This window comes from Mercurialis annua, linkage group LG3 (genome assembly GCF_937616625.2).
Source record: "Mercurialis annua linkage group LG3, ddMerAnnu1.2, whole genome shotgun sequence".
In the NCBI taxonomy this organism is placed as follows: domain Eukaryota; kingdom Viridiplantae; phylum Streptophyta; class Magnoliopsida; order Malpighiales; family Euphorbiaceae; genus Mercurialis; species Mercurialis annua.
This window is the reverse complement of record NC_065572.1, coordinates 1,147,026-1,285,132: the sequence shown is the minus strand read 5'-3', so window position 1 is coordinate 1,285,132 and position 138,107 is coordinate 1,147,026. Positions and strand designations below refer to the sequence as shown.

Genomic DNA, 138,107 nt, shown 5'->3' with positions numbered 1-138,107 from the left:
TCTGTTGTTTTTCATCTTTTATCTTACTGTTTTTTCGTCAAGGAACCATAAGAAATTTACATTGAGTGCTAACATGCTTTGCTTTCTAATGCGGTTCCTATGTTACTCGTTAATAGTGTCCTAAACAAATCTGAAGATGGAAATTGGAGCCTCCATAGCATGAAATAGTAAAGGAGGTGACACCATATCCTTCTCTTTCCTTTCTGTTCCTATCTCTTGAAGCACAAATCGTTCTTCCTTCGATTCTCCCGTTGCCTTCTCGGGCTCCTACATTCAATCCTGTAGAACCTTTAAAAACAAGTTTGTTCATGACAGGGGCCCCGATCATTCTCCAATTGTGGGTATTTTTTGCATCTTTAGTTTTCTACAGATGCCAATGGTCATCTCAATTTGTTCTTTTGCAGAGCCCAAGTGACAGCCTTGTTGTACGCTTCTTTCAGCTGCCTCTATCTCTCAGAACTTTATCCTTGTCAAAGAAGTGTATGCGCAACTTACGTTGTTTACTGTCTTTTGTCAGGGATGTTACATCCAGCATGCCAGAGATCAATTGTTGTATTATCAACAGAAATGTCAATGTTTGCTGCTAAAGTATATCAAATTCCCAAGTTGAATGACCTACTCAAGCATTTACTTCCAAGCGATGTGAGTTTGTATCTTCTGGTTATTGTTAATTTATTCTCTGATGATTCTGAAATGATAAAAGGATGCCATTTCTGATATTGCTAGTGTACGGCTCTCCTATCGACTTGTGGTTTCGAGATATCTTTTATCAGTGAAATGTATAGAGAATTCGTTGATTTTTGAGATAACAATGAAAGGCAGTAATGACAAGCTCACACGTTTACCGGAAACATCAATGATTATATCTTCTATCAATTCAGGTTGATCCTTATCTTGGCATTGATGGCGACCTTCAGTTATATACAAAGCCTCAGATGGATGTGGGAGAATAGGGCTCCGTCTCTGATAATCAATTAGCTTCATCATTACTTCTAGATTTGCGGAACAAAGGGTCATCAGTCATGATTGAGACTTTAATTCAGAACCTATCAAATGCTACTGAGGTACTCACTGACAATCAGACCCCTCTCATCTCTCTCTCACAATTTGCTTGCTCTCACATGTGTCTTCCTATGCTTCTCTAGCTGGAGGCTGATGACCTGGCAAGGCAATCGACTGAACCATTCACTCCTGATGATGCATTTATCTTTGCACGGCGATCACTACTTGATGTGGAGCATAACCAAATGGTTTCTCATTCTAAGGAATCACTCTCCTTGGATGCGGTATGAACTTATTAATACTTTACTCTCAATCCAATTTTAGCATCATATGCAAATTAAGACGAATTCTACAATTCTTGAAAAGGATGTTTTTGTTATTGAGTGTGGCAAGAAATAGGATAATTGTCAGATTTAAGCTGCTATTCCCTCCATTCCACTATGTATGACGTTTTGAGTATTAAATTTTTCTTTTACCTAAAGTAACCTTTAGGTCGATCGACTTTTATGTGCTGTAAGCACCAAGTTAATTTGCTAAGATTAGATCAAACTTTATTAAGGTAGTTTAGGAATTATAATATGTTTTGATTATATCCTTAATATCATCAACCCAAAACGTCATATATAGCGGAATGGAGAGAGTACAACTGTTGCATTGCAGGACATTCCAACAAGCTCATTGGCTGAGGATGACACATTAAGCCAAGCATCTGTTGCAGACATGTCCCGATTCATCCCAAAATGCCATCACCACCTTCTGTTTCCCATGTTATTAGCATTGGGGAACTCTTGGAATCAGTAATTATCCTTCTTTGGAAACCATACAACAAGTCCTGTGTGGACATCTGACAAATTGCGCCTTCATTCATGCTTTCTACATTTTCAGGCACTTGAGGTAGCTGGCCAAGTGGCAGGATCGTCTATCTCTACGTCACCCCTCCCATATAGCTAAACAATGTGAAGATCTAGGCAATGGCACAAGGAAAAAGCTCTCCAATTGGTTGGCTCATGAATACCATTACAATCGTGGAGCTAACAAATGTCTGCCAGCAACCTCTGGAAATGGATGCCCTGCGCTAGAAAAGGTTAGTGGATTGAATTTTCCGGTCACTTCATGCTATAACACTGAATTCAATTGCTTATTTGAATGTTGTGACCGCCTAACAACCAAGTTATGTATTCCATGCTAATTGCAGATAATGAATCGTGTGGAGACCGATCAAGAAGCCATCAAGCAGACAGGCCCATGCTTGGCCATGAGGCTTTCCCCTGCTAGTCCGTTCGATAACTTTATGAAAGCCGCCGGATGTTGAAAGAATCTAGCAGCTTTATGCATATGTTGTGTGATCTATATGTTTTAAAGTTTCTTAGGTACTACTCCCTTAGTTCAGTATGCTAATGTGTTACCGGCGATAGCGAGAGATTGGTGAGGTGGTTCAAATGTTCATGCTTGTAAGTAATGTCTGAGAGTTTTGTATCAAAATCTGTCTACATGCCTAAGATTGCAAATATTCGATAATGTCATTGTTAAAAGTTAAATAATAAGGCCATATGGGTCATGTATGATAAGTAGGGTCTAGGGGTTAGCAAATTTCGGGCTATTTTTCTTATTTATTAGTTATTATTGTAATCTACCATATATATTAATTTTGTGGTGCATAAATAATCTATAAAATATAAACAAAGGAACTGTTTGAATGATGGTTCAAATTGACTCCAATTTTTTTTTTTATTAAACCAAACCAAATCAAATTTGGTTTGAATTTGATTAGATGAATCTTCAAATTAATATAAGTAATTTGAACTAACAGATAAATGTTAAATCAGTCAAACTAAATTAGGGGTAAGGTACAAAAATGACCCTAATGTTTATCCAAAATCTCACTTGATCTGTTTATGTTTTTTGGATCTATTACTACCGAAGTGTAACAATGATCCTAAATACTAAATAGAACTGGAATTTTTATAAATGCTAAATCCAATAAAACCAAACTAACCACTAACCAATCCACATTTAATTAACCAATCCACATTTAATCTCGATTAAATTTGGTTCGGTATTTGCACAGCTCTAATTCCGTAAATACTAAATAGAATAAAAATAATAAAGGTCGAGATTTTTAAAAAAGGTATTTGATTGGTAGAATATTTATATGAAAAATTTATAATAGATGTTTAACGAAAATTATTTTTTTGATATAAATCACCAAAAAAGTACACAAATAACCCTAATATTGCCACTAAAGTGCAAATATAACTCTAATGAATTGAAAGGTACAAATTAATTCGCTTATAGTCGGGGAATCTGATACTCCGAGAGTAGGACTCTTCGGTTCGCTCTTTCGGGCCGCAGTACTCCGAAATAATATTATGGATTTGATGGTCAATAATATATTTTTAATTTATTTATGTAGTCTTAAAATATCATATTAACTATCAAAAATAAACAAAAACAAAAAAATTACTAAGAAATGTTTTTTAGTCATTGAAGTTTTTAATTTTCACTGAGATTTATATATAAAGTGAGGTATAAATTACATATTAAAGTATAAATTTTAACTTAGGAAAAAAGAAATATCTTTTTTTCTTCGCCGATTTCATTAAACATAATAATGGGCCAACAACTTCCCATTTGTAAACTTAAGTCCAAAGAAGTATATTTTATTACGGGAACACTAGTCTTCTTCTTCTTCAATAAGAAACCCTAGAAACCTACAACTTCAAAGCCAGCGACCATTTCTCCGGCGAATCGAAATGGGAAAAGTTGTTATTTCATATGACCGTCTGCCTCTTGTAGATCCTGATCCTGATGAGCATGAAGAAGGAATTAAAGGTACTCTTACAAACCAACCAAAAACAGAAATACGAATTATAAATACCAACAGAGATGATGAATTTGTTTTCACAAATAATCTTCTAAATTGTTTAAGATCATATGGTTATGATACAACCAACAAATGTTGTTTGTATGAACACTATGATATTACTTTTGAAAAATCGATGGACAATCCTCCAACTCGTCTCTTTACATTTTTGCGGGAGTATGCAACTGTTGAAGCAGAAAAAACAAAGCGCAAACAGAATCCGCAGTGGATTCCGCCGCCACAACCTCAAATGAAGCGGTATTACTATGTTCCTGATAATCTTCGAAAACAAATCAAAGACATGGTTAGGTTTCTTTGTCAAATAATATGCAACCAGGGGGTTTACTTTGAAAAATTTGGTAGTGAAGGATGGCAGTGTGAAATTTTGGAGAGTAGAATTTGTAGAGTTAAACAATGAAAGTCTAGTGAGAGACTTCGGCTTTTTGGCTAAATTATTGGAAAAAGAAATTTTCAAAGAATTTACTATTCCGGCTGATATGCAGTATTTTATCAATCTGATTGGTTCTGAATTTGATTTCAGCCTAGACATAGAACAATTGAGGTAATAAATATTTTTGTTGCTTATTCTTTTATATAATTATGACTTTTTAATTATGTTAATAATATTATTATATATATTTTACAGGTCTCTTGAACAATGGGCATTAAATCATGTAGCTATCATGATATCTGAGGATAGACTTGCGTTTTTGCAAGATATCTATCAAAAATATCAAGCAGGGACCCCTAAAATTCAAAATGATTTTGAAGATGTGTTTATATCAATGGGACGGAAAGACAAGTGGGCTTCTCGTATGAATAGTATAACAATGGGTGCTATTCAAGCTTGTTATCATAACCATCTTGATAACTCATTTATAGGATATGTTGATAACCCTACAACTTCATTGCAGATCATAGTTTCGAACCGGAGTATGATAAAGTGTTGGCGTAATCTTGCCATCCATTTATTAGATGTCGGGAAAGATTACCATGTAATTTTCTTTTCTTTTAATTTTATTATTTATTTTCATTTTGATTTTTATTTGTATTTTTCATTTTTTCTTTTTATTTTCAACAGGCAAAAGGAAGTTTCACTCCTTTAAACATGGATTTAATGATTATGGCAACGTTTGACAAAGAAATAACAATATGTCAAAAGTTTTTGCATTTCAAGAATCTTCTACGGAAAATTAAAACGGGAAGGAGAGTTGCCTATGGCGTGAACAAGAAGATTTTTGTCAGTTAAACAGTGGCCATCATAAGTTTGTCCAGCTTGTTTGAAGACTTTGTGATTTGTTTTGCCTACTGCTAAGCTTTATCGCAGTTTTGATCACCTGTTACTCCGTTGTTATGTGAGAATTTCCTGGAGTGCTTGGTTTGATTAGTTTAGACTATGTATTTGCATTACTGTTTTAAGACTTTGTAAAGCTTCACCTTTTTGTATTAGCAACATTCGTGTGATAATTATATCCAGCAGAATGATATGTTGTTTAGAGGCTTTGAAGTTGATAATTATATGTTCAAGAACTGGTTGGTTTGATGGAGTAAAATACAAAAGATGATTATTTTATAATTTCTTCTCTTCTAACAATATCTCAGTTTCCTTTTGGTGTCATATATTCTGTAATGAAGTTTCAATTTTGTGTTTGTATTTTTGTTCTGGGGGAATAAATTAATGGTTAGGTTAGATCTGTTGTCTGCACAGCTCAATAAGCCAGACCTTTGGGATGATCCTGTACTAGCGGGGAAGATAAGCCGTGAACATGGTTCATTGATGGCTAAAAGGAAAGAGGCAACTGCATTTGAGACGGAATTGCTCGATCATATTGACATGATAAAGATAGGAACGTAATTAGAACAAAACATAAAATTGTTATACTCCACTATTACTTTTGATCATAAACAGTTTAAAGAAACAAAAACATGGGTAGAAAGGTGGTACAAAACATCTAATCGTGTATCCCACTACATCGGTTTTTGAAACAATAAGCTAGCTTGACGCAGCTTGTTTGAACAGCGCCGCCGACACTTTTTGATCTCTCTCACAACTGTTCGTATGTATATTCTACTCTTTGGACATCGACGGGACTCATACAACACTAAATGCCGACTGAAGAGTCGACGAGAATCGATTTGCAATAGTCTCTGATGCAAACTGCTGAAACTGCTTCTTAGCATCTGCATAAAACACCACGTATGTTTTCACATTATTCATTTAAACTTTGGACAAAAACAAGAACTAAAGATAAAGAGCATCATAAGATGGTCAAGTCTCAAGGGCCAAATGATTGACTTAAGGTGAAATAGACATGCAGCTATTTCATTGCATATTCCGTGAAGCCTTCTCATCATCCCAGCAAAGTTTCAACATTTGCCAGTTCTAATTCAATTATTCGGAATACAATAAATGAAAATCAGCGGGATAGTTCCAAAGAAGAAAATGGTTTTCTTGATTTTTTTCATCTTCTAATAGAAGAGGTGCTACTCTTAAAGAATCAGTCATCGCATATGAGAGAATGATATCTGCCACGGTATAGTTTTTCACGAGACTTTCAAATATATCACAAAATTTAGAGCCATAAAGTCAGTTACAAATTAGGGGGATCCCAAAAGGCCAAGTTAATTTGTTGATGTAAAAACAGTGCATTACAACTAACCTCCAACAAGTGGCATACCGTGTACAGGCATTAAGTTGAGTATGGAATAGGAGTGTTCAGCATGTTATTTAATAGTTACGCCAATAAAATTCATTTGCATAGCCACTTAACCAGGTTTCAAAATCATAACAAGTCACAAGCACACATCCTACTTTCTTTTATTAACATGCATGTATCCTTTTTCAGCCAATTTGTTTAAATTGACATCCACCATTAAGCAAAACCAATCTCTTGTTCTCACTGCCTCACCGGTCTTTTAAGGCTATGGATAATTATTTGTGCTAAAATAGATCTCAATAACTTAATGAGCACCTCTACAAAAAACACTACTAAGTATCTTTCACAATTGTAATGAAAAAACAATGTTAAAGAGTCAAGCAACTGTACTATCTTAAGGCTACGGATGATTATTTGTGCTACTATAGATCTCAATAACTTAATGAACACCTCTACAAAAACACTACTTAATATCTTCTACAATTGTAACGCAAAACAATGATAAAGATTTAGAACAAAAAAACTGCTTTCTCACCTTTTTTGCATTTAGTAAAGCCAATGATATTTGCAACACCGAGAGTCAAGCAAACTCCAATAATGAGGCAGTAATCAGCCTGGAACCTTATGACGGAGAAAATTCCAAGCACAACCCACAAAGCAGCCTATGAGAACAATGGACAGCATCAACACATAATTCTTGATAAATTATCATTTCTCCAAAATACAGAAACAAAGTATTAACAATCAAACAGGACTGAGCATAAATCTTAGAACGTTATACACATTGACACTACTTCACATCTTATAAGCAACGCGGTAAATATATGAAATAAGAAAAAATCAGTAAGACGCTTACCGTTAGATAAAGAGTCCACCAAAACAACCACGAATCTTTCTTGTTCAACCGGGCCATCGACTGCACATATAAACATATACGTGAGATTTACGTCAAACACAAAAGGTATAAAATCATGTAAAATCAAATACTACATTATACAACCTCTTGATCAAGAGATTCAAATTTCCACACGCTTTCACCGAGATCATTAATTTCATTCCACCATCTAAGACCAACTAAAATACGTCCACTAACGTTCTTAACAACCCAAAAATCAAGAGCAGCAAGAAGAACAGTCACCACAAAAATTATGACAAAATTGTTAATGAAGAGAGCAGACAGAATGTAAAATGCCAAAGCTGCAGCCTGCCATAAAAACAAACACAAAAATTATTACATAACCAAAAGAAAAATTTCTCGTACAAACTAATCAAAATTTAGACAGAAACAGAATTAAAAACTTACCTTGAAGAGTACATGAAAAAAACATGTCCTTGGATTGGCATAATTCTCACCAGGAGGCTGTTAAAAATTATTCAACGGATTATATTAGTAGATCTAATTAAATAATTTGCACAAGAACCCTAGAATTAATTGAATCTAATTGAGATTGAAATTGAGTAATTACCTGGTTGAGATCCATTTTAGTTTGTGTATAACTAACTTTCAGGAGCTGTTGAATGTCTGATTTAATTGAATTAATAAGAAGCTCAAAATTTATGTTCTGCTTCTTAATGTTGAAATGAATTTTGTTGAAGAAGATGAATTTTTTTCTTGCAGATCCAGTATTGATAAGTTTTCGTATTTATGAATTAGCCCCTCTTGTTTTATTGAATAATTCTCGTTAACCCCTCGCGTCTTTTGTTTGTCTTTTTTCCCCAATAGTTTATAGGAGATAACAATTAACAAAGGCCGGACTATATTAAGGTTGGACTACAATTATGATCCAGATATATATCCAGTTCAACAACAGAAGAATTTAGAGAGAATTTTGAAATAACAACATCTTTATTTTTTATGTAAAATATTAAATTGTTGATTCTTTTTAGTTTTGCTTTATAACAAAATAAATTTTTATATACTTAATTTATTAATAAAATATCAATAAATATACTTTTTTTGTCTAATATCCTCTTTTTGATAAGATTGATTTTTTTTATCCCTATACATAGACATAATATTTTTTTCAAATCGATCTACGATGTACTTTTACGTTTTTCCTTAATAATATTATATATTTAAAAAAGAGGAAATTATAAGTAAAAAAATAATAATTTGAAATATTATATTTTGCGTCTTAAAGTCACTAAATTATGGTGGAAATGGTAGAGCTGGAATGAGAGGCTGAGTAAGAAGATCATTGTCTTATCCTACTAGCCAAGAACCACCAAAAAAAACACAAAAAAGAAAAGATGGGCAGAACCACAATCTTTCAAATTTCTGTTCATCTTCTAACCATATCCAACCACCCATCAACCACAACTTACAGAAGGCATAATCATGGCTAACTTGATGATGGCAGTTCAGCACCAAGCTCAGCCTTCTTTTTCTCTCCTCACTTCCTCACTTTCAGACTTCAATGGTGCAAAACTCCACACTCAAATCCAGGTCCTTTTCTTTTTATGACGGGAGCGTTTATGGGAGGAATCTAACTCAAAATCAGCGGAATGCTGCTTAGCGCTTATACCATTTGAGCTGTAGTTCATTTTCTTTGAAGTTGATTGACATAAAGAAATGATCTTTTTTGTTTTTGCAGTGTAAAAGAAAGGTATGCATGCAGACAAAAGGAGCATTGCAAGTAACAGCATCATCAGCTTCTAAAAATGTTCTTATCATGGGAGGTACTAGATTTATTGGTCTCTTTTTATCTAGACTTCTTGTCAAAGAGGGTCATCAGGTAATTTATTTATTCATTCATTAATTAATTAACCCCCATTTGCATTTGGTTAATCTTGAAGTTGTTAATTCTTGAATGTGATGATATTTTGTTATAGGTGACTTTGTTTACTAGAGGTAAAGCGCCAATTACTCAACAATTGCCAGGTGAATCTGACCAGGATTATGCTGATTTTTCATCTAAGGTATTGTTTTATTATGGCTTGAGATTACTTGTAATTAATGATTAAATAGTGTATTGATGGAGTTGAACATGATTTGGTAGGTCTTGCATTTGAAAGGAGACAGGAAGGATTACGAATTTGTGAAATCTAGTCTCGCAGCTAAAGGGTTTGAAGTTGTCTATGATATTAATGGTAAGGCAATGTCTTATAATTTCTATGCTATGTAGCTTGGACACGGATATGGGAAACAGGACACTTGTACACAGCGAAATGATGTTATTTTAAGCTTTTCTATGTTAAAAATGAAGTTATGTGTCCGAAACGCCAAGTTTTCGACACGTTTTTGAAACAGCAAACGTTGATTGAATGAAGTGTCCGTTCTACTTCTTGTGCAATTGTTCTATGGCTTAACCTGTCTACAAGATTCATTTCTTTTTGACATTTTCTACAGGACGTGAGGCTGAGGAAGTTGAACCTATATTAGGGGCTCTACCAAATTTAGAACAGTAAGCTTTGTACATTCAGTTGATGAAAATTTATGTTGCAAAGAAACTTTTCAATATCTATATTTGGCGATTCATTTACGTTTCTGAAAATGCTTCTACAGCCGTGAAACTCTGCATTTATGATATATTCATATAAAACATGTCGTTTCGCTGTCTCCCATTTCGGGTTTTCTCGTTTGAGAGTTTTGTTTCTTTGTTACATTACATAGATAAGAATGATATCACCTACATTCTATTTAGCTGTACTCTCAATGAAATTATACTTTCATGCTGTTCTTCAAATCTAACTTTCTGCTACTATCTCAGGTTCATTTACTGCTCTTCAGCTGGAGTTTACCTCAAATCTGATCTCTTACCACACTTTGAGGTAAGTTTCGTGTCATTTGATTCTCAAGATATTGTGAACAAGAAAGATGCTTGTGATAGTCTGCTGACTTAACAATTAAAGGTTACGTCTTCCGTAGGATTTCAATTCTTTCTCTCTTTTAAGTACTTTTCGTTTTTTTTACAGGAAGATGCAGTTGACCCAAAGAGCAGGCATAAGGGAAAGCTTGAGACAGAGAGCCTACTAGAATCAAGCGGTGTTAACTGGACTTCTATAAGACCAGTCTACATCTATGGACCCTTAAACTACAATCCCGTCGAAGAGTGGTTCTTTCACAGGTTGAAAGCTGGCCGCCCAATTCCAATCCCCAACTCAGGAATGCAAATATCACAACTTGGTCACGTAAAGGTTAGTGAGTTATATATTTCATCAGCCATTAGGATTTAAGTCTAAACCAATTATGCAGAAGCTTTATCTATTGTATGGTTCAAACATTTCCAGGATTTGGCAAAGGCTTTTATTGATGTTCTTGGCAATGAAAAGGCTAGCAAGCAAGTATTCAACATAGCAGGAGATAAGTATGTAACATTTGATGGATTAGCAAGAGCATGTGCTAAGGTATTATTGTTCACAAAAATTTATTGTTAAAATTAGTTGAGTTGATGATATTATCGAAGATTATGTTGTGGTAATTTATCAGCATTGATCTTGTTTTGATTCTTCCTTTTCAGGCCGGTGGGTTTCCTGAACCTGAGCTTATTCATTATAACCCCAAAGAATTTGATTTCGGGAAAAAGAAAGCGTTCCCATTCCGTGACCAGGTAATTTCCATAAAACTACTAATATTGCATAATATCCATTTCGGATGAATTGTTCGTAATCTAATGGTCAAGAAATTTCTGCAGCATTTCTTTGCATCAATTGACAAGGCAAAGCGTGTTCTTGGTTGGAAACCGGAATTTGACCTGGTGGAAGGCCTTACAGACTCTTACAACCTAGACTTTGGCAGGGGAACATTCAGGAAAGAGGCGGATTTCACCACCGATGACATGATTCTTGCCAAGACACTTGTCCAGGCCTAGATATTTCATCCTCTCCTCTTTTTAATTTGCGCCTTTTTTTGTCGCTCGATTTCTCTTATGTTTGACTTTTCTTTATTTTTTAACAATTTCTGATAATGTGAAGTATCATTTTACTAAATTCAAAACAATTGCAATTTCAATAGATATATCTGGAATAAATACTCTGTTGCCTCATTTACATTCCCAACAGTATCTTTCACAATAAAAGCTTGCCAAGTTATTTTCTTAATTGCCTACAAAAACTTGTATTTTCTTGAGAATGACCTATGCATGAATAAAGAAACAAAAATTATTTCTGAATTTAAAAACTTGCATTGACTGTATGCCACTTCTAATCATAAACATGAAATTTTGTCTTCCTTTCACACCAGATAAATGAAAAACATAAAAAAATTAGAAAGAAAACCTGAAAAGTAGCCCTTTTTTTACTCAATTAGCAGCCACTATGGACCATATCTATGCCACTCATAACTCTCTACATAAGAAAAGTCTCCTCTCCCACCAGAAATATGAGCCAGAAGTCAAACAGAAAGAAAAACTGAACATTGTCTTATTTTGATCTAACTATGGTCAACATGAGACAAATCTTGCCGTGAGCGAGAGCGGAAAACTAGGATGACAGGCAAGAACACTGCGAAACACTCAAAAAAACAAAAACGGACTCTACTATGGAGAAAACGAATATGTTTAAACTTGGTGTCAAGGAAATGGTCCTGAAAATTTTGCTTATGTTCGTGGTCTTCCCGTTTTGCTTGTCAACCGACACTATAAACGTAAATGAATCGATTACAGACAGAAATGTCATAGTCTCAAGAAATGGAAGTTTTGCCTTGGGATTTTTCAGACCAGGCAATTCTAGCCATAAATACCTTGGCATCTGGTACAACGAGCTACCAGAAAAAACCGTAGTGTGGGTTGCAAATAGGGAAAATCCAATTCCTGGTTCTTTATCAGGATTCCTGTCTATTAATCCAGATGGAAATCTCGTGCTCCAAATCAATAACAGTGTGGACGAACAACTTCCTCTTTGGTCTACTAATGTTTCATCAGAAGCAAGAACGGAATCTTGTTGTGCAGCGCAGCTTTTAGATTCTGGAAACCTTGTTTTGATAAAAAATGGAAGTCGAAATATTGTTTGGCAAAGCTTTGATTATCCAACAGATACAGTGCTTCCAGGTATGAAACTGGGGATAGACAGGAGAGTTGGCTTAGACAGGTTCTTAACATCGTGGAAATCGAAAGATGATCCAGCAACCGGGGACTGGCTGTACAAGCTTGATCCTACTGGCTGTCCACAGCTCTTTCTTCGGTACAAAGATTTAACTCGATATTGGAGAAGCAGCCCCTGGCCTTGGAATTATGAACTCGTGCCAGGTTCTTTGGTTATCTCTGTTTACAATCAAGATGAAATTTACCACTCATTCCTTTTAGATGGTGATGATAGGTTCGCTCTCTCAAGAGTTGTAGTTAACACTTCTGGATTATTGCAGCTGTTTACTTGGGACCGTAGTTCTTTCCAGTGGAGGGAATCTCGGTCCATGCCTAGGTACAAGTACGGGCATTGTGGTGCTAACAGTCTAGTGACTAACAACAACATCGATAACTTTGAATGCATCTGCTTGCCGGGGTACCAGCCCAAATCCTTGCAGCAGTGGAATCTTAGATACGGTTCAGCTGGATGCATACGGAAGATTCCTGAAACTTCAATGTGCAGAAATGGAGAAGGGTTTGTAAAGGTAAGGAAAGTAAAGCTTCCTGATACTTCAATTGCTGCTTTACTGAACAGGAATTTGAGTGGCAGTGAATGTGAACCAGTCTGCTTAAGAAATTGTTCGTGTAAAGCATTTGCAAGCTTAGACATAGACGGAAAAGGAGTTGGCTGCTTATCATGGTATGGCGAATTAATGGATACTAATACTATGGAGCATTCCGAGGGAAGAGACGTGTACATTCGTGTCGATGCTGCAGAACTAGGTACCATTATGTCTTTAATTTCTTCTTTCCCTTAACATCATTCATTAATCTTGACTACTATATGTAATTTTCTTATTTCATTGTATTGGTCAATTTATCTGTATATATAAGCAGCTGCATATGCTGAAAAGAAAAAAGGTTTTCTCGCAAAAAAGGGCATGTTGGCCATTCCAATAGTATCTGCTGCTTTTATACTGCTTATAACCGTCCTATTTGGCATTGCGTGGCTAAGGAAGAAGAAGCAAAAAGGTAATGAAATAGAATTTAATATCAGCTTGATCGCGTACGATTATCTATAATTTCTGTGATTATCTGGAGTGGAAGAACACTAAAGAAGAAATGGTTATTCTGTGAGCTTGCAGAAACTAGGCAAACAACAGATTTGACAACTTTCGATCTGCGCACCATATCTGCTGTCACAAACAATTTTAATCCTGCTAATAAACTTGGACAAGGTGGTTTTGGCTCAGTATACAAGGTAAAGTTGCAAGAAATGAAAAATTCAATATGCTTCAGCTTTGTACTTCTACTCCATGTTGCACGGAAGTAAAATAAGAAATCCTGAAACATAGGACTCCACAAGTTTCCGTGCAATAATTGATACTTCTACTCAATAACTATTCGGCTATATTTTTAGGGTAAGCTAGACGATGGGCAAGAAATTGCTGTAAAAAGATTATCGCATAGTTCGGGACAGGGAATATCAGAGTTCAAAACAGAAGCAGCGTTGATTGCAAAGCTTCAACATAGGAATCTTGTAAAACTTATAGGATCCTGCATTGAGGGAGAAGAACGGATGCTAATTTACGAGTATTTGCCGAACAAAAGCTTGGATTGCTTTTTATTTGGTAAGACTTTTAAGTTAAAATACGTAATATTAAGATAACAATACAAGCAATATTTCAATTAACAAATATGTTGTTCTAGATCATACAAGAAGACTGATTTTGGATTGGACAAAACGGTTTGAAATTATAGTAGGAATTGCTCGCGGAATCATGTATCTTCACCATGATTCAAGACTGAGAATTATTCATAGAGATTTGAAAACTAGCAATGTGTTATTAGATGCTGATATGAATCCAAAAATTTCTGATTTCGGCATGGCTAGAATATTTAAAGGCGAAGAACAAGTTCAAGACAAGACTAATCGAGTTGTCGGAACATAGTAAGTGTTGCTTAATCCCCAAGACAGTAATACTACTCCTGTTCCATTTGAGAAGTTATCTTAAGACCGGACTAATTGAGTTGTCTTGTGCAGCGGTTACATGCCACCAGAGTACGTAATCTTCGGATTATTCTCAGTGAAATCTGATGTATTCAGTTTTGGAGTTATAGTGTTGGAGATCATAAGTGGCAAGAAGAGCAACTCTTGTTATTCAAATGATGTTTCATTGAATTTGATCGGACATGTAAGTTACAAAAATCTAGGTAGCACGAACACTTCATTCAATCAAAAGTATCATGTTTTGGAAACGTCACACTCTTGACGTTTCAGACCCGAAGCCAAATTCTTACATGAAAAACCTTAAAATAACACTATTTCACCGTGTCTGAGTGCCCTGTTTTCCCGTGTCCGTGTCCGTGCTACCTAGACAGAAACAATCAACATTAATCACCATTTGCATTGACAAACTAAAATGATTCATTTTTCATTAAAATGATCCAGGTTTGGGAGCTATGGAAACAAGACAGAGTGTTGGAAATAGTTGATTCGTCGCTAAAACTAAAAGGTTGTGATGATGTAATAATGAGATGTATTCAGATTGGACTTCTGTGTGTGCAAGAAAATGCAAAGGATAGACCGAACATGCCTAGTGTCGTTTTGATGTTGAACGGTGAAACGACACTACCAAGTCCGCAACAGCCTGCATTTTGTTTGGGAAGTAATAAGAATGTCAGTACCGTTCCGCAAGCATTACTCGGAGGAGAAACAAGTTGTTCCATGAATGAGGTGACTATTACAAATGTCGAAGCAAGATAATGATGAAAATATAAGCTTAGGATTATTGTCGGTTCATTTCACCGAGACGGCATATTCAAGTCTTTCATATTCAGGCTATGTTCGAGCCGAATAGATCTCTTGCGGGAGGTAAAATTCGACCTTCAATCTTTAAACAACTGCATACATGAATATAATTTGACTTCGCAATTCTATTTAAGTTAGGAAAGCATTTATCAATTGAATTACGCCTCGGAAATATAACTATAATTTCATCTCCATTTGAATATTTTTTTTTATTTTTTTATTTAAATTAATTTAATTTATAATATTGTGAGATAAAGTTAACACGTATAATCCAATGTTATTTATATTGATTCTAACAAAATTATAATAAATAAGTGTTTTATTGGTATTTATTTGTTTGGTATTAGTTAGTAGTTTATAGGCTTAATTCCTTAAAAAAAACCCACCTTGCACTTTTTCTTCGTTTATACCATGACCTTGTAAAAACATCATTTGTACCCAGTTTTGGGTTTTTATGTTTCATCTCTACCCAAAAGCATTAAATTGTACTTTTTTCATTTGGAAAAGAGTTTAAAACATACTTTTTTCTATTTTAAAATATACAAATAAATCCTTAAACTTAAAAAATAATCAAATACATCCAAATAATTAATTAATTTTTTTAATTTGATAAAATAATAAAAAATTAAAAAAATTATTATTATTTTTAATTTTTTTGTCGGAAATATTTTAAAAAAAAATTAAAAAAAATTCGAAATATTTTTTTAAAAAATTATTATTATTTTTAATTTTTTTGAAAAAGATGGTATTTTTGTATTATTAATAATATTAATATCTAATTAGTATATAAGTTAAAAATGAAAGATTGTTTTAAACTTTTTTTCAAATGAAAAGAGTACAATTTAATGCTTTTGGGTAGAGATGAAACATAAAAACTCAAAATTGGGTACAAATGGTGTTTTTACAAGGTCAGGGTATAAACGAAAAAAAAATACAAGGTGGGGTTTTTTTTAAGGAATTAAGCCTAGTTTATATCTATTTATTGATCATCCATGAATTAATTTTTTATTATCTAATAAATATGAATTTAAAAATTAATATTTTTTTTATGTTTTATATAGATATATTTATTCATTAATATTTGATAGTAGATGCAAATTATATTTTTTTTATTACAAAGGACTGAATGATTTTTTTAAATTATTTTTTAGTTAAATGAGTATATGTTTACTCAAAAGAAATCAATAAATAAACAAATGATATATTACTTGGTAAAAACAAAATTTCATATTTTAAATAGAAGGTTTAATGGTGTCAAAAAATTATATATTTTTAACTTTTACAAACCAAACATTTTAAATTTTGTAAATCTATTTCAATTTCAACAATCCGCTACAAATTCTATCTAATTTTCAAAACTGATTTAATTATACCTATATGGCAATGCCAAGTTAGTATAAAATACAAAATTGCAATTATCTCATTCGAATCAGCATAACTTGATGGTTTAAAAATGTCAATGTTTTTTAACATTTTGCAAAATATAGCACAATTCAACAATTTCGTTTAAAATTTATTCATTTTTTTACAATCAATTAAATTGTACCGGTCTTTCATCTTTTAAACTTCAATTATCAATTGAATTTCTATACCAACTCTTTAGTTAGCAAATTCAATTCAAAACGGAAAAATCTTACTAATTTAAAAAGAAAAATCAAATTTTAAATTCTCTACCTTAATTTGAAAGCAAAAAAGAAAAACAATTGTAAAGCTTTAAAATGAAAAAGATGTAATCATATTGATGTGAAATATTTTTAAATAATTAAATTAATTATAATTTTTTGTTTCTTGTCATCTTATAGATTTCATTTGATTTTAAAAATAATAATAATTCAATCTAACTACATGAACATTCTAATCATTGTTTTTAAATCTATTTCATTATAATTGTTGCTCTCCATTTTCATAAAATTATGGCTCGCTTTGGCAACAATTACGTGAGAACCGTATCTTTATTTACTTTATATGTTTTAATACGTGCTCCATTTAAGGTGTGTCCAAAACATAATTCTCGGCTCGAATGATAATTTCGATTATGTCTCATAATCTTTAGAAATTTTGGATAGATTTATAAAAGTTCGAAAAAAATGGATATTTTTGAATCATTAAATCATATGTTGATTGGAATCAGTAAAATTGTATTTTTATTGGCTTAGCATGATATGTAAGTATAATTAAATTGATTTTGAAAAATTGAACAGAATTATAGCAATTTGATGAAATCAAAATACATTTATAAGTATTGAAAGCTTCAATTAAAATTATAAAAAAAATTAAGAAAATTGGCCTTTTAAAACCATTAAATTTAAATACAATTTTTAGCTTTTCGAACGGGTGAATGGTAAAGAATAGTCCAGAGAAGTTTATGGAATGGTTTAGTAAATTAGTGTGACAAATGTAAGCTAAGTAGAGAAGCTGACCAAACCAAATAAATGCGACTAACTAATAAATATGGTTATCTTGTAGTACAAGTAATCCATAACCTTAATCGTTGTCATCAGCATTTAGATTGCTTCTTGTTTCTGAATTAGGGCTCCTAACTACTCACACAGACCCACTGTCACTTCGGTGAAGCGTAAGGGCGGAATTAAATATTAATATCCATTGTTCTTGATTTTACTTTTCTCAGTACCTTTTTTTTATCATTTTATTACATTTTTCTAAATTTATCGTCATTTTTTTATGCCGAAGACTTGCTCCGCTAAGCTGAAGTCTAAAATCGCTGTCAAAGCAAGCGATGTGGATCGCCTGTAAATTTATATATTTAGCACACCCGGACTATAATGGCTCCGCGGTCCAATGTTAACCACTTCATATTTTAAAAAAGGCACAGCTGGAGTTTGAACATACGACCTAGGTGCTAAAATAGCTGAAATTTAGACCGCTAAATAAAAGCGTGCGGGCAATTTTCATCATTTTTTCTCCTTTTTATTCCCTCGTTACATTTTATTTTTTTTGGTTTAGCAACTGTAAAGTGGCAATGCTGAGTCCCAATTTCAATTTTGGTCGGAACAATAATTGCATAACAAGTGTAAAAGACTGTAATATCAACTCATAAATTGCTAACAACATTCTGGGCAACAGTTGTCTGCTGATTCGACTACTATGATGCCATCAAAAATTTGACAGTTTACATCTCTTTCACGCCCAAATTTAAAAGCAATTTGCAACTCCACTTTTATTTAGTATGAAAAAATGAAAAAAAAAGACATGTAACATGACATAACATGATGTATAAAAATCAATAGTTTAAAAATGGCATAATGGTAAAAAAAACCCAAACCTTTATGATTTGTTGCAATTATATCCAAACCTTTTAATTTTTGCAATAATATCCAAATTGCATTTTTGTTGTTGCAATTATATCCAAATTGCATTTTTTGTAGCAATAATAGTCAAATTGATGGCTAAACTTGTTGTTTTCAATTAAGATATTAGGCTATTATTATGTTTTGATGTATAATAATATAGTAAAAGTCCCAAAAAATGACAAAAAACTCAAAAAAAAATCATATAAAAAGTACAATTTGGATATTATTGCAACAAAATAATGCAATTTGGATATTATTGCAACAAAATAATGCAATTTGGATATTATTGCAAAAATTAAAAGGTTTGGATATAATTGCAACAAGTCGTAAAGGTTTGGGTTTTTTTTGCCATTAAGCCTTTAAAAATATAGAAATTAAAATGTTTGATACGACATTATATATTCACAACTTTAATGTTTTTATCAAATATTACAACTTTTAAATTTTACAGTTCAATTCATCATTTTTTAATTCTTCACTAAATATATTCACGGCTCATTTAAATTTGACTTGACGTAAGGTGGTATGCCTTATATTGGATAAATTTTATATATATAGATGTCTAATATTACGCTACATTAGCTCAAAACAAGTTAAATGTATATTTAATAAATATAAAAAAGATAATGGAAGGATTCATTTATTAAAGCAATGAGATGCAAATTGAAACAATGAAGGGACAGAACAATTAAGGATGTGGGTGATAAGTTGATATAAAGATGAAGATCTTAAAATGTCCAGCAAAGCTACTTTACATTAAAGATTAGCAGCGATCGACAGGATGATTAATCTGTAATCACATCCCATACATACGTGGGTTTTGGAAACGGATAACAAATATTATTTTGACCAATCTTCTAACTTTGAATATATGTTAATTAATCAATGGTCTTTTGAGTGTTAATCCCGGCAGTTGAGACTTTTACTTTTGAAAAGACTTACATTTATTCAAACAAAAATATATCAATAAACATATTTTTTGCTAAAAATTAAACTATATTAAAAAGATCCAAATATAATATATCTCAATAAACTAAAAGCTACAAAATAGCAAAATATTAAAGTAAACCTAATACTTAATATGCTTGAAAAGAAACAAAATAATAAAATATAAGTTAAAAAATTAAATTTTGACGGTACGATAAATTAAAAAAAATCGCGTGCGTCATTTATATGTTTAGAATTTCCGCCTTCTAAAATACTTCAGTTTTTTAACATAATAAAATTGTAAAAAGTACGAGTTATCGAGAATCTCCAGTCTGAAGTTTGGACAACGTTAAATATCTTAATCTACTCAAAGATTTATATAAAGTAACATTATAAACACGCACTAAAACATATAAATTTTTTATAACAAAGTATCTTTATTAAAAAGCCTACAATTTTTTTATAACCATTGACATATCAAGGGCTGAAATATCAAAAATCACCTATTTTTCGTCAAAAACCAAACTTTTGTCGAAGTAATGTTGAAAAAAAAAGAGAAAAAGAGGAAGCAATTTATTTTTTCTCTCCAAATTTCAAGCGTGATTAAAATGATCTCTATCCCACAATTAAAAATAAAAATATTTTATTATATAAAACCTTTTGCTATATTTTGTTAATTTCCGAGTATAATTTTTTGAATCCTTCATTAATAATATATATTGGATTATGAAATTTACAGCCAAAAGGATATAGTGGTGGTCATCCCATGAAAGCATATGTTCTTGCCTACAAAATCCATGCATGCACATATCTTGCTAGCCAAAATTGCAACTATTTCCTAGTATAACCTAATTTAATACTAACTCCTAAATTTGAAACATTATCTGGTAATATATACTAACTTTTATTTAATATAAAGTCCGAAATATTAATATTATCCAAAGCGAAATGTCGGTCGATTAAAAAGTCTTAACTACCACAATTCTTAATTCTATCTTTACTAGTAGTAGGTCGCATTTTGGACCAACTAACAAAACTGTAATTTTGAGTGAAATCTGTAGGTGAGAGACAGGACCGTTGCTTACTTGCAGCTACCTGGTGCCACGTGTTAATATGGTGTGCCTTTTGACATCACTATCCCCATGAGAGATTGACACGTATTACAGCTTTAGATTTACGTGGGCCTACTTTCACAGGGCCCACATACTTTCAAAAGTAAACAACATACGTGATACGTGTATCTTCTAGCCACACGAGTAGAGTATTTTAATTTTCTTAAATAAGCAAATGTAGATTAACGTTTTTTTAATTTAAATAAATTTATATTAGCTTAAAATAGCTATTGAGAATATAAAATAAAATATTTATACTAATATAAAATAAAATATAAAAATCTTGAGCGTATAAATTTAAAATTCAAAATAATTTAACTATTAGAATTTCATCAAACAATCTTAATTAATGCTTTTAAAAAAATCAAGATATAGGAATTAGAACGAAACATGTTAAAGATGAACACATTGGAGCGTAAATAGTGTTCAAAAAATTTGAATACTTGAACTTTTTAAATATTGGACCGTTAATTTTTTTGTTTGCGGATTTTATTTTTTATCTCGTTTTGAATTCAAGTTGATCAATCATTTTATTTTAAAAAAAAAATTAGCAACATTCCAATTTTTATCTTCATATATTTTATCTTCTGATAAAAATAATGATAGTTAAAATAATTTTTTAATTGTAATCTAAACTAATAAATATACAATCTCTTTGTCAATTGTCATATATATATGAGTTGTCCTAACATAAATAAAAAATCTAGCTATACTTAAATGTTTTTATTTGAAACTTTGACAAACTATTTTTATTTATTTTTATAGATATTAACAGATAAATATAATATTGATTATTTTAAGAAATATTTTAATTCAGTCAATTAAAATTTACCAACAAGAATAATTTTCAAGCTATTTTAAGAACTATGTAAACTAAATTATACAACATTAATAATATTTTTTAATTTATATGCCATTTTTTTTGTCAAATGTAATTTATATGCCATTCAAAAGGTTTTTGTTTTTATATTTATAGAATGAATAGATTACTTATTTTTAGTTAAGCATATTGTTTAAATTTTTTTTGGTTCATATGCTTAAAAAGAAAATAAAAGAAGGGGCGCCCGAAAAGCCATGTGGCTTTATTTGATTTACGTGGCACGAATTCTCGAGATTTTCGTGTTTAATCGCTAGAAGGTGCAGTGTGTAATTACCACAGGACCCACTCAGCCGGTCCTATTTGGCGGTGGTAGCTAACCGGTAAATACATTATTCTATTTCCACTTTTACTTTTTCAAATTTAGTTTACAGTATTCTAGTAACATCCGCAATTACCAAAATATCCTCATACCCATCTTGAATAACATAAGATCTCTCAGGTACCAGATGGTAAATACAGTAGAGATTAAAGGCTTTAAAATAGATTAGAGAAAGTAAGATCAAATAGATCCTATGGTATATTCCATGAATGAATATTATATCCTTATCCTCATATTTTTCTTGCACCGTCCAATCCAAGGATATAGTAGCTTATTAGCCGTTGGATCTAAACATAACGCCACATGTATAAACGTCGACATAAGAGCAACAAAACGTCGTCGTATGCAACAAATATAATATTCTCATTTAGTAATAGTGAGTGAAGACCATCTACATTCTACTACAAGATTCTTCAACGTAATAAAATTTCATTTTCAATTATTAAATTTTGCACTATCACTAAATCTATTTGGACCCACTTTATTTAATTAACCATATAATAAACCCTATAAATACCACCCTACCATTAGTCCAAAATTCATCAAGCAGCGAAAGCATTCAAAAAACATATTTTCAATCAAATTTGCATACCATTTTCTTTAATTTAGTGAAAGTTAATTACTATGGCTCCTGAGCTAATTAGTGCTAATCTTGTTGCTAATCCCAACTCATTAGCTAAGCAAGCTAGTATATCTAGTTGTGCATATGTGACTTTTTTGGCTGGTAATGGGGATTATGTGAAAGGTGTTGTGGGTTTAGCCAAAGGGTTAAGGAAGGTTAAGAGTAAGTACCCATTAGTGGTGGCTATCTTGCCGGATGTGCCGGAGGATCACCGGAAAATATTGGTTTCTCAAGGGTGTATTGTGAAGGAAATTGAGCCTGTTTATCCACCGGAAAATCAGACTCAATTTGCCATGGCTTATTATGTCATCAATTACTCCAAGCTTCGTATTTGGGAGGTATGTTTTTTTAGTTCAAAGTTTTAGTCCTAGCCAATCAATATTAAACTTTTTTTCACCCTTTTAAAAAGTTTAATTTACTTTTTGGTTATAATTGTAGCTTAAAGTTCAAGTCTTCTTGCAAAATTTAAATTTTAGATTAAAGTTTGTTTCTTTTTAGAAAATTAAAATTTTGAAAACCAAAATCACTCAAAATTATTTAATTTTTTATTTATTATTCAATCTTTTGAAAATGTCAATTTTGCCATTACGATAGATACATACTCTTTTTTTATAAAATAAATGAAACTTTTTTTTTTGTTTGACAAACGTTTACTCTACATGTTAGCAGGACATAATTTAGATATTCATTTTTAATTCAGCCAACTGCCCCGATGAGTCGCCGAAAACCTCTAAAGGATTCTGCAAGAGTTTTGCCAACCAGGCCAAAGCACTCTGGCACTTTTAAATTTATTTAAATTTTTAGGTTCATCAATTGTGATTTAATTTTGATAGGTATATTTCGATTAGATTTGATATAATTAGTTTAATTTTTTTTATAAATATATATTTGCTTAAAATTAGATCAAAATTGTCGTTTTTTAAATTGAAATCATAAATAAAAAAATTCAAAAAAGTTTTTTAAAAAATAGTGAGTAGGCCAATTTTAGATTAAAGTTTGCATCTTTCTACAAAATTATGTACTAAGAATTGAATCTTTTTTAATTTCAGTTTGTGGAGTATAGCAAGATGATATACTTAGACGGAGACATTCAAGTATTCGACAACATAGACCATCTCTTCGACTTACAAGACGGTTACTTTTACGCTGTAATGGATTGTTTTTGCGAGAAAACATGGAGCCACTCACCACAATACCAAATAGGTTACTGCCAGCAGTGTCCCGACAGAGTGACATGGCCTGCTGACATGGGTCCTAAGCCTCCACTTTATTTCAATGCTGGCATGTTCGTTTATGAGCCTAATCTGTCCACGTATGATGATCTGCTGACCGCTGTGAAGAACTCAACTCCTACACTTTTTGCTGAGCAGGATTTCTTGAATGTGTTCTTTAAGGATGTTTATAGGCCAATTCCTCCGGTTTATAACCTTGTTTTGGCTATGTTATGGCGTCACCCGGAGAACATTGAGCTTGACAAGGTCAAAGTTGTGCATTATTGTGCTGCTGTAAGTATCAAGAGCTTGATCGTAGAATAACCGAACTGAAACGACAAATTTAGTTTGATTTGGTTCGATATTATTAAAAAAAGTATTGATAATTTCTTTTAGCGCTTTAAGCACGTTGGTAAAAATATTTACCAATCATTGCATCGTTTCGTTTATTATAGAACTGTTAAAACAACATCATTTGATACAAAAATTGAGTCAAAAATGTTGAAAAATAAATTTAGTTTGATTTAATTTAAAAGTAAATAGTTATTTAGCTCGATTCGATTTGAATGCACACTTTTAACTTTATTTTAATGGTGTATTTTTAGGGCTCGAAGCCGTGGAGGTATACCGGAGAAGAAGAGAACATGGATAGAGAAGACATCAGGATGCTGGTGAAGAAATGGTGGGAAATCTATGAAGATGAGTCATTAGACTACCACAACACTATCGGTGGCGGCGGTGTAGCTGAAGGTGGTGGTGTGCAGCCGTTCTTGGCAGCTCTATCGGAGGCTGGAGTCGTCCACTATGTGACTGCTCCGTCTGCCGCTTGATTGGTGGTTGTGACGTGGAGTATATGATCAAGTTAAATACTAGAGTGCAACTTATAAGTTATAATTTGTATAGAATATAATTAAGGTTTGCTTTAGATACAAGAAAGACAATTGTTTTTTTTATTTTTATTCAGGTTTATGAAACCTCCATGTATAATTAAATGGAGGGTGGTTTTATTTTGGGTTTGAGGAGGACCTTTTATCCCTCCTTGTAATACTTTTCTTAGTTACTTCACAAATTAATACAAACATAATTCGGAGTGTTTTTTTTAACTTTTTTTGTGTTCGTCTCTCACTACTTAATGCTAAAATTTATTCGAATGTCGAATTTTTCTTTATATTTACCAAGATGTGGAATCATTTGTCATTCACTTCGAAAAATACGTTTTAATGGTGGGTCACTCATTATCGAAAAGCATCTCTAACAAAAGGGTAATGCATTTCTAATATTAAGCACTAAGTTTTACAACATTCACTTACTCCCGTCTATCTAATTTAGCATCAGAGTGTTTTTAAGTGACATCCTATACAGTTTCAAATGAAAAAAGAAAAAGAAAAAGTAACATCTTTAAATTTTTTGTGTGCAGGAGATCACCTATGAAAGACTAAGTCAAAAATTAACATTTGGTGTGTTGAACGAATAACAAACCTCATTTTTTTAAGTTTATTGTCAAGGAGGATTGGTGGAAAAGTAAAATCAGAGTTCAACCTTTTCCCTCCAACTCAAGAGGAAGAGGCGACCACTAATCTAAGTCAAGACAAGACCCAACTGGTGATCCAATGCGAAACTCGACATTAGAACCTATAATCTTATGACTGTGTTTGGTTCATAAAATGAAATAGAAAATCTATTTCATTTATTTTTTACTTTTTGAGAGTAGTTATTTCACAAAATCATGAAATAACAATTCCATAAAATTACTATTCAACTAAAATGAGGAATAATTATTCAATACAGTATAATTATTCTATTTCGGACCTATTTCATGAACTAAACATGGCCTATATGGTTTACACGGCTTTGTCTCAGTTCAAAAATCAACCTAAGACATTAAACAAAACACGATGAGGATATATCTTTTTTGACATTGGGATGGTGAAGTAGGAGAAAGAGAAACTGAGATCAAGTTTCTACCCTTATAAGTTGACATTTGTGAAATTTAATCAGATGACATGTTTAAACTATTTAGTATTTACAACTAACAAAGGTGCAATTGGTAGGTATTATGTCAAAAATAATAAAAATAAGCTGAAATTGGTATGCATTATTGTAATTGGTATGCATGTCATGGTTTTCAAAAAACATGCGGGTTTTCAGTTCAAGGTTACAGAGGAAATATACTTCGCCGCTTTAACTATAATAAAATTCTAGCATGCATTTCAATACGAAAATTTACACACGGAACCCCAATCCAAATTAGGGCATCAAGAGATGGATATGAAAAGTAAATAATGAATTATTTAACATCTACAAAAGAAATTTGCCAATTTATATTACAAAAGCAATATCTAAGACAAATACATCCTCTCAGCAGTTACAGGATAAGAAATCCAGACACCAAATAAAAAATGCAAGCAAAAAACTTGTAGATATCAACCCATGTCTTATGCCTGCAACAGGAAAAAAATCAAAATAAGGTCCAGCACAATACAATTATCATAAGGAATCATGTTATAATTAGGGTGGTAATTACTATAGCCAAATTCTATTGCCCGCTATTTTTTTTTTTAAAAAAGGTAACGGGTTATTGAAATCCAAGGGGTAATAGTGATTTTTCAAAATTGTAGATGAAACAGTAATTCAGACTTCAACTCGAGGATTATTAATAATTTATCACTTTAAATTATTATTACTGCAAACTAACCTTGTTAGCAATATTGTTGGAGAGCCAGTCAAGCCCTTCGTAAAGACCTTCACCAGAAGTGGCACATGTGCTCTGGATATACCTGCAGCAGATGGAATTATGATCAGTTAATACCGGTCTTTCAAGAAAGAGCTATCAATCTATCACAAATTATGGAGTTGTTTGACACAATACCAATGGCGTTGACGAAGTGAGTGGAGGCCTAGCTTATCAGTAATTTCAGCAGCATTCATGGCATTGGGAAGATCTTGCTTGTTAGCGAATACAAGCAGCACAGCATCCCTCAATTCATCCTAAATAGAAATAGAACATTTAAACATGCTCAACAAACCATTCTTTAACCCAACAATATTTGCTACTTGAATCAAGTCTTCAAAAGTCGAGCACCTACCTCATTCAACATGCGGTGCAGCTCATCTCGAGCCTCAACTACACGGTCACGATCATTACTGTCAACCACAAAAATCAGTCCTTGTGTGTTCTGAAAGTAATGTCTCCATAAAGGACGAATCTGCCACACCAGACAAACAAGTGTCATAAACAGGAGCATCAAGAAAACAAAGGCAGAATCAAAGTAACTATAAATCATAAACCATCAAGATAGAACATAGAAGTAACAAAGAGGACATATATAATAAACACCATTGATAACCATAGAAGAGAAAAAGACACAACAGCTTCACAAAGTAAGAATTTAAATGTTACAGTGCCAATGGAAAGAGACAGATGAACCAGCATAAGATATGTGCCACAACATGCTTGTCGCGTGCTGACAGCACTAGGCCATCTATAAGCACATTGAATAACGACTTAAGACCACAAATAAAATAAAAAACAGAAGAACTGTCCGCCACAGCAAGCATAACCATCCTCACTCAATTAATCTAAGGAATAATTCAAAACAAGCTATGGAACAAGTCAATTTAGCTTATGATTATGTTGCGTGCTGACAAGAAACAGTTAATCAGCACAAGACCGTCAATAAGCACAAAATAATAAACAAAAGAACTGTCTGCCAGAGCATGCATAACCATCCTCACTCAATCTGAGGAAAAATTCAAAACAAGCTATGGAACAAATCAATTTAGCTTATGATAATGTTGCGTGCTGATGAGAAACAATTAATCAGCACAAGACCGTCAATAAGCACAAAATACAAACAAGTGCAATCACCAATAAAAACAAGCTCATGCTTTAGAAATAATTAAACGTGTATGCCACTCAACTGATGGTTTTCACTCAAATAGTAAATGAAAATCCAAAACATTGAGCGGCCAAAGTTGTAGCTTATGATTTTGTTGCGTGCTAACGGGGCAAATCTGATCAGCACAGGACCGTCCATAAGCACAACATACAATATCCTAATTATAGCAGTCATGTAAATTACTATCACATTTTAAAATACTAAATCACAGAGAAACAGTAAGATTATTTATATTTATACCTTGTCCTGGCCTCCGACATCCCACACAGTGAAGCTAATGTTCTTATATTCAACGGTTTCCACATTAAACCCTTTAAAAAAAACATCAGTCATAATTAAACTAAAATTATTATGAAATGCACATTCTACATAATTTGAATAAGGTTCGTCAAATACCGATAGTAGGAATAGTCGTGACGATCTCTCCGAGCTTGAGCTTATACAAAATGGTGGTCTTACCAGCCGCATCGAGACCTACCATGAGTATTCTCATCTCCTTCTTGGCAAAAAGCCGACTGAACAGCTTCGTAAACGAAAGCCCCATCTTCTTGTCTCACCTGCATTATTCAAACACCAAATCCAATCCATTACATTAAAACAACACCTAAAACTTTTAAAATAAAACACTAAAATATATATATGAAAAAGAATACAGATGAGATCTAAAAACTAATGTATCAGATCTGTGTCAAATAGGAGCAAATCAAGAATCAAGATCCATAAACTTTGAAATAAATCAAATAAATACATTTGAATCGAAATACTGTGCAATTAGATCCAGATCTGAATCAAGATCTAGAACAACAAACAAATTCAGGTAAAAATGATGAATTAAAATGACGAGTGAGAGCCGTAGATCTAACTTACAGGAAGAACCAAGAGGAGCAGGAATCGAAATGGAGAAAATGACGGTAAATTGGAAAATGAGGCATACAGTTTGTTGCTGATATTTAAAGAAGCCTGGGGTAACGGCCGTTTTTAACGGCGTTTAAATTGTCGTCGTCATTTTGAAACTATAGGGTTTGTTTTGTTTTTTGAATAAAATAGGCAGAAAGTTAAAAATAATACTTCAAGTTATTCAAAAGAGTAAATAAGCCATTTTAATTTTTAAATTGTGCAAATAAATCTCACAATTGAAAAACATCACAGAAACAACGAAATTTTGAGGGTTGAGTGTTCATAAAAAATATATGAAGGGGCTTAAGTACTCTCTAAATAAAAAGCTTTTTTGCACCATTTGAAAATATTAAGGGCTCAAGTTGTCAAGAAAAAACTTAAAAAGCTAATATGTTCTTTTTGAATAATTTGAAGTTCTTTTTTTTGCCTTCAGCCAATAAAATATATAGTTATGTATAAATATGTATTTTCTTTTATTTTTTATGTCTAACAATGTGAAATTATAAATAATAAACTTAAGTTATAACTTGACCTCTTAACTTGTAAATAATGACTATATAAATTTATTTTATGGGCAAATCAGTCATGAAATTGGTGATTATGGGCAATTAGTCCCATTTTCAAAAATTAACTTTCAATCTAAAGGTGCAGATTGCCAATTCAGAGGACAATTAGCTTACAAGTTGAGTTGGGAAATTGCCAAAAATAAGACTAATTGCAATAATTATTAAATTTGTGACTGATATGCCCATAAAATTAATTTATGTGTTAATTATTCATACTTAAGTTGTAAATAATAGTATATGTATTTCAGAGTAATTTTATAGCAATATTTGTGGTGTTGCAGTGACTAGCCTATCTTCTTCAAATTGTGTTAGCCAATTGAGAGATTCTTATGTAGACTCAGTCTACCACGTCATCCGTGGACTAACCTACTATATTATGACACGTCATTCAAATAGTGGCACTATCGTAATTTTGTTTAATACTTATTTACACTTTTGAATAGTAATATTACGATAATGTCATTATTTTAAAGACGTGTCATAATGTGATAGGTTTAGTCCATGCATTACACGGTTAACTGAATTTACTTAAGAATTTCTCATGATGCAAGTATGCTACTCAGGTTAGCTGTATTCTCGGTTTGAACCGAAAGAGCCAAAAGAATTAAATCGAACCAAATTGTTTATATATTATGTAAATGAATTTGGTATTTTAATTTGAAAATGTAAGTGAAATTTTGTGCGCTCGAACCAAACCGGAAAAAAAATTGTTGTATAATATCGGCCAAGTAGATGCGATTTATCTATTTGATTTCTGCACACCTCTGCTTTGAAGGATGCGGTAGAGTGAAGTGAGGTGGTAGTGAGTCAATTGGGTGAGTCCTAATACTAGCTTACAATATTTTATGTTGCTAAAATGTTTTTGAGATAACTTCCCCATGGAATGATAATCAAGTCTTTTTTATAAGAAAAACTTGCAATTACACCCTCAAGAGGTCACTCTGCTTTGAGTAGGGTACACCTCAAACAAAAACATTAATCTAATTTAGTTAACAACTCAAAACAAATTGAAGCCTCTTCTTCTCCTAGCTAGATGATACAACATGGTACACATTTGATAGCTTTCAAATAAAATCAAAGGCTGTTGTTCATTCAGTCTTTACTACAAGACTGAAAAAGTACATAATTGCTCCTTTCACTTTGCAACAACACCATTTTTGCCATTTGAAATTGCAGGAAGCTGCAATTCAAGGTCACCTTTTTCTTCTTTTTCAAAAGATTTGAATACTTCCATGTCTTCAATACTCTTCGCTTTTACTTCCTTCTCTTTCCCCCACAGAACCGCGTAAAGTCCCGCGACAATCATAGCCGATCCTATCACACTGAATCCAAACACGATTTTCAATTTAGTACCTTTTTGATACAATTTGGTTAATTGTTATTTCAGGCGATATTGCTTCTAACATGGCAATCAAGAGTGTGGATATTCTTTTAATATCGCTCACTTCAGTTGTCACGTCAGATTCATTGCAATGTACGACCATATGCATTTAACCGATTTATTTAAATGAATATTTTGACGAATGAGATAAATAAATACATACGTTCCGAGGTATAATTTCTCGCGGAGAAGCGCCCAACTAAGAACCGCGACAATAACAAGCAACAAAGGGCTAAAGACCGACACATAGAGTGCTCCTTTCTTTTGAATACTCCACGAAGTAAGCGAAAATGCTAGAGCAGAACATACAATTGCCTGAAAATTAATTCACAAATTAATATCTTAGCATATTACAAAACTCTAGCATTAATAAAATAGCTAAACTAATTAAAACATACTGCGTAAAGGGCTGCAATAAGCCGGCCAGGGGAGCGTAACGACCATTGAGATAGTTCATGATTAGCACCGACACCGATGAGTACACACTCAATGCTGCCCATGAAACACATCAACAATGTGCTTGTGTATGGAGCCGGGAATGCTTCGCTTACTTTCGCCTGTAAAGTATCAAATTAGTCCTTGAACTTATAAAATCGACTGAAATTCGTCTCAATTGACAATTATTACCTGGATTGTGAACCAGACTGCCCAACAAACAGCACTGGCCATGATAAATACAGGGCCTAAAATGAAACTTGACTTTGAAGCAGAAGAATCGGAATCTCCAGATTGATCTGCGTATTTCCAGTGAATGCTAGATTCACCAATATTAATCATGGGTCCATGATAAAACGACAACAGCATTGCACCTCCGACACATATACTTGTTCCTAATAACTTAGCTTGACCAGAAAGTTTCTTGATTCCAACAGCTTCTTGTCTAAATCAAGATTAAAATTAAGAATTTTTTTTTTTTTAGTAATTTCGAACAAATTTGAATGTGATAACAAGTAATTTTTCAAGAAGAAATTAGATTAGAAAAAATTCAAAACCTGAGGAGGACTGCAAGGATAAAAGTGACAGCAGGGAGAATATTGGTGAGTGCACATCCAATTGTTGGGGAGGAATTTTGTAGCCCAATGAAGTAAAATACCTGGTTTCCAGTTACCCTGCATATTTTTACTTACATTAACATATGTAAAATTTTAATTCCGTGGCCGAACACGGTTCAATTGGTTTAACCAGTTCAATTAACGGTTCAACTAATTAAATAAAAAATTAAATATATTATTACAACATATGTGATATATGTCGTTTCCCAGAATAACTATAAATAATACATAATTTTTTTGGTTAAAAAATTAATACTAAATGGATCACACTTTAATTTACAGTTTTTATAAATTAACTGGTGTAACGATTTCTGATTTTAGTAGGTTTTTTTCTGTTTAAAAAGTTAAATATATTTTTATTTTTTTGATAAGGAAGAATTGAACCAGACTGATTTTTGATTTTCGGTCGAACCGAAGGCCGTTCCAGTTTGGTTCTTAAAACAGTGCAAAAACACTTAATTATGCCGGTTTGCCATAACATTTAATGTTTGTAACAATGAAAGAACTGTAATTAATTACCCAGTAAGGGAACAAATGAAAATCTGGATGAGCAGTGGCTTGGTAATCTTGGGTCTTGTTTTCCTGCAATAAAATTAATCAAATGAAAAATTAAGCTTAATTAATCTAATAGTATTAATTAGGTAGCCACAGTGTCTGCATACTTCAGGGCTATACTATGATGAGGTGCACCAATTTTAAAGTGAGCAGACAAAAGGCAGCCATGCATGGCTTTGAGAACAGAGAGGAGTGATCAGCAGCTTTACATAGAAAAATGCCAAATCAGAGCCTTAACATAAATTCTTTCAGTAACTATTTTTCAGGCTCTGACTCATTAATTAATTTTTACATTTATTTTACTTTTGTTAAATTTATTTGGATTTACTTGGGGGAGAAGATAATAAACAAGAAGGTGTACCAAATTAATTTTATTTGGGATTGATAGAATCATAGAAGTTCAATTTTTTTTTTTTGATAATTAATCATAGAAGTTCAATTTCCTATTTTTTGGGTGGTAAAAAAGAAACCACAAAATCAAATCAGCAAAGGGTTAAAAGAGTTGGTACAAAAAAAAAACGGTATTAAATTGTTTTAGGTTTGTACTAGTTCCTGGAATTAAAAAAGGAACTAGTAAAAGTTTATAAAAAGCTAAGACATTCAAAAAGTTTAGTTTACCAAATGATATACTAAAGTGTAACTGATTTATACAAAGGCTTACAAAAGTTAAAGATTATTCAATAAGATTCAAAATCAATATTTAATTTGCTCAATTCACCTAACAATTTCTTGAATGTCTAAAACAAAAACACCATAAATACTCTCTTTAAACGTTACAAAGAACAAAAAGAATCAAGAAAATTTATAAGTAGCAGCCTCTATATTTTTTCCATTGTCATGTAAGATAAAATCTCCATTAAAAAATTCTCTCCAAAAAGCATTTTTAACCTATATGTGCAGAAGTAGAGATTCCATGCATTTTGAGCAGTATTATTATAATAGTACTCTACATGCAAAACTTGGTGTAAACAGTAAATTCTTGAAACTAAACCCACTTTACACAGTGCAGTTTCTTGATTTCAAGAAAATTTTCAAGAAAAGATCCGATTCTGTCAATAAATTTCAAGAATAAACAAACTTACCGTTCAAAGAAATACGCAAAAGGAATGATAGCAATGGTGGCAAAGATTTGACGATAAGAAACAAGAACAAGAGGTTTCATTCCAGCATCCATAGCAAGTTTAGAAGTAATATTCATCCCTGCAAATCCAAACTGCACAATAACCATAGCCAAGAACGGAAAAAGATCATTCACCACGTCCATTATCTCCCTCTCTTTTTCTTGATTTTCGTTTCTTGAATATCAGTGTATATATTTCAAGAAAACTATGAGTTTTCAGAGAGAAAGATAATGGGGAGTGAATGTTTTGAAACCAAGAAAATATGGATAGATATATAGAGGGAAAATGGTGAGTGCTGATAATTAATTTAATATTATTTGGGGTGCAAAACAGAAAGTATAGAAACGGTTCAAGAAATCTTGGTAACACTTGTGGTTTGGCATGGACCGAAAATGGTTGCCATTTAGAGATGTATGCAAATTATAATAAAGTGACTTTGAGATTTGTCTCGTCGTGTGTAAATATGATTGCCAGCTCCGATTAGCATTCACTAAAACTATTCCATTTTTTGTTTTGGAAATGTCACCCATTTTCCCGTAGATCCGGACCCTCTCCTTGTGTTGTTTTGGTTAGTGCTACATATCAGATTCCATATACTTTCACTGATTTTGTTGCTTTATGATATGTATGATGTAGCATATACTTTGAAGGGAAATGAGGTATTTGTGGAAATTATTTGATAATTCCAAGGGTTAGTTAAAGTGGTAAGCGGCTTGTATCGCTTAAGTAAAGTTTTGAATTCGAGCCTTGTGAATGCAGATCCGAGTTAGCTAGTCAAAGTGAAGTCTTGTAAACGGATGGGCACCAAAAAAAAAGATAAATGGAATTGATTATAAATTTTTAGCAAAAGAAAATACTCTCTTTATACCAAAATGGCAATATCATCTAGACACACATACATGAATTTAACAAAATACTTTTTTAAGTTAATAGCAAAATCAGTCATTAATACTTTTAAGTTAATACTTTTTGTTGGTGCATTTTGTAAGTTGATTAGTTTTATTTGTTTTGCATAACTATCAAAAATGACATTTATACTATACTAGTTTTTTTGGCCACGTGCTACGCACGTGAACGATATCTATATAATCCGTTATTTAATATTATAATTGTATATTTTTTTAATAATATATTATTATTTAAATTTTATTAGACTTGTATTTTTTTTATTTATTTTTATTTAATTATTTTATAAAATTTTAATATTTTTATTAGAAATGTAAACAAATTAGAATTAAGCAATAGATTTAATTTTTGATATTGTTGTTATTAAAAAATGATAATATGATTGAAGAAAATTTATATTATTTTTCATAGTAAATAACTAATAAATATAAAAAATATCAAAGTTTTAACACAAATATTATAATATGATTATTTAATATTAATGAAACTCGCCATATTCTTTTAGGATTAGGAATTTAACCATAATGATAGTTGTTGCACAATTCCTTTTAGGATTAGGAATTTAATACATAATGATAGCTACTGCGATAATTATTTTTAATATGTTTCCTTTATGGATTAGGAATGTCATTTTTCTATTTGTTAAGCACAAATATTCTTATATGTCACAATTAGGAATAAAATATGTAGAGGGTATATTTGTCCGTGAATGGAAGTGTTCCCCCCGCGAATACAATTTTATATTTGTTATAGATTGAGTATGAAATAATTAATTTATTAGAGGGTAACTATATTTATTTATTAGGATTATATAAGAATTTTAATTTTCAAAAAAATTATTTAAAATTAAAGACATCATATAATTTAAATAATAAGGTGGTCTATTATTTAATTATAAATGGAGGGAGTAATATCTATTATGAATTTTTAATTATAATAATGTGGTCCAATAGTTTTACGTTTTGAATTAATTGTCTTCAAATAGCAAATAAAATAAATAAATTTATATGTGCAATTCAACGTTTTATATTATTTATATTGTGAGTTAGTCCATATTTACAGAAAAAAATATAAATTATTTGATAATGAAATAGAAATTTTGATGTTCGGGTGTATTTTCTAATTTCTTGACAAAATTGACTTAAAAATAGAAAATCTGATATTAAAATAATTTTTTACAACATTGAATTGATAATTTCATATACCTGTAAATTTTTCTTTAATTATAAATAATTTTCATTAAATACAAACTAATTAATTTTGTCATAATTGTAGATATATTAATCCATTTTATTTTTATAAAACTTCGAAAGACTAAATAAATTTTGTTCAATTTTTGTCCAAGATTTTATGGATTTATCTTTTAATATCATATTCATTTCAGTTTTATTTTTAAAATATAATTCGTATTTAAATAACTTAGCTTTTATAAAATCATTTTGATTAATTATGAGCAATTCATTCATCAAAAAAGATTATGAACAATTAAAACTCCAAAAAAAAAAATTAAAGACAATAATTGCCCAAAAACATTTAGAGAAAATGGAAGATCAACCAATAATCCCACCAAGTTTTGTTTGACACTGTTGCATATCCAACGTTTTAAGTCATTACAGATCTGTATCTTTCACTCTTTTCTTTTTCTTCACAATTATTGTTAGATCTTTTAATTATTTAATTAATTAATTAAGATTATCTCTTTTGGCAGCATTTCTTTCAGGTTAGCAAATAGCAATTGCATTATGCGTAATTTGTTGTTTGCATGCCCTTTTATTTTACTTTGACCTTCTTTAAAGATTATGCGGCCAACGAACTCATTAAAACCAAAATTAGAAAAGGAAGATTGATTAAATTAAACTAATTAATGGTGGTTGGTTTATTATTATTTTCTCTTATTTAATGTACTCGTCTGATTTTCTGAGCTAGAAATGTGCATCCGTTGATTCGATTACTAAACCGATTCTATTCATCCTAACCAAACGGTTTTTGTCTCTTACAAAAAACTGAAACGATAGAAAAAATGAATATTTTGGTTCGGTTCTTTCGATGATATTTTATATAAGTCGTAATGCGCGACGGTTGTAACATGGTGGTCATGTGTTCGAATCCCGCCAGATTTGTTTTTAAATTAAACAAGAAAAAGAGAGTTTTACAATGTAAAAATCGAATTCTTTCTTCTGGAGAAGGGCAACAACTTACTTCGGGCGTTAATTGTTTTAATTTTTTCATTTTAATTGAACTGAACATCTCACGAGTCAAATCAAGTTCATATTTTTAGTTTTGTCCGAGTTAATATTTATTAAATTATTCAACATTTATAACTTGAATCCGAGACTTGTTATTAGAAAAAGCGACCAATAAAAAATAGTATAAGCGCTGGATAACAAACTGTTAGGTCGTGGATTCAAATACTTTCACAAACGCTCTCCCTCCTTAATTATATAGTATAAAAAAACGTCTTTGTCACTCCGTTCCGAATCGATTTTATTATTAAATTAGAATGAGTTTGGAAATTGCATGGATTAGTGCGTTTGTTGTTAGGCTAAGTAGCAAGTAACGTAGACGCATGTAAGGGATTCGTGGGTAGTGGTAGTAATACGTATTGCATTATTATTCATATTTGGTGGATTTGCCTTTGCTTTCTCCTTCTTTTTAGCCTCATTTTAGTGGGCTGCTTTTTTTCTTATTTTTGTCCAAATCCTTCCATGTCACCTTTATTTATTTCTTCACCATTCCCATAATCTACCACCTTCTTATTGTATGAGTTACAACAATTATTGAGAATTGATCAATCATGAGTTCATCAACAAGTTATAACTACAATCTCATATATTATATGCAATATGCCATTTTTGTCTATTTTTTTAATTTATAAATATTTTATTTAGTATTACAATAAGTTAATTTTGTTGTAGTGCAATCGTATATTTTTAAAAATTAATTACTATCAACTCACATGAGTTTAGGTTACAAGCTAATTATTTAAAAAAAAATAGATATTAGATAACTAAAAGTTTATTTATAAGGAACTTTCAGCTACATATAATTAAAATATAAGAAAAACAATAATTATTTATAATACAGAGTGATATTATAAGTATGATCTAAATTCAGAAGTATAAAAACTATACGCCTAATGTCTTAAAAAAATCCCGACCTTTTAGCCCCTTTTCAATCATACTCTGACGTTGAAAATTTGTCAATTTTACCCTATTTTGCATTTTTGTGTTTCAATTGTACCTTGAAAAATTAAATTAACGTCTTTTGCATTTGGAAATTTGTTTAAAACATTCTCCATGTATTGATTGTATATTTTTAAAATTTATTTAAATTTAGTTAAATTAATTAAGAATTTAAATTAGTGTTAATTTGATTATGATTTTTAGTTAGTTTTTAAAAATAAAGGACTTATTTGTACTTTTTTGAATAAAAAAGAATTTAATTTCATGTTTAGACTTAATTAATTGAATGATTTCATCATTTAAGTAAAAAAATTAACAAAAATTAAAATATTGGGGTACAATTGAAAACGGAAAATTAAAAGTGGGTAAAATTGACAAATTTTCAACGTCGGGGTGAAATTGAAAAAAAGTTTAAAGGTGAGGGATTTTTGAGTGATTAGGCCTATTTATCATGATCATTATGTCGGTATGGAAAATCCTCATATGACTGCGCCAATTTTCAATTTTTTAATGAATCAACTACACCTTAATAGAATTAAGCCTATATCAATTTATTGTGCTTCTTAACTTTTTGTATATTCAAAATTGATTCGACAATTATAATAGTGTTAGTTAATAGGTTGCCGAACTCTCATACTTATGAATTCTTTATAACCGCGTTTTTTAGTAATATGGAATTATTTTAAACATATAATTGTCACTTGAAATTGAGACTCCTCTTGTATTGAAATTTTGATTTAATTTGTAGCGGCAACACCAAGTCAACCACTAGAAATAAACTTCCAGATAGACGGTTGAAAAACTAAGAATTTAGGCTAAATTATTTTTTTATCATAGCAATGTGTGATTATCTTAATACATATGTGTCAAATATAAATGACATATTTTTTTTCACTCCAGCTTATAAAAATAAGTATAAATGAAATTAAAATTAGAAAATTAGCTAAAATTTATAATTTTAAAAGTTTATAATATAAATAAAAAAAAATCAAAAAGTCATGGGATATTTTCAGATTATTCAATTTTTTGTATGAAAATGTTATCACACTTATATTTCGACATGTATTTTATAATGATTATATTTATTTATATATCATTTCATGGTCATTATAGCAATCATATGTCGGTATAAATGACATATGATTGTGCTAATTATCAAATTTTTTAATGAATCAATTACACCATATATAGAATTGTATTTTGCTTCTTCGATCTCCAATATGGCTAAAGCTATAATGGAAGTTGCTTTTCCGAAGAGTTGTGCTTATGTAATCACCTTTCTTTCGGTTTCTTTTTCCAACAATGCAAAATATATTTTTAACGCTAATTAACCAATAAAATTCCTTAAATTATAGTAGTACATATAAAATTCACCAATTTATTCACTTCTTTTGGTGTTATTATATGATTGTTTTATTTTAGAAGTACAGTCTCGTATTTATTTATTTATTTTGTCAAATCCCGTATTTATTTGATATATTATAAAAAAAGTGTTGTTAAAATGTTAATTTTTCACTAACCAGAATTTAAAATAAAATAAAATAAGAATATAATTGTAGTAAGCTTTGATTTATAAAGTAAATTTTAAAATAGATAAAGTTATAGAACTGTTAACTTTTAAATTTAAACAAAAAAAAAACAAATAGAGATTTAAAATTTTGGATTATGCATAAATGAGTTGTGCCACAGAAAAAGAAAACAAGTTTATTGGAATGTGATTGTTGGTCAAAGAGTCAAAAAAGATCAAAGCTGATAGAGCGAGAAAGATGACTGGACAAATGCTGCGTCATCATCCATTTCCACTCCATTTAATTCATTTTAAACTTTCCAAATTGTTTGATAAAAAAAGAAAAAAAAACTTTCCAAATTATTAAAAGTGAAAACGACATCCACGTGAGAAAAACAAAATAATTACAAATAAATTCTTCTAAATTTATAAATTAGAGGTTAAAGATCTTTAGAGAGTTATAATTAGTTAATTACTAGTACTAAAATATAAAAAAGCAGCCACTATTTAAACTTTATAGAGTGATCTAGTTTAATTTAATCAAGGTATAAAGTAAGAACAATGGATTCTGAAATTATTCAAATGGTATAAACGCTGACAACAAATTGCTAAATTGTGGGTTCGATTTCTTCCACAATCGCTCATTCCTCTCCAATTATCAAAAAAAAGTAACAAAACTTTTTTTTCCTTCTATATTAATATTTAAACTTTTTAAAAACCTATCAAACCTATCAAACATATATTTTTAACTGTTTTTCTATCAAACAATAAAATAAAAATAAGAATAAGTTCCGTTTTATTTAAAAATAAAAATAAGTTAAATTATTAATAGATCGATAATCATACAATTATTAAACCGTGCTTATTAATACATTTAAGAAAAACATACTATTTAAACACTAATATACCGTTTTATTTTTAAAATATTACTTTTTATTTTAAGATGTCTTATTTTAAAAATGTCATTTTTATTTAGGATAATGTTAAATAAATTCATAAACTACACATGATTTATCAATATAATCACGGACTTTAAAATATTTTAATTGTATGCAGAAAGTTTCATTTTTTTCTCAATTCGATCCATATGATGACGTGGCACACGCTCATTGGTGTGATTTTTATTGAGGTGGACATCATTTTTGGCACCCACATCATCATATTACGACCTCGCGTATCGAATTGAGAAAAAAATTAAATTACATACAGCTGAAAAGTTTTGAAGTTCGTGATAAAATTGAAATAATGGATATAGTTGTGAATTTTTAGGACATTACCATTTTTCATAGCAATTTTTCATTAAATTCCCTTTTGTTCTTATTATTTAAATTTAAAATAAACTTTATAAACAATTATACTATTATCAATGAGCATAGAGTAGGAAAAAAAACATTATAATACATATTTTATATAGAATCTTTACATAGAATTACATTAAACTTTTAAAATGAGATGAAAATAATTATCAGAAAATAAAATAGATGTAATGACTAATATATTATGAAAATGTATGGTGCAGTTCTTCCTAAAATGTAACTACTATAATTATGAAAGGAATGTTCAAAGTTAGTGAATTGTATCTAATAATTGAATGGCCTTTCATTTTAGTCTATTGAAATTGGGATTTGAATAAAATTGAAAACAAATGTGTGGACATGTAAACTTAAAACAAATTTACAGCAGAAGCTACCCCGGTAACCCCCTCTCGCCAAATGATAAAAAATGTGACTGTTTTGGTGTATTTACCACGCTCAAATAAAAAATATATTACCCTAAATTACGGTTGACAATTTTTTATATGATCCGTTTATACGACAAACATGTTTGGGTTGAGTTTATATAGGTTCGGTATGATAAACGGATCAATCCGTTTAAAATACGGTTAAATAGCGGGTTAAACAGATTAAACCGTCCAATCCGTCTAAAACACATTTAAATCTATTTATTAATTATATTTAATTGATTTTCTTTTGAGAGGTAATTGATCAAACTATTACATGTGACCAACATATACTCTATAATGTATAAATTTATTAATTGTTATTTTTTGCACTAAGATTTATAATCATTTTAGAGATTTGTTGTATAGTTATAATCATATAATTAGATTTTTTTAATATTTAAAAAGTGTGTTAAACGGGTTAAATAAGTTATTAATAAACGTGTTAAACGGGTTAAACAAATGATCTGTTACAAAAACAGGTTAGACAATTCGACATGTGTTAACCTGTTTAATAAACATATTGTTTTTGAATTTAATATTTTGACATGACTAGCTAAACAGGTTGTGTCCGGATTTAAATTTTTTGTCTATAAATGGATACACGACATGTTTATGATATGGTTACATGAATTGCCAACTCTATCGTAACAATATAAAATTTTAATCATAATATTTTTAAATATTTATCTAAATAAAATAATTTAAGAAATATTAAAAACAATTTTCAAATTGAGGTAAACTAAAAATTTGTGTGCAATCATAATTGAAAATACAAATCAGCATGAATATTGAATTTATAAAAATAATTCCACTAGGCATAACGTCACCTATACAAGCATATTTATAGGCAAATTTAGATACTTTCTTTATATATATATTTTTCTATTTTCATCTCTATTTTCTTTTAATTACACACCAATTTAAGTATAAAAGTATACTACTGAAAAATCACTTTTAATAATTGTTTATTTTTATAAGAATGTAGCTGACCTATTATAATTATGATGTATTACTTAACATTGTTTATAAAAAGGAAAAAAGTCATTTATGCTCCTAAAATTTAACTTTAAAATTAAATATGCTTCCAACATTTTAAAAAATGACAACCAAATCCTCTAATTTCGACAGTCAGGCCCAAATATCTTATTAATTAGTCAAAATGGGAGTATGGTTGTTCACTTTTAAAGACGTTGAAGGTTTATCTGAACATTTCCGAACATTGAGGGCTTATTTGATCATAAAGTCAAATTTTAAAAATATAAATGACCATTTTTTCTTTATAAAATAAAATCACAAGCGAGTTCATTTTTTTTAAGGTTATGTATATTTTAAAAGCACAAAAAATAAAAGTGATGTATATTTTAGTATTATTTAATAAAACTAGCCAAAGAAAACATGCAGAGTTATGCTACTTCTCTCTCTAAAAATTTGTTCTCTCCCTTCTTTCTACAAAAAACTTCTCTTTTCTTCATTGTTCGGGAGAATATGATTTTTCCGGTTAACCGGAAAATCATCTTCTCTCCGCCCACTTTAATAACTATTGTAGATCTACTATTCCATTCAATAAATTCTTGTTAAAATTTTAGTTTTGATTTGGATCTTTGTCTTATTGCTATTGATTAAATAATGTGGTCTTTTATGTCCCTCCTTTTATTTATATTTCTTAGATCTTCAAGAACATAGTGTTTGTTGGAGCTTTAGATCAAAAAATTTGTAGATCTAAAAAATAGTGAGGATGTGGAGCTATTTTTTTAGGATGTAAATGAAGATGAAGATTGGAATAGTAGGCTTCAACGGATTCAAGCGTTTCGTCGAGCAAATCGGAAAAGAAACTATCTAAACACCCGCTCAACATAATCGTTATGTTTAAGTTTCAGAATCATAAGTCTAGATTGTTCTCTATTTTTCGATTTTTTATAGTTTGTATTTGAATTGTTGCTTATTATTTAATATCTCATATTTTGAAAAGATCATATAGATAACTTTTGTTATATGACTTTCACTTGATGTAATTTTTAATCTTCATAATTGATTCTAGCTTGGGAAAAAAAAACTAGCCTAAATAAAAAAAGGATGTACAGATTATATTTTTCTCAAAAATTAATTTAGTAAAATAAACCATTTTGTGTAGTTATTTGCCAAATACTACTTGGCAACATGATAATGAATTGTATGCTATCCGACTCTATGATCACACTTCAATAAAAACCGAGTATTATCCAATTGATAATACTATATACAATATAAAAATTATAATAAAATAAACTTTTTGTTCAAAAACAACATTGAGTTCGTCAAATGGCTCATTGGTTCTTGACACATTCCACTCAATATATAGCTTCCACTAAAATTTTATCCATTTTTTCAATTATAAAAAAATGACATCATTATATATATATATATATATATATATATATATATATATATATATATATATATATATATATAAAGTATTCTAATTGATTTACATGACTAATAACATTTTGATATATTTACTATTTAAATAATATTTACACTTTAACCTTCAAATATTATGTACTCTATCAATAAGAATTTGTTATTTTTTTGGTAGGAAAACCATTACCTATTGAAGTTGTTATTTAAAAAAAAAAAAGAATAACCATTACCTATTGATTAAATCAATAAAATAATACTTTGATTACACTAAATATTTTATTCTTCATTAAGAAAAATATTTAATGAGATATTAATTCTACTGTCGAATCACTTCTAGATAAGTTTTGTAAGAAAATATATTTATATTAGTAATGGATAATGAAGTATGTGTCATACATTAGTTGAATAATATCATTAAACTAATTAAATTTAGCAAGTTTGAGTACAATGAGGGCCAATTTGCATCTCATATTAAAATATTTTCAACAAAAGAAACTAATTTTGTGATACTCTAAACAAATTTCTCCTCCTCATCATCACTATATATAGGTGGAAACCATTGGTGTTGAAGATAAAATAATAGTACAAAAGATAATAAAATATTGCCACAAGTTGAAGAAAATATAGGAGATTGATTACAAAGAGGATACCACTTAACCCACAACGGGGACATAATTGATGCATAACTTAATGCAGCACTATGTAGTTAAGTATACAGATTTTAATTTTTCATACGGATTTGTTTGTGATTGTTGTTTAAAACTAGAAAAAGTAAACTGATTAATTGTTTTTTCCATACTTAAATTCTCTTTAAAATAATATGGGTTGGTGCCTTACACAACAAATATATTGATTTTTAAATAACACTTAAGAGATGCTTGTGTTAAGGTTCATGGGTTGGGTTAGGTGGGTTTTGAGTCAAGCCCACCAAATTTGATTCTTTTCAGTATAGGTTTAAATTTAGCTCAATAGAAGACGAACTCTGATTTAGGTTATTTTGGGTCGATTTGGGCGGATAAGGGGTGGTCGGAAGCATTTCAATTCCAGGATGAGTTTGATGTCTTTAATTTAAAAAATTAACTATATATATTAAATTTATTTAAATTTAATTAAATTAATAACATACGAAAAAGACGAACAATTACGGGTGTGAGGTGGGCAGTTATGGAGTCGGAGAAGAGTTTGACTGTGGCTGGAGACAGTTGTAATGTCGGAAATATTCATAAAAAAATAGTGGTATTACATTATATTAAATTAAAAATTTGTTATCGTTATTAATTAAATTTGTAGGGAAAAAAATAATTTTTTTGTGTTATTTATAACATTAAATACTATCTTAAATATATGTTAAATATGGTAACTTTTTTAAAAAAAATCAAGTAAAATAAGGTCAATTTAATGTTTAATGGTACAATTGAAACGACAAAATGTGAAGGATAAAATTGACCAACTTTCAACATCAAAATAAGATTAAAAAGGGGTTAAAAGATCGGGTGTTTTTAAGAATATTTCGAAAGAGAGCCGTAGGTCCGAAAGCAAGAGAGAAAATGTTTTCTTTACTCCCGAAGCTGTACGCATCGCTTTTCTATTAGGCCTTAAATAAATAGCTTATAAATCTATTGTTATCACACAACAAACTTCTGCAACCACCATAAACTTATTAATGAATGGTTGAGATTGATACTAAAAATTGAAGGTTATAACTTTTTTTTGAAAGATAACAAACTACTTTATTAAGTCAAATCAGAAGCATTTACGTGAGTGAAAAATGCGGAAAAATTGTTAAACTATTTTTGCTGACCTGACACAGAACGAGATACTTGCGCAAGAACATGCGCCGCACCATTCGTAGATCGCTTACAAAATTAAAACAAAAGTTACTAAATTGCTTCGATAAAATACCACACTCATCAATGAGCGGATCCACTCCAGGCTTTAGCGACAAACTGATAGGAGTAAAATTACTCCTATATTTCGAGTCGTTTCTACGCATCTTTAATCGCTTTTATCGTATTATTCATACATTATTTAGTGTTTTTATACTTTATGGTGTGTGTTAGTGTTTCAAGGATTATTTAGTGATTATGGAGCGTTTTGAGCAATAAAGAGTATAAATCGTGGATTAGATCGAAGTCGTGAAACTTGGGAATGAAGAAAGCACATTTGCACACAAGAAAATCTGACCCTGAAGCATTCATTGGCAATTTTGGAGCAGTTAAAGATTTCAAATGACTTTATGTTCTTCATAAAAAATAAAGTAGACATCCTAAGCTTTCCAGCGGTTCAAGAACTGACTCATTTGGAGTTTTCTACATCGAGTTATGAAGTTTTGAAGTTAGCAGTTGTGCAGCTGGAATTGGGTCTCGAACGAGAATTTAAGGTCTCGAACGAGAATTTAAGGTCTCGAACGAGACCTTCGAATTTTGCTCACAGAGAGTTGTTTTTCGAACGAAAAAAGCATCGAAACTTCAGTTTGAGGCATGTCTCGAACGAGACATGCATTTTCTCGAACGAGACATGCAAAAAGGGCTGTATCCGAGTTGAATTTGGATATTTTTCCTACTTCGACTCCAACCGAAACTCCTATTACAAATTTGATTTGTAAAACGAATTTGAAGACTCCAGAACTACCTCCACTATATAAAGGCATTGTAATAGCATTAGTTAGAAATCAATCAATAAATTAGACATTAGATTAGAGTAGTTATAATTTAGGTTTCATTAAATAGCTTTTAGTTTAGTTTTTTCCAGCAGTTTATAAGTAGTTTATAATTAGTTTCTGCAAGATGATTGTTGAAGATTTCAAGTTTAATCAAGACGATTCTTTCCGAAATTGACAACTCCGGTATTTATTGTTTAATTATGCTTTCTTCTTCATCATCCTTCTTGTTTTGTTTCAGTTTTAATATGAGTAACTAAAACCCTTGTTCGAGGGTTGATATGAACTTATAAATTGGTAATTACTTGTAGAGGTGGCCACGGTTCATAACCCGGCGGTTCCGGTTCGGAACCGCCGGGTCACGGTTCAAGAAAAAGTGGAACCGGCCCGGAACCGTCTAAGAGACGGTTCCATGACGGTTCGGAACCGGACGGTTCGGAACCGGACGGTTCCGGTTCCGGTTCCGGGTTAAGACGTTTTAGAAAAAAAATTAAAAATAAACTTAAAATTTAATTACTAAAAAATGTAATTTAACAATAAAATAACTCACGGAGATAGTATTACAAGAAAATAATTTTTTTTTAAAAAAAAGTTAAAATATTAACCAAAACTTCTACTAAAATAAATACTATAACATATATTTTATTGCAAAAAGTAAATATATTATATAATAAAAATATAATATATATTTTAAATATATAATATATATTTTTTATTAACGGATTCGACCCTTGAACCGCCGGTTCCGACCCGGAACCGCCGGGTCACGGTTCAACAAATCTGAAACCGGCCCGAAACCGCCCTTTGTACGGTTCCGGGCCGGTTTTAGTCCGGTTCCGGGTTTGACCGGTTCCGGTCCGGGTTTGACCGGGCCGGTTCCGGGCCGGTTCACGGGCTGACCCGACCCATGGCCACCTCTAATTACTTGGATTGGATGGATTAGTGTTAATTCGTGTCTTAATTATTAATCTTATTGCTTGGATTAAATTAGCTACTTAGTTCATGATTTTGTGTTTAGTTAACTAATTGAGAGATTGTTAATTAAATAGACATAGATAATTAAAAACTTAGAGGAAAACACCGGGAGAGCGGGTTGGAATTTAGGTAGTCATTGAGTTTGCTTCATAATTATAATTTGATTATTTAATTCAATTTTAATATCGTGAGAGCGAGTTAATAATTGGTTAGTTAATTAGGTTGTGATTTTATTCGGATCTTTGAGGCTTGAGAGGGCGGGATTCGGTGCTTTAGAATAGCTCGATTCGCGATAAAATCACTAAGAAATCCTATTCCAGAATTTTGCTTATTTATTTGGGATTATCAATCCTTGAACTTTTTAATCTTATTGTTTTAAACCCTATTTTATTATTTGTTTTCAGTTTATATTAATTTAATTAAATTACAGAACCCTATTGATTTTTCTAGCTAGCCGATTAAAGAATATTTGAAATTAGTGATTAAGTCCATTGTCTCTGTGGGATCGATACTTGGTCTTCCAAGTTATATTACTTGAGCGATATCGTACACTTGCGATTAATTGCCAACAAGTTTTTGGCGCCGTTGCCGGGGAACAATTGCGTACTTAATAAATTAAGAGTATTATATTCTTGATTGTGTTAGCCTTTTTTTTGTGTTTGTTGGATTTTACGTGGGTGTTCTTGTTTTTGGGTGTGCAGGAAATTTGATATTTGTTGGTTTATCCTCATTTTTTTTTGGTGTTCCTATTCTGGAAGGAGTAATGGCATGGAATCAAAATTATATGCAGTACCAAAATTTTCAGTATAATTGTGAAATTTGTGGGGATTTTGGTCATACTCGAGTTGAATGTCATGTACTTTATCCATATTGGAATGGACATGCCAACAATGTGGGTGATCAATGGCAAGCTAGTGACACTTATGGTTGGAACGATACTTGGGAGAACTTCAATGAAAATTTGAACTTTAATTTAAGTTATCACCCACATCAAAACGAATGGGATTTCAATTCCAACTTTGACAATGAACCACAACAATCACCGGATTTTCAGCAAAATTGGAATGTGGATGAAGGAAGCAAGAAACTCCAAAGGCGCTACCATAGGAGAAGATAGTCGCATCTACATTTGCTTTGAGCCAACCCGCTGGCGGAGCAGACTAAGAAACAACACCATCGTTGCTGCCTAGCCCAGTTTGAATGGCCTTCCCTCTTACACTCTACGCAACCTGCCAAGAAACAATTTCTCTGCCTGCACTATTAACCACTTCATCAACTGAGCCTCAAAATTCATTTCAGATTACATTGTTACGATGTAACCAAATCTACCGGCAGATCATTGCCATCAAATTCATGTCTTTCACGTTGAAAGTCGATAGAAAATGGAGAAACAACTATTGTATTCTAATACCTGCAGGTATTAACGTAAACTATATTATTTCATATTTGTTATTGTGTTATGTGAGTATATTTAGTCAAGAATATTGAATTTATTTATAATATATGTAGTAAATATGTTTAGACATGTTTTTTCTATGAATTAAGCAAACTTAATCTATTATTTTATTTGTAATATAAACAAATTGATTCGTCTATATAGTGTAAATTTGTATAATCTCAATTTAAATTCATTTAAGTTCGTGTTCTGTTGAAAATTACCAACTCTAATTAGACATGTTCGTAGGTCTAATTCAAGCCGGGCATGCAGGGTTTTTGTTTTTTCATATAAGCTCAAGTTTGAACTATGCTTCATATTTGTTATTCAAGTCGGACCTTCACATATAAAGGCTATAAACTCCTCCCTCAAAATAACATTCCATGGCCCATGCTATATATGCGAGTTCGGATTCGGGCTTATATGAAAAATTATATAAAAATAAAAAATTGCACTCGTCTATAAAATAACGGGTTTTTCTCGAGTCGGACTTAAACTGTACTTGGAATAAAATATGGGTTTTTTTAACAAATACCCTACATGTGTCAAAATAATCTAAATTTTACTAGAGCAAAAAAGAAAGTTGAAAAATACAATTACCAACTTTCAAATTGCACAAATAACTTATTTAATTAAAGAAATACGGTCAACTATTATTAAGGAAACCAACTGTGTTAAAATTAAAAAATCCTACAAAATCTCAAACTTACATATATAGAAAAGATTTTCAAGAATATTCAAGAATCATTAATTACAATAATAATTTATTTAAATGCAATTCCCATTTATAGCGGCAAATATATGATTATTCAAATACATGATTCTTCAAACCAATAACAATTTATTTAAATCAGCTGTAATTATTTTTTCAAAAAAAACCGATTTGATTTTTTTTTAAATAATAAAATTTTACTAATAGTTAACTAATGGTTAACTAATATGAAAATTAACAAATTTTTTATTTTATAAATGCAGGAATGGCAACATTGAAGGTTCTGATTTATTATGACGAAGTTTGGAAGGAAGATCTTTATGTGGACATTGAGTTTATTTTCAGTTAACTAATAGTATACTACTACTCATTAAAAAATATCAATTTATTTTTAATAACTCAATATTTGGTTGAAAAGTAAAGTTAACATGAAGTTAACATGCAGTTAACTATTAAGATATTATTATGTAATCCATTCTCATGTTATCTATAAATTTACTACTTCAAAGGTTTCTTTATTTTGACATTATGTTTACTTTCAGTTAACTAAAAGTATACTACTGCTCATTAAAAAACATCAATTTGTTTTTAATAACTTAACATTTGGTTGAAAAATAAAAGTTAACATGAAGTTAACTTGCAGTTAACATGAAGTTAACTTGCAGTTAACTAGTAAGATATTATTAATACACCATTGGTTAACCAACTAGAAAATCAAGCCATAAAATACAAAAATTGTTGTTGCTTCGCGGACATAGATTATAACGATTATATCAGATTCAAATGAATAGAGAATACAAAAAATCGAACAAAAGAAATACAAAAACTCCATCTTGTTAAAGAAAAAATAGCACTTTTGATTCCATCTTGTTGTTGTTAACAACGAATCATCTCTCTTCTTTAAAACTATCGGAGCCGTCGTCGCTGCCGTTGAGAAAGACAAAGAATATGGATTTGCTGTTGTACTTGGGGATGGCATGAACGGTTGGCGATGAGTGGGTGGCTGCCGGAGCGGAGATGAAGAGATCGCCGGTGGAGAGAGGAGAGTCGAAGGAAAAGATTTCGCAAGAGGGAAGAGAAGAGATCGCCAAATGAGAAGAAGATGCGGACCGCCGTAGGAAAAGGAAAAATGGTTGGAGGAAAAAGAAAAGGAGAGAAACAATTAAAATGAAATGGAAAGATTTGGTTAATGGGGTAATGGAGAGAAATATGGCAAAAATCTATGAAAAGTCTAAGAAAAATGGAAACATGCAAATCAATTATGAGAGGTTACCAATAATGAGAGAATCATGGGAGGTTACCATTTTAGATAGTTATATTTTACTAATTTAAAAAGTATTTTTGTGCAAAGCAAAATCACTAAATTCAAATTAGAAAATTGATAATAGTATAATTCAAAATGGACTTTTGCTCCAGTAAAATTCAAAATAAAATGGCCTAAACTAGTAACCTGGGTAATTTTCTCATAAAATATCATTGTTCAAGCCTGGCCCAAAACGAACGGACCTAACCTAAACTACGAACAAGCCTAGCTCTAACATAGTTTGCTCATTAACAAGGTAGTATTGTATTGTAGATCCAATCCGACCTATATTTGTCTCGCAATTCAAGCTTCAGACATGCTGAATCAGCCCAGGCATGTATGTAGTAGCATCACATGTCCTTGTCTAAAGAGAAAAAAAAATTCCCACTCACACTGTTGAGTCACACACTAGTCACTGTAGTCACTAGACATGTCTGTGGGCCGGATCGAGCCAGACCCAAACAGAACTTGGCCATTTTAATATAAGTGTTAATTTGGTTCAAATCCAATTAAACTTTAATATTTATTATCTAATTTCAATCTGTATTTTAAATTTATACGGGTTGAATTGATTATATTTTTTCTGAATATATATATAAAATTAAACATTATAAAGTTCAAATTCATCTATAAAAGTTCAGATTTATTATAGATTCGGTCAAAAATCGAACTTAAAAAAATAATTTACTATATAAATCCATCATAATTAGACTCAGGTCTATTAGTCAGTGTCACTAGTCACTAGTCACTATTATATCTGTTCTTGGATAGAATGTAGTCTGATAAAAATTCAATGCGGTAATATAAAGTTAAATCCAGAATTTTATTCAGATCTAATATTTTATTATTTAAATCCAATTGAATATTAAACATTGAATCAGATCAGACATTTTTACATTTATATAAAAAAATTAACTAAAAATAAAATTTGCACATAAAAAGCTATTTTTTTATGGCCATCTCATGAAGATGATAAACCAGTCTTAAGTAAAGAAAGTAAAAATGGACTTAGCGGCTACACATTGAGCCATTCAAATACACATTCGTTTAACAAATTAAAATACCAATATATGGATAATTTGCTAAACAAACGGTACAGAATCAGATGAGCTTAATAAAAAGTTAAATGTTTAAACTCAGTCCAAACGGACCGGGTCTGATCTCAAGTCACTAGTCAGTAGTCACTGCCATTTTAAAAACACAAGACAAGTAAAACGCAATCATTTAAAGGGCAAAACGCTCACTCCTAGTACTTCACTTCATAATGCTGTTCTCTACTTATTCTTCACCGCCAAACTTTCAACTCCTTGTCGTACTCCTTCCGTTATTATTTTACACCTGTACTGCCGCTTCACAATGCAAGAACTCTCCGGTTATCTTCAACTTCGGCGACTCTAACTCCGACACCGGTGGGCTTGTTGCCGGACTCGGTTTCCCTGTTAATTATCCAAATGGACGGCTCTTCTTTCGCCGATCGACCGGTAGATTGTCTGACGGTCGCCTTGTCATTGACTTTCTCTGTAAGTTCATGATCATGCTTTCTTCATTTTTGTTGGTCAAAAAAAGTATGCTAATCCGACGGTCGGATTTGTTTCTCTGTAAAGCTGTGATGATACAATGATGATCATTCATCACTGTCATTGTCTTCGATTTCGGTGCCACTGGTTCACTTGATTTTGGTTTCAGTGGGGCCTGTATTTATTTTCTTTTTGTTTTTTTAGATCCTGTGCGATTATTTTTATCATTAAATATTCCATTACATACTTTTTTTAGGCTTAATTTCTTAAAAAACCCCACCTTGCATTTTTTTTCGTTTATACCCTGATCTTGTAGAAACACAATTTGTACCCAATTTTGAATTTTTATGTTTCATCTCTACCCAAAAGCATTAAATTGTACTCTTTTCATTTGAAAAAGAGTTTAAAATAATTCTTTATTTTTAACTTATATACTAATTAGATATTAATGTTATTAATAGTATAAGAATACCATCTTCTTTAAAAAAATTAAAAATAATAATATATTTTTTTTAATTTTTTTTTTAAAATATTTCCGAATTTTTTTAATTTTTTTAATTTTATAATTTTTTTTAATATTTTTCAAAAATATTTCCGACAAAAAAATTAAAAATAATAATATTTTTTTTAATTTTTTTAATTTTATAAAATTAAAAAAATTAATTAATTATTTGGATGTATTTGATTATTTTTTAAGTTTAAGGATTTATTTGTATTTTTTAAAATAGAAAAAAGTATGTTTTAAACTCTTTTCCAAATGAAAAGAGTACAATTTAATGCTTTTGGGTAGAGATGAAACATAAAAACCAAAAATTAGGTACAAATGGTGTTTTTACAAGGTCAGAGTATAAACGAAGAAAAAGTGCAAGTTGGGTTTTTTTTAAGGAATTAAGCCCTTTTTTTTATTTAAACGTCTTTTTGGCTTTGTATTGTCGTAAAAATGACGTGACACAATAAATGATAAATCAAACGGAAATAGATTTAGTAGTGCCAACGTATTAGTAAAGTTTTAATATTAAATTCTGATTAAATGGTGCTAGATTGGTAGTAGTATAACTGTATAAGATATTAATCTATTATTTATAAAAAAATATCAGTGTCCAACAAATTTCTTTGGAACACAGATCCTAAGTTGTAGCTAAATTAATGTAACGGCAGATAATAATGGAGTATTTTAGTAGTATTAAGTTTCAAGTACCCATATCTGACGGTCTGACTGGGATCTACTCTTGTCTTAAAAAATAAAGTAAAGTATGGAGATGAATAAAGGGTCATTGTTGTCCATAATCTTATGTGTTACTGCAGATTAACTCACATCTAATAATCTTAGTTAATTAAGGATAATTTTTCTTTATTTTAGGTCAATTTATTTTCATGCTAATTAAATTTTAAATTGGACCATCACAATCTCTAAACGCATTCGTTTTGTATGGTTTAAGAGTTAATCGACTTAAAAATAAACGCTATTATTCTTAATTGTTCAAAATAACGAAGTATGAGTTAACTGTTTCTAACGCACAAATTGGGGGACCGCGATGACCTTCTGCTAAACTGTTTGTTTATATTTTTGTTATGGCAGGCCAGAGTTTGAATGCAGGTTTGCTGACCCCATACCTGGACTCATTAGCAGGGTCTAAGTTCAGCAATGGTGCAAATTTTGCTATTGTGGGTTCTTCTACTCTCCCGAAGTATGTTCCTTTTGCATTGAACATTCAGATTATGCAATTCCTTCATTTCAAAACTCGTGCTCTTGAAGTTGCCAATGCCGGTAATTTTTCATCTTCATTTAATTTCAAGTATTTAATAAATTAATGTAATAAAAAGGCATGAAAGTAAATTATACTTTATCTGTTGAATTCTTTTGAATAATGTTATGGAGAATATTGTCGATGAAATTGAGTCTGAGGGAGCATATGACTATTGCGATATCTCTAAATTGGGACCGGACATTGCACCTATGAGTTATATCTCAAATGATATGTTTATTGGACAATATTCTGCTAAGGTCGTGAGATCTAATTCTCTCGCAGGCGCCAAAATTTTCCCCTCCCCAAATGATAAAAAATAAGAGACTGTATATTGCTGTAGTCTGTAGACATTTAAAGTATATGTGACTTTGAGTTCATTTTTAGGTTCAGGAAATTTGATCAGTGATGAAGGCTTCAAGAATGCGGTTTACATGATTGACATGGGGCAAAATGACATTTCTGATTCATTTGCTATAAATCTATCTTATGCGCAAGTGATCAAGAGGATTCCATCTGTTGTTCAAGAAATAGAAAATGCCGTAAAAGTAAGCTTATCAATACCAAAATAGCTTGAGTTGCAAGTTTGTGAAGCTTTATTATCACACTGTATGGCTAATTAAACTCGCATTTTCATACAAATAGACTTTATACGATCAAGGAGGCAGGAAATTCTGGATACATAACACCGGACCATTAGGTTGTCTCCCTCAAAAACTTACATTAGTTCAAAACAAGGATTTGGATTCACATGGATGCATTTCGAGTTACAACAATGCAGCAAGACTGTTCAATGAAGAACTACGCCGTAGATGCCAAAGAATGAGGTCTCAACTGGCCAGCGCAACTATAGTCTATCAGGACATTTATTCTATCAAATATGATCTCATTGCCAATTCCACCAAATATGGTAAGTTAAACATTGTTGTTTAAGTTCCGTGACCAAAATAGCGTGAAAGTTTAATAACTCCGAAAATTTAATATCCAATTAAGTGGACGAGTTTAATTCTGTTTCATTTGGGCAATGCAGGTTTTTCAAAGCCGCTAATGGCGTGTTGTGGCTCTGGAGGACCTCCATACAATTTTGATATCCGGGTTACATGTGGGCAGCCAGGGCATCAGGTTTGCGCTGATGGATCGTCGTATTTAAGCTGGGACGGAATTCATTATACGGAAGCAGCTAATGCCATTATAGCCTCTAAATTACTTTCATCAGCTTACTCTTCACCTCATACTACTTTGGATTTCTTTTGCCACAATTGATTCTCATTTGTCATCTGTTGGAATTTCTGTATTGAGGAAGTCTATTCAACTTTAAAGCTGTTTTTCCAAAATGTAACCCAAAATGCAATAGTGGATATTATAAAGTCAACAATTTTGTGTTTTCATGTTGGATTCCTTTAGGCCATTTTGTCCTAGTTTTCGTAGAAGAAGAAGCAAAAATCTAGAAAATCTATAAATTGCCGATGTTATGCAACTTTTTTATAACCGGGGAGGCAGGAGCTATAGTTTATAATAGCCTAATCATTGAAAAATATTGGCTAATAATCACCCATGGCACCTCAACTTTAGGGGTACGGGCGCTAAACCCCCTGATGTTTAAAAACGGGCGCTAAACCCCCTGAACTTTGAGGCGGCGCTCACAAAACCCCTTTTGTTCCAAATATGACGAAAATATCCCTGGCGCCGTTTTTTCAGTCAATTGTCAGTTTTTAAAAAAAAAAACTGACACTGCCATATCATCTGACACGTCAGAATTATACCTTAAAAATTTCAAACACCCAAAATATCCTTACTTTAATTTAGAAAAAGACAAAAAAAAAATAACTCAATCTAATCTAATGAATTAACCCAGCAACTAACCCGACCAATACCCCAACCCGACCGACCCGACCACCGCCGGAAAATTTTCCGGTCATCTTCTCCGATTTGAAGATGACCGGAAAATTTTCGGTCATCAAAAAAATTTGTTCCTCAGAGATGATCTGTTCCTCTGAGGAACAGATTCATTGATGACCGGGAAATTTTCCGGTCATTTTCAAATCGGAGAAGATGACCGGAAAATTTTCCGGCGGTGGTCGGGTCGGTCGGGTTAGGGTATTGGCCGGGTTAGTTGCTGGGTTAATTCATTAGATTAGATTGAGTTTTTTTTTTGTCTTTTTCTAAATTAAAGTAAGGGTATTTTGGGTGTTTGAAATTTTTAAGGTATAATTCTGACGTGTCAGATGATATGGCAGTGTCAGTTTTTTTTAAAACTGACAATTGACTGAAAAAACGGAGCCAGGGGTATTTTTGTCATATTTGGAGCAAAAGGGGTTTTGTGAGCGCCGCCTCAAAGTTCAGGGGTTTAGCGCCCGTTTTTAAACATCAGGGGGTTTAGCGCCCGTACCCCTAAAGTTGAGGTGCCATGGGTGATTATTAGCCAAAAATATTTGATGTTTCAATTTTTTTTTCGTTTATGGTCCAAATTTTCAGAATCGTCAATTTTAGAGTATTTTTTAATTTTCACTTTTAACTGTAAAATATAGAGGCGGAGTCTTTGTTGTAGTTGATGGGAGGACTAAGACTAGCCAGCAGTACAGAATAGAAACGTCCTTCGCCAGTTCTGGAGCCAGCTAGTTTGGAATGAACTCCCTCTCATCTATATCTATATCTATACTTCTATATCTATTTTATACTATATATAAAATCACGGATGGGGGGAGGACAGACAAATTTACTGAATAATCCTTTTCAGTTTACTACTAAATAAAGGTTTTATAGTCATTAACTAATTAGTTATTTAATAAATCATTATTGTAATTAAAGTCCTAATTGGAATAGGTAGCTAAATTATCTCCAATTTAATTTTTAGTATGTAAAAAATCACTAAATTGTCTTCAAATTAGTAGGAATACCTATCTTTTAATTTGATTGAATTACAAAATTAAAATACTGTATTTGGTTACTATAATATTATTTAAATTTCTATGTTATTATTTTTAAAGATATTATTAATAATATTAAGTTAATTATTTAATTATTGTTATTATAAAACCAAAAGAAGAATAAATTCAGTATGGAAAATTTTAATAACCGAATATATTATATTTACTTTTATAAAAATTCTTAACTAATTTAATATTAATTATAAATAAAAAAATTGATATAATTATAATAAATTTACTAATATGTTTATTGACGAGTTACGTTACGAGCCACGTGCATAGCACGTTATGCGAAACTAGTAGTTAAAAATTATCTATTTGTTTAAAATTGGATTTATGAAAACTTTTTATGTTTGAAAGATATAAAGCGTATAATTAATTATTATTATTTTACTATAAAACGCAATTGAAATTAAAAATTGAAAAATAAGTTAAAATTGACATTTAGCTCGTAACGGTCAAATTCTAAGTTGCACGGAAACGTAAACGGAAACGGCGAAACGGATTTTTCCAAAATTTAGGAAACAAAAACGTGGGGGGAAACGTGTAAATAGTAAAAATATAGGGGTATATTTATAAATATTAAAATTTATAAAATTATAACAATTGATAAGATAAATTATTAGAATATCTAACAAATATAACATATCATTAAATTCCATAATAAAAAAGTCTATAATTTGAATATATAACAAATATAGTATATCAATATTCCATAATTATAAAATTTATGGATGAATGATTAGATACTTGACCTTTTTTAGGGTTTTTTTAATTATTTAAAAAAAAATATTATATAAGAAACGGGTTTTCTTTTAGAAAACAAGTTTCCAACTTTTAGTATTTACAGAACGGGCCTGAAACGTTTCCGAAGAGCTTCAGAGAGTTTCGGAAACGGGGAAACTCACCCACATAAGGTTTCCGTGCATCCTAGGTCAAATTAGTAATGATAATCCTACGAAGAACCTACTGTGTTAGTTTATATGCAACATCGTCCACTTCTCAGATTTCCCATTTTGCTCGAACCGGTCAAATTAGTAAAGCTCGCAAGATATTCGATGAATTACCTTACAAAACCATCGTTTCATGGAACGCCATTGTCGCCGGTTACTTCCAAAACAAGCTTCCTCATGAGGCCCGAATCCTGTTCGATAAAATGCCTGAGAGAAATACAGTTTCTTGGAACGGATTGATATCCGGGTACACTAAGAATGGGATGATAAATGAAGCGCGCAATATGTTTGACAGAATGCCTGAGAGAAATGTTGTCTCATGGACAGTTATGGTTCGGGGGTATATTCAGAAGGGAATGATAAAGGAAGCTGAAGTGCTGTTTTGGGAAATGCCTGAGAAGAATGTTGTTTCTTGGACTGTGATGTTAAGAGGGTTGATCGACGATGGACAGTTCGATGAAGCTAGGAAGGTTTATGCTATGATGCCGGTGAAGGATGTTGTTGCTAGGACTAATATGATTGGTGGGTTGTGCGTGGAAGGAAGGGTAAGTGAAGCAAGAGAGATTTTTGATGAGATGCCTAGTAGAAATGTTGTTGCTTGGACTACTATGATTAGCGGGTATGCAACAAATAATAAGGTGGATGTGGCGAGGAAGTTGTTTGAAGTAATGCCGGAAAAGAATGAGGTAACTTGGACTGCAATCTTGATGGGTTATACTCGAACGGGAAGGATCGAGGAAGCTGCCGAACTTTTTGATGCCATGCCTGTGAAGCCTATTCCTGCGTGTAATGAGATGATTATAGGATTTGGACATACTAGGGAGATTGAGAAAGCAAGGTGGGTATTTGATCAAATGAGGGAGAAGGATGATGGTACATGGAGTGCAATGATAAAGGTGTATGAAAGAAAAGGGTTTGAATTGGAAGCGTTAGATTTGTTTAGATTGATGCAGAGAGATGGCGTTAGGCCAGCTTTTCCACCGATGATTAGCATTCTTATAGTTTGTGGTAGCTTGGCGAGTCTTGATCATGGTCGACAGGTTCATGCGCAGTTGGTAAGGTTTCAGTTTGATTTTGATGTGTATGTTTGCTCAGTTTTGATCACAATGTACATCAAATGTGGTGATCTTTTAAGGGCAAAGAGGCTGTTTGATAGATTTGCCATGAAGGATACTGTTATGTGGAATTCAATTATTACTGGCTATGCACAACACGGTTTAGGAAAGGAAGCTTTGCAGGTTTTCTATGAGATGCTCGCTTCTGCGGTTTCACCGGATGAAATAACCTTCGTTGGAGTTCTGACAGCTTGTAGTTATAACGGGAATGTCGAAAAAGGCCTTGAGATTTTTGAGTCAATGAAATCTAGATATTTAGTGGATAGAAGAACCGAGCATTATGCTTGCATGGTCGATCTACTTGGCCGAGCAGGAAGGCTAGACGAGGCAATGAATTTAATTGAAAAAATGCCAGTGGAAGCTGATGCTATTGTTTGGGGTGCTTTATTAGGAGGATGTAAAACACACATGAGGTTGGATTTGGCTGAAGTTGCAGCAAAGAAACTTCAAGAGCTTGAGCCAGGAAATGCTGGACCTCACATCTTGCGATCTCATATTTATGCATCCCAAGGTAGATGGGGGGATGTTGCAGAGTTGAGGAAATCCATGAGAGAAAAAAATGTAATTAAATCACCTGGTTGTAGTTGGATCGAAGTTGAGAAGCAAGTACATTTGTTCACTGGTGGAGATAGCACAAGTCATCCTGAGCATGCAGTAATACTGAAAATGTTGGAGAAACTAGATGGATTGTTAAGAGAAACTGGATATTGCCCTGATGGCACTTTTGTGCTGCATGATGTAGATGAGGAAGAAAAGATTCAGAACTTACGATATCACAGTGAGAAATTGGCAGTGGCTTACGGACTTTTGAAGGTGCCCGAAGGGATGCCTATACGTGTCATGAAGAACCTTCGAGTTTGTGGGGATTGCCATTCTGCAATTAAATTAATTGCTAAAGTGACAGGAAGGGAGATTATTTTGAGGGATGCCAATAGATTCCATCATTTTAAGGATGGCTTGTGTTCTTGCGGAGATTATTGGTGATTATACTTGTTGGTGCAGTCAAGCAAAAGCTGGTCTAACAAACGACCAAGGTTATGGATATATTTCAGTAGAAAGAGGAAATTTTTGAATAGAAAATTTGGGTGGCCTGCATTTTGAATTGGAGCTTGACCAGAGTTTTTGATGGCCTAGCTTCTGTGGAGGCCTCTCCCTACAAGCGCATATATGCAGTCAGTGCCCAAGAACTGCCCTTCTATTCAAAACATTTCTATCTCATATGGTCTGCCATTGAAGGAAGAAAAATCATCAATGTAGAGAATGGCATGTCCATTGAATGGCCAGCCAAGCTTTGAGCCCTCTTCATTTTTCATTACCTGATTGGAGTATGGTACTATACCTACAGGTAATGATCCATTATTGTTGAGATTATCGGCCCTCAGAATCCATTCCTTAACCATGTAATTGGGATATGCATATTCTTGTGTGATCGACATTTCCACCAGTTGATTCTTAGGTGTGTTGTGGGATCAAACTATACCTTTAGGTAATCAATACAAATAGCCTGTTCAAAGTACAGTGCTTGTAAGCTAGTTCTTGTACAAACCTTTTTTTGGGGTTCCTTTCACAGTAAAATTGAAAAATCTGTGGTGATGAACTTTACCTTTGATTTTAGTTTTTTTTTTAATATTCTTGAAATAATGTGTGTAATAATAAGCAGGCTTAAAACTCCTGTGAAAACTTTGTTTGCTTGAGTTAATTTTATTGCAGACTGCAGATACTAGATGCGAGGATTTGCAGTTTTAACAAAGAACTAGAGTTCTACTATCAATTATACATCTTTACGAAATGCTTACGAGAGAGTACAACAGGTATGCATCATTAAATTTTGTTAGCAATACAAATTCAAATTATTGTCTGTGTTGCTTTGTGTGCATTTCAATAGAATCTGCATAAGTTATCAAATAGTTTCATTCACTTCAGCATCATATAGGAAAGTTTTCTAATTTTCGAACTCTTTATCATATAGAATTCCATCTGCTTTTAAATAGCCAGTCCATTAAAACCCGAACAGAAACAAGAAGTTAAAACAGAACTAATAAATCTTTGAGACAGCCTAGGAAAATTTCAAACCTTCAATGCCCTTTTCTAGTCCCTTGTTTGAAGATCCTGATCGAGCCGTATCAGCTAACTCCAGCCCTCCAAAATCTTGTAATTCAAATGCTGGAGTCCACACTTTTTTGTATACCTTCTTTTCCTTCTTCAGTCTCTTTCGTGCTTCCATTTCACGCAAGCTGTTTGTCGAAAAATCACGAGCCCCTCTTAGTCTTCTAATTATAGCTAAGAATTTCTCAACCCTCTCATCACCATCAACTAAATCTTGTTCTTGTGCCTGCTTTTTCCCCCTCTCATTTTCCATAGTACAGTTCCCACCAAACCGCTATGACTTTTATTTTAATTAGGTGGTATTTTAGATCTGATATGTTGCTCAAAGTTGCCATATCACAAGAAATAGTTACATCAGTGAGGACCTACATTTGGTGTGAAGCCTTTTGATTTGGTCCAACGAATGTGATTGAAGTGAATCAAATTAGGATGCTTTTTCTACAAAATAATTCAAAGTAGCTATGAATAATTGGTAGATTATGGTGGTAATGGTTTTCATTTTCATTTCACATTATTCTTTCTTTCTCTTGATTGCCTGCACAAGACGCCATCACTGAACTATTAATTCAATTTTGCACCTTTAATGTTTGATCTTTATTAAAGGCCTAATGAGAATTTTGAACAGTATAGGTGAAGAGACAAGTATCTGGCAAACATGTCCACCTTTAACGTTGCTCTGTCCCAAGATTTAAAAGAAAATCTGCTTTATTTGGCTGGCTTAAATTATTGGGTTATTTGCAATATTAAATCCTTAAGTTTCACTTTTATAGCGATTTAATTTTATTTCTTAAAACGCCTCACTACTTATTTAAGTCTTTCGGACTTTTGCATTGAGTAGCTTATAGTCGTTTTTCACCAAAAATAAAATTAAAAATACATGTAATAAAACGGCACCGTTTTATATAAAATGACGTCACAAAACGGAATATGCTACACAAACATTGAAATTTAATATGCAAATAATCTTAAATTATTTGGTCTATAACTCTCTGTAGTATCAGCTGACAAAATCAAACTCAACATCAAGTATTGCTGAAGCCAAGCAATTGCTTGAATTAAGAGTTTGATAATAGTTAACAAAATTTACTCTCTCTAGCTTTTCTCTTCTTTTTTTCTCTCTGGCTTATCTCAAACATCAGTCAACAAAATTTACTATTCTTATACTTTCTTTTATCAATAATGATTCTCTCCCTCCTTACTTTTATTTGGATGAGAATATTCTCAAGTTCATTTTCGATAAATCTACATCATTCGTTATAAATAAATAAAAAATATAGACTAAAAGACTCTAAATTAATTTAAATTAATGTATACCGTTCAATAAATGTTGTAAATTTACCGCATTATTTTCAAGTGAATATGAAAAAAATTTATTTTTTCTTTATTTATGACAGTGAAAGTTGACCGAACGTAATCACTTAACTTAAAATAATTCTAATTTTAGTTTTTTTGTGTTGGATTTACATGTAAAACATAATTTTATAATTTTGTTAATAAACAGTATTTTATTGTTAGAAATTTATTATAATTACTAACTAAACTAAAATATGTGAAAAAAATAGTTCAAGAACCATTAATAAAAACTTCCCTAAATATAATTAGTGAATCCATTGATGAATAATAAATAAGATCCTACAAAGATAGATTTAAGTCTAAATCATTAATGTTTCCTCCTTCCTCTTGTTTCTTCTGTTTATCTTCTTCTTGTTCTTGTTCTTGTTCTGCAGGTGCTGCTGTTTTAGAAGGACCTGCATGATCATGATCACCATTTTTAAGATGATTAAAATCCTCTGGTTGAAATGAAGGATTCCAAGGTGCTTCAATTTTCTTGTCCTCTAATTTTTCCTTAGTGATCTCTTGGGTTCCTCTTCTTAAAAAATGGAGCCTTTCTCTTGAGCTTCTGATCAAAGCAAAGAATTTCTCCATTTTTTCTTCTTCATCTTCTTCTTGTTGTTTCTTTCTCTTCCTGTTTTCACCCTCCATTGATGAAGCAAGGAGAATTCTGTAGAACTGTTACAAAATAATAAATAATAATAAAAATTAAACTAAATTAAATAGCTACTATAATTTAACCATGCATATGACTTATGTTATGCATGAAATACCGTGTTAAATTAAAATTGACTTTATATAGAGAGTCAGCAGGAGTGGGTGATTGTATCACCAAAAACCGACTCTGTTCTGGTTGTTGAAATTACTGAAATGCCCATCTGTTTCAATCTTATTTTCTCATTGGAAATCACACTCTTTAGCTTCATATCTGTCGAGTTTCAGATGGTCCAGGGCCAGGAGAAGCTGTTTAATAGTCTTAAGTGTTGAAAATAGAAAATGGGGAGTGGTATTTTGGGTAATTGGCAAGAATAATGATCAAGGGTGAGCAAAATATCCGACCGAACTAATAACTTTTGGTCGGTTCAGTGATAAGTTAGCTCAGTTCGGTTTTAGTTTTGATTCTTGTTTTATTTTTTAGTTCGGTTTTAACTTTGAAAAATCAAAATTGACTGAACCGATAAACTTTTTTAGTTTGGTTTTGATTTTATAATTTTTTAGATGGTTTGATTTTAATGTAGATATTGACATTTTAATTTGATCGGTTCTGGGAATGCTCATCCCTGCATCACCCCACAACTGAGCAACAGAGTGACGCAACACAAATGACACCATGTTATGTGGCGGCTTGCGGAATATAGGAATACAATGACATGTTTTGTGGGATCCATCCAGCAAGTTACCCTGAATTAACAAAGACTTCCGTATGTACAATTCTTTGTTTAAGTCTTCTTTCTTTTCTTTTGGGTACATGCATTGTTATGGACGGATTCCGACTATAAAACGACATCTTTAAATTAATCATTATTCGAACCGGACATGACCATACGTAGCTTTCTTTGTTTTGAGTCTCCTCCCTTTAGTTTATCAGTATATTCTTCATAAATTACTTGCTAGTAAAGAGACTATGGGAAATCAACAAAATGAATGATTAAATGATGGTCATGTGGTGGGGCCTCAACTCACATGATTCATATTCCTTTTATTGGACCGCTCAACTCCCAAAATCTTTCACCAATTAATTAACAAGTAGAGAAGAAACACATTTTGTACACAACATCAACCCTTAGTAGAATTAATAATCTTATAACACATCATCGACTGTATAAATTTTCTTGATATTATTGACTATCTGTGGAAAATATCTCTGAGTAAAGCACAAAAATACAGGATAACTTGTTTGTTTCCACCTTAAACCCAGGACTGAAGGAAACAATCCCATCCAAATTTTGGCAAATGTAAGCTACCCGTTTGTTTAGGCTAAACTTATTATATGCTCATTTCAAGAAAACAGAGTCGTTTGCGAAAAAGACTCAACCTTCGTCTGCCCACCGAACCCCATGTTTCGCCCAAAGATAGTAAGCTCCGACCGGACCTCTGCCTCCTAATTCATACAGCTCAGGTGTGGTATTTTGCTTGTCTATTTCATTGAGAATTGGAGTTAGAATGTTCCATGCAGCTGAAAGCTCATCACTCCGCATAAAAAGATGGTTGTCTCCATCGATGACATCAAGAAGAAGATGCTCATATGAATCAGGCACCTCCACATTGTACCTATGGTATATAGGGGACAGTTCCCCAGAACATTAATATTAAAAAACTGTTGATATTTGAGTCAATATTAATGCAAAATGTCCTAAAACATGAGCTACTCACTTTTCCTTGTAGAGCAAGTTAAGTTCGGAAGCATCCAGCTGCAAACCCAGTCCTGGAATTTTGTTATTTATTTTGACCAGGATGGCTTCATCAGGGTCATCACGCAAAATCAGTTCATTGGTCGCCAAATCAATGTTATGCCCAATGCGTTCACGATAAATGTTTCCGGGGACATGATGGAACTGTATGCGTATCTCCAGTCTGCGCTATAGAGCTCATGTTAGCGAGCTAATTCCTTACTGTAAAATCACAGATCATGTCTTACTAATTCTTAAATGTACAAGCAAAGCGAGGAAATAAATGTGCATGCATTCACCGATTTAAATGAACCCTGGTTTTGCCACTAGTTTCCATCAGGATCTGAAATTCAAGAGTCTAGCTGCATACACACCTTCAAAGAATTTCAGAGGTTGGCTTCCTATATTTTGTAGTTGATTTAACAATCATCCGGTATAACCGAAACACAAGCAGGTAATCTCATGCAAATTCCTTCTTTATCTAAGAATTGTGATATCGTAAGTGTGAAACTGACTTCAAAATATGTCTCCATTTTGAAGAATTTTCCTTATGTTACCATCGGAAGTAATTTCGAAAAAAAGCATAATGACATCGGACAATCGAACAGTAAGAACTTCCACAGACACTAGTACATTGCTATACAGCCCAAATTCCAGAATTACTCGTTACCTGTGTTTAGCAAGTCCCCTGCCAGTCTTTACTAGAAAAGGCACACCGTCCCAGCGTGCATTATCAATATATAATGCAGCAGCAAAATATGTCGGGGTCGAGCTGTTCAAATTTACATCAACTTTCTCTCCGGAAACAGCTTTGTATTGCCCAAGTATTACATCAGAAGGATCCAATCTGCGAATGGACCTTAAAACCTTGACCTGAAAAGAAGCTTTTCCTATTAACATGGAATTGCTGAAAGTTGTTTGACAAGAATGAGTTCTACGTAAAGATCATCTACCTTTTCATTTCGAATGTCTTCGCCATCAAGACTTACAGGAGGCTCCATAGCAAGCAATGCTATGGTCTGGAAAATATGACTCTGCACTACGTCTGGAATGATCCCATAACTGTCAAAATACCTGCAGAATATAATGCAACTTATGACAAGATTCCATTTGATTCAAAATACATACGAGAAAGATCACAAATTATACTCACCTTCCGGTCTGCACACTGAGGTCTTCTGACAAAATAACCTGCAGAAAATCACAGCAATAAATTCAAGGTTATCGTACTGTTAATAATAATGACACAGCAGGGAAATGACAACTGAGCTAGGCAGATAAACTCACTTGTACATTGCGTATATAATTTCGGCCCCACAGTGGCTCAAAAACAAGATTAGAAAACCTCAATACTGTAAGATTTTCAATGAGGTTTCTTCCTAAGAGATGGTCTATCCTGAAACAGTAAGATATTTCAAAAAACAAAAAGAACGAAGCCGCATGATAATGTAAACAAAATATGTATAGCGAATAGGAATGGAGACCTGTATAATTGTTTCTCTTCAAAATTAGCAAGAAGAGACTTGGTTATTTGATGAGAAGATTTTGCATTGAACCCAAAAGGCTTTTCAGTTATTATACGATTCCATCCCCTAATGGTTTGGGCATTATCAGCAAGAGAAGATGCGACATCAAGAAGCGCTTCTTGCGGCACGGAAAGATAGAAAATCCGGTTTGCTGCATGTCTCCCCTGTATTTGTTAAGCTGTTATGGAATCAGTTATCAACAATAAGTTGAAATGGTGTATAGTGAAACACCACACTGCCCATGCACAAAGCAATTTCCCAATATTTACGTAACAACACGAAGCATACCTCAATCTGCTCCATTCTAGCATTTAGCTTTGACATCCCTTCTTTATTGTCACATCCTCCGTTGAGGTAGAATGTCCTACTTAAAAACGCCTCTGTTTTGTCTCCGCAGTTTTCACTGAAACAATTTTGTACTCTTAAACCAGATCATATAATATAAGAAATTGTAAATAAACCAAGATTCAATAACAATCTAAGAACCATACTGATCATCAACACGGCATGTCAAAGTAGAAGCTATAATGGATCTTAGATCTTCATCTGTCAAATTCTTCCTTGAATAACCAAAGATAGCTACATCCTACAACAATGGAATCTATAAGGCCAAAATAGAAACAAAATCTAACTCATTAAACGATGTTAGCACAGCATGTTGAAAGAAAATAACATTCAGGTACTAAGGTTTCAATTTGTCATTCATAACTAGGGAACCAATAAAGAATGTGCATCCAAATATTACAGCAATCTAACCTCAGGTAAAAAGCCACTATTATACAGAGCATATAAAGCCGGAAAAATCTTCCCTCTTGCTAGCTCACCGGTAGCTCCTATAACAGCAATGGTAAGAGAAGTTGCTGTATCGCCCTCTACGGGAAAATTCAAAGAATTCGCTCGTGTCAACGAGGGAGTAGACTTTACAAAAGCAGCTGGATTCACAGAATTATCAGAACAAAAATTGTTAAATAAAACACACATGTAATAACTACATTTTAGCAAACACGTTGTTACTAACCATCAGGCGCATTAATCCTAAAGAGTTCTTCAGAAACATGTCCCGAATGCGTTGAAGTTGTTTCCAAATGATTATTTGAATGATCTTTACATTGATTTTTTATAACTTGAAGTTCCTTTGCAGGCCTATATTCTTTATTATGCTGTTGAATGTTTAGCCTTCTACGTATCCGTAACTTTAAGCCACGGAACCTTCGACGGAAATTAGCAGCTCCTCCACAGTGCACAAGGCGGCCACCTTCAACAGAATAAGTGTTCTTAAGAACAGCCTGCATCCACCACCGTCAACAAGTTTCAGATCAAACTAATGATTACATTCAGCACTGTCTATTTTACTAATTATCACAAAATTACAAAGAAAAAAGAGATAAACAGTGTAACAGATCATAGCTTTACTCAAGTTGGAGTACTGATCACTCACCGGAAAACTACAAGTAGATGTAAACGGTACCGGTAAATGCGAAAAAGAAAAAGAAATCGCCATCACTTCAGTTATAAATAAGCTTTTTTGAATCTTTTAGATGAAATTGTTAAAGATCCAAATTTGACTGCCATGTAAACAAAAATAAGAGATTTTTAACAATTGGGTATCATTGGATTGACAGCGGCGGAAATTTTGAACGGCCGCCGGTTTTGGAATTATGGCGGAGTCAGCAAACTCAGCGTTGATTGAAGGAATTGACTCAGTAGGGACATAAAAACAAGATAAGGTTTTGAGACTGTGACGTAATCATACTATGTTTTTGTCTTAAAAAAAAAATTAAGGTACTGTTTTGAAATTGAAATTTAAAGAACCACATTTAAATTTTACAAGAACAAAATTACCACAAATTCACAAGATCAAAATTTCATTTCATTTTTTCATATTACTGATTATACATGATTGCATTTTCTTATTGTTTCATCTTCTATATGGTTTCAGCTGATAATTTGGAAACTCAGAACCAAATGCTAACGACTCTTCGTCAAGTTTTTTCTTCAACCGTCTCCAAGTTCTCAGCATATCAGACTGTATTAATCCTTTGTATAGCATCTCAAACGTAGCCTTCTGAGGAAGCAAACCCTTCTCAATCATCTCCACAAATAACTGACAAGCCTCCTTCCATTTCTGCTTTTCGCACAGTCCATGAACCAACATTGTATACGAATCCAAGTCCGGACCCGAATCACTTCCGCGTAAATCGCTCCAGATCTCGTTCACGATCCCAAAACGATTCAACTTCATAAACATCCCGAGTAGTATATTATACGAATGCACACTCAGATCACACAAGTTCCCCTCCCGGATTTTCCTATACAATTTCAAAGCAGTTTCCGCGTCTTTCCGTCCGCGATACTCTTTAAAGAAACAATTATACGTCGCCGCATTCGGGCTAACCCCAGTTTTCACCATCCGATCAAGCAACTCCTCAGCATCCTCAACCCTCCCACAAGAGCACAGACACTTCAAAACCGAAGTATACGTAGCAACCGTTGGACAAATCCCCATCTCCTCCATTAACTTCAACTTATCAAGACTCAACTGAGGCTTATGAGCTCGACTATAAACATGAAGCAAGATCGAAAAACTAGTCACGTCGGGCTCAAGCCCTCGTTGACGCATTTCATCGAACACCTTCTCGGCAAACATGATAGTACTCTCAAACCTACTCTCAGGCTGAAGCTTAGCTCTCCTACAAATACCATCTAACAAAACATTGTAAGTTACAACATTAGGCTCAATACCCTTCTCATCCATGTCTCTGATAAACCTCTCAGCCATGTCAATCCGCCCAATTTTACACCACCCATAAATTAAAACAGTGTAAGCCCTAACATTAGGTAAAAACCTAAATTTTCTCTTGTTAAAAATCTCAACGGCTACTTTAACATAACCATGTTTACATAACGTGTCAAGCAAGTAACAAAAATGGGTAGTATCGATAATCTCCGGTACAAAAGACTCCATGTCATCAAATGCCCGAATAGCCTGACGGGTCAACCCGGCTGAGATTAATCTCCGAATGAGAATTAGGAACGATTGGGAATTAGGTTTGAGGTTATTTTGGTCCATTTGTATAATTAGTTGCCATGCGACGTCGAATTGGTGGACTTTTGCGAGGATGTCGATGATGAGATTGTAAGTGGCGGTGGTGACTGTTGGGGCAGGGGTAGAAAGGGAATAGTGGAAGAAGGAGAGGGCAATTTTGGAATTGTGACGGAGGCGGAGTAGGGTTTGGTGGAGGAGTGACGGCGTGAGAGTGATGCCGTGTAATTGGATTGATGACTCCATTGAATGGAATGGGTTGTGGTGAGTGAGTAGGATTTGTGAGATTAATTCGGCGTCGTTTGAGGGTTCTAGAGATGGGAGGGAGATTGAAGAGAAGAGATGGTGGGGGATGTGTGCACGTGTCGGGAAGGTGTGAGTTTTGAATAGTGATCTTATTGCCGCCATTGTTGGTGGTAGTTTGAGCTCCAAACGTTTTTATTTTCCGATTCGGTGGTGAAATGAAAACGAAGAGGGAGTGCATTGGACTTTATGGGCCAGCCCAATGGTCGGCCTCGCAAAGCCCAAAGACCAATGTTATATAAAGGCTTTAGCCCAACTATTTAGGAAAGTGGAGTCCATTGATTTTGGAGGACTATGTAGACTAGACTCTTCTATCTCATACAATTATGAACGAAATGATGAGGAAAAAAAAATTAAATTTTCTAAATCATAGTAGATGATATGATAAAAATAAATATTAGCAAATGGAATTCTTTTAAATTAATATTTTCTCATGGGTGTTACTATAATATAATTTTTTATTTCATATCATACTTTAAAGAGATAATTGTAATTGATAAGTAAGTAATAATAATTATAACAGTAATTATAATAATAAAAATAATAAGATAGTCTGGGTATGCACAATGATAAGGCAGAAAACAATGAAGCAAAAATGATGGTCAATAATGATAGTAGTTGAAAGATGCCATTCCAGCTCATCCAATTTGTCCACTTATTTAAAAAAGGTGGCTTGCAGTTTTAAAATTAGGGGTTTCTTTAAATTCATGATAAAAAAAAAAGAGGAATTAAGCTAGAGCATTAAAATGTTTATTTCTCCAAATCTTTTAATAGGTTCTGAATCTAGTTGTTTTTTAATCAGAGAAGATAAGCCTATTATATTCACTAAGACAAGATAATATGATTTCATGCAAATTAACGATTTAGTTGAGTATATATTCATAAAGTCCATCCTAGCCGGATAAAGAGATGCATTGTTAATTTTAGCTCCTCAACTTTTATTTCGTATAGGTATCAGTTTGGCCAAATTATTAAAAAAGGCCAAACTTTTTATACAAATTTCACAAAAGTCTAAAATTTTCAATTTTATCCAATTTATCCTGAAATGCATGATTTCGTTTCAATTCTGTCCAACTATACAATTTTACTTATGTGGCGCTGATGTGTGGCATTACCACATCAGTGCCACGTAGGCGCCATATGAGTCAAATTACATAGTTGGACATTATTAAAACGAAATCATGCGTTTCAGGACAAATTGGATAAAATTGAAAGGTTTAAATTTTTGTAAAACTTTCATAAAAAATTTGGCCTTTTTTAATCATTTGGCCTATTATTTTTGATGTTATTCGAGTTTTAGTTCTATCAAAATTTAATATTGTAGCGGTCATATGGCGAAAGAAAAAAGTATTGATATGGTTAAAGAACATTGATCCAAATAAATTGTAATTGGTTATCATGTTGTTGCATTCTAATAATAGGATAGAGTTGGAACGACATTATAAGCAACATGGGTGAATAGAAGAAGTTAATGAAGAATATAGTTATAAATTAGAGTTTAATGATTATGGTAAAAGAGGAAGTGTAAATAAAACAACAAAGCTCATTTTGCCCCCTCAATTTAATATCAATTAAAAATAAATTTATAGTTTTGAAGAAAAAAAACAGTCATTTCTGTTAATTTGAGTCTTTTACCTATTAGCTAAGATAACACAAAATGATTAGAGCAATTATGATAAATTAGTGGACCATTTAGAAGTTGAAGAGGTAAAACGAGACAAAACTATATTTTAAAAGTGTTTTTTTTATCCAAATGCTTATTTTAAAGACGTTTTTATTTAAAGTCACAAATTTACCCTTATTTGATATTTTGTCCCAAATTTAAGGGGCAAACTAAACGTTTGTTGGTAAATAAACGGTAAAGTTTCATAATACTATCCGAATTTGATACAAAAGATGAATTAGAGGCTAAACCCATTGCTTCGAAAAAAATACATAATAAACTTGATATTATGACTCGTTTTACCCTTTCAACTTCAAATTTCCAGTTATTTTACAGCCCTGCGACTTCATTTGTAAATAATGCTCGAGTCAAAATGTCAAACTTATGGTGTTTTTTAATAGAAAAAAATCATATACTCAGTGTTAATGGATCTTTTGTGTCAAATTTAGATGGCAAAATAAACTCTTGTGTAAATAAAAATTATAGATATTACACTTACAAGTTACACACGCCATTAGAAAAATACTTTTTTTTTGTCACATTAGAAAATACAACAGTGAAAATAACAATAATGTTAATGTAGAAACCATGGATACTGATTGATTGCAATTGGATTTATTTTAGTAATTAAATTTTATTTGAAAGTGACTCCTCCACAAACAAATCCACAGTCTTCTTAAAATACTACCCATCTCACTAATCTGATTGGAATACTTACCAGTTATTAAAAACTGTTCTAAATTCCACTTTCTTTACATAACACTGGTTGTTGAGTCATCTCCTTTCCTCTTCTTAATCCTTCAGGTCAGAATTTTGTATCAAGTTTTTTCCTTTATTGAATTTTGACATTAAATTCTTTGATTTAAGTCTGATTCAATTATTGGGTATATGATCAACCAAATTTTAATTTGATTATTTGACTTCAATTCTGGATTGAGGTGGATTAGTGAATTTTGGATTTTGTTATTGTTTAATTCATTGATTCTAAATTTGTGATATTTTAAATGGGTTTCATTCATAGATTCTAAATTTTTCAGCTTGGTTTGAAGTTTTAGTCTTGAAATTTCATTATCCTGCAATTTTTCTCATAATTATTGAAATTTGTTTGATAAAGGAATGAACTTTTCTAAGTTTGGTCATCAGGGTATTGTTGATCCAACCTGTTAGAATCTCAGGGTTTAATTAGTCTGAAAAGATTAAATAGTTGACTAGATTGTAATTATGCAACTGAAGAATTTCAATTTTATGTTTTCATGCAGGTTCTTGAGGATATTAGTTTCTGAGTTCATGCAATAACATAATTTGAGTTTAAAGTAGTGGAGTGCTAATGGGGTCTGAAGGGCCTCAATCTGTAACAATTCATGTGACTGGATTTAAAAAATTCCATGGAGTTTCGGAGAATCCAACCGAGACAATTGTCAGTAATCTCGAAGAGTATATGAAGAGAAAAGGCATGCCAAAAGGTGTGATATTGGGAAGTTGTAGCATTCTTGAAACTGCAGGACAAGGAGCTATTTTACCCCTTCTTCAGACATTGCAAATTGCAACAAACTCGAAGGATTCGGAATCTTCAAACCCCGGAAGAGTTATTTGGGTTTGTTGCTCCCATTTATGTTATTTCTTAGTTTGATACTTGTTCCATGATGATTATTAGCTAAGTTTCATGTTCCATGATTTTGTTTTTCAGCTACATTTTGGTGTTAATAGTGGGGCAACAAGATTTGCTATTGAACACCAAGCCGTTAATGAAGCTACGTTTAGGTGTCCTGATGAAATGGGATGGAAACCACAGGTAAGCTCTCTCTCTTAAGTTTGGTGTTAGTTTACACTGCCCGTCTTTCTAGTGAAGCTGCCAATTCATTGAATTTGTGTCATGTTATGCAGAAAGTACCCATTATTCCATCTGATGGTGGAATTACGCGAGCGCGTCAGGTGTGTAACTTTCTTGATACTGTTTTATAACTTTTTAAATTTTAAGGAATGTGGATCATATTCTCTTTATAAACAGAATTAATCTATTTTTATGGTTATGAGTGCCCCAGACTTTTCATTTGGGAAAAAAAAAATAAAAAAATCTGGCATGATATGCTGTGTGTGTACCTTTTTAAGTAACTCGAAAGCTTACGCAATTAAATCCAATCCAGAACGGCTTTTTGTATCAATTTCTCTCTAGTAAATGTATCCCAGCTTCTGCATAGAAGAAAGTGTTCTGAAAGTGTCCTCACATGGCTTACACTTTCCTGCTCACCCATCAATATGCTTAATTTGAACTTTGTTGTCGGTTGCTTGTTTCTTTGTGCATTGGATTATTTGTTAGTTTGTAATGTGCGTTTGAATCAATTCTTATTTTATGTCCTATAATCGTTTGGACTAAAGTGTTGATGTGCAATGTTGTTTTTGATCATTTCTTGCTCTTGATAACCTCTCTGCCATCAGACTGCAATTTGGATTAGGTTGAGGCTGGTAACTCGTGAAATCAATATCTTTTTTTTTTTACATTAGAGGGCCTAATTCCTCTTCTGTGGCATCTCTCCCCACCTTTTAGAGTAAACCTTTAGTGATTCATCAAATATTCCGTTTGCTGCAAGCTTTTACTTTGGCCTTTAACAGCTTAACTTTCTCCTGAAGAATATTAAAAATTGAAGTTCTGTTAGTAGATATCAATAAACTCTATAAATAGCAACATCAGAAAATAATGGCTTCGTCCTGAGCTGTTCAATTGTTATATGAAACCTTTGAAATGCATTAAAAAGTAAAATATGCTGTCTTTATTTTCACAAGACAACTGTTTGTCTTGCGTGATTATAGTAATGTCATAACGTGTGCTGCTGTCTCTTAATTTTTTTTTGCTATGCAGACGACTCTTCCTGTTGAGGAAATTACAAAGGCCCTGTTAAGTAAAGGCTACGAGGTGATGACTTCTGATGATGCTGGCCGATTTGTTTGCAACTACGTTTACTATCATTCCCTACGCTTTGCGGAACAAAATGAGAACAAGTCGCTATTCGTGCATGTCCCTCTTTTCTTGACTATAAATGAGGAGATCCAAATGCAATTTGCTGCTTCCTTATTGGAGGTTCTTGCTTCTTTATATTAGCGATCTAACGGTACTCATTCACATCCTTATTTCCTGGAGCTTGTTCTACTGTTTGCCATGTTGGTGAAAGTGATTGGTTGCCTGTATTGAAACTATTTAATAAATAGATGAGTGTATGCAAATCAAAAGATAAATATGTGCTTGTGATGGATATTTGTTCTTCTGAACCTCCCTCAACCTTTTCTCAAAGAAAGGTTTTGGCATCTCATTAAAACTCAAAAGGTTCTTTAAATCTTATGTTAATAATGTAAATAAGACATCTGTTTGCTATATTATCCTGCAGAACCTTCTTTTTACTATCCGCCTTGCTTCATCACTGCTGATCTTGCAGCAGTTTTGCTCGCGAGTAGGGTGTGCAAAAAATGGACCAAACTGAATAACAGAATCAGATCAAACAGAACCAATAACTTCAATCTGGTACGACTTGATATTACAAAATATTAGTTTTTCCAGTTTGGTTCGGTTTTGAAAGTAAGCAATTTCAGCTCACCTTTGATTCAAACTGAACCTAATCAAAAATATCAACCGAACAGTTCTGTTCAGTTTTGAAAAAAATTAATAGATTTAGTTTGGTTCGGTTTGAACTGAATACACTCCTCTACTCTAGAATTAGTTAGCGTGGATATTTCATTCCATCAACGGTTTATTTCGGAAACGCGCTGGAATCTTTATTTTTAACATAGTAAACCTTAAAATAACATTGTTTCGCCATGTCCGTGTTCAAGTGTACTGTTTTTCCGTATTTGTGTCAGTGCTACATAGCTCGAGAGCGCATCGTTCAGATTTAAACTGGATTTTGCTACTGAACTCACAAGATCAAATTAACATTTATCTGCCTCCTAGCCCTTAACTTTTTCATTATGCTGGGGTCTTTTTCTCATTATTTGAAGCGAAACTATCTCAAAGTTAATAGATTTCTTTCTGCTGAAAAATAAAGTAATTTTATGATTTATTTAGAGGATATCTTATGGACCATGGTGGCTAGCTAGTTGATAACAATCTTGCCCACTTTATTAGTCCTCCAAAGATTATTGAGCCATAACTCTACTCTTTGCTACTCTGAACCCTACTTGGTTTATCCCTTCTGTGCTTATATCTTTTAGAGTCATGCACCTTTAGGTCTCAAAGATGAAAACCACTTGGTCTTAGAGTGTTTAAGCTCCATACCTTAGCACTAGACTCAGTTTCATCTTCTCTCTTAGTTGAACCATTTCATGAAGTAAAGACCATTAATGTTAGTATTTAATTATGAGAGAAAACTAACATAAAGTGACTTGAGTATTTATGTCAAGGGTAAGTTGTCCTTCAATGGTCCCTAATAGTTGCACAGAAACATATCGAGTTCTATGTTTCAGTTTTTCCATTTGTTTCTATTATCATTTTAGTTTATGCGAACGCTTATGAAATTCCGAAATTTTTATATTATTTCGTCGTTTTCTGTTTTGCATTTTGCGTTTTGACGTTTCTGTTTTCGTACGACTTAGTTCATCACAGAAGCAACCTTTACAGCAGCTGCAATTTCTGTTACTTTAGGGATTGTATCTGACATTCTAGATTGAAACCAACTTGTATCGAAACATCTTTTGGCGAGACATTCTTAGCAAATGTACACGAAAACTTATCGAGTTTTATGTTTTAGAGTTTCGTTTTTGTTTTGCTCTTTCATTTTGGTTTTTGAAAACGTTTCTAAAATTCCAAAATTTTATATTTATAACCTGTTACTGTAAAAAAAATGTTATTTCACCTTTTCATTTTCATTTTGATGTTTTTGTTTCCGTACTACATAGTCCGTCACAGAAGCAACTTTTACGATATCTGCAATTTCTATTACTTTAAGGTTTGACTTTGAAATTATAGATTGAAACCAACTTGTACTGAAACATCTTATGGTGATGATACATGCCTAGCTATAATACATACTAATGTACATTCAAATTTACTCTACACTGATCGACGGTGTTCTGATCGGCGAACGGTGAGATGCCTTCAAGTAAGCAAGAAACCGGTGGGATAGTTAGTGTCTCAGTCGCTCCATATGCGTTCCAGCAGAACGGATCGGCAAGAAATTGCCCTTTAGCAGGAAGCAGCTCTATCTCTGATAATATAAGATTAGAGCAAGGAACTGAATCACTACAAGCCAAGTGCAAAGGTGGACTTCTAACATCATATGTTCCTTTGATGTTTGTGTAAGAAATATCAGAAATATAAACTGCACTTGTCTGGTTGCTGCAATTCTTTGTCATGCAATAGTACTGATCTATATTCACTGGATTTCGAACCGTGTCCATATGAATATTATGGAATTTGACATTCGTTACTGAACCGTAACCTCCTTGCCATGTTTTTATCCTCACACCATTATCAGAATGCTTGATCACTGAATCAGTTACTGTTATGTTCGACACGCAGGCTCGCGAGTTGCGAATCCCGAGACTGCCAATGCTGCCGCAGAAATCAAAACATTCTCTTTATCAGAAAAAAGAAGCAATTTGCATACATTAAGCTTTAAAAATGTTGGTTTATCATAATTAAACTGAACAAGTTGAATTTGGAAGGAGTAGGGATCCCTCTAGAGCCGCCAAAACATTTATATAAACTTGTAGGACATTTAGAATGAAGTACCTTATTCCATGGCTTGGACCACAAGTTATGTTTCTTATATCAACATTATGGCAACCAGCTCCAATTGATACACAGTCATCTCCTAAACGAATAAATAACACTTATTTATTTATCGATAAATGGCGTTTTATATGCGGAAATTAATCGAAAATTGATAAAGAATTGGTATAAATAATTACCATTGGAAACGACTGAATTGTGTATATTGACATTGTTTGTGTTCTCTATGTGAATCCCATCTGTATTAGGACTTGAAGATGGTGCTTTAATGTTAAGCATTTCTATGTGAATGTTTTGACAATTATCAAACCTGAAATGAAATTGTGGACTGTTCTTCACTTTTAGTCCTTGTACTGTTAAATTTGAGCTCATGAAAAACCTCATGGCCTGCATTTTAGAAACCACAATTTAACAAAATTTGCAACCAGAAAATAATTAAAATCTGATTGAAAATTAACAATTTTAATTCATCACAACCCTCTAACTTAAGACAAAATATCAGAAGAGTCCAACTTCGCAGCTTCAAAAAAAATTGGTTCAATTATCACCTTTGACCATCAAGACTGACGTCAGATTATGGTGTAACTGATCCAAAATTTAAAAGTTCAGAGTTTTTTTTTAACCACGAATTTAGTCGCTTTTGATTTTTCATCTCAAGTTGAAGGGTTGAAATGAACTTTTGTTGAATTTTAATCGTATACTTACAACTGGGCTATCACAAGGACCAGGAGATGTTGTTCCATTGATCGCCTGTTAATTAGTATAAAAAAATTAGTTTAGAAAGTTTCTAAGTTCAAGAAACTTTTCAGAAATAGAAACCAAACATTAACATTTTATTACTCGATAAGTTTCCGTGCAACGAGTTTTTATGTATTTAAACCAAATACATAAGAAAACTTGAATATAGCTTACTTTGTGAGGCTTGCATGGAAGATCCCACCATTTTTCTCCTCTTCCATCAATAACTCCTCCTCCTTTCATTAACATTCCACTAATTTTATAAAACACAAGCCATTGCCTCTTGTTCATATTTCTTGGCCATGATTCAGGACCATCAGGTGGCATTATGGTTCCATCAATCTTCTCATTGCAACAAACAAAAATATGTCGTAAATATAGAGTTTTCGAGTTTAAAAAGCATTTTGAAATATGAAATCATATGCTATATTATGAAAAAAAAGGTAGTTTGATAATTGACTAAGCTTCAACTAAGAGCACGGAAATAAAAACGCCAAAACGGAAAATAATGAAACGAGAAAAGGTGCAACCGTAAATTTTTCAAGAATAAGTTGTAAATATAGAGTTTCAGAGTTAAAAATGCATTTTCGGGATATGGAACATTGATACGTAGGACTCGAGAAGTTTCCGTACCTGAAACACAAGGTCACTATTACAAGGTCCAGTAAAAATAGTAGGTTGTATCAAGAAATGGTAATGAGAAGGAACGAGAATATTTGATAATTCACTCGAACTACAGGCAGTGTCCCAAGCCATTTTAAAAGCTTGCGTATCATCAGAAACACCATCACCAATAGCACCAAATGACATTACATCAAAAACTCTAATTTCAGGTTCAGGATCAGGAGAATTTGTGAAATAACTTGGACTAGGGGTAGGAGCCGAAAAAGGCGGTAACGAAATTTTAGAGAGAATGTGAAATTTTTTGGACTGCATTGGAGTAAATAAGATTGTAAAACACAATAAAAGTAAAGGCAATGTCATGGCTAAAACACTAAAAGAATGCTAACTTAGGATGAAGAATGAAATTTTGTGTTCAATTTATAGAACCAAATTGAGGTAAATTAGGGAATAGAGTAGGGCAATTTGATGAATAGGTGTAGCCAAATTTTGAATTCACGCCTTAAACATTTGAAAGAATCCAAATTGGGATTTTGAAACTTTATGCAAAGATTAAGCAAGGTACCCACGTTCAAGGGAAGTTGTAATGTTAGACTTGAGGAGTTGTGTGTGTAGTGACCACTATAAGCACTAAAACAAGTAGCAAACATTGAAATTTTTCAACTTCATGAGGGTATAATGCATAATTTTAATCATTTAATTTACTTTTTATACTATGATTCATTCATTAGTGGAAGTTCTAGTTTTATCAAGAGCATGCAACTTTATTGTAAGATTTTTATTTTTTAATACCGACCTATTGTAATTTAATTGGGTATATAACTCAATTGATACTAAAATTGTCGGGTTGATTTTGATTAATTAAATTTTTAATAGAATGTCAATTAAATTTTAGTAGTTAGAAATTGGTAGAATGTGTATCAGTTGGTTTGGTAGTAAAAATATCAGAACCGTTCAATTTTTGAAAAAATAATCAAATCAAATTAAAGAGTAAAATATAATTTTGCTTGGTTCGATTTTTGATTTCTTCGAAATACAAGAATATTTTTTTCTTTTAAATTTTAAAGATAAAAAAATTAAGAAATATTAAATTTAGAAAGTAGATATAAGCTAAATTGCAATATATCATACATTTTATTTATTTGAAATAATAAAAAAATTCTTAAGAATATATTGTTATTGTAAAAACATTCTATTACTATATATATGTAGTTCATTTTTTATTTTTTATTTTTCAAAATTGAAAATCAAACGAAATCAAAATTTATAGTAATAAATAAAGCAACCCGACTATTTTTCATTTTAATACGGTTCAAATTTTGTTCAGTTTGGTGGACTCTGGACGCTCCTAGAAATTGGTATTTAGAGGAATTTGATGAATTGACAAGCCACTGAAGATAGTTTTTAGCATCATTTAGGACCAAAAAAAGACGGCCATTTTCGAGTCAACAGAAAGCAATTTCTTTTATAGTTTGCAATTTGCATTAACTCAATTAATTAACTGACCTAGTTTATGAGTTGGTTTAGTTTTTTTTTTTAGCTTCTTTTTTGCTGCCTACCCACTAATATTATGTCCACTTTGCTTTGCTTTTTTTTTTTTCCTTTAGGATTTGTATTGTTGTAGGAGCCAAAGAATTGAAGTGGATGATACATTGGCATGCCTTGGAGGATAATGGCTAATCCTTATGGCTCCAATTCCTTGGACGGCTATATATGATTATATTTATTGATATCCAAATCCAAACAAGGCAATAGCAATAAATGAAATATGTACATAGCCAGCTGCCTACTGTCTTGTTCCATCAGTTTTCTGTAACTGTTAATTTTTATTATTATTTTAAAGGGGTTGGACGACATATCTTTCAGCTTTTTTCCTTCAATTCTTTTAGGTCCAGCGAAGAAAAAATAAAAATATGTAAAAATCATGATCCTGCTTGGTTACAGCAACAACAAGATGCATCCCTAACCAAAAGAATAAATTAATCAAGGAAACAACAATGATAAATCAATGAGCTGACAACTAAGGATTAGCATAATGAGCATCAAAATACAAAATTTCGCATAACGGACCTAACCCCAATCAACAAACGGAAGTTGCGGATACCCGCCCTCTGGAGGAAGCTTCAGTGATGGAGGCAAATTGGCCCATGACATTCCCATGCTATCTCTCACTACATCACCTGAAAACAAAATTAAGAGGCAAAATTACTAACACACTAACAGTTATCCAAAAAACTTATGTTGCATTGAAACAGAAATGCCAAAATGAGGATCTTGAAAAAGAAAACAGTGAAACGGTGTTTTTTATATGGAAAAAAATTAAGTAGAAAATTTTGGATTTTCAAAAGTGTTTTAAAAAACAGAAACGAAACGTTGAAACATAGTACTTGACAAGCTTCCGGGCATCATTGATGTGGATAAGGGTACAAACTAATATAATACAAAGGCATACTTGTATTTTCAAAATGTAAGGATATAAAAGGGGAAGTGAGAAAATTTATGTATATGGGAAAACGAGACACTTGGACATGGATATGGGAAAACGAGACACTTAGACATGGACATGGACACGGACACGGCGAAACGGAGTTATTCTAAGGTTTTCTATGTTAAAAATGAAGTTTCGTGTTAGAAATGCCAAGTTTCCGACACGAATCGAACACATAAAACATTAATCGGATGAAGTGTTCGTGCTACTTATATACTAACAGTCCTTCAAAACACAGCAATTAAAAAATATTGCGTTAACCTGGTAAAGAGCTTCCACTAGCAAGCTGATTTTCTGGAACAAACACCAAGTAGCTGAATAATTGAAAATTAAACCCAATTAACTTCTTAAATAAACAAATAAGCACAGAAAAGTTCACCTTGAGGAGCATTAAGATTGGTAACCAAGTTGCTGTTGGTATTAGAAGGATGCAAGTACTGGCAAGAATCTCCAAACGGACAAAATCCCTTGAATCAATTAAAATAATTAAAACCAAAATCAAACCTTAACAGAATTTTCTAAGAGAAACAAAATCAAATTACCGTTTTAACAAATCGATTACAAATTCCCTTACGAAAGCCTCGATTAGCGTCTGCAAGAAAATCGATTATCAATTAGGGCTCAATAAAAATGCAGGTACGATAACAATATGAATTATTAAATGTAGAAATACCTGAGGAATTGGAATTAAAGGAGTTGTACCAGATAGATTTGGCGCGGAGGTGAGAGGAGCTCTGCAAATGGCGTTTACGGGCAACCGGAGTGTCTTGAAATTCTTTGTCGCAGTAATCACAGTGATACTTTCCCAGCGGCATCTCTAATTCGTCGCCAATTCTCTGTGTTCTTCCTTATTTCTCAAGATTCCGTTTAACTATTTAGCAATTTACACCCTAAACTTGCAAGCAAAAGTTAATTAGCAAAGATATTAAATTTTACAATTAATTTAGTCCTAAATTTTACTCTTTTTATCAATTTTTTCTTATTTTACATCTTATTCGGATAATTATTATGTTAAAATATGTCAAATTGATATGCAAAAAAAAAAATTGTTTTGTAGACTTACCAAATGACTATCATTTCAACTGTTTTGTTAAAGGGTTTTCACCGAGTTTAAAGGTCGGAATTGATTACTTTTCTCATTAAATTTAAATTGCATAATTATTATTATTACTATGTAAAAATTAAGTTATTTAATTATTATTATTACATGACATTTCAATTATCTAATTAGTTTCTAAATATTATTAAGGATGTTGAATAATAACAGAATAAAAGATAGTTTAGCATATTAGTTTACTTTGATATAAATGTAAATAATAAATTAAAATTTTGTACTAAATAGGTATAATAATTTTGCAATAATACAATTGAAGTAACTTTATAATAATATAAATAATTGGACTACAAGATGAGAAATTCTTAGGTAGACTCGGTCTACCACGTTATCCGTAGACCAAATCTATCACATTATTACACATCATTAAAATGATTGCAAACTTGTAATATTACTATTCAAAGGTGTAAATAAGTAAAAAACAAATTTACAAGATTGACATCATTTTAATGACGTGTCATAATGTGATAGGTTAGTCTACGGATAACGTGATAGACCGAATATACATAAAAATTTCTCCTACAATATATAGAAAAAGGTCAAAAGTTTTAGATTACTTTCTTGATTATATCAGCTTGAGTGAAATTCTTGAAGCAATTTGTAGCACTCAGCTGCAAATTTGAATGCGGGATTTAGATTCAATGGCAGCTTAATCAACTATCTGATTCCGACTTCATTGTGTTGGGTCGACCGACTCTAAAACTTAAAGCTCGAAGCATAGCTCAAACTATTGAGTTTTATTTTAAAAATTCGAACTCACTACAATATTTGAAACTCGAGCTCAACTCAATTATTTAGGGTTTTTGATATTTGGGAGGCACCCAAATTTCCGGATCAGTGCCTCTTTCGGAAATAATTCCGAAAGAGTGCCTGGACCAACATGTTCCGTATTTCTAGAATGCGGAACATGTGGGTCCAGGCACTCTTTTGGAATTAATTCCAAAATAGGCACAACAATGGAAATTTGGATGCCTATGAGGCACCCAAATATCAAAAACCCAATTATTTATATAAATTTTAAACTGTAATATAATAATAAACATATTATTGTATGTATATATAATTACAAAAGGTAAAAATTAGCAATAACTCAATAAACCCGTGAGCTTATCTAATATAGTATTGCAAACTCCGACTCAGTAAGTAACTTGAATATCTCAAACTCAACTTGACATTAATAGTCAATTTCATATATTTTTCGAATCAATTCCGAATAGTAAACGAGTTAGCTTGACTAGATTACACTCTAGGCAAAAACCACAAATATTTGTAGACAGGAAATATAGATAGGATAGGACATTTGATATTGGTCTGCTATAGTAATCTTACAATATGTTCAGTACAGGATTAACAAGTACTAATCAGACCACTACCCTTGGAGGCTCGGGCAAATCATCATCATCAAGTACAATATGTCTCTAAATCAGCTTCTACATAATAACAATAACACCAAAAGCACATTTAAAATAAACCAAGGATACAAACTTAACCAAATAGCATAGATATAGAGGAATCAAACACCATAGCTTCCACATGCTTGCCATGAAAATTCTGTTACATTTCATCATTTTATACTGAATCATAATCCCAGAAAGGCACATTGCTTTTTTGCATGTTCTGGTATCAATTTCACCAAAGTCTCCGCTGCGACACCCTTTAATTCTACAGGAACAACAAGGGTACCATCGGGTAAGAATATAAGAATATCAATATAGTTTTTACCTATTTTCAAAGATAGTTGCTCGTACCGTGGGCTTTAAAGTTAAGTATCGGTGGAAGGAAACGTCCATTAGGCAGGCGTGAGTTTGGATCACGTAACTCGTCAAAAAAGGGATGGGTCAAGGCATCCAGCTGCATGTCAACATTGATCACACATTCATTGCCGCGTTCTCATAAAATATAAGCTCAGCGGTAAACTAGTTAAAAAACAATACTCACAGCAGAACAACGTAAGTTAGGAGAGTATTGCAGTAGTCTTGAGACTAGGTCTACAGCTTCTGGAGGCATGCGTTTGTGGAATATCTAGAAATAGGGGGAAATAAGAGAATATATTTAATAATAGTGCAATTTTAACACAAACACAATCCAAACCGGCCCACCTCGTTTTACAATTACCTTATGCCATGGGTGAGCTTTGATCTGTGGAAATTTGTACTCTGTATAGTTCGGGTTCATGCATTTAATTTCCTCCCTTGTTGGAGTGCCCAAAACCTGCAAAACAATCAAAGTTTATGTTGCCTTAATGGTTACCTAAAACTGTAATGTTAACTCTTATTCTCACTATACTTGAAAGTGAGATTCTTAAAAACAAGGAGAATTCCAGGTTAAGCAAAGTTACCTTAATAATTTCAACAAGCTGGTCTACTCCACTTTCACCGGGAAATAGGGGCTGAAAGAAATGACACATTCAATAAGCTCTTGCGGAAATTAGATACCGAACCTTGCATAAAACCTCTGTACCTGTCCAAGCAGTAACTCGGCAAGAACACAGCCAGCGGACCAGATGTCGATAGCTGTTGTATACTCGGTTGCTCCAAATATGAGCTCTGGTGCTCTATAATATCTGGAGCAGATATAAGATATATTTGGCTCTCCTTTTACCTGTCAAAAGAATATAGCAAAAAATCACATTTCAGATAAAAAGGGTAAACCAAATGACCTAAGAATAATAAAGAAGAAAAATACATACCAAGACTTTTGCACTCCCAAAATCACACAATTTCACCTGATGAGTATGCGGATTTACCTGTGCCAACATATACATTGTCAACCAAGAGTATGCAAAGTGCAAACATAACACATTGTTTATAACCAAAGAGGTTAAGCATTTGTTTCATATGAAGTTGCATAAAAGCACATCAATGAGATATAACAATACACACAACTTACATAAGACTACACTCAAATAGTACTTTGATTATTCAAATACCATTTAAGCTCAAAATAAATAAATTCTGTTCACATGATAAATAAGCATAAAAAATTAATAACTTCATAATGTCAAAGTCACCAACCAAAAGATTTTGAGGTTTAATGTCTCTGTGGCACACTCCAATTGCACGGTGGATGTAAGACAATGCCCTGAAGATCTGCCCACATATCATAAAATGTTAGCACCATACCACTATAAATTTTACGGACTATTAATTTTATGGTATATCCAGCAATTTGATGAGATGTTAGGAACAAAGATTCCAAGATCGAGAAAGTGAAAATATTTCAGCCATGTAAATGTGCCTTCATTCCGTAACAACTGGCCATAGCCCCAGCAAAATCAAGTGCCTAGACACATACCTGGTATGCATAAAGTTTTACATATATCAAGGGCATTCTCTGATTCAACTTGTTGTAGTGTTTAATCACCCGATGAACAGTTTCAGGCACATACTCAAGAACCAAATTGAGATATAGCTCATCCTTTTCAGTTGTTGAAAAGAAACAATGCTTTAAGGAGACAACATTTGGGTGGTCAAGAAGACGCATGGTTTGCAGCTCACGGTTCTTATACCTCTTGTCTTGAAGAACTTTCTTTATTGCAACTGTTTCACCCGTCTCCAAGCATTTTGCCTAAATAATATATTCCAAAGAGATGAATAGACACATCAGAAGTTGATCCCAGCTATAGTCCTATATAGTATACCATATCATTCAGCTGAAACAGCCTTTACCTGAAATACAACACCGAATGATCCATGCCCAACAACACGCTCGGCCATGTAGCTTATAGTCTGGAATCAGGGATGGATGATATTGCATCAGAACAAGATGACAATATGATAAGAAATAGAAGCAAAAGAAAACAAAGGACTCATCATTGAAAAACTACAAATATCTTGAGAATGCACAAAAATAGATACCTGCTTTGGCTGGCCATTTCTACCACCAATTGTTGTAACTATAATATGGCCAGTCTCCGTACTGTTACCATCAACTACTGTAGCTTCCATTTCCTATAGCCAGGAAGAAACCGATTACATAATGACCTAGGAAAGAGGTAAAAATATAGATATTCAGTAAATGCCATACTTTGTCATCCCTAATTTTCATGTCATTCATCTCCTCAGGTAACTTATCAACACCGGCATTATGGCCACTAGCTTCTCTCAAACCAGCAGGTGCCACACCCACAGAAGCCATTCCTAGGACAAGAACAATAAGTCCTGATCTTCTTACACGTTGTCCGCAATAAAACTAAACATCTACCTGCAATAGTTATAAAATTATAGCAAACATAAACTAAACTAAGTTCCATAACATAGTAACACACAACATAATTTCCAGCTTCTCTCCACATACATCATGCGACTCTAATAATTCCGAAGCCGTAAAGTTCATCATGCGATTTTTAGTTTCAATAGTGACAAGGATAAGCAGGTTCGGAAAACGTATAAGCTGGCTTTGTAACCGAATCAAACGAAAAATTTAATCACCTCTATAAGACAATCAAATTATAACAAGAAAACAATTGCATTTAATCTTTGGGAAAATCCCACATAAATTCAGGCATAAAGTAAAAAATACAAACAAATACAGATAAAATTCAAAACAAAAGCCAAAAATAAAGCAAAATTACAAAATCATTAAAAAATGTGCAAAATCAAAGATCTAGGATAAAAAAATTCAAATAAATCAAACCCTAATTCCCCAAAAGGAGAAGATCAACAAAATCAAATTTAAAGGCAACATTGACAAAGTCAACTTCAAAACCCTAACAAGATCCGACCCAATAGAAGCCGACGCAAACCCACAACTCATTTCCATAAAAAAATAATTGAAAACATAAAAAAGCGTACCGATGGAAGCAGAAAAATCTGGGTAAGAAGAAAAAGAAGGTGATCAAAACGGCGGCGTAGTAGGAAGAAGCAGATGATCAGACAATGGAGAGAGAAAATGGTAACGATAGATCCATTTTTGTAGGTTATGTTTTGTAATAAGCCTTTCTTTTTTGTTTTTTGTTGTAAGACTTCTTTTTTTAATTACTTTTTCTTTTTGATAATTTTTTTTATTATTAGTTAAACTTTATTGAAATTTTGTGTGGTGTGCTATTATGCGCTGGTAACAGTCGAAAAAAAATAGTAGGAGTATTAATCTTTTTAATTAATTATTTAAATTGATCATTGGATAATTGTTTTATTGTTTTAAGTGGAAAATATAAAATTAGGTAAGTTTTTGTAAATAATAATGGAATGTCTATTGCCTACTCACTTGGCTTATCTTATTTGACCATTCAAACTTTGCTTTTATCTTTTTTGGCTTAATTATCCAATAAAATAGTTTTTTTTTTAAGGATGGAAAGTGTGTGGGTGTAACTAACAGAATTATTATTGACAATGTTTTTAATGGATGAGTAAGTTAAATTAAATCAAAATTCAGTGTTTATAGACAAAGTTGTGAGAATTACCAGATCAATTTGTTGAATTATAAAAAATAGAATCGACGCCCTTGCTAGAGCGATCGAAGTCGTTGATCTACGAATATGAACTAAATCAACATCGGCTAATTCTATCACAAACAGAATGATATTTTAAAAGTGAGGATCTAAGCAAGAACGATCTTTTAAGTCGTCTTTGATGTTGTTTAAAGCTTTAAATGCATCTACCTCTAGCGTAAACTATGAATAATTTGTATATGTGTCACATAAGCTACGAAATCATATGATATCATTTTAAGCATATTACTTTCATATATGACTTTAGTTGATATTAAAATAACTCCTTCTAGTTGATTCTACTTTTTTCAATTTGAAAAGACATGTTAATCAGTTTTAAATATCGTATTATATCTCTAAGCGTAGTTAAATAGGATTGATTAGTTTCAATGAGCAGCATAAATCCTTAACTATCGCCATATCCAAAAAAAAATTAAGAATACTTTTAAAAACGATCAAGATATGAATATGTGATAAATCTCTATATCATATTAATAGCATGGTATTAATGTCGTATGTTTGATAATTTATTAGGTAAAATATGATATTTATAGTTATTTGTTTGTTTTATTTAACCATTCGAGGTTGTAGCATTAGATAGATCGATTTTAACAAATAAAGGAAAACTTTGAAAAGGTAATTAATCAATTTAGAAACTAAAATAATGACAAATTGAGTTTGAGTGCAATCAAAGTAGCCTATAAAAATCTCAAAAAAATTGAATCAAGTATGTGAAATGCGGGTTTGATCTGGCAAAATGCAAATATTGTGACATGGCCGTGTTTGAAGCTATAAGTACATGAATCGTCGACAATCTTTTTAATTTTAATTTTATGTTGCTTGCTCTTTTTTTATATGGATGTTCTAAATTTCTTAAAATAACAGCTTTATGAAAAAAGTGATGTTTTTAAAGCTATATATGTAAGTGCTCAAATTAAAAAGATATTTTGTTGCGTGTAATTGTAATTATACTTGTGAGCTTTATGTACACTACAAGGAATTCTATATTTGGCAATAAATTCTTTTGCAGCTAATTTTTTTTTTTGCTGCTAATAAATATTTTACAGCATTAATATTGAAAGTTGTTGCCATTAGTTAAGTTATAGCAGTATTTTACAGCAAATTTTGTTACCAATTATTTAAGTCAACGTTTTATTAGCAGCAACATGTTATAATTTTTTTATTGCTATATATTAATTGTTACAATTTTAACACTATTAGCAATAAAAATGTTTGATGTTAATATTAGTATTTTTTGCAGTGGTAAGAGCATTATTTCCCTTTCTCTTGCTCTCTTCCTCTTGTACAGACTTTTTTATTTTGAAATATTGGTGTTGTACTTGTACTCATATGCTACTTTATTTTTAGAGATTCTATAATTCAAATGCATCCATATATTTGAGAAAGATATCGTCTTTTTTAAACAACATATCCTATACTTAAAGTTTAAATTTACAAACTATAAATTCTAATGTATATGTTATGAAAAATAAAGATACGCGGGAAATTTTAATTTCTTACGTTTTTTTCAATATTTTATTTCTCGATTTTTGTATATTTATACGTCTATATTATCACTGATCAGCTTAAATATAGACAATATGAATGTTCAGGTTGTAAGGTTTTAATATTAAATATTGTGTCTCGTACTTTCTTTTTTGTTAAACGATTTTGTAATTGAGTGGTATATTTGTTGGCCAAAAATATCCTTAAAAATTATAATTTCTATTGTAACAATCTAACACAATTAACCCTTTAATAAAACTATATGAATAAATTACATATTATATCAATTAATCTAAATATTGTATTAAACTAATATTTATAAGCTCAAGGCATGAATTTCATTTTTTTCAAATTTAAAATAAATAAATTTATAAATTTTTAATTTTATTTGTACAACGCGGAAGCATTGAACTAGTTATGTTAATAAATTTCATACCACAATGTAGTAATAAGAGCTACAAATTACAATCTTGCAACTTATTCTCCCAAGTGCTAGCTCACGACATAAATAACAAATTTACATAACAGAAAGTGAAATTGCTATTAATCAAACATGTGACCGTTTTTTAACAAATTAACTGAATCAACTAAATTAGATTAATGATAAATTAAATTGTATCACGTATTATACAAACTTACAAACATTCAATTCATTGTGAGATGAAATCAAACACCTTTTATGCAACACAATAGAGACAAAGATTACTCCTCCCATTTTTATTTAATTGTCGCTTTTAACTCAATTATTAATTATTAAGAAATATGCCTATTTTATTTTTATTTTAAACTACAAAGATAAAGACTAATATAACCCTATTTATTAACTTCACTAATAAGTATTTAATTTTGAAAATAGAAATTATTAACCCCACTAGTGAGAAGTTTAACTTTAAAAGTTGAATGATCATTTAACGAGAATGTTAAACTTGGAATATAAAAGTCACATAAATCCTAAACTGATAATTACTAATAGACAAAAATATTTATCTAAAGCTACAACTAAAAAAAATAGAAAGAGTATATAGCATAACACTTCAATGAGCATGACTTGGAAAACTTTTTAGGAGCCAAAACAAAACGAGATAAGATTAATGGAATATCAATAGTTATGCGCTATGTAGCACGAAAACGGAAAACGGAAACGAAACGAAATGAACACATAAAAACGACAAATTTTTAAAATAAAGGACACAAAACATGGGGAAATATATAAATAGTAAAACAAAAATAGGGATATATTTATAATATTATAAACTATAAAATAGTATATATATATATTAAATTTTATTTATATATTTATGCCAATTAATAAAATAAATCAAACATAATTAAATTCAATAAAAATAAAAAGATAAGTTTTGTTGTGGATAAGATAAACAATAAAATTTGTGAGTAATTGATTCAAAAAAATTATTAGTTGAGAATTTTTTAGATTTTTTTTATAACTATATAATTTTTTTATTTACGGAAACGGCCCGAAATGTTTTCTTATGAGTTTCCGAGAGTTTATGAGAGTTTCCGATTTCAAAATGCTTCCGAAACGGGACACACAACTTCATCGAAGTTTCCGTGCTTCTTAGGTTATGCGTGTACTTCACGTGTTGACAGTACAACTAAGATAAATTGTTTATTCATTTTTATTTTAATTTTACTAAATTTTAATATTCATATTTTGCCGATGCCTTTATAGCACAGTGGTAATAACCACAGACATCTTGATAAAAGGTCTCATGTTCGAGACTCACTACCCCCTCCCTAATTATAAAAAAAATCATATTTTTACTTTGATTGACATTAAGTACTTGGATTGGTCGTTAACATTTTAAGAACTCAATGACTATAAAATAAAAAAAATAGAAAACTCAATATTTACAAATAAAAGTATTATAAGATACAATACAAATGCCCACAAATGCAGAATTCATATAATGAGTTATACATCCCAAGACGAATGTAAGTCGTCGATTCAAACCATACTCATACATACACATGTTTAAAATTTAAAATTTACCTCTCATAATAAATTTATCCGGTTCGAAAAAAAATTAATTAGAAAAATTTAAAAATATTATCCCACAATTAAAACCCAACTAGACAACCATTTAAATCATTAATGAAGGGTAGGTTTAGAAATTGGTGAAGCCAAAATTCTCAAATGATTGGCTCACACTTTAAGGTTTGGTTTGAGGAAATATAAAATTATGATTTACTACAAATTGGCTCCAGCTTGGCTTTCTTCACCTTGCCCAAATCGCCTACTAGTACTAACCAATACCCATCTCACTCTTCCTGTCCAATCTCCATCTTCTTCTTCCTGCTGCGTTTGGTAAGCTCTCAAAATCTTGTCTTTGAAGCAAAATTTTCATTTCCCTCTTTAAATTTACAGTCTTTAACAGTCGTGGGTTTTTCTTTTAGCAACTATTTACATACAAAAACTGACTATTTTTTAATATATAATTGGGGAGGGGAGTTCTCGTAGGAGGAATTGAACCACGACTTTAGCAGAATGTTGACAAACGCTTATACCATTTGAGCTATAGCCTGTGTTATCTTTAATTGTTAGTTTGTTTCTGCTATTGATAATCTTGAATTGACTGCATTGAACAGAAAAAAATGGCTAGAAAGAAGATTAGAGAGTATGATTCAAAGAGAATTCTCAAAGAACACTTGAAACGCCTTGCTGGTTTCGATCTCCAGATCTGCTCTGCTCAGGTTTTTATGTTTTATATATTCATTTCTTACAATGTGCATGATCATCTTTGGTGATTTAACAAATTAATGGTGTGTGTTGTGTTATATTCTGTAGGTGACTGAGTCTACAGACTTTGGAGAGTTGACAAATCAAGAACCATGGCTTTCTTCTTCAAGATTGGTGGTTAAGCCTGATATGTTATTCGGGAAACGTGGCAAGAGCGGTTTGGTTGCTTTGAATTTGGATCTTGCTCAAGTTGCTGAGTTTGTTAAAGCAAGGCTTGGTGTTGAGGTGATTAGTATTACTTTAGCTAATTAAAACTAGAACTTGAAGTCAGATTCTTGTTTGTATTCTCTACTGACATGTGATGTGATTTCAAATTTTTTCGTTAGGTTGAAATGGGTGGATGTAAGGCACCTATAACTACATTCATTGTTGAACCATTTGTTCCACATGATCAAGAATTTTACCTTTCAATAGTTTCTGAAAGACTTGGATGTACGATTAGCTTTTCTGAATGTGGCGGTATTGAAATTGAAGAGAACTGGGATAAGGTATATTTTTGTTGCTAATGTTGCTATATGTTTCTTTGTTTTCGCCTGTATTGTTTTGTTTTATGTTGTTGATTTTATTGGAATTTATAGTCTATAGGTTGACATGATTTTGGTTTTATTCTTGCAGGTTAAGACTATATCCCTTCCTACTGAAAAACCTATGACCTTGGAGGTCTGTGCTCCATTGATTGCTACCCTTCCTTTGGAGGTCAGTGTCCATATCCGAAGCTAGTTTAGATTAAAAAATCCCCCATCATTTATATAAGATCTTCTTTAATATCATATATTTTGCTGTCTTTCTGCTGCTATATTATTTTTGATGCATTTAGCATTTCGTAATCCTGTTTCTTTATTATCTTAGATTCGAGGTAAAATTGGCGACTTCATAATGGGCGTCTTTGCTGTCTTTCAAGGTATGCGTGTTTTAAGGTCTTAAAAACGGCAGTCTCTTTACCGCACTGGCTTAATGTAGGAGATTGTTTAACTTGCGAAGAAGATTTGAGATTGCCTTTATACCATATTATGTGAAATGGGGAATATAAACTAGGATTTAATTTTCATCAGAACATGTGATTTCTTGAGAAACAATTCCTTTTCTTGTGTAAGCTCTCATTCATTGCTTACTTGGTACGGCACTGTTTCTTCGTTCCGTCGGCAGTATTGACACCTTACTGCTTCTGTTATTTTTCGCAGATCTGGATTTCAGTTTCATAGAGATGAATCCTTTTACCCTGGTCAATGGAGAGCCATATCCACTAGATATGAGAGGAGAGCTGGATGATACTGCTACCTTTAAGAACTTTAAGAAGTATTTATTTGTTTTTTCTCTAAGAAAAACAAGCTGTATTTATGTGTAGTTGTGTACTCTGTACTTATAGATGTTAATCTTGTGGTTTGTCTTATTCTTATTATTTTGTGTATCAGATGGGGTAACATAGAGTTTCCTCTTCCTTTCGGAAGAGTTCTCAGCTCTACAGAAAGCTTCATTCATTCACTGGATGAGAAGGTAATTCCACAAGTCACGTGTCCTCTTCGGATTTCTCCAGTCTAATTTCCTGTTTTTTCCTCACTACGAAGCTGGCGGTGCCTGTAGACCAAAAATCAGAATCAAATACTCATTGTTTTGTTTACAGACAAGTGCATCTTTGAAATTCACAGTTTTGAACCCAAAAGGACGTATCTGGACAATGGTTGCTGGAGGTGGTGCTAGCGTAATCTATGCTGATACCGTAAGTTTTTGCCATTTTCTACCACATCTATAAAAAATTTGCAGCGGATATGTGGGAGTATAATTTATGCTGCAGCTTTACTTGCACAACAATTTTCAGGTAGGGGATTTGGGCTATGCATCAGAGCTTGGTAATTATGCAGAGTACAGTGGAGCTCCTAATGAGGAAGAAGTTCTGCAATATGCAAGAGTTGTGATTGATGTGAGCGATCAGAACTTTTCCTTTTCTTCATTTGCAATTTGTTCGACTTCCACTTATTTGAAAATATATACATTAAACTGTTGCAGTGCGCTACTGCTAATCCCGATGGTCGTAAAAGAGCCCTTCTTATCGGAGGGGGCATTGCTAACTTTACTGATGTTGCAGCTACTTTCAATGGTATTATCCGAGCTCTAAGAGAAAAGGTATTTTATTTTCCACTCGAATCGACTCAAAACAGCAGTTCAATTATTATAGAAGCCTTTTTCTACATTTTAGCTGTTCGTTTCTTCTCCAACAGGAAACCAAGCTAAAATCATCGCGAATGTACATTTATGTTCGAAGAGGTGGTCCGAACTACCAAACTGGTTTGGCGAAGATGCGTGCTCTAGGGGACGAGCTAGGAGTACCTCTCGAGGTATGGAGTGATACCATGCGTCCATGCGTTTTTGTTTGTGACGAGTGATTCAGATGGTAGTTTAACCGACTCCGTTTCGTTTTTACGTTTCAGGTTTACGGACCTGAGGCCACGATGACCGGCATCTGCAAGGAGGCCATTGATTGCATCATGTCTACCGCATAGTTTACGAACTGTTTTGTCCTTCATCATTGTGTTTCAGGATAATAACTTGGAGGCAGTGTGTATTCTGAGAAGACAAATTGTATTGAGACTATACTTTTGTGTATAAGGCTTGAATCAAATTGAATCTTTTCTTACTAAATGTAAAAGTTGATCCAAATTGTTGTATAGAAAAATTGATTCCCCATGTGTGCATTCGGATCGAACCGAATTGAAAGAATTTTTACTCTTCTTCTTTTTTTAAATCTAATCAAATCAAAATAAAAATGATTTCTTTTAAAACCGAACTACATCGGATTTGATGTCTAGAACCTAATTGACTCAATAAACTGATTTTTTTTAGAAGTGTCAGATCAAACTGGTTTGTTTTTTGGATACCCTGTGTACATTTACCAATTCCAGGACTTAGAAAAAGCAAGTTTGACAGAACTGGAAAGTTATAAATTGATGATCTAAAGCATGAAAAAGAGAGGTAATACGAAAGAACCAAGCAGATTTTGTCAGATGAAAAAAAGAAACAAAAACAAAAAAAGAAATAGTCCCGGCGGGGCTCGAACCCGCGACCTTCGGCTCATAAGACCAACGCTCTAACCAACTGAGCTACGGGACTGATGCTCTTTCTTATACATATTTTCTGTTAATACACAATATTTCTACCTTATTAACTTATTTGTTTTGCTAAATGGAAAAAGAAGGAGTCCAGTCACAACTTCAAGAAAAAGCAGAATTCATGCATAAATTTACCACCTTCACACGTTTAATTAGTAAAGATGTGTTATGATCAATTTCATCCTTATTTTGACTTGTTTTGTCAATTAATTCTAATTTTACACCGGATTCGGCATGTGTTGCTCACCTCTAATAATAATTATTGCGTTAAAATGGAGCAAATTGATGAAAAATATCAAATTTATGGCTAAATTGACCTTAAAATTAAAATACATACTAGTCGAAAGCCCGTGCATTTGCACGGATCTAATTAATAATTATATTTTTAAAATAAATTCATATAAATAATGATTAAAATTTAATATTTTGAAGTTTATAAAATAATAAATAAATACTTTATTTAACTAATGAGAAAAAATTACAAAGTTTATAAATCACATAAACTAATGAGAAGATCCTATTGTCATCACATTCTCTATTATTTTGGTATAGCTCACGTCGTATTTATCAAAAATTACAAAATTATTTTAAAATATTAATGCAATGAAATCAACAATTTTTAGTTTGAAGTTTATTGGTATTCCGTATTCCTTTAAAAATAACTTAAAGAGTCAGATCAATGCAAGATTTTAAGAAAACCACTCAAACTACCAATATTACTCATTTACATGAAAAGAAAGAAGCAACTAAATTATTACCTTATCATCAAAACTTTAGAATTGAAAAACTTCTGGAGCCCTATGTCTGATAACCATAAATTTGCCTCTGTATTTATATGATTCAACCATTATATACCGCCTCTCTAAAATTTTCCAAAAAAAAATTAAAAAAATAATAATTCAATCAAAATCCTTACTATATTTTATTTTGATAAATCAAAATTAGTTTAAACCAAAGAAACGTAAGCTATGTTCAATAGTGTATACCATTATGTATTAAAAGCTTTTATACACAACTAAAAATGTTGTGTATAATTGTTAGACCAGCTTCTGCACCAATATATGAAATCTTATAATGAAAATCTAAAAAGAAACATGACAATATCAAGAGACATACATGAAAAAAGATATACGTAAAACTTTTGCATTAAGAATCTCATTATACATCATTTAGTACATCTCCTTCCTTTTCCTCCACCTCTCAATGGATCAAAGAAATTGTGATTAGCCTTATCTTTGTAATTTCAACATTGCACCATTTTGTAATAAAAACTTTCATACCTCTGCTTACTTATGCTGTAAAAAATTCCCTTCCAATTCTAATTAAGATCACCTATTGGTAGAATTGAATTGTTTAAATAAATCTAATTAAGTAGATATACATCGGTAGAATTGAATAGTTTAAATAGATTAGAGTTAGTAGTTTAGGTAAATTGTTTAAATAGATTAGATTTAGGAGTTTTAGTAGATAAGAATTAATTATCCAATAAATTGAAATTTCAATTAAATAATAAAATTAATATAAGTTGTTTTAAAAAGATGGGAACTCATGAGAATGCTCTATTTGGTGGGAATCAATGAGAGGCCTCCGTTGGTCCTCTCAATTATATAATATATAGATTCTTTCCGTTTTTATTTACTTGTCCATCTAGCTAAATTTAATTTGTCTATAATTATTTATCGATTTAAAATTTCAAAATAATTTTTACCATTATATTTTAAATTTACCTTTCCCCATAAGTATACCTTCATGTAATTAATCAAAAGCATCTATCGATTAATATGGTTATATTAGTCTTTGTCCTTATAATTTAAGTTACAAATAACATTTTCTTAATTTGTATGTTATACTCTAAATAGACAAGTAAATCAATAAAGGAGTACTATTTAACTTCACTAGCAAATATAGGGGGCAAATATCACTTAAGTCTTCATAGATGTATGAACGAAACAACCACTGTCATCATGCGGAATGACTCATCATAAAAGAAAATACAATAATCAAAATTAAAAATCAAACAACGGAGTCATAAAACAAAACGCCGTTGCCGGGGATCGAACCCGGGTCACCCGCGTGACAGGCGGGAATACTTACCACTATACTACAACGACCTTGTTGGTGGACCTAGATTACACAGGTAAAAATACTGTATGAATGATTGAAATCAAAGTTCCAAAATTGAAGTGAAGCTTCTACATTTTTGGGTGCATTACACTAAAAATATGAAGCATGTGTTATTTTGAATGAATTTGATGCTTACCATTTTATTTAGTACAAATATTTGCCATAAAATTGATTTAAATACTAATAGTTACTATCCTTCTTCAACCATAATCAATTCTCTTAATTTTATAAAATTGATCATATTTGATATAGATAGATTAATAATTTATTTATTATAAAATCAAAGGAACACACCTTAAAATGAAGATTTAAGATTTAAAATTTAAGTGATAATTTTTTATCTGATTTGGCGTGTGCTACTCACCACCTCTGATAATAATTAGTATTATGTTAAAATAAATTAAATTGATAAAAAAATTAATTAAACTCACAATTAAATTGGCTGTACTGACTATTATTTGCAAAGAGTTGAAGGGTAATCTATCACTTAAGCCTTTGGCTATTGGCAGGCTTGGAAAATTAAATAGACACCAAACGTGGTCGTTTTAAACTTTCTCTTGCTAATTTTTTTTTTTTTTTTTTACCAAAGATAGAATTCATTGATGAAGAGTAAATTACACTGGAAAGTCATATAACAAAGTTAATATATGATCTTTTAATTTTGATCTAAAATACTAACAAACAATCCAAGATATAAGCAAAAAATAAATCGAAATTAAGCAAATCTAAACATCGATTCCGCATAAAAGGACCGAACAAGAACTTAAGAGCGAAGTTCCGTTAGAGCGGGTCTTCGATTTGTCCTTCCGATTTGACCGGCAAACCGCTTGATCCGTTGAAGCTAAGTATTTCCGATCCTCATCTTCAATGAAGTTCTAAAAAGTTAGAACAATACCCATCTAAAAATTTTAGATCTACAAAAAATTGACTATGAAGCTTGAACAATCACTTGAGATTCTTGATAGATCTAAAAACACACACCATAAAAACATAAACTTTCAAGCAAAAAAACACTAAAATCCATACCGAAAAAGCTATTAAACGGATAAATTTATTGAAATAAGGCTTAAGTTTATATCACTAATCACAAGTTTACGAAGAAAAACCAACACATTTCTCGATAGTCGATACGATTTAAGAATCTCGCGATCGCATTTCAATTTTATTTCTGTAGCAAACCCTAATCTACAGTTTTTACAGTTTTTAATTAAACAGATCCAAAAATCTGATTCAGTGTTCTAATTCCTCTCATAATCTCCGTTCAATTCAGGTAATGTTCAATCAATTTCAACTTTAATCACATGTTCTGATCAATTAATTTATTTAAAAAAAATTTAACTGCACAGTGGTCAATTGCTTAATCTTAGTTAATTAGTTCCGTGATTGATCATATAATTGATGTTATAACTCTTAAGTATCGTTGCTTGAAATTGCTACGCTCTATTATTTGTTTAATTTTGCTAATGCTTAAAGTTTTACTTAAATGCAATTTAATTTTAGTCTGAATAACTGTTTTTGTTATTAGTAAATGGATGATAGTTGTGCTGTGTGTGCCGAGGCACTTGAATGGGTTGCATACGGACGGTGTGGCCATCGGGAAGTCTGTTCGACTTGCATTGTCCGTCTTCGTTTCATTTGCAATGATAGATGTTGCTGCATTTGCAAATCGGAATCGGATGTCATTTTCGTCACCAAGGTCAGGCGTTACGTGCAATTTTATTTTCGTCGTTAGTAAGAAATAATTCAGATTCGACAATGCTGTATGTTTGTATAATTTTTCCCCATTCTGGCCAATTTTTGTCTAGGCTTTGGGAGATTATACGAGTATGATAAATGACTTCTCTGCTTTCCCAGTCAATCCGGTTGAAGGCCAAGTTGGAAAGTATTGGTTTCATGAAGGTGCACAAGCGTTTTTTGATGATTTTGATCATTATATGATGGTAAAGGCCATGTGCAAGCTATCTTGCGTTGTTTGTGACAGAAAGAATGAACAACGGAATGGAGGATCAAAAGGAACGGGAGATTTTAATAGCATTGAGCAGCTTAAGATTCATTTGTTTCATCAGCATAGACTGTTTATGTGCAGTCTGTGTTTGGAAGGCAGGAAGGTGAGGTGCATGTACTTGTCTGTTTAGTTTCTTTTTTTATTTAAGTAACTTTGCGAAGAGTATAGCATGGCCCTTAGTGATAAAAACATTAAAACCCCTTAATTTATAACCTCCAAGGTTTCATGAATCATGTTATATAGTGCTTTGGATTTGATTGCTGAAATTTTTCTTTTTATATAGTTTGTTTTAGGAGGAGTTTGAAAGAAGGAGTTTCTCAGCTCTGATTATCTGTTACAGTATCATTTTATATTTGAAGCACGGACTAAATACTTCTGGTCTCTGACCTGTACTAATTTGACTCAGATATTTATAAGTGAGCAAAAGTTGTATAATAGAGCACAACTGAATCAACATGTGAAGACTGGTGATTCAGTGGTTGATGGCAGCGAAAGCGAGAGAGGTGGATTTATGGGTCATCCAGATTGTGAATTTTGCCATAATCCGTTCTATGGGGATAATGAGCTTTATTTGCATATGTCTACTGAGCATTTTACTTGCCATATATGCCAGAGGTGACCCTCTACTTGCTTCTTTCTCCTTTTCCTTAGAAACGTAATTTTTGTTTTACTCTCGCTATTATCAAAAACACGTCCTCAGCTGTCTTGTTTAATATAGGCGGCATCCAGGACAATATGTCTACTATAGTGATTATAACAACTTGGAGGTTTGTTGCATTTACTTTTAATTTGATTAGTTCTCTTTCCTTCATGTTTGCTATTCTTGTTTTATTTACTTAATTTGTTAATCTCAGATCCATTTTCGCGGAGAACATTTCTTATGTGAAGATGAGGCCTGCCTGGCTAAAAAGTTTATTGTTTTTTCAGCTGAATCTGAAAAGAAGGTGCTATTTAAAAACAGTTTATATGATGTGATCTATTTTTCTTTTAATTGCTTGTTGGAGTATACCAACTGATTTAGACTTGTTGTGTACTAATATTCATAGAGGCATGATGCCATGGAACATGGAGGCCGCATTTCCCGTTCCAAGCTTAATGCTGCCCTGCAGGTGTGCATAGATTTGTTTTCCAATGTACAGATATGTATTTTAGTACCCGGTGCATTTGGACTCTAAAATCCTATAATGTACTAACTTTTATTTTCTAATAATTAGATACCTACAAGCTTCCGGTATCAGCGAAGTGCTGAACAAGGTCGGCAGGATAGAGTCCGTGGAAACCGTTTTAACACATCAGACAGTCATATTTCAGCGGCCACTCAAGATAGTCTTGAGACATTTAATGCTGTCAGGTTTCTTGATAATTCCTCAAGTGCCCAAACAGTTAACAGTTGCAGAGAAACAAGTGAAATGGGATTTACTGTTAATCAATTTGAGCTCTTAGCCCCTGACCCTACAAGAAGTCTGCTGGAAGAATTTTCCTTTCCACCACTTCCCGTTGCCCCAAAGAGCAGCGGACGAAGGGCTAGAAATTCTGTTGGGTGCAGCAGAAACACAATGGCTGCTCGCCTTCGTCACAAGAACAACGTAAAAGTTATCAATTCTTCTCGAGCTTCACCAGCCGCAATTAATCATACTAGCATGTCAGCTAATGTTTCCTACCTTTCCAGGCCTACATTAGATTCTGGGCATTCATCATCATCTAGTTCCCCAAGTGATCTATGGAATAAGCCGTCAACTAAAGCTAATGCCCAATCTAGTTGCGCAAGCTCTACACAATCCAGACAATCAACAGCTACTGACCTTGTTTCATCTATGAATCTTTCGAGTTCATCAAGGTTTGACAGTAGTGCCTATAGAGTTGGGCACATTTCATCGTCTTCAAATTTTGTCAAAAAGGAGACATTTGATAAAAAGATTTCCGACTCTCAAATTGACAAGGGGACTACTAGTAAACACCCCAAGTCAAAAGCAGAAGATGTTCAATCTGCTAATAAGGCCCTTGTGGAAAAAATCCGTGCTGCATTAGGTTTCGATGAGGATAAATTTGCTGCTTTTAAAATAATATCTGTGGAGTATCGCCAGGATGTAATTGAAACTGCAGAGTACCTTGCCTATATTCTCCAGTTTGGTCTAGAACACCTGGTTCTTGAGCTAGCTTTACTTTGTCCCAATGCTCAGAAGCAAAGAGAGCTAGTTGAGATTCACCAATATAATACAAGGAGGAAAGATTCTAATGAAAACGGCTCGAGTATTGACAATTGTTGCCCCAAAAATAAGAAAAGTTCTAAGAAGGGGAAAGAAAAGTGTGAAGATAGTGGGAACTGTAGCTCGGGAAATGCTCCGATGGGTAAGAGTGGAATAGTGAACCCACAGGTAAAGCATAAACCTTGTTTGGACAAAGATGGGGTATCAAAAGATCATTCTGCAAAAGGTAAATCAAAGATAGTTGTTGATCAACAAGCAAATTTACGTATATCAACGGAGCCCAGGAGTTCAAATAATGCTCAATCCGCTAATGGTAGTGCAATGAAGAATGTCGGTTTGGGAGGGGGAGGAAATAAACCTCGTAAAAAGACGCCCAAGTTTCTCAAGAATCGCCTCGGTGAAACTTCTGCTGATGCGCTTCCAGACAACAATCTAGATGTGGGTCTTGATGATAACAAGGAAAAAACATACCGGAAAAAACACCCGCCTGAAACATTACCAGTCAATGGAGTTTGGCGAAATGGTGGAGGTCGCAAACTTGTGGCGATGTCCCAACGAGGATGAATGCATAGACTCCATAGAAGTGCCAGTTTCCATCTGCAGAAAACCCGGTATCAAACTTTATTGCAGTCTTTTAGAAAAAAAAAAGAATAGTTTTTCTCTGTCTATATAGCATACAAATTAGAATATTATGTCCTACTTTCATGGCTTGTGATTTAAGTTTCTTACTTTATTATGGTAAATTTTTGTTGCTCTACCTTGCTTGAGGATTTAGGAATTACTGTTGGTAACTTTTGTTACAGTTTAAACTTTTTCATTACATAACAACAATGACTACTCAACTTGCACAATAACCTCTTTTTGCAATTTGTTTTATGGGCACATTAGTCCAACGTATGTTTTAATTCACACTTTCGTTCCTACTGTTCGAAAATCAAACAAAACGATCTTTTATTTTTATTTTTATCAACGATTTAGTCCCTCCGTTAGTGTTAGTAAATTGAGCCTTTGTTTTATTTTAAATTTGAGTAATTAATTGTATTTTATTTATGGTTAAATGAGCGTGCAAGGTACATGCCATGTGCAGGCAGATTCTACGCGTTTAAAGCTAAATGTGGTCCGGAAACAACCTATACAGAAGAATAGTTATGTTTTCATATAAATGTCGGCAAAGCCAGATCTGGATATATTTATTTACCTTACAGTTGTAATTAATTATGGACTTTCATTAAATGAATTAGTGATACCTTATATAGATCGTGACAAATTAAGTAAAGGATTTTATATGCATACGTCGGTCCAATTATTCTTTCTACATTATTGCTGCTGTCAAGTGCAAGTGGTTCACTATTAGTGGCAATCTGGAATTAGTAATTATAATCAAAATTTTACTTCATTACTGTTCAAATTAGTTGCAATCTGGAATCACTCAAGTGTTTTCAAAATTAACTTTGATACTGCTACATCGAACCAATATTTTTTTTAGTGTTGTTGCAGCAGTTGCTATGATTGATTCAAATCCGATTCTAACTTGTTTTGACGTTTTCTTTCGGCATATATGAATTCGGATATATTTATATTTTTGGCAATGCATGAAGTTCTTAATTGGCCTATTAGTCGGGGTTGGCCGTGTTTGATTCTTGAAGGAGTCGCTCTCCAAATTATTCAATCTATTACTTCTCATTCTATTTAATTTAATCAGGCTTGAAAAATCTTTCCAGATATATCAACTTCCAGAATTTTCAATCCCACATATAAAAAGGACATTTGAACAAGGCTGCACATCATCATGGTCATGCTGTGAAACATATAATTTCAAGATATTTGTTACAAAAAATACTTGTATCTTTATTCTTCTAATTCTAACAATCTATATCACTCTTTGGAAAAAAATAAAATAAAATTGGTGGCAATCTATTTATCCAAACAAAAATTGGTGGCAATCTTCTATGGCCACTATAGTGGAACAATTACTTTTAAATTGTAATTATTAACTCTAAATTACTTTATATCTTTTTTTTGACGGATTGAAGAACAAAATTAAAGTACAAACATGCAAGTCATGTAACAACAAGCAAATATATGATGTTTTAAATACTTTAATCTAACAATAAAATATGAAATAATAAAAAATACAAGGCAAATTTAATAATTGAAAAAGAAAAATTAAATTCCGCTAACAAATCATCTTGTCACACAACAAAGAACGAAATTCCGTTAGTGCTGGTGTCTTAACTTGAATCTCGTCCGATTATGTTGATATCCGACATGAATAAACTTTTTATCAATTAAATTAGAAAATTTAATTACTTTTAGTGGTAAAAAATTAAACCCACCAACTTCAAATTAGGCCAAAATACAGGTTAGGTGGGTCAAGTCCATCATCATCATCCAACATCCAAAGGTAGGTGAATATAATTCCTCAACACAGATATGGGTTGGTGAAAATCCTACAGCCACCGCCTGTTCCGGTAGCCCAGTATCCCACTCTCCGTCATTTTCCACCACCGACTCCAATTCATCCCCACCCTCAACTCTTCACATCCAACGGCTAAGATCTTTCCCATCATCAGATCTTTAAATGTGGGCCCAACTTACACGCAATAATATGGTAAAAAAAGTACTAAAATAAGAATAAAAACAGCGAAATGATTAAAAAAATTACCAAATAGTTTCTATAAATAGCGAGTTTATAGCAGCCATTAAAGTCACCACGAGTTCTTTGATATCTTAAGAACTCATTTCAAAGGTTGGATCTTTCACCTTCAATTCAAATACCCAGATCTAATTCTCTCGTGGGCTTTTATCAAATCAGGTTCATTTCTTTGCTTTATTCTTTTATTTGGTAATTCAATCTTTTTGTATTTTTACTTGTGTTTAAATTGCTATTACAGCACATAAGTTTAAATTTTGTATGTTTATGTTTTTATGTATTAGATCTGAAAATTTAAGGTAGTGAACATTTGTCCTTTTTATGATTTGTATTATATTGATGTGTTAGATCTAAAAAAAAGTAAAATTCCGGCGACACGGTGTTATTTTAAGGTTTTCACAAGTGTCTGAAATGTACGTTGATTGAATGAAGTGTCCATATAGAAATAAAGTGATTTTATAGTGTTCTGCATGAACTTGTAGTTGAAGTTGTTAGATCTGGCACTATATATGATGTTCTTTATAATGGGGATATTCACCCTTGTCAACTGGAGATTCACATAATTTTTAGTTGGGATCTTAGTTTATTAGCTTATTGAATGTGGTTTGTGATTTATGATTTGTATGTGCAGTAATGGAGACTTTCCTATTCACTTCTGAATCTGTGAACGAGGGCCATCCCGACAAGCTTTGTGATCAGGTTTCAGATGCCATCTTGGATGCGTGTCTCGAGCAAGATCCCGAAAGCAAAGTTGCTTGTGAGACATGCACCAAGACCAACATGGTCATGGTCTTTGGTGAGATCACAACCAAAGCTAATGTAGACTACGAGAAGATTGTGCGTGACACTTGCCGTGCAATCGGATTTGTTTCTGATGATGTCGGTCTTGATGCTGACAAGTGCAAGGTTTTGGTCAACATTGAGCAACAGAGCCCTGATATTGCCCAGGGTGTCCACGGTCATCTTACGAAGCGCCCTGAGGATATTGGTGCTGGTGATCAAGGTCATATGTTTGGGTATGCCACAGATGAGACCCCGGAGTTGATGCCTCTCAGCCATGTCCTCGCAACCAAGCTTGGTGCGAAACTCACTGAAGTCCGCAAGAATAGAACCTGCCCTTGGTTGAGACCCGATGGCAAAACCCAAGTCACCGTTGAATACTACAACGACAATGGTGCTATGGTTCCAGTACGTGTACACACAGTTCTCATTTCTACGCAACACGACGAGACTGTGACTAATGACGAGATCGCTGCTGACCTGAAAGAGCATGTTATTAAGCCTGTGATCCCCGAGAAGTACCTTGACGAGAAGACCATCTTCCATCTTAACCCATCAGGCAGATTCGTCATTGGTGGCCCACATGGTGATGCTGGTCTCACTGGCCGTAAGATCATTATCGATACTTATGGAGGCTGGGGAGCCCACGGAGGTGGTGCCTTCTCCGGAAAGGATCCCACCAAGGTCGACAGGAGTGGAGCCTACATTGTTAGGCAGGCAGCCAAGAGCATTGTCGCCAACGGGCTTGCTCCTCGTTGCATTGTTCAGGTGTCGTATGCCATTGGTGTGCCAGAGCCATTGTCCGTGTTTGTCGATACTTACGGCACCGGAAAGATCCCAGACAGAGAGATTCTCAAGATTGTGAAGGAGAACTTTGATTTCAGGCCCGGTATGATGTCGATCAACCTGGATTTGAAGAGAGGCGGTAACGGCAGGTTCTTGAAGACTGCTGCCTATGGTCACTTCGGAAGGGATGACCCCGATTTCACATGGGAGGTGGTGAAGCCCCTCAAATGGGATAAGCCTCAAGCTTAAATTTGTATGTGCCGATTCTCTGCAACTTAAAAGTGTTATGTTGTTTGCTTGGTTTTGCCTGAATGGCTTTTTTATTTTTAATTTTTTTTAAGCTACCCCATATATAAGTATATATGCGGTCTTGAGAGTATTAAGAATTATTAAAAAGTGTAGTAGAAAGAATGAAAGAGTCAGCTGCTGTCATTTGTTTGATAATCATATTATTATTCATTCTTTATTATGTTCTCTTGTTAGTTTTTTTACGCAATCCGTAAGAAAATTGGGTGAATCCAAGCCCCAATCTCTTCGTCATTGTAAAGAAAATGTAGCAGCACGTAATGAACGTGCTAAAATATTTGTCGAACAATACACAAAACTGACTATAACGTCTCTTGGAGTTGTGCTAATATATTTGCCGGACGATACACAAAACTGATTACAACTACAGCGATCATTTAGCGTAGGTTGTCTTGCCTACTTTAAAAAAATGAAGAGATTCAAGATGGCACCAAAAAGCTCGTAACAGTCATGAGTGGGAGCTCACCAAAAAGCTCGTAATAGTCATGAGTGAGAGCTCATGCCTCGACCTAGCGGTAGCGAGAAAACTACATATTTATGATATTTTACCATTGCAAACATCCAAACATTGTTTCGTATTTCTTATGGTGAAGCAATGGTACAAAACAATAATACCATTGGAGTCGATTGACACATACGGAAATATGAAATTCAGACTCATATGACAAGTCAAAATGACTACAACTACAAGGATTATTTAGAGTAGATAAAAGATTATGAATACAAATATCCTTAATGTAACAGCATAAAATAAATAGGAGTGCGACCAATCTTAATTGTTCATCTTGATCAATGGGGGTGCTTCCTTGACACCGTAAGCTTCCTCAATACCCGGAGTGAAATAATCATGTCAAGCAATCAATGGAAATTATTTTACCGTTATACAATAATTATAGTTTAAATTATAAATTGAAATTTAGATACCGCGCTGAATTAATAAAGAAATCGGCTACTCTATGACAATTCTTTTATAATTTTCTGTTATTTGATAATTTTGCGATAGTGTCTTAAGGAATAATTTTATGATAAACTCACGATTAGGACACTAAAATAGAATTATGGTAAATAAAATCTTAGTCAGAGCTATAACTGAACTGTTAATCTAAAATCAAGTATTAAGTTATACAAGTGGTACCAATTCTTATAGTAGCATTTTAAGGAAATAAATTCACATCTCATGACTCATGAGATCCCTTGCTGGTAATGGTGTACCAGTACTGCTATGCTTGTGACCTATTTCTTATTGCAAAAAATATAGCAATTCCAATTCTTTTGCCATTTCAATTTCCAGCTTTATAGCTTTATTATATTTTCTCTTTTAAATTAATTGACATATTTCTTTAATTTAAAACTGCTAAAATTTTAATATAATTTTATTTTCTGAATTATTATTTCAATATAGCTATCGAAAATATTCTTATTTATTAGTATAAGTATATACATTAACTACATTTGAGTTCATGGGCATGGAACTTAAAAAACTACTAATAAATAACTAAATTGTTGTAAGTTCTAAAGGAAATATAATTTTTCAATATTTTAGAGGAAAACAACTAATAAGATCCTTTCATGTTCATTTTATCCACACCGTTTTTGAAAAATGATTATATAACGAAAATAATGATCCATTTTTTAAATAGTAAATGAACATATTTTTATATAATGATTATTATCTTTTTATTTGTAACATTTTAATAATTGTTTATAGTTATTCAATGCGTATGCTACCACATAAATAAGTTTTAATCTTAAACTACTATAGTAATCTTTCGTTGATGTAAAAATGAAAGTTCAATCCTAAAATATAATATCTGTAAAAGATGTACGGTTCATAATGGAGAAAACTTTAGCCCGAACATGTAACTTTTCAAGAATATAATGTTATCATTAGTTACCAAAATATCTGGAGATGAATAGGATTGTAATGTTAATGGAGTAAGTAAGCTGATAAAGGAAAATAAAAAGTTAGGATATGAAGATAAGATTAAGGTGAAAATGGTGACAAAGAAGTCTTTTTAGGTGGTCCAAACATCAAACAATCTTTGAAAAAGCTAACCCAATTCTGTACATGGGTCCTCCACAACAACAATTCAATACAAAAGCCAAATCATTCTCTATCATCTACATGATCCAACACAATTTATAAGAAAATAATAGTAATAAAAAATCACTTCTGTTCCTACCCTTTCCCATGTCCTAAGTTATCAACAGCTTAAATAGAGTCAAGCTCGGGATTTTCATGACTGAAAATATCTGTAACAATTATCAATCGTGTTTCGTTATGTCCGCTTGCTTTCTGATCTTGAACCTGGATTATCGCTACGTTCGGTGTCGGAGATCTCTTTCTGAGATTCCATATCCATGCTGCCTCCTTGTGTTCGTCGGTGTCTTCGATCCTGAAAACATTACAAATTATCGCCTTAGTACCGCCCAGCGCTTTTAACTAAGGGATGGAACTTAATGCTGTCACAGGGAAATGCATTAGGTGCATCATAATTCCATGCAGCAAGAAATGAACGATTCGACCCAAGTATCAATATTTATGATGCAATGTATGTTATTTTTAAGTATCGCACGCGTCTTTAAGATAAATCAGACACTAACCTCTCTTGGAATAGGATATTCCTCAGATTCAAGCATACGAACAACCTGGCTCATCTTAGGTCTTTTTTCAGAATCTGGATCAACACACCTCAGGGCAGTTAATAGGCACCGCTTTAGAGCTCTTGTTGATGGCCTTGCATCAATATTCGGATCCACGACTTCTTCAGACCGCCTGCTTCCGACCATCATTTTTAGCCAATCAACCAGATTTACCTATAATTACGACAAAATCATGATAAGTAATCTCCCGGGATATGGTAGAAGAGCACCAAACTTCTCAACGGTAATGATTATGTCGTAATCACATGCAAAGCATAGTGCCAACTATTTTATCAAAGCACCGATTCTATATATTAATGCATCTTTGATTGTTGATAAAATTAAACTATATAAAGTTCTGATCAGTTTATCTTGTCTATCAAGAAACACACAGAAACAACTCGGTTTGCTCATCATAGCAAATCCATATCCTTAAACATTGAGATAGAAAAGCACAAAAAACACTCTGCCGTACTCATAATGACAATCAGCAATGATTATACAGCATCAGGAGTCAACAACAGAACTTTTGGATGCTATTGATTAACATAGCGAGTGCATTTTATTAATTTAACAAAGTTTATAAAAGTAATATTATAATGTACCTCGTGGGAAGGACGGCCGTAGTCTACAGGATCTCTTCCGGTAATAGATTCTAAGAGCAAAACCCCAAAGCTATAAACATCACTCTTTTCATTCAAAAGACCGGTATTTGCGTACTCAGGAGCCACATATCTGAAAGATCACATTGTGTGAGAAGAGAAAATGGGACAGATTTCAAAGGTGAATACTCGCCCTCTTTCATGAAAAACACATTATCTATGTGGCCACTGTAAAGAACTTGGGAAAGAATATCTTACCCAAACGTTCCCATAACCCGAGTCGTGACATGGCTTTTTCCAGATCCAAGCAGCTTGGCCAGGCCAAAATCAGAAACCTTGGCATTAAAGTCATCATCAATTAATATATTGCTCGACTTAATGTCTCTGTGCACCACTTTTGGTTCAATGGCCTCATGCAAATAGGCAAGACTGCAGTCATGAGGTGATATGAGAACTAAATCTCTTAGAAGATAAGCAAATAAATTGACATGAGAATCAGGGTTATCTAAGGATAGCAAACAATTAAATTTGAGAAACGTAAAGATTAACTTACGCCTTAGCCGTGCCAAGGAGGACCTTCATGCGAGCCTCCCAAGTAAGATATCCATGTTGACGCATAGCTCCATGAAGCCATTGTTCCAAGTTTCCATTGTTGACATATTCATAAACCAACATCCTGTAATAATTGTCACAAACGAGATCATTTCATAAGCTTAATATTGACATCTGCCGAATGGCAAAGCATTCAGCTTTAACTCTAACCCACATCACTTAGAAGGGATTATGGGCACCTGTGGGTCCCTTCCATGCAATATCCCAGAAGGCGAACCAAATTTTTGTGGCGCACATGACCAATGGCTTCCACTTCCACTCTAAACTCCTTTTCTGCTTGGCCCCTAGAGATGAAAGTTAAGAGTTCAGTTGGCAAAGAACTTGATTAAGAAGAACAAAGCATTTAGAACAAATGCAAAGATAGGTATTTCAAAAAAACAAATTTTGAACTCACACGTTGTTCAGGATCTTTTTCACTGCCACAGGAGTACCATTGATCAAATGTCCCTGGTAAACGACTCCATATCCACCTTCCCCAAGGATGTGCTCTTTTGAAAATCTATTTGTTGCCAGCTCAAGATCTCTCAATGTGAACCAGTGACCCCAACCCAAGTGAGAGAATTCAGGCAAGCCACATAGAGGAGAAGGAGCAGTAATAGGATACGACGACGAAGATGGTTTATATACCGTTACTGTGCCAGAGCTCCCTTCTTCACCCGATTGTGATCCACAATCTTTATCTAAATGATGAAATGAACCTGATTGACTGCTATTGTCTCCATTCTTTACTTTTCCCATCCCCAGATGGACCATGACCTTATCTGAATCTTTTTCCCTGTTCTTATCATGAATTGTCAAGAGAATCCCATCACGCGGAACAAATTCGTTTGCGGAAACATGTTCCACACGAACTTCTTTAATTTCTTTAGAAACGGACGGAATTTGGCTAAGAGGAAGCCTCTTTCGATCTCTTCTTGACTTCTTCCGCGAAGTCATATAATACGACAACACGCAAAGAATGAGTATGACAAACATTAACAAAGCAATGCAGCCTACTTCCCACACCTTGAGACCAAAAATGGAAGTTTTCTTGGACATTTCTGTTTTAAGATGACCAGCCATTTCTTGTTTATAAGATGCCCAAAAACCTACATAATTGACATGAAAAATACCAAAATTGCATCAAAATAGAATCCCATTTTAACAATGGTAAGTAACACCACATCTCTCAAATGAACAAGATTGAATATTTTTCAAACCCATTATTTACAAACTCCAACAAAACCATCTAAATCAATAATTCCACATTACACACAACCAAATTTGCCAAAAAATAATTAAAAAAATGTTCAAAATTCAGTATATCATAAGCAGAAATCAACAGATCAAATTCAGAGATGCAGATTAAAGAACTAGCAGCTAAATTATCACATACCTTGAAATCAATTTGCTCATATAACAACAAAGAATCACTAAAAACAAAAGCTAAGAAATTGGTTCCTTTTCTTACCTTAAATTTAAGCTGAACTCAAGAACAAAACCTTCAAAGACTAGATCTTTGAAAGTTTCTAACAACCCCCCACTACTCAAAATCCAGATCTCAAACCAAAAAACATCACCAATGTAATAAAGAATTCATGCCCAAGAAACTGAAATCAATGCAAAACTGGACCTAAATGGACAAAAAAGTCGAGACTTTATTATAATTTGCAGTAATGTGAGTGTAAATCTAAGATGGGGTGGAGCTTTCTGTGCACCCAAAGCCAAAAATGAGAAAAAGAAAAAGAAAAAGGGCTTATAAATAATATTTGTGTTGTTGGAGTGGCAATTGTGTTTGTTGGGTGTGGCAAAATGGAGAAGAAGAAGATGGACATGGGAGTTTTTGTGGAGTGGTGGGGAAGAGAGAAGAAGAAGAAAAGATGGAGTTATCAGTGGTAGGTGATTGAGTTTTTTTTGTCTAGAATTATTACCATTGCTATTACTACATCAACATTAACATTATAGTAAAACAGAAGACAAAGGATTGTGAAGTGGGAAGTGTTTGGAGTAAAAGGTGTTATTGGGAGTTTATTGATTTGCTGTTATGAACATGACTTCCCATCACTTTACTTCATAATTTTCGAATAAAGGATCAACGCCGTACTTAAATTTGTATATCGGGATCAAATAAATTTTTTTTAGCTCTTTTAGGTCAACTAGATTCGGAACTTATGTTTTTTGGATCAAATAGATCACTTTAGTCAATTAGGTCTTTAAATTTGTATCTCGGGTCAGATAAATCTACGTTTGAGGTATACATTTTGGGGTTACTTAACCTATATTATGATTTATGAGAGTTTGGAAATCTAATTGACCAGTAAAATTAAAAATAATTTAAAATAAGTTATTTGATTTCGAAAATACAAGTTCGAGATCTAATTGATCCAACAAAATCAAAATGTATTTATTTGACCCTAAAACACAAGTTTGAGAACCATGTTAACTCTTTGTTTCATAATTTTCTCCACATGGCTTCAGTATGTTAATCGTTATAGTAAAACGATGTACAAATTGAAGCTCAAGAACAAAACTAGTCAAAATATATTTTAAAAATAATTTTATCTAAAGCCACAAATTTAGTTTATTTGATTTTTATGATAAAATGAACATTATTACTACATTAGTCATTCGTTAATGGGACAGTCCAACTTTAATTTAAGATTCGTGTTAAATTATAAAATATGTTGAAGTTTATAATTTATTGTGTAAATAATTCTTTATCTACAGATTGGAGGCTCTTCTCTTTTTAGACTTTCACTTTTTTTAATGAAATTAATTTACTGTTAACAATAGTGTTATGTTTATTTTTTAAGAATGGCTAAGGTTTTTAATTTACTTCAGAGTATTAAACTAGATTTATTTTGTTGGTCAAACATCCCATTAAAGATAGGGAAGTGATGACTGATGATTAAGATTGGAAGATGAAAAACAGTATTAAAGCAGTAGTGTGATTAGTGGTCAATGATAATACTATTACTTTTACTGTGTAGTATTAATCATATTATCTCAGTAAATTTGAAACATGATGGGCAATTAATGTCGAATTTAACTAATTTATCAATTAATCTCTTAAAATTATCAATCGGACCAAACCAAATTTTAAAACTACACAAAAAATGATTAAAAATTGGACTAAATAATAAAATTAATAAGTTGAAGGACTAATTGATAAAACAAAGTTAATTGAATTTAAGGCCATAGTCCTCTCATTTAATATTCTACGGCTATGACAGCAAAATTACATGCAATTAGAAAAGTTCAGTTAGTGCATGCAGATTTTTTTACTGTTCTTTTTAGAAATTTCATTTATTACAAAAACATTAAGAATAAGTAAATTATACAATTCAAATCAAAACCGTTCACTTTCAAAATTACTCTTATGAACGGCTAAGATCTGAAGAATATATAAATTTTTAGATTAATGTAGGTTCTGATTTCACACAGTGATCTATGTTCATAGGCTTAGCTTGCATCTAACGTGTCCAATTGCTTTATTTATGCATATAAAAATTTGTAAATAATTAAATTCATTAAATTATAATGATGAATATGGTAAGTAATAAAGTTTATCAGACCATTATTGAATAAACGGTTATATATTTATTGAATGCCCCAAAACCTTAAGTCAGTCAAAAAGAATATGAAATTATAATTGTGACTTAATTGTAAATAAATGAATGCGCTTGTTAGTTGTTTTTTTTTTGAAATAAAAAGTTCTATTAATCAAAAGCTGATTGATCAGCCAGTACATAGAATTTGATAATCGGAGGGACATGCCCCAACCAGTTAGATAAACTAAAATAGTCATATACTACCACATGAGATTTTCTATCGTAATTAAAACAACATATATGCATCTCAATTAAGCTAAAGTAGTCATGTGCTATCAAACTGATAATATTACAAAGCAAATAGTTGTTGTTGAAGGCATCCATCACAACCTTTGAAATAAAGGGAATTAGATTAGCTTCACTTGCCATGATAATACTAACTTTAATCGCACGACTGCTACAGCTAGCAGCTATAACTTCATCGTTAAAGTCCCTAATCACATCTTCTGTGACATATCTCTTCTCTTGAACATTAAAGACATCATCTATACTGACGCAAAATATACCGATATTTGGTGAAATACGTCGTAAGATGGTGACTCTAATTGTTTTAGAGATTTAAATCGCTTGCATCGCAAAAAACAATTTCATCTCCAACGATGAAACAAACTATTCTTAATTTCGATTAGAACAGATAACTCTAATAAAATCAAGATACTATGGTAGAAAATAATTTCTAGATCTAGACCAAAATTGGCCAAGAAAAAAACTTTATTCAAAATTGAAGAAAAAAACTATAGAAAAGGCTAAAAAATTGAATTTGAGAGATTGGGGAGGTGATTTTTGGCCAAGAATGGCCAAAAACCACCTCCCAAATGAACAAAAAGAAAAAACTTACAAGGGCTTGAGAGGTTTTTTAAAAGAGAGAGACGGCTAGGTTAGTTGTTAGTACTCCCTAATGTAAACTTTATCTTCATCAACAATTTAATTTAGACACCCTTTTGACTGGAGATTTTTAAAATTAATAAGTTTAATAAATTTATAAATTTATAATTCTGTCATTTGAATTTAATATAAAATCAATAGATGTATAGAATATATTTAGAATAATTAAAGTTTAACGCAATTCATCATTCATAAAAGAAATGATAGATTATAACTTTTACGAATGTGATTCTAAATTAACTTTTCCGTTGAATTTGATTCTCATGTTATTTTTTCCATACCAAACAATGAATTTCGGTGAATCTATAAGATTGTGCAAATTCGGAGTTTGAAGGAAGGAATAGGACAAAAAGTCCTTGACATATCCATACCTAATGATTTTTCACAAATTAGTTAGAACGGCAAGTGGCTCTAGATTCAGGGGTTCCTAATAGCCCGTCATGCGGGCCTGTCATCGGAATGCAGTTTTTTTCATAGCGCATAAATTAAAAATAGAAAATCATAAACTTTATTCCTTCGAAATTCTTCAATGAAAACTGTACCTTAATTAATTAAGTATTTGAAAGTCTTTGATTTTGGATATACTGCCTCATATACTTGATAGATTTTGTTTGGATGACATGCTCTTAATCAAATAAATAGTTTTAATTATAAATCATTAGATAAGAGGATTTATTATATTGTAATATAATGACAAAAGAAACGTTTTAATGTATTCATAAAAAAACATTTTAATGTAAAATTCTTAAATGTAAATGGAATATCTTGATGATAGCTACACTTATAAAATTACTTCTAAATTTATAAAAGATGTTTAAAAATACGTTTGATTATATCAAAAATGAGGATATTTAAATAAAATATTTTTACTATCTTTTTTATAGATCAACATGGATATCATTGCATTAACTCATGAATAAAATTAGTTACATTGTAAAATGCAAGATAAATCTGTAGATCTGGTAAAAAATAGTCTACTATACGCAATTTGATCGCATATCCGCCTTACAAACTTTTGAAAAGGTGATGGTCAATCTTTTATAAGTTTAAAGTTTTGAGTAAGGTTTAAATGTGAGAATTTAATTAATGAGAATATAAAATAGTTGTAGCCGCCTTTTCTTCTCTTTTTTCTCTAACAAACCCTAACCGTCTAGAGCTTTTTTGGGTTTTTGATAAAAAAGTGCCTCCCTCATATTAGAAATTCTGGATTTGTGCCCCAAAACACAAAAATTATATTTTTGTGCCTGGGGCCCACGCTGCCCGTTAAGAGCCATTGCGGGCAGAAATCTGGCCCGCAATGAGCCTTTGCGGGCCAGTTAATCCAGCTGATTAAACAGCTGGATTAATTCTTAAGCAGCCCGCAATGGCTCTTTGCGGGCTGCTTAAGCAGCCAATGATTGGGGAGATTCTCTCCCCAATCATTGGCAGCAGATATAATTTTTTTAAAAAAAATATGTATATTATTTTGTTATTAATTTTTTTAAAAAATTTAACAAATAAAAAATAAAATATTATAAATAAAAATTATCTACAATTTCGATATTTAAAAGGAATCGAGCGTCTTTCCGACTAATATGCAAGCGATAAAGATAAATTAATAATGAAATTATACATAATTATATAAAAACCATACAACACAATTAAAAGTAACCGTAAATAAATTAATAATGCAAAAATAAAAAATTGTACAAAAATAATAAAACTACTCAGTAAAGTCTGATCTATCAGGACTCCGTAAGCGTGTCCTCATGTCGTAACCCTTGTTGACACGTCGACTCATCTGACTATCAGTTAATCAGCGGTAACGTCTTCCATCTGGTCTGGAGCTTCTCTCTCAACTATCGGCGACTGGACTGGCCACATCCTCAATCTCGTCATCATCATGCACATCAGGAGCAGGAGCCTGTGAGGAGGGGTCTAACCCTAATCCCAGAGAAAAAGAAGGAGCCTGCATTCCTTGAAAGTCACTAAACGGCTGTGGGTCCTGAACCAAATTGTAGATCCAAGGGTCATCAAGAGAAAAATGCATCTGGGAGGGACTCTGAGTCGGGCGAGAAGAGGAGCCCGGATCTTGACTTGGCGGCATCGGAATGTAGCCCTCCATAAGTCGGGACCGTTGTGAGGGAGGAGTGGTCAGGGAGCTAAAGTTCCAAGAATCGTCAAATACAGGAACAGTCGGCAAATATGTAGGTGTCTGAGGAGGAGGTGTCTGCGCCGTCTGAGTCGCCTGAAACGGGGTAAAAGCAGAAGTCGGATGCTGGGAGAACTGTGGAGGAGGCGTGGCCAGCGGCGTAATGTAATCTGCCTGCCCAAATGACGGGCCTACATAGGGTACAGACGAAGGCGGTACCGTAAAAGACGAAGCTGGATACCGGCGAATGAAGTACTCGGTATCCCCAAATAAATCATCCTGAAAGAAAAGAAAGTAGTATTTATTATAATTGATATTATAATGGAAAATATTTAATTTGAGATTGAAACGTACCTGTGCCGGGAGAGGGTCGGTAGGTGGTACCGAAAAGGATGCAGCTGGTGGGCACTGTATTTGCGCTGAGGTGCTCCCATAATACGTCGTAGACCCGTAATACTGTCGGACGAAATCCTCGGTATCCCCGTGAAAGTCGACCTAAAAAAACAAATTGTTTATTAGAATTATTGATTTAATATTAAATAAAAAAAATTTTAGATTAAAACGTACAGGGGGTGGCATAGGGTTCTCTGCCATCTCGCGTGTCTCCTCCTGAGGTCTGGTTCTACCCCGACGACGACCTCGTATACGCTGTACGTCGACCGTCGGGGGATCTATATGAGGCAAGGGCTGTGGCGGAACAGCAGGCTCTGGTGGTGGCCACTGTGTGTCCCTCCGGTCCTCCATGGTGCCTAACTGGTGACTACGAGCGTAAGTACGAATACTCGACCCTGCCTCTGACTGTAAGCGAATCCTCTCCATGGCATGACGCTGATAAAAATTAAAATAGAAAGTCAGTTATCATATTATTTACAATTAAATTTAAATAAAAATTATGTAGATTACGTACAGTTGATCCAGCCTCTGCCCCGTGATGGGTAATCCATCTCCTGCTGATGCGTCTGTACCACTCCATGTACTCTGAATGGAAGTGGGACAGATAGTCCAGCAACGGGCCTTGGACCACATACAGTTCCCTGGAGTCCCATATCGCGACATACTCTCTAAAAGTGTTTTGGAAGCTTGAGCTCCCCCGAAACTGTAAGCTTGCCTCTGACTGTAAGCTTGAGCTCCCCCTCAGGAAACATAAATGTGTGGGTCTCCGGCTTCCACCGCTCAACTAATGCAGTCACCAGAGTCATGTCTACGGTGTATTGCCGCATAGTAATGAAGGGTCCTAGTGCTGTCCGCATTACTTCCTCTCGAATGCGCGGATGAATATTCTCTATTCGGGTCACTGAAGCACTCCTGCGCGAGCCCAAAGTCGGAGTCTCCTAAAATGAAAAATTATTTACATATCAGTTGGAAAATAAAACAAAACATTATCCGTATAAAGAAATCATTAAAAGATTGCCTACCGGATTATGTGGTTGTTGCCATCTACCGCCGACGCTATCAACATATGCAATTTGTATTTACCATATAAGTGCGTCCCGTCGATGAATAGAACTGGTTTGCAAAATGGAAATCCGTCAACCATCGGAAAGAAGGTCCAAAACATTCTTTTGAAAATTCTACATTGCACCCCACCGCAATCAGTTAGGCGGCCTGTTGGAAATGGATATAGTTAGGATATAATGTAAATTTAATTACATATTAAATTTATAAAAGTGATTTATTTTCATACCTTCACCATGCCAGAAGGATCCAGGATTCACGAGGACCACATTATCCATGAATTTCGTGATTTGCGTGTAGTTATATTCCCAGTCCCCGTAGACGCTGCTAATTGCTCTCTCCTTTCCATACCACACCCGCTTATATGGAAGGGCCAGTCCTAAGGATTCTAAAATCCCTGCCATAAGCGTCTTAATCCGAATATCACGCTGCCCCAACACTTGAGTCTTAATAAAATCGGCAATTTGAATAATTCCAAAATTTCTGTGGTTACGAGTTGACGCTAGCATATCGCATTTGTGTGGCCCGATATATTTCGTCAGCGTCCATGTGTTGGTTTTCTGGAGCAGGGTGGCCCGCAGCCACCAATTGCACATTTTTCGATGCTTGCAAACTAGGACCAGTGTTGTTTTTGTTGTCCGGTGACTCTGAAACTCTCGTCCATTATCAACCGAATAAGTAATGGCACATGTTCGCACAACCAATCGACTCGAGAAAATCATCCCGGTTTGAAATTCCATCCCACGCTGCCATTCAATGTTCGGCGCTTCCCATGTCTCGTCCACATCAAAGTCACTGAGATCGACACATCGTATGTGTTGCGGAAGTTGAGACTGGTATTGTGTAATATTACTTGGTTCTTCAGCGATTAGAATATCCTCCATATCCTCTTCCTCACTATCATAGTGCTCGTCTTCTTCCTCTTCCACACTGCCTCTCTCAGACTCACTAGAACATAAATCTAGTTGCATCGAAGTTTCATTAGAAGCCGAAATATGATACTCCACGTAGAACTCTAACACGTTCAACGTCGGCATTCGAGCTGTCTGGTTCAGAATCGCAAATACGTTTTGGTCATCTTGCACTTCGAACAACGAGTATGAACATATCTCATACCTTTCAACATGAGGTAGCCGAAAATAAATTTTCGTGACCTCCGGAGGGCTCACACTAGTAGATACTGTCGTTCTACAGATTTCGGCCAACTCCCCAAAATTTATTCTTCCATTAATCGGTACATGAACATATCTACCCCCCAAATATTCAACTCCACGGGGGGAGTTTATGATGCTACCATCACACCATATCACAAATAATATACTGTTTGACGCCATTACTACAAACATGCGTAATAAATTAATATCAAAGTAATTTCTACAAATGTACATTTTTAGGATTAATTCATATTTTTTTATATAAAAAATGATAAATTTAATTCACTTAGATATATTTATAAAGTAATATTTTTAACAATTTATAAACAATTCATTTAATAATTTAAATTAATTTATTAAACTATATAGAAAATCGTACACATTTTAGCCACACTATTATACATTTTATCAAATATTTATGCGTAATGTTCATTTTATAATGTTTTTGTATTTTATATTCATACATATCGTTTTAATATTTTAAATCTAAATCTAATAATACAAATTTTAAATCTAATATTAACTAAATTCTAAATCTAATAATACACATTTTAATATTTATTAATAAAAAAAGATTAGCTATAAAAAGTAATACGGACTTACCTCTTGTAGTCCTCACAAAATAATAATAATAAGACTTTAAGCTCCAAAATAAAATTTAACGCCAAAATAATCCGGTTAAGCTCCAAAAATAATCCGTCAAACTAACCCAAATCCGCCCAAACTAATCACTCAAATCACCACCCAAAGACTTTGTTGATCAAAAAAAATTACCCAAAGACTTTAATTCATGTTTTTTTTGTAAGTGTGTTGAGTGTGGTGAAACAATCACCACACCCCCCCTTTAAATAGGGGATGCCGCCCGCAAAGAGCCATTGCGTGCGGCATTAAATTCCCTGCCATGTGGCAAGGAATGTTGACAACTGGCCCGCAAAGGCTCATTGCGGGCCAGATTTCTGCCCGCAATGGCTCTTTACGGGCAGCGTGGGCTCCAGGCACAAAAATATAATTTTGTGTTTTGTGGCACAAAATCAGGAATTCTAATAGTAGGGAGGCACTTTTTTTGTCAAAAACCCAGCTTTTTTCTTATTTTTTCTTTGTCAGCAGTCAATAGTTTAATTTTTCTATTGACGGTAGCCACCCCTTTTGTTTATGTTATTTTAATTTCATAAAATATAATAAATAGCCAATTCTTTTTCATTTTTCTTACGGATTGAAATTTATTACGAAGCGCAATTCAATTATCAAGAAGCGACGATAGATTGAAGATCTTTCAGTAATAAAATGGATTCGTCTATAAGCTATATTAGTTTTATTTATTTTTTATTGTTTGTCTTTTTATGAATGTTTTACTTTGTCCTTTCTTTATGAAAGATTTGTTGTCTTTTTTCTGTGAAAGGTTTGTTGTCTCCTTTCTGGAAGGAGTTGTTGTCTCTTTTTTAAAAGGAGTTATATCAAGTGTTGATTTAATCAGATGCTGTGAGTTTGCGGGTGTCTGGAGAAGTTTGAACAAAGAGTGATTGAAGACTGCACTTAATTCGCGAAACAGTTAGTAATTTATTTTTATTTTCGTAAATAAGGTCTGCGAATTAGGCAGCATGTTGTCTGTTCCATGTCAGGTTATTGGATTTAGTTTTCAAATTATCCCGAATTTTTTACAAATGTAACTGTTTCATATTCATTTTAACGAGATCCGATGAATTCAAAAAAAATTAATGAGAATATATATACATAAAAAAAACTGAATTAGAAAGGCTAATCACCTGTAAAACTACCGACCTTTCATTTTTTTCAATAACACCCTCACCTTGTAAAAACTTCAATAGCACTCTATTTCGCATTTTTACATTTCAATAGCACACTAAATTTAAAAAAATAGATGATTTTATTATTATAAGGATTAAATTTTATAAAATAACTAAATGAAAGGATCATTTTATATCTTTTTCTAATTAAAAAAATACAAACACATTCCTTAACTTAAAATACATACAAATAAGCCCTCTTCCCCACTAATTTAAATAAAAAATTAAAAAAAATTAATTTTTACCCTACATTTTTTCTGGTATCTTCCTCACCCCGCCACCCGCCGCTTCTCCTCCATCATCCTCCATGGGAGGACGAGCTCGTCCTCCATCCTCCCATGGAGGATGAGTTCTTGAGGAAGTTCTTCCTCAAGAACAAGGAAGAATTATGTTCTTCCTCAAGAACGAGGAAGAACTGTGTTTTTCAAAAAAAAATGGCGAATCGCGGTCTGAAAGAGTCGGTAACGGATTCGAGAAGATGGCGATTGGTCGGAATTTAATTATTTTAATTAAATAATTTTTTTATTATTATTCATCTTTAAATATGGAGAAGATAGTTTTTTTGTAGTATTTATAACATTTAATATTATTTAGAATATGTGGTAAATGCAAAGGACTTATTTTGAATTTTATCCAACTGAAAATAGTTCAATTTAATAGTTTAGGGTGCTATTAAAACGTAAAAATGCGAAATAGAGTGCTATTGAAGTTTTTACAAGGTGAGAGTGTTATTGAAAACAAATTGAAAGGTCGGTAGTTTTGTAGGTGATTAGCCAATTAAAAATGAGGAATGGGCAAGAAGGTGGTGTAGAGACTAGCTAGGATTTAGGTTTCCAAATGCACGTTTAAGGAAAATTATTTCTTAATGATATGCCATTTAAATGTCTTTATAAAAATGAAACTCTAGCTAGAAATTAGGGTGTAATTGTAGCATGATTTAGAATTTAGGAGATTATATAATTTTTTTTGTCTTTTGCGAGGAAATACACACTGAATTTACAAGAAGATAAGCCAAAGGCAAGTGAGGCTTGTCTGGGTTCTCCAACTGCATTTTAAAGGTTGTGGATTTAATTTCGGTCTTTAAAATTGTTTACTTTGGAAAATTTATCATCTAGCACATAACTCTAACTAAGCTAACTAAAATGTATCAATTGAAGTTGACAACAAGGCAATTCTTGATAAAATTGATAGTTCTTACATTGCGGTTGAGTATTCGAATCTTTTATTTGCTATTCGGTCGTTAATCAACAGAGATTGAAAAGTTAAAGTTGTGTATATTTATAGAGAAGCGAACAATACGGCAGATTATTTGGCCTCAATGAAAAATGGTAATTCAGTGGGAATTTTTTTATCATGATTCTATTTCGAGAAGTCTTTTGTCTTGGATAGAGCATTGATCTTCTCCTTCATTGAGTTGCCTATAGTAGAAAAATTATTGCTTGATTGTGTTTAGTCATTTACCTCTTTCTTTATATACTAGTGTCGTTTTACATATTTCACACGTGGCTCGTACTGTGACTCATCAAATTATCAAATAAAATTTAAAATAATGGTTGATTTGTAATAGTTTATTTTATTAAATACTTTAAATGACGGTTTTAATTATTTAAAAAAATTAAATTGGTACTCAATTTTTATAATTCTAGATAATTTAATAGAGGATGTTGCCTAACTTTTTTATTAAAATTTTCCTAATTTAACCTTAATTCTTTCCTTAAGTCTTTTAAAATTCATATAAAAATGTTTTTATTTATTTCAAAAAATATACTTATATTGTTTTATAATTATTATCTATAATTAAAAATAAATATTTTTATTAAATATTTTATATCATGTAAAATTCAAATAAAAAATAAATCTTTTAAATTTTAATATTTAAAAACTCTCTCAGATAGTACTTGAATCATAAAATAGGAGTTAATAAGCAAGAATTACATTATTTATTGCTCAATTTAAAAAACAATTGTTTAACAATATCAAAATTATCAAAGGACATTTATGTTTTTTAATTAAAAATATAATATATTATATTAAAATCAATTCGTACTTCTCGGAAAATAAAAATCGAAATAAGCAACATTTATCAAATTTTCTGGGAAGTTAACTTTCCAGAAACTACACATTACGGGAAGATACGTCCCAGAAATTGCGAATCAAGGGAGGCCTTAGTTTTCCAGTCATACTTTATTGGCTTACTCACTCACAAAAAAGTTGTAGTTTCTATTTTTTATATTAATGGAGTAGTATTTTAATTCCGTCAATTATATTATAATTTTGCTAAATAAATTTTAGCTGTAGCAAACCAAATATTATTTGTCAAAAGAACCTAAATATTTTTAACGTTTTATTTGGCTTCCTCTTTTTTATAAAACTATACAAGAAAATAGGGCTATCAATTTGGCCCCCTTCTTCGACCGACGGCAACGATGAAATTTTCTGGGGTCTCTCATCCAACGGCAGGTTTAGTGTGAATTCTGCTTATAAGTTGCAAGATAGCACCTCTATGGAAGATGATAACAGTAAATGGCGGGTTATTTGGAAATGGCGAGGAGCGCATAGAGTCCGCACTATGCTTTGGTTGGCTGCTAGAGGAAATATTTTGACGAACTTCGAACGCGGCCGGAGACACATGACCGAGGACATCTCCTGCAACACTTGCGGTTACCACACTGAGGATATTGACCATATTCTCAGATTTTGTTGCTTTGCTAGGGAAGTGTGGAGAAAAATTATAACTCCTAATCTTAATCTCAATGTTACTCAATTTTTTAATTGCCATTTTGATGATTGATTTTTGGTAACTTGCAGGAGAGCTCTAAAGGGAATGAAGCAGGAAGTTGGAGCATTATATTTTGTAATACCCCGTAGAATTTTTAGCGTTTATTTTCGCTAGTGTCCGATTTTAATTGATTAGGACCTCGAAAATAGTGAATAAATTCACGTGATGAATTTATAAGGGTAAAAATGTGATTTGCTATGTTTTTGCCTTAAATGTGATTTTTGGCAATTTTACGTGTTAAAAGTGAATTTTGTGATTTTTCACTAAAAACCGTAAAAATAATTATTTTAAATATTTTTAAAGGCCCAAAAATATTTTAACTCAGCCCATATGATATGATTTAATGTTTTTGAATATTTGGTAAAGTTGAGTTTATTTTGCCCCTAGAGTTCGAATTATTTACAAGAATGCCATAATGGCAAACTTGTAAATAATTGAAACTCCAAGTAAATATCTAGATATTTCCATATGAAGTCTTGGTGCCCAAGTCTTCAATCATCTTCTTCATTTTCTTGTGGGTGCCGAACACACCATAGATCAAAACACAAAGCTTTACACTTTCATTTTCTCTCAAAACTTTCTTCACGAAAATTGTCGGGAATATTGCGTAGATCGTGTAGGTGTATTTGCATGTTGAATCAAGGTATAATTTCAAGCTCAAATCTTGATTTTTATTTTCTGAAGTTGATGAACTCTAGAAACATGCTTAGGATGGTTTAAATTTGATGTTTGATGGATAATTAGTTGGTTTTAGTTACTAGTTTAATGGGTTTCGGTTTAAAAATAATTTTTCCGTGAAAATTAAATTATTTATTTAAATTTCTGGGCTGATCTATATGTTGAGATTTATATATGCTTTAAAGTGTGATTTTTGTGGATTAAAAATGTTAAACATTTCGGGTGTTAATTTAATTAGTTGGGTTTCGATTTTTAATTGTTTAAAAGCTTAAAAATCGCTTAAAAATGGAAAATAAGTGGATTTTTTATTTCTGGAAATAATTTTATTTATGGATGAGTTATATTTGTGGTTGATGTTAATTAAATGGTTGATGGTTAATTTTTAGCGGTTTAATAATCGGGTTTAATTTTTAATAACTCTATTCGGCTAAAATTTGATGAAAAAGGGTAAAACTGTCATTTTAATTTCTGGACAGAAATAATTCATGAAAAAAAAAATTCTGGAAATACATATGATAATTATTTATGGAATTTAAGTGATTTAATCGAAGTGTTTTGACGGATTAATAATCGGTTTTGATTATTAATTGATATTTCGGTTTTAATGGCTAAAATAATGAAAAATAAATATTTTAAAATTTTGGGCTGCTGTTTTTACAAGATAAAAATTAAAAATGTATTTGAAACTGATTTTGGTGAATTTCGGTGTTAAAATGGCTTAAAATGGATTTTTAAGCGTTTTTAGCGTTTTTGAGTTTTCCGGCCAAAACCACCGGAATACGGTGACCGGAGTATGAGTAGAGGGGATAGAGCATGTTGGCTCAGTCCTAAACTCATTTGGCAGCAGTTAGTGCCGAAATGTTTTTGGCAGAAAATAAGGGGGTCCGAGCCCCGGGTCAAAAATATTTTACGGAAAAATATTTTTGATTATTTATGAAATGTGGTATATTTGTTGAGATTTTCTAAAAGTGTATTTTTAGAAAATTATGTGAATTGAATGTGTGTTAGAATTATATGGAGTTATAATTCTATGTTTATTTATTGAAAATAAATAAACTACGTGGTGTATCGTATAGAAATACGATGACGCGGGAAGAGATAGTCGGAATCAAATTTGGTTTGTGATTATGTGGTTTATATGGTTGAGTCGGTCTAGACTATATCCTAGAATTTAGAGTTATTACATTTATTAATGTTTTAATCTCTAAATTAGATCCAGCGAGTTTTGTCGCGGAAACCGGCGAGCAAAGGTTTTGATATTCGACGGGTGATATTTTTTTAATATTTGGAATAAGCGAGTACTGTGAGTGTGTTTACAACTTATACTGCTAAATATTAGTATTAAAAATATTGCGAACTGCTTTACATGATTTGCAAATGCTTTATTTTATTTTGAATTTAAATCGCATGAACTATTCATAGTGTTGAAACCGATTTAGATTCATTGAAACGTGCTTACTATTGGGCGGCAATAGTGTTGTGTGATCACCGGTATTGCATTTAGAATGGGTTGCATGTGAATATACTGTGTGAATCCTGGCGACGGCTTGGAAAGTCAGGCGACGGCCTAGACTCTGTGTGAACAGATCTTCAGAGGCAACGGAATATAGACGACCAAAGGCAGTAAAGAGAAACTGCCGAGATCTGAGAGGTTGAACCTTTTAAATAAAAAAAGTGAAATTGGCGACAGTATTTATGTACTGCCGAAATCCGTTGTATTGTAAGAAGAGTCTGGAACTTTCATATACGTAAAATAAGAATAATCGGATTTGACTGGCTAAAGGTACAAAAAGAAAAAATAAATACGGCCAAAGAAAAATAAAAGGTTAACCCGAATATGATGAAATGATGTGGAATATTTATGTTTCCTGTGTTGAAAGCATATAGGAACATGAATCATGGTTTAGGGTTTCATATGAATCGGTAATCTGGAATGCATTGCTTTCATATTAATGTTTATTAGTACATGTTGTACGCATTCACCAGTTTTTATAACTGACCCCGTTGAATTTAATATTTTTACAGGCGAGTAGTTTGACGTGTGGATTTCCAATTTCTTGTTCCGGAAATCCCTGACTTGAATAAAGTGAGAATGACTTCCCTTTATGTGTCTAGAGTTGCAGTAGCTAGAATAATGAACGGTGATACCTTAGTAGTCGTTGGACTTATTTATGCTTTATATTTTATAACGCTAAACTCTGATAATATGTAATATGTGAATGCTGTGCGAAAGTCCGAGCGACTGCACTTGAATAAAATGTGGCGAACGCATCTGCATAGTGAAATGCAGTTAAGTCCATTAGAGAAATGGCCTGCATAGTGAAATGCAGTTAAGTCCATTAGAGAAATGGCCTGCATAGTGAAATGCAGTAATTACCATAGTAAGATGGTATGCACCTGAGATGCATGATAAACCATAGAGAAATGGTTTTGAAACTAAAATGCAATAATTAAAGAGAAAATTATGTGCATGTTTTTAAATGGTAATTTTTATGAGAACGTTTTAAACTGCGATTTTAAAATGTTCGAAAATGATTTGAATTCCGCGAAAAATTTTAAGTGATTTTAATGTACTTTTAAGGCTTGCTACGGGTTTCGGAGCAACCACTCCCATTCCCTAGCGCCGGTCTCGATGCCGAGAATCGGGTCGTGACATATTTGGTATTACTTGTTGGTCGCTTTGGCAACAGCGGAACAAGCTAATTTTCAAGAATTCAAATCGTAGCTCGGACTCGCTTGTTATGGAGATTCGCAAGATGGTTAAGTATAATACCCAAGCTCACTGTTACTTGCTGCTTTCAAAACCTGGCTTAGGCTACAAAAAAGAGTACCTCATTGGTTGGAGCCCTCCTCCCTCGGCTGTGTTCAAGATCAATTCGGATGGGGCAGTTCGGCAACCAGGAAACATCGCAGCTGCCGGAGGAATTGCTAGGAACAACAACGGTGATTGGGTCTTTGGGTATAGTAGGAGCATTGGATACCGCTCTGTTCTCCAAGCTGAATTATGGGGAGCGTATGATGGTCTTAATATTGCTTAGGAAAAAGGCTTCAGAGACGTTATTTTCGAGATGGATAGTTTAATTGCAGTGGAAGCTATTCTTAAGGAAGACTACTCTGTTAATGCCAATACTAATTTGTTGATTGCTATCAAAGGTCTCTTGAAGCGAGATTGGCGTGTGAAGATCCAGCATATCCACCGGGAAGGAAACCGTTGTGCTGATAGAATGGCTAACCACGGCTTCTCTCAAAATTTAGGGCTCAATGTCTACGATGCTTTGTTAGCTGATATTTCTAGCTTCGTCTCTGATTATAATGCGGGAATTTCGTTTTCTCGCATGTGTAGATCTCTCTAGTTCTTTCTGGTTTTGGCCAGTCTCCTCTTTATAAAAAAAAAAATAGGGCTATCAATTTCATGATTATGATTGTTCTTATATTTTAAATTATTATTTTTTAACATAATCAGTTTTCGGTGATATGAAAAAATATTATTTTCTAATTAGGAAATATTATAAGCAAAATGCCACCAAACAAATCAGACAGTATATGCAATTATTAGAATTTAGGAAAAACTAAACAGTCAATAGTTTAATTGATTACTCAATACTGTATCATGTGTGTATATAAAAGCCACCGCTAAACCGAGTAAAACATCAAAATATACTTCAAATTAATTGGTGCAAAAATAAAAACAAATTAAAACTAACAATTGTTAAAAACAAAACAACATGATAAAAATATAAAAATACAATGTTGACAACGTTAATATTTCAATAAATTCAAGTGATGCAATTTACAACCTACAAAACTTCCTTCATCACCGTACTCCGTTTTTAATATATTTCGATAGCCAACTATAACCTTTCATAAAAAAATTGAATTTAAAATTTCGAACAAACACTAAATAGTTTTTGATTATATAAAGGATTAACTTACAGACAACGTAAAAATAATTTTATCAAAGCCACACAAATTAAACTCTCCAAAATACGTCTAAGTTTTCATAATAAAATTAATTTATTGATAAAAAAACCTATCAAACAGAGAAAATATAATTAGAAGGGCAAAGAAACGACGAATTTCCGGCTCAAAACCGAAAACCATCACTTCCTAACTCCTCGGAATCTATATTTAATTTTTAAAAAGTTTGAAAAGATATGAAAATACATCCTGATAAGCATCGATTGTATATTTTGGTTAAGTGTTCAAAACTAAATTATTTATTTATGTAATACAGTATAATATTGAAAGGGGCAAACCTAAAATTTTAAATAATTTATACGAAAATAAAAAAACGAAGATTAGGGGTCGTAGCACCTTCCATCCCCTTAACTCTGTCATATCAATGGAATATATTTTGTGTATATTTATCTCAGTTTTCTTTAAAATATCCCTAATAATAATTAATTAAATCACCCTAAACTGTTGATTATGTTAAATTATTTATAAATCGTGTGATCTTTGCTATTAGATAAAGAACAACGTAACAACCCCATGATTTAATTAAACAAACTTTATATTAAAAGGTAAAATTATATAAAATATAGATTTATGGTTAGTTAGAGCACAGAGTATATATTAATGTGCTATCTTATTTCTCAAGGGATCCTATGCCCTATGTTAATGGGACAACACATGGGGTATGGAACCTTAAATTCTCTAGTAATTTATATTCTTGGCATTATGTCTTTGTTTTTAAGTAGCCACTTGTGTGTATATAAATTACTTTTTATATTAAAAAAACTTGTGTGCATTTATAGTTTTTGAATTTTCTTGTGATGATAAAAAAACATTAGAATCAAAAAATTAATTCTTTTATTTATGTTTACTTTAGCAAAAATCGTGTAGGATGGAAATGAGATTATCGCTTCGATAGTGATTTAGTACTATTTATTCTCTTTTTCATTGAAATAGACTTTTCATTTATAAAAGAATCAAATCAAACTTGGTTAAATATATTTGATAGAAGAATTAGTAATAATATATAATATATATAAAATAAATAAATTATAATTTCATTTATTTATTAGAAACTAATACTCATCAATTTTTATATATACTATAAATATATTATTTTAAGTTTTTATTTATTAATTACTACTGTATAATTATGGTTTGTTTGTATTGTAACTGTACTAATTAATGAGTAACGATCTCAAATTAAGCAGTCCGTGACCCCTTATTAGTTGAAAACTTTAAACTGTATATGATTCCTATAATTTGTAATCATTTGAAATCCCCTGGACTTCCGCCTGTCGCCACGTTTCACGCAGGTAACCGCTTAACGGTTCTCTAGTTGCTTCTTTAAATGCTTTTTTCAAATTTCCTTTTTTTTCTTTTAACTGCTCCTTCTTCCTCCTCTGATCTGCTCTTGCTTCGGCTTCATTTCCTTCAATCTTTGGGTGTTTTCTTCCTCCTTTTATCAGGTAAATCTCTTTCATCTGCTTTATTAGTAGTGTAATTGATTCAATGCCTCGGACTAGGTCTTCTGTCTCTCTTCCCTCATCTGGTACGGCTGTAGATTATAGGAATTCTCTTGATACTTTTACCTCCAATGTCGATAAAGAGATTTTGGCTGAATTCCGTGAAGAGTATGGTATTCCTCTTAGCTATTCTCTTTCTGTCTGCGGTTCTCGAGTTGCTGCTAACACCTTCGTCGGTGACGGCAAGGTTATCGTTTATAAAGAACAGTTGCGTTGTGGCTTGCGTTTTCCTTTGGATCCTCTGATCAAAGCCTTTATTGTGGACTATCAAGTTCCTCTGGTTCAAATCCACCCTAACGCCATTAGGACTCTTTGTTGCTTCGTTGAGTTGTCTCACGAACGGGGCTTAGTCCCTTCTCTAGGTCTCCTTAGCCAGCTGTTCTTCGTGTCTCGTCGCAACAATGAATTTTACGTTCGTTTAGTTGCCCATAGGGGTAAGAGGGTAGTTGAAGGTCTCCCTAAGATCACTAAACGCTGGCAACGGTCCTTTTTTGTTGTCAGTCATGATGAAGCGTTTGTTGATTTTCCTACCGAGTGGGTTGATGATGCAGCCTCGTTGGCTTTCTCTCCCCTTTCTGCTACTGAGTTGGAGGTAGTAGATTCTCTTATTGATGATGCCAAAAGTTGTATGTACGATTGTTGTGATCTAGTAGATAAATACCTTCTGCGAGAGTTTCCTCATCTTGAGTTGCCCCTTCGTGCTGTGACTGAGGGTCCTTTAGAGAGTGAGGGTACCCTATCTCAATCTTGCCATAATTCTCCTACTGGATCTTATGTAGATCTGACTGCCTCTCATGGTATGCTTCAATTTATCTTATTTCCTTCTACTTGATGTTTATTCGTCTTTTGATTTGTTTGTTTTTCGGCAACTGCAGATATGGGTGAGAATTATCTGGATTCGTTGAAATTGTCCTTTGATGAAGATGTCCCTGTGATTACTGGTGTTGTTCCAGCGTCTACTTCTCTCCCTCCTAAGCCTGTGGTGAAGTTGGAGAAAACCATGGATGCTACCTTGGCTGCCCCTTCTGCTAAAAAGAACCGTGATGGTCGTGACAAAGCCAAACAGGGCTCTGCCAAGCGACTGAAAATGAACCTAGACGCTTGCCCCAGTCCCAGGGAGTGGTTGGAGCGAAACGTGGACAATGTGACTGTGACCTCTCCTGGTATTGCGTCTCTTTTCTCGCAGTTTGTCCAATTCCCTCAGGATATGGAGTCCTGGACCGATCTCTCGGAGAATGAAGCCTGCGACCGGGTTGACATCGCTTTACTTCAGGTTTGAAATAATGCTCTCCTCATTGTCTTTTCTTTCTTCTTTTCTTCTGTTTTTGTTTAGTCGTTTATTTGTATCGTGTTCTGTCAGCTTTTGCAAGGGAATGCTTTGATGCGTCGTCACCGAGATGAGATGGTGTCCTTAAGTCACAAGCATGAAAAGGAAATGGCTTCCCTTCGGGCTACTGCGGCTGCGGAGAAGGTCAGGTTATCCAAGCTGAGTCAGACGGCTGCTGATCTCCTGAAAATTATGGAGAAAAAGGTCTCTGATCGTGAGAATGCTCTGATGGAATTGAGGCTCTGCTATGACAAGTTGTTGCAGGAGCAGAGAAGTAGCAAACAGGATGCTAATGTGTACGTAAGTGGGTGTTTGACTGATTTCTGCTCTACCGTTATTAAAATTGTGCGTGCAGATTACCCAGAGTATGATATAAGTAAGTTTCTGTCCATTGATCTCCGCGCGCTGGGTCAGCGTGTTGCGGCCAAGGTGGCTGCGAAGAAAGCCGGGCGTAGTGTTTCTCCTATTCTTCCGTCGGATGCAGTTAATGATGGGGCTATTGATGCGATTGGGTCCGAGGAGAATGTCACGGGTGCTGAGAAGAAGGAAGTGACGCCTTCTTCTGAAATTCTTGCTGGGACTGAGGTGATTGTGCCATCTACTGAGTTGACCCCTGAAGCTGAAGTTAGTGCCTCAGACCAAGGGCTGGGTGACGTGGACCCAATTGACATTTTGCTTCCTGTAGGAGATGCTGTTGGTCCAAAGGAGGGAGCGACCCTGCCAGAGGAAGATGTATAGGCCGTGTGTTTGGCCGTTATGTTTCTTTTCTTTGCTACTTGTTAGGTAGCTTTTGTACGTAGTTGGGGAGTCTTTATAGTAGACTCCCTTCTTTTGATTAACCGAACAATTTGTATTTTCGTTTTTCAAGTGTTGGCGACTGGTTGCAGAGTCGTCTTGTTGTGTCATGTGCTTTAACTGCATTCCTCTCTCCTTTTTTTTTATATATGGGCATGTGTGGCTGCGTCCTGTGTCTTTGTCATACTACTGGTTATACTCATATAGCTGACATAAATGAATAAATTTAAATAAAGTGAGAAGAAAAGAAGTAACTTTATTAATGAATGGTGGTTACATCTTTTACTGAAGGTATAGCTTCAGATTTTCAACATTCCAAGTGCGAGGTAATGGAGTCCCATCTAGGTGAGCTATTTTGTATGCGCCCTTGCCGACTACTGCTACTACGCGATATGGACCGTCCCAGTTGGCCTCTAACTTTCCAACTCCGGCGGCTCCTCTTCCAATTTCTGCCTTTTTCAGGACTAAGTTTCCTTCTTCGAATTTTCTTTCTTTGACTCGGGCGTTGTGATACTTGGTCATCTGTCTGCGATATGCCTCAGCTCGGATTGCTACCTGCTGTCGTCTCTCTTCGAGGAGGTCCAGGCAAAGCCTTAGGGACTCCTCGTTGCGATCTTCGTCTAAGACCTGGACCCGTAAGGTTGGCATTCCCAGTTCTACTGGGAGAACGGCTTCGGTGCCATACGTGAGGCGAAATGGGGTTTCCCCTGTTGCTTTTCTGGGTGTAGTTCGATAGGCCCAGACCACATGATAAAGCTCATCAACCCATCTCCCTTTTAAATCTCCTAGCCTCTTCTTTATTCCAGAAAGGATGGTGCGGTTGGTGACCTCTGTTAGTCCATTGGTTTGCGGGTGAGCCACTGAGGAGAATTTTAAGAGAATTCCTAGCTCAGCGCAAAAATCTCTGAAGCTGGCGCAGTCGAATTGCTTCCCGTTGTCTGTGACTAGGGCATGTGGAGTGCCGAACCTGTGACATGTTAATGTGTGGTTTTGTTTTGCTTTTGACTTAAAGGAAAAAATGAAAAATACCAAATACCTGCTCATGACTTCGTTTGATAACCACTTCTGGATTTTCTTACTTGTTATGGTGCTCATGGGTTGTACCTCTATCCACTTGGTGAAATGGTCGACTGCGACTACTATAAACTTGACTTGTCCTCTCGCTGGGACAAAGGGTCCCAGTATGTCTACTCCCCAGATCATGAAGGGCCAAGGGCTTCCAATAGTTGACTGGTGAGCGGCTGGGGTTCTGATGAGCGACCCAAATCTCTGGCATTTATCGCACCTCTTGACCATTTCTTCAGCGTCTTTTTTCATCGTGGGCCAATAAAATCCCTGTAACATTGCTTTTCTGTATAAGGTTACTGCGCCCTCGTGAGCTCCGCATTCTCCTTCATGGATTTCCCGAAGGACGTAGCTTCCTTCTTCTAGTGATATGCACTTGGACCATGGGTGTGTGGCTGAGGTTCGGTACAATGCTCCCTCTATTAGTGAATAGACGGAGGAAATTCGAACTAGCTTAGCCGCTTCGGCACGTCCTTCAGGTAGGACTCTGTCCGCTAAATATGCCACTATGGGTTGCATCCATGGATCTAGGACTGCGACTGGTAACACCTGCTGATCCTCTACCGTTGGTGTTAACCGCTCCTCCTTCATTTGGAGTGATCCATATAGCTGGCTTTTCACTGCGGCTGCCTTGGCTATTGCATCTGCTCTAGTGTTCTCTTCTCTGGGGATGGGTATGATTTCCCACTGTCCTCCGTTTTGTTCGATCTTCTTGAGTTGTTCCTTTGCTCTTGCCATGTATTTCGCCATGTTTTGGTCCTTGGTCTGGAATTGTCCCAGCACCTGGCTAGTGACTAGTTGGGAATCACTATGGATTCTTAGCTTTTCCGCCTTTACTTCAATCGCGATTTCGAGTCCTGTTAAGAGGGCCTCATATTCTGCTACATTGTTAGCATATGGCAGAAATATTTGCCTGAGAAATGAATAAAACATATTTGTACCTGCCACATTGTTGGTAGCCTTGAAGCTTAGGTGTACTGCATACTCAATTGCGATTTTGTGAGGTCCTAATAGGACTACACCTGCTCCTGCTCCTTGGTCACTGGAGGCTCCGTCTACGAATAGGTTCCATGTCAACTCCTCGGTTGCTGAGTCACACGGTTTCTCTGTCATCTCTGCCACGAAGTCCGCGAGTGCCTGGGCTTTCAAAGTTGTCCTTGGCTCGTACCTGATGTCGTGCTCTCCCAATTGTACCGACCAACTGACCAATCGTCCTGAAGTCTCAGGTCGGTACAATGCTTTCCTCAAAGGCTGGTTTGTGCGCACTATGACTGTGTGTCCTTGGAAATACGGTTTGAGCTTTTTGGTGGTTACGACGACGGCAAGTGCAAGTTTGTCTATGGTTGGGTAATTGAGCTCAGCCCCTTTTAGCGTTCTGCTTATATAGTATATCGGCCACTGCTCCTCCTCTTCCTCCCGTACTAGTACTGAGGCGATGGTCTCTCTCCCTACCGATAAGTACAGGTACAGGTTCTCCCCGGCTACGGGCCTACTCAGCAGGGGCGGGTTGGTCAAGAATGCCTTTAATTCTTCGAATGCGACTTGACAGTCCTCATCCCATTTGAATTTTTTCATGTTCCGGAGTTGTTTGAAAAACGGCAGGCATTTTTTGGCTGAGGAAGAAATGAAACGTCCCAGTGCCGTGACTCTGCCATTCAACTTCTGTACGTCCCTCACACTCTGGGGGGCCTTCATATCTATCACTGCTTGGATCTTTTCTGGGTTTGCTTCTATTCCTCGTTGGCTGATCAGATAGCCTAGGAATTTTCCTGCTTTAACTCCGAAAGCGCATTTTGCCGGGTTGAGTTTCATTCCGAACTTGTTCAGGACATTGAAGGTTTCTTCTAAGTCTTGGGCGTGTTCCTCTGCTGTTAGGCTCTTCACAATTATGTCATCCACGTAGGCTTCTACATTCCTCCCCAGCTGGTCTTGGAACATGAAGTTGACCAGACGTTGATAGGTGGCTCCTGCGTTCTTTAATCCAAACGGCATGACTTTGTAACAGTATGTCCCTCGGTCTGTGACGAATGATGTTTTCTCTTGATCCTTCTCCTCCATCGGTATTTGATGATACCCCTGTGCTGCGTCTACGAAGCTATATAGGAGATAACAAGCTGTTGAGTCCACTAACTGGTCTATGTTGGGGAGCGGATAGCTGTCCTTTGGGCAGGCCTTGTTCAAGTCTGTGAAATCGACACACATCCTGTACTTCCCGTTTGCCTTCTTTACTAGGACGACGTTTGCCACCCATTCAGGGTAGAAAACTTCGCGGATAAAATCTGCTGCCTCCAAAATGTTTACTTCGTCTGCGATTATCTTCTGCCTCTCCTCAGTGAACCTCCTCTTCTTTTGGACTTTGGGTACACTGCCTGGGATCACGTTCAGTTTGTGCGACGCTACTTTGGGATTGATTCCCACGATCTCCGTTGGTTCAGTGGCGAAAGATTCCACGTTCTTTTTCAGTATCTCTGTTATTTCATGTGCTACCTTTTCTGGTACCTCTGTGCCTACTTTGACCATCTTGGTCTCAGTTAGGTGAAGCTCTTTCATGACGCCTACTGGTTCTGCTCCTTGTGACTCCTCCTCTTCTACTGCGTCTCCTGGGAACGCCTCAATAGTCAAACTCTCATCTTCCTTTGTTGTTACCAAGCAGCATTCCTTGGCCATCTCCTGGTCTCCTCTGACCACTACTATCCCAGCTGGTGTTGGCATTTTCAGGGTTAGCAGCCTGATGCTAGTTACTGCTCCCGTCTGGTACAAGAATGGTCTGCCCAGTATGCTGTTGTAGGCCAGTGGAAGGTCTACTACATTAAACTGAGCATGCATCTTTTTGACTGGCCCTTCACTTCTATTTCCCAATTCTACATATAAACTTACTGTCCCTTCTGGACGTATTGGTGCTCCTCCCAAGCCTACTAGTGGGACTGAGGACTTCCGCAGGTCTGTTGTTGAGCCTTTCATCTCTTTGAATGCCTCCAAGGTTAATAAGTTCACGGAACTGCCTTCATCTACCAGTATCCGTTTTACTAGGTGATTCCTGATTATGGCTTCTATCACCAACGCGTCATTGTGTGGTCCCTTCACGTGATGTCCATCGTCTGGTCCGAATGATATCTCTGGGATTACTTCTCTTTCAATTGTGAACACCGTGGCCGACCCTCTTCTGTTTCTTTTCTTTTTTTGATTATTGCTGTAGGGCTCTCCTCCTTCTATCACGTTTACTACGCCTGCGACCTCCTTCTGCTTCTTGTTTTGTTCCTCCTTTTCTGTTAACTCCCCTTTTCTTTTGTCTCCTGGTCTGTCGTTGACAAACTTCTTCAAGAGTCCAGACTGGATTAGCTGCTCTATTTCTCTTTTGAGGTCCCAACATCTGTCCGTGTCGTGGCCATAGCCCTCATGGAAGCGACAGTATTTGCTCTTGTCTCTCTGGATGTCCGGGTCCATCTTCCGGGGTGTGTTGAACATCACTCGATTCTGTTTCATCCAGCTGAGTATGTACACTGGGGCTTTATTCAACGGGGTGAAGTCGTAGGGTCTGTGCCCTGCGCCATATCGCTGAGTCCGTGGCCGTTCTTCCTCCTTCTTCCCTCGATATCTGGAACTATCCTGTTTGGTGTGCTCATGTTGTTTCGTGAGGGTTCTTCTGGCTTCGTCTAGTTCCACATATTTGTGAGCGATCAGCATTAAGTCTTGAAAGGTGGTTGGCTTTTTCATCAGGATCTTGTCACGGAGTTCTTCAAACTTTGTTCCCATCTTCATTGCTTCGATGGCTGTGTCATGGTTCAGGTTTTCGATTTGCACTGCTTCCTTGTTGAATCTTTCTACGAAATTTTTGAGGGTCTCCTGCTCTCCTTGCTTGCACTTCCTCAAGTCGCTGGAACTCTTCTGCATGGGGATATTTGTTCTGAACCTTGCTTTGAATGCCGATGCTAAGTCGGAGAAGGAACTTATTGACCCTGCCTTAAGACATGAGTACCATTTTTGCGCCGATGCTTTTAACGTCGCAGGGAACACTCTACAGAGCATGGGATCAGTCACATCTTGTAGCATCATGATCGTCTTGAACTTTGAGATGTGGCTTTTCGGATCTCCTGTTCCATCAAAAGGCTCAAAAGTTGGTAGTTTAAACCTCGAAGGGAACCTTACCGACTGTATCTCTGAGTTGAGTGGGGAATCTTCGTCCTCTCGCTCTTCCTCTGCTCTCTTGCCTTCTTTCTGATATTTCTTCATGGCGTTCTTAATTTTCTCGTCAATGTTGCTCCTTTCGTCCGCTCCCTTCCTCTTGTTGGATGAATGGCTTTCCGCGTCTTTGCTGTGTTTCCCTGGCATCTTGGTTCCTTTTGATTTGTCGTCTTCGATTACATGAATTCGACCGCTATTCCGCACCGCTGCTTCTACAACCTTCTCCTGGGCCGTCTTATCTCCCAGGAGCGGGACTGCTCCTGGTCCCTTGTCTAGCTGCTCCTTCTCCTTTTGTAGTATGGGCTCCGATTGTCCTCTTCTCGGTGCGTTTCCTCTTTCTTTTTCCTTGGTGACTGGGGGGTCCTCTCCACGTCTAGTTCCTACGTCAACTCCCTGATTTTGATTTCCTGCGAATTTCTCCTGATCTCTTGCTAGTCCTATCAGGTGGTCCTGGAAGTCATTGATGCTCTTCATTACTGCCTCATGATAGAGGGGTGGCATAGGCACCCCCTGGGGTACGTATGGGGGTATCTGCGCCGTTGACGTCACTATCCCTTCTGTGTCCAGAGACGGGAAAGGAATAGGCTGGACGGGTCGCGGATACCCTGGTTGGTTAGGTTGACTCCACGGATAGTAACCTGGATACCATCCTCCTGCCTGTTGCTGATAGGTCATAGATGGCTGGTATTGTGGAGTGTAATATCCCCACGGCGAGGTTGTGTTCCTCAGTGGGTGTATGCCCTGAACGTTTCTCATCATGGGCGGTGGTGTGATGTCGTACGCGATCCCCGTGGTTGCTGGTATGGTCCCACTGGAGATCGGAACGCTAATTCTGATTCCTCCTTCGGGTATCAGGGGTGGGATGATCGGACCACTGCTTGCTGGTAAGCCTGTTGTTGTCACAACCACTCCCGGCGGTGGTGGTTCTTCTCTTCCCTCCATTCCGTCTTCAAAACCAAGATTAAAACTTATATTAGAAACGAATGTCGTTCCCACAGACGGCGCCAAATGATGGTTTTGATGATCGTCTTTGTCACTATTGTCGCTGAGCTCCCACCTGCTAAGATCAACAGGTTAGAAGGATTCGAGCCGGTGTTGGCTCGAACACCCTCCGATGCCTAAGTCAGTCTCTGGTGAGGTATCAGTGAAAGTAATGATCAGAAGTGAATCTGAGAGTTACCTGGCTTAGGCTTCGTCTATATATATATTGCATAGTCTTTGTATCATAATAGGATTGTTTCTCTATTAGTCTCAGTTATCTCTTTGAGATTCGCCTCTATCCCTGATCTTAAGGGATTTCGGTGTTATCTTGATATCTTCAGCTGTTATAGCTGCGTACTGGGTCAGGGACCTGAATAGATAGATCAGTCTCTGGGTCCATATTCAGGGCCGTTGTAGTGAGTCTTGTCCCTTGTTCTGGTCCTTTATCCATCAGTGATTAATCAGGGGTTCATACCATAATCATAATTACAAATGGGTGTTCATTTATCTTTTTTTTTTTTTTTTTCAAAGGCTAAAAACTTTCATTGATAAAATGAAAATTACATAAATGAATAGTTCTTCAACAAATTGAAGAGCTAATCTAGAATAATGATGAGAGCTGTTTGATACAGTCATCGAATAGGTCTTTTCCAACCATCAAAAGGTTACCCAAATACATAAATATTAAAAATACGATCTTGAAGCCGCTTGATTCTTGAAAGCTAGATCTCTTGAAAATTCATGTTTTCCGATCTTCATCTTCAAAAAGATAAATTTTTACCTCACAACACCTTCAATCATCAAGAACATTCAACTAAAACTTCAACAAGTCTTAATAAAATTTTAGATCTAGAAAAATTTATAAATCTAAAAAGACACAAATATAAAGAAAGCCGTAGAAATAGTAATAATTTGGGCGGAGAGAAGATGATTTTCCGATTAAGATCGGAAATCACCTTCTCCCACCCTCTACAAGATTAAAATGAAGAAAAAGTTTT

At 33.4% G+C, this 138,107-nt stretch overlaps 21 protein-coding genes, 1 long non-coding RNA gene, 2 other non-coding genes and 1 pseudogene across 30 annotated transcripts; 12 read left to right on the top strand and 13 right to left on the bottom strand.

The window, feature by feature from the left end:
- LOC126673380 (protein SEMI-ROLLED LEAF 2-like) overlaps positions 1–2,592 on the top strand; it is a 3,277-nt pseudogene extending 685 nt beyond the window's left edge.
- Positions 2,593–3,639: 1,047 nt separating this feature from the next.
- On the top strand, positions 3,640–5,361 carry LOC126671845 (uncharacterized). Its single transcript, XM_050365650.2, has 3 exons — positions 3,640–4,427; positions 4,512–4,860; positions 4,947–5,361. The coding sequence occupies exons 1-3, from the start codon at positions 4,363–4,365 to the stop codon at positions 5,112–5,114; spliced, it is 582 nt and encodes a 193-aa protein (XP_050221607.1). The 5' UTR covers positions 3,640–4,362; the 3' UTR covers positions 5,115–5,361.
- A 359-nt stretch (positions 5,362–5,720) lies between these two features.
- Positions 5,721–8,186, bottom strand: LOC126671846 (Golgi apparatus membrane protein-like protein ECHIDNA). Its single transcript, XM_050365651.2, has 6 exons — positions 7,989–8,186; positions 7,826–7,882; positions 7,523–7,726; positions 7,379–7,438; positions 7,058–7,184; positions 5,721–6,046 (listed from the first exon to the last, which is right to left on the bottom strand). Exons 1-6 carry the CDS (start codon positions 8,001–8,003, stop codon positions 5,958–5,960), a joined length of 552 nt encoding a protein of 183 aa, XP_050221608.1. The 5' UTR covers positions 8,004–8,186; the 3' UTR covers positions 5,721–5,957.
- Positions 8,187–8,736: 550 nt separating this feature from the next.
- LOC126671843 (chloroplast stem-loop binding protein of 41 kDa b, chloroplastic) lies at positions 8,737–11,507 on the top strand. Its single transcript, XM_050365649.2, has 10 exons — positions 8,737–8,968; positions 9,117–9,257; positions 9,355–9,441; positions 9,522–9,612; positions 9,872–9,926; positions 10,233–10,293; positions 10,438–10,659; positions 10,753–10,869; positions 10,983–11,072; positions 11,157–11,507. The coding sequence occupies exons 1-10, from the start codon at positions 8,861–8,863 to the stop codon at positions 11,331–11,333; spliced, it is 1,149 nt and encodes a 382-aa protein (XP_050221606.1). The 5' UTR covers positions 8,737–8,860; the 3' UTR covers positions 11,334–11,507.
- Positions 11,508–11,599: 92 nt separating this feature from the next.
- On the top strand, positions 11,600–15,519 carry LOC126671842 (G-type lectin S-receptor-like serine/threonine-protein kinase RKS1). 2 transcript variants are annotated; one of them, XM_050365647.2, is made up of 7 exons: positions 11,600–13,307; positions 13,422–13,556; positions 13,670–13,785; positions 13,945–14,155; positions 14,235–14,475; positions 14,569–14,719; positions 14,977–15,519. In XM_050365647.2, the coding sequence occupies exons 1-7, from the start codon at positions 12,002–12,004 to the stop codon at positions 15,289–15,291; spliced, it is 2,475 nt and encodes an 824-aa protein (XP_050221604.1). In that variant the 5' UTR covers positions 11,600–12,001; the 3' UTR covers positions 15,292–15,519. The 2 variants fall into 2 exon arrangements, with proteins under 2 accessions (XP_050221604.1, XP_050221603.1); XM_050365646.2 differs by having other exon boundaries at positions 13,419–13,556.
- Positions 15,520–22,418: 6,899 nt separating this feature from the next.
- On the top strand, positions 22,419–24,821 carry LOC126671361 (galactinol synthase 2-like). The gene is made up of 3 exons (XM_050365132.2): positions 22,419–22,845; positions 23,557–24,012; positions 24,324–24,821. Exons 1-3 carry the CDS (start codon positions 22,510–22,512, stop codon positions 24,546–24,548), a joined length of 1,017 nt encoding a protein of 338 aa, XP_050221089.1. The 5' UTR covers positions 22,419–22,509; the 3' UTR covers positions 24,549–24,821.
- Positions 24,822–25,987: 1,166 nt separating this feature from the next.
- LOC126674266 (ADP-ribosylation factor) lies at positions 25,988–28,592 on the bottom strand. The gene is made up of 7 exons (XM_050368691.2): positions 28,485–28,592; positions 28,014–28,174; positions 27,858–27,928; positions 26,805–26,924; positions 26,588–26,706; positions 26,414–26,495; positions 25,988–26,159 (listed from the first exon to the last, which is right to left on the bottom strand). Exons 2-7 carry the CDS (start codon positions 28,159–28,161, stop codon positions 26,154–26,156), a joined length of 546 nt encoding a protein of 181 aa, XP_050224648.1. The 5' UTR covers positions 28,162–28,174; positions 28,485–28,592; the 3' UTR covers positions 25,988–26,153.
- A 1,367-nt stretch (positions 28,593–29,959) lies between these two features.
- LOC126674866 (WAT1-related protein At1g09380) lies at positions 29,960–33,438 on the bottom strand. The gene is made up of 7 exons (XM_050369393.2): positions 33,151–33,438; positions 32,033–32,095; positions 31,454–31,570; positions 31,089–31,341; positions 30,860–31,018; positions 30,625–30,776; positions 29,960–30,402 (listed from the first exon to the last, which is right to left on the bottom strand). The coding sequence occupies exons 1-7, from the start codon at positions 33,330–33,332 to the stop codon at positions 30,216–30,218; spliced, it is 1,113 nt and encodes a 370-aa protein (XP_050225350.1). The 5' UTR covers positions 33,333–33,438; the 3' UTR covers positions 29,960–30,215.
- A 17,694-nt stretch (positions 33,439–51,132) lies between these two features.
- On the top strand, positions 51,133–54,625 carry LOC126671260 (GDSL esterase/lipase At1g09390). The gene is made up of 5 exons (XM_050365017.2): positions 51,133–51,508; positions 53,085–53,273; positions 53,638–53,798; positions 53,896–54,160; positions 54,281–54,625. Exons 1-5 carry the CDS (start codon positions 51,253–51,255, stop codon positions 54,511–54,513), a joined length of 1,104 nt encoding a protein of 367 aa, XP_050220974.1. The 5' UTR covers positions 51,133–51,252; the 3' UTR covers positions 54,514–54,625.
- A 2,381-nt stretch (positions 54,626–57,006) lies between these two features.
- On the top strand, positions 57,007–61,116 carry LOC126673143 (pentatricopeptide repeat-containing protein At1g56690, mitochondrial). The gene is made up of 2 exons (XM_056105240.1): positions 57,007–59,590; positions 59,956–61,116. The coding sequence occupies exon 1, from the start codon at positions 57,124–57,126 to the stop codon at positions 59,227–59,229; it is 2,106 nt and encodes a 701-aa protein (XP_055961215.1). The 5' UTR covers positions 57,007–57,123; the 3' UTR covers positions 59,230–59,590; positions 59,956–61,116.
- Positions 61,117–61,940: 824 nt separating this feature from the next.
- Positions 61,941–62,672, bottom strand: LOC126673157 (protein NIM1-INTERACTING 3). The gene is made up of 2 exons (XM_050367155.2): positions 62,457–62,672; positions 61,941–62,361 (listed from the first exon to the last, which is right to left on the bottom strand). The coding sequence occupies exon 2, from the start codon at positions 62,332–62,334 to the stop codon at positions 61,984–61,986; it is 351 nt and encodes a 116-aa protein (XP_050223112.1). The 5' UTR covers positions 62,335–62,361; positions 62,457–62,672; the 3' UTR covers positions 61,941–61,983.
- An 830-nt stretch (positions 62,673–63,502) lies between these two features.
- Positions 63,503–67,354, bottom strand: LOC126673145 (inactive glucose-6-phosphate 1-dehydrogenase 4, chloroplastic). The gene is made up of 12 exons (XM_050367140.1): positions 67,038–67,354; positions 66,618–66,885; positions 66,356–66,531; positions 66,091–66,185; positions 65,888–66,002; positions 65,558–65,763; positions 65,361–65,469; positions 65,227–65,264; positions 65,027–65,147; positions 64,744–64,946; positions 64,057–64,257; positions 63,503–63,954 (listed from the first exon to the last, which is right to left on the bottom strand). Exons 1-12 carry the CDS (start codon positions 67,098–67,100, stop codon positions 63,714–63,716), a joined length of 1,836 nt encoding a protein of 611 aa, XP_050223097.1. The 5' UTR covers positions 67,101–67,354; the 3' UTR covers positions 63,503–63,713.
- Positions 67,355–67,447: 93 nt separating this feature from the next.
- On the bottom strand, positions 67,448–69,196 carry LOC126673147 (pentatricopeptide repeat-containing protein At2g13420, mitochondrial-like). Its single transcript, XM_050367142.2, has one exon. The coding sequence runs from the start codon at positions 69,048–69,050 to the stop codon at positions 67,518–67,520; it is 1,533 nt and encodes a 510-aa protein (XP_050223099.1). The 5' UTR covers positions 69,051–69,196; the 3' UTR covers positions 67,448–67,517.
- A 2,071-nt stretch (positions 69,197–71,267) lies between these two features.
- LOC126673155 (uncharacterized) lies at positions 71,268–73,975 on the top strand. The gene is made up of 5 exons (XM_050367151.2): positions 71,268–71,412; positions 71,868–72,202; positions 72,296–72,400; positions 72,493–72,540; positions 73,466–73,975. Exons 2-5 carry the CDS (start codon positions 71,936–71,938, stop codon positions 73,703–73,705), a joined length of 660 nt encoding a protein of 219 aa, XP_050223108.1. The 5' UTR covers positions 71,268–71,412; positions 71,868–71,935; the 3' UTR covers positions 73,706–73,975.
- A 1,526-nt stretch (positions 73,976–75,501) lies between these two features.
- LOC126673149 (polygalacturonase At1g48100-like) lies at positions 75,502–78,254 on the bottom strand. Its single transcript, XM_050367144.2, has 6 exons — positions 77,699–78,254; positions 77,240–77,407; positions 77,033–77,077; positions 76,507–76,714; positions 76,328–76,409; positions 75,502–76,147 (listed from the first exon to the last, which is right to left on the bottom strand). Exons 1-6 carry the CDS (start codon positions 78,047–78,049, stop codon positions 75,625–75,627), a joined length of 1,377 nt encoding a protein of 458 aa, XP_050223101.1. The 5' UTR covers positions 78,050–78,254; the 3' UTR covers positions 75,502–75,624.
- Positions 78,255–79,462: 1,208 nt separating this feature from the next.
- On the bottom strand, positions 79,463–81,155 carry LOC126673156 (zinc finger CCCH domain-containing protein 3). Of its 2 annotated transcripts, XM_050367152.2 has the most exons (6): positions 80,848–81,155; positions 80,717–80,766; positions 80,554–80,641; positions 80,436–80,468; positions 79,757–79,866; positions 79,463–79,648 (listed from the first exon to the last, which is right to left on the bottom strand). In XM_050367152.2, exons 1-5 carry the CDS (start codon positions 80,987–80,989, stop codon positions 79,757–79,759), a joined length of 423 nt encoding a protein of 140 aa, XP_050223109.1. In that variant the 5' UTR covers positions 80,990–81,155; the 3' UTR covers positions 79,463–79,648. The 2 variants fall into 2 exon arrangements, with proteins under 2 accessions (XP_050223109.1, XP_050223110.1); XM_050367153.2 differs by lacking the exon at positions 80,436–80,468 and having other exon boundaries at positions 80,848–81,142.
- Positions 81,156–82,571: 1,416 nt separating this feature from the next.
- Positions 82,572–86,246, bottom strand: LOC126673151 (shaggy-related protein kinase alpha). Of its 2 annotated transcripts, none has more exons than XM_050367146.2 (13): positions 86,082–86,246; positions 85,315–85,491; positions 85,146–85,238; positions 84,957–85,016; positions 84,583–84,855; positions 84,303–84,377; positions 83,978–84,034; positions 83,749–83,889; positions 83,627–83,677; positions 83,404–83,499; positions 83,227–83,310; positions 83,037–83,139; positions 82,572–82,950 (listed from the first exon to the last, which is right to left on the bottom strand). In XM_050367146.2, exons 2-13 carry the CDS (start codon positions 85,423–85,425, stop codon positions 82,868–82,870), a joined length of 1,227 nt encoding a protein of 408 aa, XP_050223103.1. In that variant the 5' UTR covers positions 85,426–85,491; positions 86,082–86,246; the 3' UTR covers positions 82,572–82,867. The 2 variants fall into 2 exon arrangements, with proteins under 2 accessions (XP_050223103.1, XP_050223104.1); XM_050367147.2 differs by having other exon boundaries at positions 85,315–85,487.
- A 4,117-nt stretch (positions 86,247–90,363) lies between these two features.
- Positions 90,364–93,662, top strand: LOC126673150 (ATP-citrate synthase alpha chain protein 2). The gene is made up of 13 exons (XM_050367145.2): positions 90,364–90,548; positions 90,830–90,934; positions 91,029–91,205; positions 91,307–91,468; positions 91,596–91,676; positions 91,830–91,881; positions 92,162–92,276; positions 92,393–92,474; positions 92,602–92,697; positions 92,797–92,898; positions 92,985–93,101; positions 93,197–93,313; positions 93,407–93,662. The coding sequence occupies exons 2-13, from the start codon at positions 90,836–90,838 to the stop codon at positions 93,476–93,478; spliced, it is 1,272 nt and encodes a 423-aa protein (XP_050223102.1). The 5' UTR covers positions 90,364–90,548; positions 90,830–90,835; the 3' UTR covers positions 93,479–93,662.
- A 349-nt stretch (positions 93,663–94,011) lies between these two features.
- On the bottom strand, positions 94,012–94,085 carry TRNAI-UAU (transfer RNA isoleucine (anticodon UAU)). Its single transcript has one exon. It is a non-coding gene; the product is annotated as a tRNA-Ile (tRNA).
- A 2,038-nt stretch (positions 94,086–96,123) lies between these two features.
- On the bottom strand, positions 96,124–96,195 carry TRNAD-GUC (transfer RNA aspartic acid (anticodon GUC)). Its single transcript has one exon. It is a non-coding gene; the product is annotated as a tRNA-Asp (tRNA).
- A 1,082-nt stretch (positions 96,196–97,277) lies between these two features.
- LOC126673142 (uncharacterized) lies at positions 97,278–101,710 on the top strand. 3 transcript variants are annotated; one of them, XM_050367134.1, is made up of 9 exons: positions 97,278–97,478; positions 97,734–97,904; positions 98,014–98,316; positions 98,620–98,828; positions 98,932–98,980; positions 99,068–99,157; positions 99,260–99,322; positions 99,428–101,031; positions 101,491–101,710. In XM_050367134.1, the coding sequence occupies exons 2-8, from the start codon at positions 97,737–97,739 to the stop codon at positions 100,982–100,984; spliced, it is 2,439 nt and encodes an 812-aa protein (XP_050223091.1). In that variant the 5' UTR covers positions 97,278–97,478; positions 97,734–97,736; the 3' UTR covers positions 100,985–101,031; positions 101,491–101,710. The 3 variants fall into 3 exon arrangements, with proteins under 3 accessions (XP_050223091.1, XP_050223090.1, XP_050223092.1); XM_050367133.2 differs by having other exon boundaries at positions 97,279–97,478; positions 101,508–101,710; XM_050367135.2 differs by lacking the exons at positions 97,278–97,478; positions 101,491–101,710 and having other exon boundaries at positions 97,764–97,904; positions 98,063–98,316; positions 99,428–101,177.
- A 1,406-nt stretch (positions 101,711–103,116) lies between these two features.
- On the top strand, positions 103,117–105,086 carry LOC126673152 (S-adenosylmethionine synthase 2). The gene is made up of 2 exons (XM_050367148.1): positions 103,117–103,235; positions 103,705–105,086. The coding sequence occupies exon 2, from the start codon at positions 103,707–103,709 to the stop codon at positions 104,886–104,888; it is 1,182 nt and encodes a 393-aa protein (XP_050223105.1). The 5' UTR covers positions 103,117–103,235; positions 103,705–103,706; the 3' UTR covers positions 104,889–105,086.
- A 1,843-nt stretch (positions 105,087–106,929) lies between these two features.
- Positions 106,930–110,815, bottom strand: LOC126673148 (probable receptor-like protein kinase At2g42960). The gene is made up of 8 exons (XM_050367143.2): positions 110,253–110,815; positions 109,197–109,890; positions 108,982–109,086; positions 108,744–108,866; positions 108,449–108,619; positions 108,194–108,323; positions 107,550–107,762; positions 106,930–107,341 (listed from the first exon to the last, which is right to left on the bottom strand). The coding sequence occupies exons 2-8, from the start codon at positions 109,862–109,864 to the stop codon at positions 107,225–107,227; spliced, it is 1,527 nt and encodes a 508-aa protein (XP_050223100.1). The 5' UTR covers positions 109,865–109,890; positions 110,253–110,815; the 3' UTR covers positions 106,930–107,224.
- A 5,654-nt stretch (positions 110,816–116,469) lies between these two features.
- LOC126675564 (uncharacterized) lies at positions 116,470–118,197 on the bottom strand. Its single transcript, XM_050370217.1, has 3 exons — positions 117,093–118,197; positions 116,824–117,013; positions 116,470–116,713 (listed from the first exon to the last, which is right to left on the bottom strand). The coding sequence occupies exons 1-3, from the start codon at positions 118,195–118,197 to the stop codon at positions 116,470–116,472; spliced, it is 1,539 nt and encodes a 512-aa protein (XP_050226174.1).
- A 4,894-nt stretch (positions 118,198–123,091) lies between these two features.
- On the top strand, positions 123,092–125,750 carry LOC130015215 (uncharacterized). Of its 2 annotated transcripts, XR_008790278.1 has the most exons (3): positions 123,092–123,244; positions 124,493–124,582; positions 125,305–125,750. It is a non-coding gene; the product is annotated as an uncharacterized LOC130015215 (long non-coding RNA). The 2 variants fall into 2 exon arrangements; XR_008790277.1 differs by lacking the exon at positions 124,493–124,582.
- The last annotated feature ends 12,357 nt before the right edge of the window (positions 125,751–138,107 follow it).

Coding starts and splice junctions, on each gene's coding strand:
- LOC126671846 (XM_050365651.2), bottom strand. Junction 7,727..7,825: donor TTTTTCATGTACTCTTCAAG/GTAAGTTTTTAA, acceptor TTTTTATGGCAG/GCTGCAGCTTTGGCATTTTA. Junction 7,185..7,378: donor GGTGGACTCTTTATCTAACG/GTAAGCGTCTTA, acceptor TTGTTCTCATAG/GCTGCTTTGTGGGTTGTGCT.
- LOC126673155 (XM_050367151.2), top strand. CDS start 71,936: ATGGGGTCTGAAGGGCCTCAATCTGTAACAATTCATGTGACTGGATTT. Junction 72,401..72,492: donor AAATGGGATGGAAACCACAG/GTAAGCTCTCTC, acceptor CATGTTATGCAG/AAAGTACCCATTATTCCATC. Junction 72,541..73,465: donor GAATTACGCGAGCGCGTCAG/GTGTGTAACTTT, acceptor TTTGCTATGCAG/ACGACTCTTCCTGTTGAGGA.
- LOC126675564 (XM_050370217.1), bottom strand. CDS start 118,197: ATGGCGTCAAACAGTATATTATTTGTGATATGGTGTGATGGTAGCATC. Junction 117,014..117,092: donor ATCCTTCTGGCATGGTGAAG/GTATGAAAATAA, acceptor CATTTCCAACAG/GCCGCCTAACTGATTGCGGT. Junction 116,714..116,823: donor GGCAACAACCACATAATCCG/GTAGGCAATCTT, acceptor GGGCTCGCGCAG/GAGTGCTTCAGTGACCCGAA.
- LOC126671845 (XM_050365650.2), top strand. CDS start 4,363: ATGCAGTATTTTATCAATCTGATTGGTTCTGAATTTGATTTCAGCCTA. Junction 4,428..4,511: donor CTAGACATAGAACAATTGAG/GTAATAAATATT, acceptor TATATTTTACAG/GTCTCTTGAACAATGGGCAT. Junction 4,861..4,946: donor ATGTCGGGAAAGATTACCAT/GTAATTTTCTTT, acceptor TATTTTCAACAG/GCAAAAGGAAGTTTCACTCC.
- LOC126673152 (XM_050367148.1), top strand. CDS start 103,707: ATGGAGACTTTCCTATTCACTTCTGAATCTGTGAACGAGGGCCATCCC.
- LOC126673151 (XM_050367146.2), bottom strand. CDS start 85,425: ATGGCTTCTGTGGGTGTGGCACCTGCTGGTTTGAGAGAAGCTAGTGGC. Junction 85,239..85,314: donor TGAAAATTAGGGATGACAAA/GTATGGCATTTA, acceptor TCCTGGCTATAG/GAAATGGAAGCTACAGTAGT. Junction 84,856..84,956: donor CATTCGGTGTTGTATTTCAG/GTAAAGGCTGTT, acceptor TATATTATTTAG/GCAAAATGCTTGGAGACGGG.
- LOC126671260 (XM_050365017.2), top strand. CDS start 51,253: ATGCTGTTCTCTACTTATTCTTCACCGCCAAACTTTCAACTCCTTGTC. Junction 53,274..53,637: donor TCTTGAAGTTGCCAATGCCG/GTAATTTTTCAT, acceptor GTTCATTTTTAG/GTTCAGGAAATTTGATCAGT. Junction 54,161..54,280: donor TGCCAATTCCACCAAATATG/GTAAGTTAAACA, acceptor TGGGCAATGCAG/GTTTTTCAAAGCCGCTAATG.
- LOC126674266 (XM_050368691.2), bottom strand. CDS start 28,161: ATGGGGCTTTCGTTTACGAAGCTGTTCAGTCGGCTTTTTGCCAAGAAG. Junction 26,925..27,857: donor ATGTCGGAGGCCAGGACAAG/GTATAAATATAA, acceptor CTGGTGTGGCAG/ATTCGTCCTTTATGGAGACA. Junction 26,707..26,804: donor TGCACCGCATGTTGAATGAG/GTAGGTGCTCGA, acceptor ATTTCTATTTAG/GATGAATTGAGGGATGCTGT.
- LOC126671842 (XM_050365646.2), top strand. CDS start 12,002: ATGGAGAAAACGAATATGTTTAAACTTGGTGTCAAGGAAATGGTCCTG. Junction 13,308..13,418: donor TGTCGATGCTGCAGAACTAG/GTACCATTATGT, acceptor TGTATATATAAG/CAGCTGCATATGCTGAAAAG. Junction 14,720..14,976: donor CATTGAATTTGATCGGACAT/GTAAGTTACAAA, acceptor AAAATGATCCAG/GTTTGGGAGCTATGGAAACA.
- LOC126673142 (XM_050367134.1), top strand. CDS start 97,737: ATGGATGATAGTTGTGCTGTGTGTGCCGAGGCACTTGAATGGGTTGCA. Junction 98,829..98,931: donor ACTTGCCATATATGCCAGAG/GTGACCCTCTAC, acceptor TGTTTAATATAG/GCGGCATCCAGGACAATATG. Junction 99,323..99,427: donor AGCTTAATGCTGCCCTGCAG/GTGTGCATAGAT, acceptor TCTAATAATTAG/ATACCTACAAGCTTCCGGTA.
- LOC126673148 (XM_050367143.2), bottom strand. CDS start 109,864: ATGGCTGGTCATCTTAAAACAGAAATGTCCAAGAAAACTTCCATTTTT. Junction 108,620..108,743: donor CTCCTTGGCACGGCTAAGGC/GTAAGTTAATCT, acceptor TCATGACTGCAG/TCTTGCCTATTTGCATGAGG. Junction 107,763..108,193: donor ACGGCCGTCCTTCCCACGAG/GTACATTATAAT, acceptor TCGTAATTATAG/GTAAATCTGGTTGATTGGCT.
- LOC126671361 (XM_050365132.2), top strand. CDS start 22,510: ATGGCTCCTGAGCTAATTAGTGCTAATCTTGTTGCTAATCCCAACTCA. Junction 22,846..23,556: donor CCAAGCTTCGTATTTGGGAG/GTATGTTTTTTT, acceptor TTTTAATTTCAG/TTTGTGGAGTATAGCAAGAT. Junction 24,013..24,323: donor TTGTGCATTATTGTGCTGCT/GTAAGTATCAAG, acceptor GTGTATTTTTAG/GGCTCGAAGCCGTGGAGGTA.
- LOC126673149 (XM_050367144.2), bottom strand. CDS start 78,049: ATGACATTGCCTTTACTTTTATTGTGTTTTACAATCTTATTTACTCCA. Junction 77,408..77,698: donor ATAGTGACCTTGTGTTTCAG/GTACGGAAACTT, acceptor TGCAATGAGAAG/ATTGATGGAACCATAATGCC. Junction 77,078..77,239: donor TTCCATGCAAGCCTCACAAA/GTAAGCTATATT, acceptor ACTAATTAACAG/GCGATCAATGGAACAACATC.
- LOC126673157 (XM_050367155.2), bottom strand. CDS start 62,334: ATGGAGGGTGAAAACAGGAAGAGAAAGAAACAACAAGAAGAAGATGAA.
- LOC126673147 (XM_050367142.2), bottom strand. CDS start 69,050: ATGGCGGCAATAAGATCACTATTCAAAACTCACACCTTCCCGACACGT.
- LOC126673156 (XM_050367152.2), bottom strand. CDS start 80,989: ATGCCGCTGGGAAAGTATCACTGTGATTACTGCGACAAAGAATTTCAA. Junction 80,469..80,553: donor CAATCTTAATGCTCCTCAAG/GTGAACTTTTCT, acceptor TGTTTGTTCCAG/AAAATCAGCTTGCTAGTGGA. Junction 79,867..80,435: donor TAGTGGAAGCTCTTTACCAG/GTTAACGCAATA, acceptor TTTTGTTTTCAG/GTGATGTAGTGAGAGATAGC.
- LOC126673143 (XM_056105240.1), top strand. CDS start 57,124: ATGATAATCCTACGAAGAACCTACTGTGTTAGTTTATATGCAACATCG.
- LOC126673145 (XM_050367140.1), bottom strand. CDS start 67,100: ATGGCGATTTCTTTTTCTTTTTCGCATTTACCGGTACCGTTTACATCT. Junction 66,186..66,355: donor ATAGTGGCTTTTTACCTGAG/GTTAGATTGCTG, acceptor CCATTGTTGTAG/GATGTAGCTATCTTTGGTTA. Junction 65,148..65,226: donor CTCAGTGTGCAGACCGGAAG/GTGAGTATAATT, acceptor TATATTCTGCAG/GTATTTTGACAGTTATGGGA.
- LOC126673150 (XM_050367145.2), top strand. CDS start 90,836: ATGGCTAGAAAGAAGATTAGAGAGTATGATTCAAAGAGAATTCTCAAA. Junction 90,935..91,028: donor TCCAGATCTGCTCTGCTCAG/GTTTTTATGTTT, acceptor TATATTCTGTAG/GTGACTGAGTCTACAGACTT. Junction 91,882..92,161: donor CGTCTTTGCTGTCTTTCAAG/GTATGCGTGTTT, acceptor TATTTTTCGCAG/ATCTGGATTTCAGTTTCATA.
- LOC126674866 (XM_050369393.2), bottom strand. CDS start 33,332: ATGGACGTGGTGAATGATCTTTTTCCGTTCTTGGCTATGGTTATTGTG. Junction 31,571..32,032: donor TTCATTTGTTCCCTTACTGG/GTAATTAATTAC, acceptor AAAAATATGCAG/GGTAACTGGAAACCAGGTAT. Junction 31,342..31,453: donor ATCCTTGCAGTCCTCCTCAG/GTTTTGAATTTT, acceptor ATCTTGATTTAG/ACAAGAAGCTGTTGGAATCA.
- LOC126671843 (XM_050365649.2), top strand. CDS start 8,861: ATGGCTAACTTGATGATGGCAGTTCAGCACCAAGCTCAGCCTTCTTTT. Junction 10,870..10,982: donor TAGCAAGAGCATGTGCTAAG/GTATTATTGTTC, acceptor CTTCCTTTTCAG/GCCGGTGGGTTTCCTGAACC. Junction 11,073..11,156: donor CGTTCCCATTCCGTGACCAG/GTAATTTCCATA, acceptor AAATTTCTGCAG/CATTTCTTTGCATCAATTGA.